We start from the raw sequence: 144,179 nt of genomic DNA, 5'->3' as shown, positions 1-144,179 counted from the left end.
CAATATTGTATTCAATTATGTTCCTTACGAGTTTGTTGCTAAATTTTCTTATATCGTATCTCTTGAAATGTATTTCCACATTGCTCTGCAGACTTCCACATATTCTATTTTAGAGATCAGATTGCAGGGGCGGACTGGCTCACCCTGCTACCCTGTAAATGCAGAATCGGCCCCCCAAACAGGTGGGCCCCCTCCACCAATTTTAGAAAGATGTGCTCAATTAAACCTACCAGCATCAAAAATATGGCACTCCGTGGCTAAACGGTTAGCGTACGCGCCTTTGGTGTGAGAGACCCGGGTTCGATTCCCGGCAGGAGCTCATGTGGTTCGGATTCCACGTTAATCAGTAGGTCCACGTCTCATATAGCCTCGCTGCTGAAAGGGACGCTAAGCCAAAGTATGGCAGGGTAACTCCTGCAAACTTGTGTTTTGCATAAAAAATACGTAAAGTTAAACTTTCATGAACAGATCTTATTCTTCTTCACGTTTATCGACTTGAAAAGGTTCTGTCTATGAGACAATCAAGTCCTAAAACATTGCGGGGTTTGTGATACAGCAGCTGTTAAAAACGAGCACGTTAACTACTACTTTTTTAAATATAAGAAACACAGTAGATTTCAGGCTGTTATTGGATTTGGATACCATTGCCTACTCCGGTCCTTTCACAAGCCGGCGAGTGGCGATGTTTTAAAGAAACAATAGTTTCGTAGATATTGTTATTGTGGAAAGTGGAGGTGGAGCTGGAACGCTTTTGAACTGCATTGTCCTCAGGCCAAGCTTCGAAAAAAGAAATCGGATCAGGCTTCGTTGTTGTTTTTTTTTTTTCAGTGCGGTAAAGCGAAAAGAACTTAGTCGCCACTATCAACGATTGTTTTATACAAACCTCAAACAATTACTATGAAGTTGCTGCCCTCGGCTCGTGTTTTATTTGTATATTACATTGAAGAGCAAATCCGATAGCAGCAATTCAATTATTGGAACACCAGTTACGAGTAGTTTGTCGTGTAAGACAGATGTGGTTGTGTCAGTATGGATGGTAGGAGTGATTGTAAGATTACTGTAAAGAAAAAAAGAAAAAATACAAGGTGCGGCACGTAAAACCGGCCCGTAAAGTGAACACATAAAATGAAATGTAATGTATTGAATATGATTAACTACAACACATAAATGAAATGTAATGTATTGAATATGACTACTCACCTTCACAGCAGCCTTCACAGCAGGTGCTGAAAGTATCCTCCGCTCACTTCAACACACATGTAGGCGTGGGAGACCCGGGTTCGATTCCCGGCGGGAGCTCATGTGGTTCGGATTCCACGTTAATCAGTAGGTCCATGTCTCATATAGCCTCGCTGCTGAACGGGACGTAAAACTCAAAGTCAACTCAACTCAACACACATGTGAGCACGATTGAGGAGATTCATATATACCCTTGTCAGTTCTTGTGTTGTAATGCTATTGGTGACATCCTGGATCCTGGTCTTGAGTTCTTCAATTGTGTGTGGATTTGTGTCGTATACTCTTCCCTTTAACAGTTCCCATAAGTAAAAGTCACACGTGGGCAAGTCTGGTGACCGAGGAGGCCACAAGCCTTTGCTGATTGTCCTCTCTGGTGTAAACATCTCATGCACAAGGGACAATGATGCAGCTGATGTGTGGCATGTTGCACCGTCCTGCTGAAAGTAACATAACTGACGCTCCTCTGCGGTCAAGTGTGTATAAAACTCCTCCAGGATTCCCATATACACGTCACTGTTCACTGTCGTCTCAAAGAATATGGGCCCAATAACGCGTGTGGCGGAAATGGCACACCAAACACCAATCTTCTCATCATGCAAGGGTACCTGGTGGATTGCGTGTGGATTTTCTGTCGACCAATAGCGGTTGTTTTGGGAATTTACGTACCCAGACAGGTGGAACCACGCCTCGTCACTCATGATGAGCATTAGTGGATCCAAGAAACCACTGGCAACATTGCTCAACAGCCATGAACAGAAATGCACCCTCTTCTGCAGGTCAGGCTCCTTCAGTTCTTGCACAACACTTATCCGGTACGGTTTTAACTTCAGTCCCCTTAAAACACGTCTGCAACTTCTCTCACTCGCATGAACCTGTTGACCCAATCTCCTGGTTGACTTTCGAGGACTTCTTGTCATTATCTCCTCCACCTGCATCTTTAATTCAGGTGTGCAGACAGATGGTCGTCTGTTCCTGGGAGCATTTTAAACCGATCCTATACGCCGCCATTTTTCAATCAATTCCTGAATGGTGCTTTTTGCTGGCACAGAACGTCCTGGAAATTTCTCCCGAAACAAATTCTTTGTTTTCACAAAAGATCCAGTGAGAATGAACCCTTCAACAATGGCAACACGCTCGGGTATCGAATACGGCATTATCACACACTGACACTCACTCGGCTTAACACAACGAGGCCTTTTTCTCAACTGGTTTCGACAAGTTTCACTGGCTGCGGCTGCACGTGCATGCTGCAGGTCACGTAAGTCGACCCGACCTCGACACGCCATCTCTTGGTAGGAAGGTAGATTATTTAAGTGTTGCCAAAAACACAATATACCAGAATATTACGACGGGCCGGTTTTACGTGCCGCACCCTGTATAAAAGTGGTGCTAAAAAGCGAGAACACAAACGAAGGTGTGATTTACAAAAAGCTGCATCTGACCCAAAACAACGTAGGCTATTTGAATCTGTGAAGCCCCAAGAAACAAATGAGCATGATGTGACTCATTCGAGTACTGCAGGACAGTTGCCAGGTATTTTTTGTTTTGTTTTGTTTTTTCTGTCTAAGGTGTTTATAAATTATAATGTATACACCACGTCTTTCGATGATATCAGCCAATTGTAGCTTATCTTTTATGGCTATTTTTACTTGCAATTACACAACTTTAACAGGCGAACAGGAAATTAACTGAACTGTTTGCTGCCGCGTAGTGCTTTCAAACGGGTCAAATCAGGCTTTCATGGGTCAAGGGTCGAGTCAAGTCTGCTTGAGACACCGGTCGGGTCAGGTCACCTACGCTAGGGTCAGGGCTGCTCTAGCCACGGGTCGGCTCGGGACAACTTTCTTATGCGCCGTTTCGGCTAAATCCTTGGGTCGAAAGGGTCGGGTCGAGTTGAACGTAGACCCGACTCGACTCATGACCCAAATAAGTTTTAGCCGAAACGACGTATAAGAAAGTTGACCCGAGCCGACCTTGGTTAGAGCAGCCCTGACCCGACCAGTGACCCAAGGAGGTTCGACTCGAGCCCTGACCCGATGAAGCCTGACCTGACCCATTTGAGAGCACTAGCTGCCGGCACTGGGCTCAGTAAGCGTTGGTGTAACTTCTAAAAGTGCTGAACACTTATGCTGTCAGTCAAATCAGTGTGTGTATCGTGTAAATGTTAACTTCCCTTTAGTTATTTAAGGTTAATTTAAAATAAAAGTGTAGTAAAATGTAAAAATTATTTGTGATGTGCAAAGTAGGTATTGATATGAAAAGAGAAGTTGGGGCCAGCCGAGGAATGGACGGACTACACTAGACGATAGACGATATCTAATCTTTCTGCGACATGAAGATATGATATTATGACTTACTTATGTCAAGGAAAATCTTACGTTTCGAAATCTATCGCAAAATTACCTCCAATCGCATTCTTTGTGTTGCATTGAGGCCACAAAGTTACAGCTTTTTCAACTTTCCAACACTCACGCAATGTCTGTTGTCTCACTTGAAATGCTTAGAAGGGGGGGGGGGAGGGGAGAAGTTGTCTGCTAAGAGCGGGGCATACTTCCTCGAGATTATACAGCAATATTTAGACGAGTTTGTGTATGTGGGTTATAACATTTTCTTCTTGCCAAAAAGACAGGTACAGAGAGAGATTGCGGCACATTCGCGAGCAGACCCCCGACTGAAGTGAGTGGTATTTTTTACGTATCAAGGGGGAGGGGAGCTCCAGATCAGCTATGACAAAATACGGATCTTCGTTAAGTACGGTGGTTGCAGGTTTGGTTAGTTAAAAAAGTTTCAGATATGTTATTTTACATGAAAACGCAATAAAAATTGCCTCAATTTATGAGTTCGAAGATGGACTTTTATATGTAATACATATGAAGAATGCCAAGTACACCTTGTCTCAAAAAGGTTGAGCGCATTCTTTATTGGTGTTTTGAGGCAAAAATTTTCTAAGTCCAGCTTCGGGTATCTTCGGGAAAAAGTAAGCCAGGTTCGAACCTCCAAGCCAGCCTTTGCAATCGGGAAAAAGTTTGCAGATGTGTTTTTCTTCTTTTAAATATAATAAGACTTGTTACCAAGTGTTTAAAAAAGCAACATTGATTGAAATACTTAATGATACAATATTTCGAAACCTTTTATTAATGTGAGCACATGCTTGTTTGTCATTTAGCTTTCTATACGTAATGGAACATTTAAATACGTTAAAGAATCTTTCCATATGTAAAAGAATGCTCAAAGTTGAGAAATAGAACATAATTATCGCTTGAGTACTAAAATAAAAGTCAAAGTAGAACAGAAACAGCGTTTGTAATGGATATGAATGTCATAATTATCTTGAGATCCGTTATACATCGCTAGAAGCTTAGTTCCAGAAGTCCTTGTGTTAGCTCATTGGTAAGCTGTCGGCTTTCAAATCATAAGGTTGTGAGTTCGAATCCCATCTGGGTCAATACTTTTTTAAAATTATATTTTCCGCAATGCATGAAAAATTATATAAAATAATTACATTAAAATACATAAGTTGTTTATATATAACATAATAATTGGAGAACATAGTAATTATTATGTTTAAAATATAACATCTGAGATAATTTTCACAGTAGGTCGGTATTATATATGAGGATGTAAATACAAGTTAAGAAACTCGTTCAATAGCAATAAATAAATCATGTAGTGTATTTATTTGCAGCTACTTGTCATATAGAGAGTAATTCTCAACATTCATAATATAGAATGTCATTTATGTTTTTGAAAAGTTATTCGATGCATAAACAGAGGGTATAAACAGAAAATCCAAAGTCGGAACGCTCGCAAAAAAAATTCATGAACCCCAAAGGTCACGTGAGCAGACTGGAATTGTCCTTATGAAGCATGCCACAGCACAAAGTCTTTACATAGATTTTCAATTCAATTCCTGATATATGCTTTTGCAATGTGGAAGTGGTGATGCCTTGAGTCGCCCTCTCTCGCTCGCTCACTCTCTCTCTATTTATACAGAATATAAAAGTGGATTTATGTGTGTGTTTCAACATAATTCTGATATATCTAGAGCAATTTTAACTTGTAAAATTGGATATATCTGGAAAAAGAGTACTGTCGGGATACATATCAAAAATGCTAGAAACGGGTCGATATTATTATTGAATCCATAGTTTCGTGATCGCTTAGGTGAATAGCTCTACTTTCAATTCAAGTCCAATTAAGCTCCCATTAGCACCCAGGGTGGTTACGTAGCGACATAAAGATATCGAAATCAACCGATATTAGAATCGAATCGTAAGTTTTCAGCCCAGAAAGTCCACATTAGTCCCATTGCCTAGAGGGCAACATATTTGCATTGTGCAAATTTTAAAACTTGAATAATATTTTAATTTTTTCCGTATGAAAAAGTTAAAAATCATGAGCAAATATACTATTTTACGAACAATCCTCTTTTACTATTCTAATATGTTTAATAATAGCGTAAGAAATGTAATAGTAATTCAGAACATGTTTCACAGTTGTTATTTTTTCTTACATAGTTGTAGCTGTAGCATGTAGTGAGTGGAATTTAACTGTAATAAATTCACTAATTAACCATATTCGAGTTAAGTTTTATTTTTAAGTTCGGAATGAAGGGGCGGAGAAATATGGAGTTATTGGGGGCACCGAGCTTTTCTACATTTTACTTTCAAGATCTCCATTTTTCTTTTGTCATTTGTTCCTAATAAAAAAAGTTCAGTCACTTTTGGATTGTCATAGGATAGTAGGAGTTGGATTTTGGGATGCAGCCTGTGAGATTCTAGAGGAGCTAACTGCTTGAAAAAATATTTTTGAATCATCTGTAACATATGAAATAAGGATATGTATCATAAAAAATTGAAAGTAACTATGTCTGCGTAATCATCACGGTCAAATTGCAAAGTCAAATGAATTGACGTTTGGTATATAATCAGGCTCCAATCCCAACTGGGAAGTTATCATACGCGTGTCACTTTCATTATAATACATATCCTTAGGGGGAGTAGAAGTCCGAATTTTTGCGAAAAATTTAGTATCTCACAAGCCGTTCAAGTGAAAGCTGAAATTCAGCATATAACTCTTTATTAAAAATAAAGAGAATATGCCCTGGCATTTTTTAAAATTGTCTTTTATGAGCGGGGGGACGGGGGTACATTTTCTATATATTGGAAATTGGTAGTGGGTTGATTTGTAAAAATAATCGAAAACGATTGATATTAGTTGAGAAAAAAAATTGAGTAATGCAAACTAAAGTTCTTTTTGAATTTTATACCCACTGCTTTCTATTTATAATTGCTGAAGCTGGTGTTTAATATATGGAGCGTTCCGAGCATAAGGCAATCAAGCCATAAAGTTAGAGAAAAATGGCCATAAAATTTGTATTCTAAACTTAATTACATGGGCATTTTCAATTAGTACGGCATGCTTAATTATATAGAAAATTAGTTTTTTTTTCTCTCTCTCTCTCTTTTTTTTTTACGTTGGTCTACTTTTCCTTGATTCGAAACTTTTAAATTTCACCCTATTTTCTACTGAAATGTGTCTGTAAGGCAACAAAGAAATAATTACATATGATAAATTTAAATTCATTTTAATTCGGAAGATGAGAAACACTTTGCCATTATATATCGTAAAGGTCAGACCCACCAGTATTGTAACAAAGAGGTGCTTGAGCCAATGACGGTAGAAATTCAAACTCCGATAAGTGATAATTTCACAGTCTTGTTTTATTACAAGTGTAATCTCTTTAGTCAATGGAGAGGAGGACGTGGGTCATCGGACAGAGTTGATGTCGATGGGTTTTGGTGGGTCGGAGTTGGTCGCAATGGTTCAGAGTGGTTCATAGTTGGTGGTGGGTCAGAGTGGGCCAATGGGTCATTTGGGTGGTGGGTCATAGTGGCTCATGGTGGGTCGTGGATCAAATTTTCATTGACCCACACCATCTCTGGTTAAAATTGTACTAAAGATAAGAGGCACCGAAGATGCATGTCGGCTATTATGCTCAAATTTTGCGCATGGATAGTACTCCACCAGAAAGCAATAAATCTGAAACGGTTCACGGTATGACCTCCTAGAACTCGAGATGTAGGGGTTTGTCTGATTGGCTAAATTAAGACGTCAATGATTTATCCTTCAACAACCAAGCTTTTTATGATCGTTTCCGTGGGGAAGTCAGAAGAACACGTGCCTAGTAATCGTAATATTGATAGTTCGCGTCCACCCCGGGGTATTTGTTTTGTGTTTTTTTGTTTCACCTAAATATAAACAAATCACACATATAGGCATTTTAACATATTTTTGGAGAGTAATTTTGTGGTTCGTTGGCGTTTCATCGCGTCTCTGCCGCTGGTAGTAAAGTTTTCAAAATGGAACTTGGGCCATCACGGATCGTCGCTGCGGGGCCACCAATTTCTGGCGAGAGGTTAATAGTTGAACATCTGTAGTCCACCGACGCTTACAGCTTAGGGTAATGAACGATGTTATTGCCTTGTAGACTTCATGACTACCGACGTCGGCAGTCAACTAGCTTTTAGTATTCCTTTACTAACCATCTATCGTTCATGTTTGTACACGGTGTTGTCATAATAATAATAATAATAATAATAATAATAATAATAATAATAATAATAATAATAATAATAATAATAATAATAATAATTATTATTATTATTATTTGTAGTAACAGTAGTATAATTGATGATAGAATAATTATTGTCTATGTATTGTCTAGGTAGGACTACACACAGGATTTGGCTCGTTTTGGTTCGACTTGACTCTAATCCGAGTCGAGTTGGAAGATATTTTTCGCGCCGAGTCCAAGAGTAGACCTCAAAGATGTCTGTTTCGAGTCGAGTCGAGTTTCAAAGAAAAGTCGTTCGTGCCCATCCCTTCTAATGAGAGCTTAATCGGAGTTAAGCAAAAATGAAAGTCTCACTATTTATCTAAGCGACCCCGAAAACTATGAATCTAATATCGATCATTTTCTAGCAATCTTTTATATGTATCCCCCTACCATTAACCATAGGTAACCCGACAGCACTCTTTTTGAAACTATAAGAAATGTGGTTAAAATTACTCTAGGCCAGTGGTTCTCAATCTAATTCCTATCACGATCCCCTTTTATCACACGCTCTTGCCAGCGACCCTTTTATAATTTGTTTTATAATAAGCTTGTGTGGGATTTTTAACATACCTATTTCTATAATAGTAGAATCCATTTTTTTGTTTATAGTGAACAGTGCCATGGAAAATCATTGCCCGGGGCGACAGTATAGTACGATGTCACCGTATATATGAGTGACGTCGACAGACTAGCTACGAAGCGCCACCATGGTTGGCACGAAGCTCAATAACATTTTCAAAATAAACCCTACCTTTCCTTAATTTTGAGTACATTTTATTACGTTTTTCCTTTTATTTTACACATGTGCACATGCACTTTCCTAACTTGAGTAACACACTTCCTCCGAAATGTGTGGCCCCTCTTTTCGGCGCCCGGCACTGACAGTGGATACAGTAACTGTAATATCTATATTCCCAACGACGAAGGTGATGGTTCAAGATGGATGTTAAACTCCTTCATTGAAGAGGCCATTAACGTATCCGATCTAAGCCCACAACTTCTTGACCAAATAATAGAATGATCATGCGACAAGTCTTTGCAACTGGTTTTCTGTAACGAAGACTTGGACAAGTTCTGCCTGATGAGGAGAGAAGAATATCCTGGTCTGGTGATTGCTGCTTTAAAAGTAATAATTCCATTTGCTATATCGTACTTGTGCGAAAGTGTTTTTTTTTTAATGGTAAACATTAAAACAAAGATAAGAAATCGCTTATCAGTTGAAAAGGGCTTGATAATATTCGCCATGAAAGATTGAACCGGGCATTGCTGCACTAGTGAAATTACACCATGCTTAGGTATCTCATTAGGTTTTAATTTTAATTGTATTTCAATGTGCAGGTTTTGTTTCATGTGTATTTTTCTAGTATTTCTACATACAGTTCTTATTAGTTTTATATCATACCTCTTTGATTTAAATTCATTTTTAAACAACTCTACTAACTAACTAACTCTATGGCCTATGGAACCCGGAGGTTCAATGCCGCGTTCACAAAAGCTCTACACTGACTTCTATCCTTAGCCAATTGGATCCAGTTTCTACTTTGTATTCTTATCTCAGCGAGATCCATCTTAACATTGTCCTCCCATCTGCCCCTAGGTCTTCCTAATGGTCGTTTTCCGTTTGGTCTTCCAGTCAAGACTTTCAAAGCGTTTCTACTTTCTTCCATTCTAGCTACCTGACCTGCCCACCTAAGCCTCCTAGACTTGACGACCCTAACAATGTTGGGTAACCGTATAAATTATGTAGTTCCTCGTTATGAAGTTTCCGCCATTCCCCATTCCCGTTCCTCTTGGGTCCGAATATTCGTCTCAGGATCTTGTTCTCAAATACTTTCAGTCTATGTTCTTCCCTCAGAGTAAGCGACCATGTTTCGCAACCATACAGAACAACAGGCATGATTATCGTTTTGTATATTTTAAGCTTCAAATTTCTCGACAGAATTCGCGACGACAAGAGACTTTGAACCGAATAGTAACACGAATTCTACACCCTTTGAAAATGTTCAGTAGACTTATTTTTTATTGTTCTTTACAGTGTGTATAAAAAATAAAAGTATGCCTATCAGAACAAAATTAAAAATAATATTTAAAAATAATTTCTGGTATTAGATTCTAACTATATTTATCTCTTCCGCTTATCTTCGCGATCCCCTAGGGGCCGCGACTCCCAGGTTGAGAAACCCTGCTCTAGGCATACATGAGTTATGACGGAACATACATACATACACTTTTATATGTATAAATGCAGATAAGAGAGAGTTGAGAGAGAGCGATAAAGGAATTACCGCTCTCAATCTCTTCACTTTACTTTTGCGATTCGTGAATTTCTTACGTGACAGTTTGGGGCTACCTAGTTTTTTGTCTTGAACCACGATCCGATTTTCGATATGCTCTACCTAAATGCTGTAATGCGAATATTGAGAAGTTATCTGCGATCAAAGTAGCTGCAAATAAATATATTACATAACTTATTTATTGCTATTACACGATTTTTTAAATTTGTATTCAATATTCACACATAACACACCGACGTTCTGTGAATACCTCAGATGTTATATTTTAAAGATAAGAATTACTTATGTCGTGAAATGATATGAATATATATATTCAACTGATATATACAACTGATGATATGAATATATATATTCAACTCATATATACAACTGATGATATGAAAATATATATACAACTGATGAATTGTAATGTAACTATTTTACATAATTTTCATGCATTGAGGAAAGTAGAATATCATAAAGGAATCTCACCTGAACGGGTATCGAACTCACGATTTAAACGCTCGGTGGTGTACCACTGAGCTAACATGACAGCTTTTCGGAAGCTGCTTCTGAAATATAACTGAGCTCATACGTAAATGCTCTTTTCCGTATGGAAATCACAATGACGAAACGAGAGTGTGAATACACAGTCTCGAAATATTGTATCATTAAGTATTTCAATCAATGTTTCTTTTTTTCTACACTTAATACCATTTCAACATGTCTTATTATATTTAACAGAAGGAAAAACATATCTGTACATCTTTTCCCGATTACTAAGGTTGGCTTTGGAGGTTCGAACCAGCAGCTTTAGTTTACTGTTTTCCGAAGACACCCGAAGTTGGACTTCGAAAGTGTTCGTCTCAAAACAGCTATAATCATATCGCTCAATCTGTTTGGTATATGGGATATGTTTTTATACGTGTAAAGTCAGTATAACAATTCATTCTTTAAACAGCTTTTCGTATGTATTAATATTCCTTTATAAAAACTGTTTTTATTATTATTATTACGGCTTACCATTTTCAGATTTCTTTCGCGAGTCGTTAACCAAGTCGTTCGCCACCAGCGTTGCCAGACTCACAGCTCGGAATTATTCCAAAACCTGATCGAACTTATGCAAGATTCGGTCAAATTATGCTAGATCCTCATAATTACTAATTCAGGAGTTTAAAAAAAACAAAGTTGAGATACGATAACGTAACTTAAAATACACGGAGAGCAAGAATGCATGGATAGAACTCAATACTTCACGCACCAAAATTTTAACTCAACTAAATTACTGCAGTCGTTGCCAAACTCAATGGCGTATATATCGTATAAATGAATGCAAAGTTTTTGTTTACATATTTTGAAAGAAAATTACTTCGCAGCATAAGCGGAGTTGGGAATCGTCTGCTGGGGGAGGGGGCAGATTTTTGGTCGGTCTCGGAGCTGTCATTTCAGGAATAAATATGATCATGAAGTCAGAAGTAAAGATGGTGAAGTTGTCAAAAAGTTGGGGGGAGAATGACCCCCATAGCTCCGCCCATGCCTCGGAGTTAAAGGATTAGAAAACCCTGGGTGGAGCCACAAAAAAAAAGCCCAAAGCCGTTCCGAACTTACTTAGGAAAATAAGACTGCCTGTATGGTTTACCGAGTGTATGAATCAATGGAAGAGGATACATTTCTGCCGTTCTTTTTCTTCCCACGACCAACTTCTCCAGGTTTTACGGCTTTTTGATAACTTGCTGAAATTGTGCTAGATTTGGGCAGGATGCTAAAAGCAAGATGCTAGGTGATAGAGACATGCAAATTATGCTAGATATAGCATCATCATGCTAGATCTGGCAACTCTGTTCCCCACAATAGGCGTGTCGTGCAAGTAACCAATCACACGTCAGGTACTAGCTTTTACCTATTGCTTTCTTCTCACAGCTCAGAACATTGGTAACTATGGATAGACGTACAGCAGTATTTACTTTATGGGAGTTGGAAGGTTATTCTGCAACTGCAACTAGCAGGCGAGTAGGTGTCCCGGCCTCTACAGGAAGGCAATGGATTCGGAAATATGGTGCTACAGGTCAGACTGGTAATTTACGATCTCCTGGTCGTCCGCATGTGTCAACCAAAGCCCAAGATGCGAGATTAGTAAACGAAGCCCGGTTAGACCCACTAAGGACGTCTAGACAGATAAGGGAAGCTTCTCTCTTTCCTGGTAGTAAGCATACAGCTCTGCGAAGGCTTCGTCATGCTGGGTTACGTGGCCGTGTTGCTGCCGTGAAGGAAAAACTCTCAGACGACCACAAAATTTACCGTCTCGCGTTTGCACAGGCGAATGTGGGTCTCAATTGGGAAAACGTAGTTTTCTCAGATGAATCCATATTCACAACATTAAAGGAGGGACGCCGTTTTGTGTATCGTCTGAGAGGCATCCGATATGACCATGGATATGTGGCTGCTTGCAATCGCAGTGGCCATGTATCTATTTTATATTGGGGTTGGATTTCCAGTCGCGGAGCAGGACAGCTTCATAGAATTGAAGGACATCTGGACAATGCTCAGTACTTAGACATTATCAGTAATATCATGGTGCCATCTGTACGAGTATTTCAGCCTGATGGTGTAATTCAGTTCCAGCAATACCAGTCGCCAATACATAATTCCCGTGTGGTTCAGGAATGGTTCGCAGGGCACCCTAAGATTGATTTAATCGACTGGCCGCCTCGTGGAGCAGACCTCAATCTCATGGAAAATATGTGAGCAGAAGTGAAGCGTACTCTAAGGGAAAGTTGGCCTGAGGCAGATCCACCAAGAACTCAGGATGACCTGTGGCATCTTGTTTCCGAAGCATGGATGGAGGTAGGGGAAGGAGATAGATTTGTCACCCATGTAATAGATTCCATGCCCAGAAGAATGGAGAGTGTAATAAATTCAGAAGGGTCTTGGACACAATATTAATGTCCCCGCCTTAACTCCCGAAAACAGCCCTTTTCAGGGCTACCTAAACGCTTCTGAAAATATTTCTAGAAGTAAACCACTCCTTGTATCCGATTGCTGTGGAATCCTACTAACAAAAGAATGATAATTAGCTGTAGGCTTTGAACTCAAGACCTCTTCAGTGGCAAGTCCAATGAGCTAACATGAACTACCAATGAGCTAACATGAACACGCAAACCTAACCTGAAGAAACACGACTTTCAATTTCTGGTATTCGATGACAACGATGCTCATATACTTTGCAAATGTTGTATTCAACTTGGGATATTCCGCAACACACACATACACACACACATAAACAAAGCGAAAGAGAGAGAGAGAGAGAGAGAGAGAGAAAGAGAGAGAGAGAGAAAGAGAGAGAGAGAGAGAGAGAGAGAGAGAGAGAGATGAATACACAAAAGCATATTCAACGTATTCGAATGAGCCTCTAAGTAACGACATTCCGTTCTAAAGAGAATTTGTGTTTCTTCCCGTGACGTTAAGCGGATCGGGAAAAGCTATGTGTCTTGAAGCAGGATACGACTTTGGATACTCTGTTTATACACTTTTTATATCCGTAGGAATATACTGTATTTCACGAATATAAATAACATACTGTAATGAGAATATTGAGAAGTTAAATCTGTATGACAAATAGCTGCAAATAAATACACTACATAACTTATTTATTGCTATTAAACGATTTTCCTAACTTGTATTTAACATTCTCATATATAATAACGACCTACTGTGAAAATTATCTCAGATGTTATATTTTACACATAATAATTACTATGTTCTGCAATTATTATGTTATATATAAACAACTTATGTATTTTAATGTAATTATTTTATATAATTTTTCATGCATTGCGGAAAATATAATTTTAAAAAAAGTATTGACCCAGATGGGATTCGAACTCACAACCTTATGATTTGAAATCCGACAGCTTACGAATGAGCTAACACAAGGACTTCTAGACCTAAGCTTCTAGCGATGTATAACGGATCTCAAGATAATTATGACATTCATATCCATTACAAACGCTGTTTCTGTTCTACTTTGAATTTTATTTTAGTACTCAGGCGATAATTATGTTCTATTTCTTAACTTTGAGCATTCTTTTACATATGGAAAGATTCTTTAACGTATTTAAATGCTCCATTACGTATAGAAAGCTAAATGACAAACAAGCATGTGCTCACATTAATAAAAGGTTTCGAAATATTGTATCATTAAGTATTTCAATCAATGTTGCTTTTTTAAACACTTGGTAACAAGTCTTATTATATTTAAAAGAAGAAAAACACATCTGCAAACTTTTTCCCGATTGCAAAGGCTGGCTTGGAGGTTCGAATCTGGCTTACTTTTTCCCGAAGATACCCGAAGCTGGACTTAGAAAATTTTTGCCTCAAAACACCAATAAAGAATGCGCTCAACCTTTTTGAGACAAGGTGTACATTTTTTACATTTTTATACAGTGGGCCCTCATTTCAGTTTAGCAGGGTGGGCCCTATGGTTGCCAGTCCACCCCTGTCAGATTGTCATTATTATCCTTATTTTCTTCATTACATGTCTTGTTTCTTTGAAAATTATCTTCTTGTTATCCTTTTTAGTAATACTTTCTATCTTCGTAGCTGTATCCATCAGAATGTTTGGGGTCTTTGCGTTAGTTTCTGAAATATTTATGCCCTCTTCGAGTGCAGCAAAAGTTATTTTTTTTTAAGTTCCAGTTGAAATACGTCACGCTGCTCTTACAAAATCTTCCTTTCTGTGTACAATCATGTCCAAAATTATTGTCGCATGTCTATAAATATGTTGTTGTAGGAATTTAATTTGAGAACGAATTCGCCCGGTATTTCTTAAAGATCTAATGTTAGTATGTGTATAATTTGCAAAGATATGTGTGTGGCAAATTTCATCTCAAAAGAGCAGTAAATAAGAACAATAAAACGAAAATAAAACTTTCTTGTCTATTTAGTAACATTTTGTTTTTCTCATTCTAATTTTCGTATTTATAATTCTTTTCCTATGAAATTTACCGCAAATATACATTTCCTGATTATACACATAGTATTAAAAGTACCCTGCAAAATCATTATCAAATTATATTCTTACAAGAAGACAGTTATAGACAGTGGCGTATTTACGATTTTGTTTCGGGAGGGGCTTTGCTAACTTTCGGAGGGGCTTTGCCTGAAAATGTGAAAATTCTGCAAGATATTTCATATACTTTACTATAGTAAGTAAGATTTCGGGAGGGGGGCTTAAGCCCGGAAGCCCCCCCCTAAATACGCCACTGGTTATAGATATGCGACAATCATTTTAGACATGAGTGTGCCTCCATCCCCAAGATTGATAAATTGTACGTTTGTGAAGATTCAAGAAAAATGTTTAAATGTGTTGACGATTATTTCTTGTTAGGTATCATTCACAGTAGAGCCAAAATTAAATAAAACGAAACGTATTCTAGTTTTTATATATTTGAAAAACGTAAAATATCTTACAGGAGTTGTACAAATTTAACTGGGGTATATAATTATTTCCAACGTAATAGATTTATTTGGAAATAAGCAAAGAGATACAGAAAGTGTAATGTATTCCAGTCAATTTTCTGCAACCGCTAAAATGTTTTCCGCTTTTCAAATGTACATAAACTTCAATGTACTTATTTATTTCATAAGGAAAACACAACAGGCTTAATGTCCAGTTATAGTGTCGTGTACATATAAAGGTCGATACATAAGTTTGTGCGGTTTTCTGTTAAAAATTGGGAGTATGATGCACAGAAACTTGATGGTTTTATTTAATCTAAATATTAATAATACAAACAAGAACGTTTTCAATTATTTTACCATTTTAACACACATCTCTTGCACGAGGCAGTCTGTCTCTCTTCTTCTTCTTCTAGCGAATACACACAAAAAACTCCACTGTTGCCAGACACAAAAACTAAACATTATATTTGCAATATCTAACACCCCTCCTCAAATGTAATGTTTAAACACAGAAACTAATTTTCATTTTATTTTTATAATTTTTTATATAATAAAAATCTACTAGATAAATGAACCACCTACATGTTATACACAGTACATTTACTCATCTGAAGCAGCTGAAAGCTTTAACCCAGACTTAAATTTTTCAAATTTTGTTTTATTCAAAGGCTTAGTTAAACCATCAGCAATCTGATTCTCAGAACTAACGTACTCAATTTTAACTTTACCCTTTTCTATTTCGTCTCTTACATAATGGTACTTTATGTCTACGTGCTTTAATCTTTTACTTGTTTCTAAAGTTTTAGCTGCTCTTATTGCTCCCTGATTATCTTCGAGTAAAAGAACTTCTTTATAAAAAATATCAGGCAGTTTTAGATCCTGTAACAAATTATAAATCCAAGTTGCCTCTGCTGTTGCTTCGGCTAATGCTATATACTCGGCTTCGGTTGATGACAGAGTAACACAATTTTGTTTTCTACTACACCAAACTACTGTACTTCCAAATATTTGAAACATGTAACCACTGGTTGATTTTCGATCATTTAGATCACCTCCCCAATCAGCATCAACAAATCCTTGTACAACATGTGATTCTTTCTCAGCGCAAAATACAAGATTCAAGTTCAAAGTACCTTTCACATATCGCAAAACTCTTTTCAAAGCATTTAGCAACTCTTTATTCGCACAATTTTGATATCTACTCAAAATGCTTAAAGGTATACTTAAATCTGGCCTAGTAGCTACCATTGCATACATCAGACTACCTATAATTTGTCTGCATTTATTTTCTAACTCTTGACTTTCAGATTTTTCGCTTGCTTTTATGACAAAATTAGGTTCCATTGGTGTACTTACTGGCTTGCAATTTTCCATATTGAATCGTTTCAGTACATTTTTCAAATAGGTTGTTTGGTTTAAGGTTGTAACACCTCGTTCTAAATCTTGATGGATGTTTATCCCTAAGTAATTGGACGCCCTTCCCAGATCTTTCATTTGAAAATTTTTTGTCAACTTCTCTTTTAACTCCCTAACAAGATTTTCTTCAGTCCCTAATATAAGTACATCATCAACAAAAACTAACAAATGTACTCGTTCCTTATTCACGGTTTTGACATACAAACAATAATCATTTTTGGACCTAACAAAACCCTGTTTCACCAAGAAACTACTGAATGTATCATTCCATATTCGAGGAGATTTTTTCAAACCATATATGGACTTGTTCAACTTCAATACATGATTTTGTTTACATTCAAACCCTTTTGGTGGTATCATAAAAACTTCTTCCTTCATTTCACCATTTAAGAAAGCTCCTTAAAGTCCATTTGATAAATTGGTAACCTTAACTTGTTAGCTACAGCTAATAAAATTCTTACAGTGCTTAATTCAACAACCGGTGCATAAATGTCTGCTGAATCACTTTCACTCTTCTGTTGAAACCCTCTTGCTACCAATCTTGCTTTGTATGTCACATGTCCATTTTCATCTCTCTTTTTCTTAAATACCCACCTGGAATCCACAATGTCACCTTCTTCGGGTTTTTCAACTACTGTCCATGTACTATTGTCTTCAAGTGTTTTCAGTTCCTCCTGCATTGCCTTTTTCCATGCATTTGCTTCTTTGCTCCGCATGGCTTCTTCAACCGTTGTAGGTTCATCTGTTTCACAAACAAAAACTGTTTCGTAGTCCTTAAGCCAAGTTGGAGCCTTAATTTTGTCCCTTTTTCTGAGCTGAGGAAGCTGGGCTTCATTCTCACTTTCTGGTTGCAGTACCTATGATTCTTCCCATTCTTGACCCTGTTGACTTTCTTCTAGAGCTTCCGAATCTTCTGTTTCGGTTAGGATGTGAGAATTGTTTTTACTGGATTCTGATTTGTGTTGACTTACTTCCTGGTTCGGCTGAAAAACAACATCCCGAGCCACATCGATTTTCTTACTTCCAGGATAAAAAATTCTGTATCCTTTACTGTTCAAATCGTAGCCCACAAAAATACCACATTCGCTTTTAGAATCCCACTTTAATCTTTTTTGTTTGGGAATGTGCACCCACACTTTTGAACCGAAAACATGAAAATTTTCAATTTCTTCCTTCGAGACATTCTTACCTGACCATACTTCAACTGGAACTTTTCCTTGTACCTCGCTTGTACCTGAATGGTTTAAAATGTAGGTTACGTGATGCACCGCTTCAGCCCACATCTCTTTATTCAGATCTTCAGCTTGTAAAACAGTTCTTGCTGCCTCTACGATTGTGCTCATTTCACGTTCAGCTTTTCCATTTTGTTCTGGCGTGTAACTTACTGTTCTTTGATGAGTGATTCCTCTACGTTCTAAAAGTTTCTTTATTTCGCTATTTACGAACTCTAACCCATTATCAGTTCTTAAAGTTTTTACCTTATACCCTGTTTCATTTTCCACCCTATTCAAAAAAATTTCTAAATACCCTTGTACCTGACTTTTGTTCTTCAAAAAATAAACAGTTCTGTAATGAGACACATCATCTTTCAGCAGCATAAAATATTTTGACCCCCCAAGAGATTCAACTTCCATTGGCCCTGCTAAATCTTCATGTATTAACTCACAAGGTCTTTTAGATTTATTTTGACTACTTTGAAAAGGTAACCTATGTTGCTTACCCTTCATGCACGACTCACAGAAAAAAAAAATTCGTCTACAAAATCAATGCCATGCTTCACAAGAATGTTACGGACCTGTGCCGCATTTTGATGAGCCAGTCTTTCGTGCCATTCCTTTAACGTTAGTTTTACTTTTGTTGCTGCTACACTAACATGCGCAGAATTTTCAAACTGGCAATCCACCCTGAACATCATTTTATATAACTTTCCTACCCTTATGCCTATACATTTTACTTCATTATCCTTCTCCAACTTACATTCTTTATTGTTTGATACTAGATCGTAACCTTTATCTGTCACTGCACACACTGAAAATAAATTCAATTTAAGAGCTGGTACATACAAAACATTTTCAATTACTGAATCTACCCATTGTATACCGTCAAAAGCTTTTACTTTCACTGTACCAACACCCAACGCATATATTTCTGATCCATCACCAATTTTGACTGACCTTTGTACATCTAAACTTTTGTAAGTTGCAAACATTTCTTTCTTACAACACATGTGCTCTGTTGCACCACTATCTACAAACCAATCTGCACTGTTTACTTCTCCACTGACATAAGCGGACACAAATGCATTTGATGACGTGTTGTTTTTGCGACCTGCCTTCTCTTTTCCCAGCCTTACAAAGCAATTTTTAAATATGTGACCAGGTTTTTTGCAAAAATTACACACGGGTTTATCCATTTCACTTTGCTGCAGTGGACAATGACGCTTAAAATGGGCACCACCACACAAAAAACACTTTATATTTGACCTTGCACTTCTTGAAGTACTACCGGTTGCCGAATCACTATCTCTGACTTTCTCTCTGGTACCGGTGATTTTTTTTCCGTATCCAGCTTTGGCTGCAAAAGCACGAGTTCCATTTTCCTCACTGCAATCTATAGATCTTGAATTCTTCAACCTTTCTTCTTCCACCATTAATCTTGAAATGAGTTCATTCACAGACTGTTTCTCTGCTGGTACCGACTCCCACGCAGTGGCTAGAAATTTATACTCCTCCGGCAGAGACATTAGTATCTTCGTAATCTGCATATTATCTGAAACGTTTTCACCCATAGATTTCAGCCTAGAACAAATGTCCTGGATCTTTGAAATAAAGTCAGCTACACTTTCACCGTCAAATTTAAGATTGAAAAATTGCTGCTGCAGCAGATGAAGAGACACTTCAGATTTTTTTTTCGTACACTGACAGAAGCTTTTCCCACATATCCCTTGCACTATTACACGTTAGTAAATGTGACAACACTTGCTTACAGACGTCACTAACAACTTCTGTGCTTTGCTGTCCCTTGTCTTGAATTCTTTAAGTTCTTTTTTAAATACTGCCGCGCTTTTACCATCTTCTTGCTTAGGTTCTGTTCCTGTAACTGCATCATACAACCCTCTAGATTTCAGCACTACTGTAGTCTGAAACTTCCACACACTCCAGTTAGACTGCCCTTTTAACATTAATTTTTGACTTTCCATTGTCCCAGCGACACAATACTTTTTTACAACAACAGTACTTTATTATCGGCGACAACCAACTTCAACAAATTTCAAGTGAGAACAGTCACCATCACTAGTTGCACGTTTCACTTACTACAATGCTTTCGTGCCTGGGCCACATAACCTGTTAAAAATTGGGAGTATGATGCACAGAAACTTGATGGTTTTATTTAATCTAAATATTAATAATACAAACAAGAACGTTTTCAATTATTTTACCATTTTAACACACATCTCTTGCACGAGGCAGTCTGTCTCTCTTCTTCTTCTTCTAGCGAATACACACAAAAAACTCCACTGTTGCCAGACAAAAACTAAACATTATATTTGCAATATCTAACATTTTCTTTTGAGTTGGTAACAATGCGTTGAGAAGCGATTGTTTATCGTTATTCCGTTGTTTTACCGTAGTTTGGAGTTTGTGTGTTGTGAAACACAGTTTTATTATTATTATTATTGTGAACGTATTATTGTATATATTTCAGACAAACAAATATGGAATGTCAAGTTGAGAAAGGTGAACATTTCCGTCACATTTTACTCTTCGAGTTCAACCAAGGACCCAGTGCAACAGAAGCTGCGAGAACAATTTGTGCAGTGTATGGGAATGAAGCAATTGCTGAAAGAACAGCACAGAAAAGCTTCTCCTGACAATTGGTTAACAGATTTCTTCCAGTCCAAACCAAACAGTTTACAGGCGAGGCATTGAACTTCTACCTGAACGTTGACAGAAGGTCATAGATAGTGGAGGTGAATACCTTCGTCGTATGTCAAGGGACACTTTGAAATCGCCAACTTTGACTTGTCATAGTCGTGAACGATTGCCCGGTGGGTGATTTATTTATGCTTTGAGTTTCTCCACAATGAAATAACATTGAAATACTTTACACACTATTTTAACTTTGTCATATCAATATGAAATATTTCGGGTCCCACAACTGTCGCGGTCGTTGCATTCAATTTTGTTTCCATACCACAATAGAGATAAATCGTTACTGATTATGTTTGCGTGGGCCCACGAATTTATTGCTAAATTCTTTTAAATTTGACATTATGCATTGCAAACTGCAAAATTTTCAGTGCCACAAAGCAATCTGCACTGTCTATTTATTATTATCATGCACAGTGTACAATATTTCGTAGTCATGCCTCCCTGCTACTCTTAATATCTACGATTTTCTAATCACTTAGGATTAATTAAGATGTAAACATGTTTTTGTTGTTTCGTGCGGCTACTCATCTGATTTGTCGAGTTTTTTTGTCGTTGTATGTGATATATTTATGCAAACTTGAGATTATAGTGAACGGGATAGTTAAGGTGATTAAATATATGTATTTTGAAATATAAATATGTGATAGATGCATGTATTATTCTGAAGAGTATAGTATGATGTTGAGATACGTCGTTTTGATGTAAATGAAGGGTTTCATTGCTATCCCCGATAGGTTCAGATATAATCAATACATTCGTTGCTATAGTTTTCATAAATTCGACAAATATAAAATTTAAATGTAGAGTTTACCGCCTTGTACTTAAATGTTATCCTTGTCCTTGTGATGTAATTTGACCTATATGTGTGTCTTACACCTATGCATCACTTTACTAATTGCATGTTGAATGTAGTAAACATTGTGACTCGTGGTTAACATTAAATGTATCCATAAACATTGTGAAACCAGAATTCTTCCATATAATTACATCTCTATTCCCTTTCTGCGACTTATAAATCTCCAAAATCAAATAGTGTCATTTATCTAAATGACCGTGATCGCTTCGTAACAGTGATAAGCAATTTTCGCAATATAGTTTAAAGCTTCTATGACAAGTCCACCTAGGGCGTCTTTCATAATGAGTAATTCTAGAGATGTAAATAAGCGAACTTTTCAGGCGAATTTTCGTTTTCGAAAGTTCGTTCCCGAATTTTTCATAAGCAACTTTTCCCGAACTTTCGCTTTTTTTTTAATTTACTAATTAGCGACACTCAATTTTATAATAACTTAGTCTGAACATTGTGTGATGACTGTGAGCTAGTTATGTGTTATACAGTATAGTTATTTGCAACATAATGATAGAAGATGGACTGATTGACATTATTATTATTATTATTATTATTATTATTATTATTATTATTATTATTATTATTATTATTATTATTGTTAATAATAATAATAATAATAATAATAATAATAATAATAATAATAATGATATAATAAATGTGAATTTATTTAAGACCATGCCTGCTAATCTCCATGGAAAAATGCATATAAGAGATTATTCATGTCAAAAATAATTTTTGACACTGATAAAGATGACGTTTTCCAAAAATTTCATGAGATATGGGACTGTCTTAAAATATTTTACAGAGGAACCATGATGACATTGTAATGGCAACGACAGTAGTATTAAGAATCGGCAAATAATTTATTGATGTAACAAATAACATTATGAAAATCTTTCCTCATAGGCTGTCAACACCAAGTAACCAAGATGCCAAATAAGAAGCATGATGTCTGACGTCATTTTACAAAAATGAAGGACTCCAGGGATGTTGCATCCTGTAAATATTGCAATAAAGTTTACTCCTGCAATGCAACTCGCCTGAAGGACCACTTAACAGAATGTAGAATAGCACCAGTGCACCTGAAAGAACAAGTAGGGAAAACAGCCAGCCCAAACTTAGCTCAGAAACAACTTTTTGGCAATATTGCACAAATCCAAGCATCTCCGACGAAGCCAAGAACGTAAAGTTTCGGAACTATCTGTTAGTGTTGCTTCAAAGTAGCCAATTTTCTTTCAGACAGGTCAACCCAGAATCAGTGTCTTCTAAAGTGGTAATCCGCACATCAACAACCCCTACCAGTTCTTTTGAGGACAGTAACAGCCAAAGTCAAGTACTAGTACCACAACGTCGCAATCTATATAGGCAACCTACTGTTTCATCGTTTTGTGATAATATGTCTGCAGAGGAGCAAGACAAGCTGAACCACCTTTTCGCTCGTGCCGTTTATGCGTCAAATTCACCACTGAGCATAAATGAAGATGTTTATTGGCTTGATTTTTTTAAAGCTCTACGTCCTTCCTTTCAAGTGCCTACAAGATATCTCTTATCAACACCACTTCTTGACTCCGAGTATCAGCGCGTTCAAGAAGTTGTAAGCGAGAAAATCAAACAAGCCAATTGTGTGACACTCATGTCAGATGGGTGGACCGACATTGAAGGAAACCCTGTAATAAACATCATGTATGCTACACCAGAACCTGTATTTTTTAAAGGCAATTGAATCGAAAACTGAAAGCCACACAGCTGAGTATATTGGTGAATTATTTACAAATGACATTGAAGTCATTGGAGGATCGCAAAAAGTGATTGCAGTCATTACTGACAATGCTGCAAATATGCAATCTGCCTGGAAATTTCTGCAATCAAGATATCCAAGCTTTATAACTTTTGGCTGCCTTGGACATGGGCTCAATCTACTAGCAAAGGACATCAAAAAAACTAGACACTCTTTCAAGAACTGTGGTAGAATGTAAGATTATAGTAAAATATTTCAAGAACCATCACATACTTCTTCAGATCCTGAAAGAAATACAAGATACAAAGAAGATCAATCACATAGTCTGCAAATGCCTGTGGAAAGTCACTGGTCGTCTACTGTTACGTGCCTTGAAAGTTTATTGCATCTTAAATCCTGTCTGCAAGCTGCCATTATTGATGACCGAGTGGTTCAGTATGGGAAAGTTCCTTCTGACGTCAGGAAAAACCTCTTGGATGATGAAGTTTTCTGGGATAAAGTGCAGAAGTTTCAATAAACCCAATCGCTACAGTCATTGAAAGTTTAGAAAGTGACACACCAAGACTTTCTGAAGTTCCAACACTCTTCAAAAAATTGAAGATGCATTTCTCTGAAACTGTAAACTCTTCTTCATTCTCAGAAACTGAACAAGATGAACTACACAAAAGCGTTCAAAAGAGAATCGATTTCTGCTCACACAATATTCAGTATGCTGCTCATAGTTTGGACCCTAAGTTCCATGGTAGCGACTTAACTGAAGAACAGCGAATGAGAGCTATGGACCAGATTGTTTCAATCTGCGAGGTATTTGACATTGACAGGAACCAAATGATTGCAGATCTGGGATCATATTTGGCAAAGGATGAACTATGGAGCCGAGAACTTCTGTGGTCTGCTGCAGAAACAATGAACTCAATCACCTGGTGGAAAGGCCTCTGTGGTACACGTCCTTTATTAAAAGTGGCTACAAAAATTCTGAGTATTCCTGCCACAGCAGCTGCTTGTGAGAGGAATTGGAAAATATTTTCACTCACGAAAACCAAAAAAAGAAACCGGTTTACCATGAAAAGGACTGCGAAGTTAGTGTCAGTCGGGGATAATCTTCTAATAGTCAAAAAATGAGGACAATGAGCGTAAAGTATGTAAAGTCTGTTCCGGTAACTGCAGCTCTTCCAACTGCTGTACCTAGCACTGTTCAAGGACATGGCAAAAAGGATAAGGACAACCCTGATGCTGTATCAGATGTTTCAGTGCATTCAAAGGAAGAAGAAGCAGAACTTACCAGTGCATCCACTTCTGACTCGAATGACCCTGAAGATATTGTGTATGCTGAAAGCACAGGTTCAAGTGCTCATGAAGTATCCTCAGAGCATGAATCTGAATAAACTGTTTCATTTCTATATTACAATTACTACAATTTCAGCACGAAGTAACTTTGTACGTATACTTTTTTTTTTTTTCAGTGAGTGACTCCAGTTGTTCAGCTGAGTTGGAATTTTCCTATACACAAGTTATTAACATTTAAATGCTTGCTATTCATGCGTCTATGATTAAAATTTTCATTGTTTGCGTAATTACGTAATATCTTGTGCATGAATTTGTTCTTATACAGATTTTGTGTTTTATGATACAAACTTACAAAGTTAATATTTTATGATGTAAAATTCAAGTTTTCTGCTACAAACTTACTAATTAGTGCTTTATGACATGAAGTTCGTTTTCTGCTGCAAACTTAGTTTTTTAAATGTAAAAATCAAGTTGTTTTGCAGGAAAGTTTATGTTTATCTTTTATGATGGTAACTTTGTTTTGTGGATGTCAACTTAAAGCTTTCCGTTTGTTGATTTTATGTATAATGATGTAAAACTCAAGGTTTCTGCTGTAAACATTTTTTGTGATGCAAACTTATTGCTGTATGATGCGAAAATCTAATATATGCAAACTTATTGCTTTATGATGTAAACTTCAATCTTTTTTGCAGTAAAATTCCTGTTTTCTTTTATGATGTAAACTTTGCTTGTGCGCGTTAACTTAAAATGTTATATATTTTAATATACTGCCAAAGCTTCATTAGCTACAACCAAAATAATAAAAATAAGTAGCGTTATGTTTCAGAAGCTTATTGCTTCCTTAACCAGACAATCTTATACAAAATGTAGAATGTTTAAAAAAAAATTCTCTTCTCTGTCCAAAACCAACAATAAAAATTAAAAGTTAAAGGTTTCAAAACAATATCTTGACAATTAATTTACCCGAAAAATCAGATAAATAATTATAACAATTACTTTTATTATACATTTTTTTTCTTGTTCTTTCTTCTCTTTCTAATATTCTTTCACATTCCACATTTATTGTCAATCCACTGTTCCAATTCATCACTCTATCACCTTTTGTCTTTAATCCTTCTTGCTTCTTTGCACTTTCTTATAAGCTCTTTAAGCTTTTGTTCAAGAATAATAGCTCCTTCCCAATCAATTTCATGTCCTGTTTCTAACACATGTTTAAGAATTGCATTCTTGCCTATTTTTAATCTTACATTATCTTTGTACTTCTTCACTTCAAATATGTGAAACAGGACATGAAATTGATTGGGGAGGAGCTATTATTTGATGTGTCTACCCTTCTCTTCCTTACGTAGGTGAAGGCCGAAGGGAGTAACTAATTGATTTATTGTGTTCTGATTAATTTTGGAAAGAACATTCTTTAAATTTAGAACTTTATCCAGATTGCAAGTTCGGAAACACGACGGTGTGGCCCTCGGAAGAAGATGGATAATCGGATGTAATCTGTAAATCTTAATTTAATGTACACGTAATTAAGTTGTAGAAAGCAATATTTCAAGTAAGTATACTAAACACGTGACAGACTGTTACAGCTATGTAACACGAACGGAACATCCAACGACCATAAAATCAATGTGAGCATTACAAACTATTTGCATATCATCTCAGTTGCAATTCATATAATCTTAATCCTTTAGACTTAACCTCACACACAAATACAATTGCTTCTGTTCATCGTTTCAATAATATAGCAATATGCCACTAAATAATCATACGTAGACTTAATTAACATACTCAATCTTCTTTTAAGAAACATTTATATTAGTGTACGGAGAAATCTAAATTACAACATAAATTAGTAAGTACATTGATACGATTTAATGCATTGGTGATAAAACATCGGATGGTCAAGCTATCGTGTCTTCAGAAATCATGTCGTGAACTAAATATGATGACTTTAACAACTTACTTGTATTGATAATGATAAATTAGAAGTACATCCGATATATTTCCGTATAGCAAATGTTATCTTTAGGATTCCGGAAGAATCAAACAAAATTAATTTCAATGTAATTTGTCGTTATCTTTTCTTTTACGACGACTACACAATGTATCAAGCAAGGATCTTATAAAATAGAGGATCTGCCCTTACAACAAAATCTTGAAGCCATACGTCACAATTTCGCCACCCCTACTCTGCCCACTCCGGCCAATAGGATCGAAATGTTTTGAGCCAACAATCATGGCGGAAACGAAAGTAGCCAATCAGACGATGGCAAAAACGAGAGTAGCCAATCAGAAGTGCCGATTCTCTATTGTTTTTTGGCTTCATCGATTTAATACGATGAAGATACATATGGGCATATCCTCTATTTATAACATCCTTGGTATCAAGGTATATTTTGTATCATTCTTGGTTACAAAACTTTCAAAGGTAATTTATATCTGCTAGAAAGTCCATTGTGCAGTATCCTAGGTGCAGACAAAGAATATCATATCCTATTACCAGAGACATTAATAAAAATGAAATATGAATTTCACTGCACATAAGTTAATTAACAAATAATAAATGAAAATAAACAAGTATAGATTGAGATAATGTCATCAAATAACAAATAATAAAATAAACATAAATCAGTCGACATTTGAAAGTTGAAATAAAAATGCACATTACAAAATTATTCTAAAACATTATTCTGTAAACGGATCACCTGTAACGGTCCGTTACGTATTCTTGAACAAGAAAATAGAGAGGTTATAAGAAAATGGAAAGAAGCAAGATGGATGAAAGAAGAAGGTGATAGAGTGATGAATTGGAACTGTGGATTGATAATAAATGTGGAATGGGAAAGAATATTAGGAAGAGAAGAAAGAACAAGAAGAAAAAAGTACACTGAAAGTAATTGTTATAATTATTTATCTGATTTTTCGGTCAAATTGTCATGCGTTATTGTTTTGAAAACGTTAACTTTAATTTTTTACTGTTGCTTTTGTACAAACAAGAGAAAAGTTTTTTAAACATTTTACATTTTGTATAAGATTGTTTGATGAAGCGATAAGCTTCTGAAACGTAACGCAACTTATTTTATTTTGGTTGTAGCCAATGAAGCCTTGGAAGTAAATTAAAATATATACATTATGGATAAAAAGCTGTTTAATGATTATATTCAAATTTTATGTTGTTAACTTTGTGTTATATCATGCAAACTTAGTGTATTATGATCTGAAATTCAAGTGTGCTGCAAACTGTTTTATGATGCAAATATTGTTTTGTGCATCTGAACTTTATGATGTATAAGTCATGGTTTATGATGCAAACTAGATGTTTTCTGCTGCAAACTTAGCGTTTTGTAAAATTCAACTTTTCTGCTGCAACTTTGTGTTTTATGATATAAAATCTTCTCTGGGTTTTCACTGCTCTAACACTTTCGCGTCATCTAATCTCACTCTTTCTTCATCTCGAGAAGGAGCTATTGCAGCCCGCTGAGAATGCGAGAAAAGAAGAAAATATAAAGATCTGCTCGATAGATACATGTTCGTGCCCGTAGCCATTGAATCGAGCGGCATTTGGGGCCTCGAAGGGCTCAATTTCATCAAAGAAGTAGGCCGACGTATTGCACACTTTACTGGTGACAAGCGGGCTACTACTTTTCTGATACAACGTATCAGCATAGCAGTTCAGCGAGGAAATGTGGCTTCCATTTAGGTACATTACCTCCTGGAAAATTATTAGAAGAAGTTTTTCTTTTATAACTAACTGTTCAGAATTTGCTGTTTATCTTTCTGTAAAAAAAATATACATGATACAAAATTCAATATCTGTGCTGAAAACATTGTTTCGTGATGTAAACTTCAAACTTTTTTTTACAGTAAGGTTTGTGTTTATCTTTTATGATATAAGCTTTTTGTGCTCAAGTTGTCTGCTGTCAACTTTGTGTTTTATGATTTAAATTTAAAAGTTTTGCTATGAAGTTTGTGTTTTATATTTTATTATGCAAACTTTGTTTCGTGCATGTCAACTTTGGGTTTCATGATGTAAAATTCAAGGTTTATCTTGTAAACTATGTATTTTATAATGGAAATTCAAGTTTTGTGTTTTATTATGTAAAATTTAACTTTTCTGATGCAAACTTAGCAGTTTACTTCATAAAACATTACATTTGTTAAGTTTTTCCTGTAACGTTTTTGCTTTATCTTTTATGATATAAACTTGTTTGTGCAAGTCAAATTTAAGTTTTTGGTTGTCAGCGTCATGTAAAATTGAAGGATTCTGCCAAAAACATACTGTTTTATGATATAGGCTTGGAATTTGAAACACATGCTTGTAACGCTCTGTAGCGTCTTTTGAGAAAATGTGAAAATTATGTAGTATTAGAAAGAGAAAAAAACTAAAATAAATTTACTTCGAGTTTCAATACAACCATGTTATATACCAAAATCTTTGTAATTTTACAGGGATTTTTTAAATGGACAATTTAAAAAATGAGCCGCACTTTCGGTGAACTTTTCAACTTTGAACTTTTCATAAAATTTCCCAACACTAAGTAATTCTACTAACTCGTCGTGCTTTAAATTATACTAATGTGACTCTGATTTTAAAATCTTCAAGAAATATCGATTTTGACTATATACCCAACCAAGTTATGAGAATAAAGATTCAGTCTATTCAGAACTGGATTGTAGAAATTTCAGTGGTTCTAAAGACTCATATTATATAATCTAAAAACTATGCATACCGAATATGTGTTAGTTCGAAATAAATATCACAGTGTGTGTATGTTGAAAGCAGGATATAGCGTGCATGGACGCCTAACAAGTGAAATATAGACACGCTAAATAAAACGTCGAGAGACAGTGAAATCTTTTTTCTTTCTTTTCTTTTCTTTTCTTTCTTTTCTTTTTTTTTTTTTACAACGAACGATTTTCGATTCTGTAGTAGCCTCTATTAAATTCCAGAGTTACAGTAAATGTTGATAGACATATTTTAACGTTTTATGTATGCTTATATATATATATATATATATATATATATATATATATATATATATATATATATATATAGACATAGATATAGATATGTATAATTGCATGTAATATTTTTTCTTGTGTTCGTATCATCAGTAGATGTAATAAATGTTATGAAACTGTAGTTAGGTAATAGTTTCCTTTCCAAAGCAATATTTAACCCATTTACCGGTATTAATATATTGTCAAATGTGGTATGAATGGTATTTCTAGTCTTAAGTAGTGAACTCTAAAGTTTAGTGTAAATCAATAGCCTTTGTTATGTGTATGTTTTAATTGGAAATATGTTTATTTATGACTTATGACCTAGGTAACGAAGGTTACTAATCTCTGATTAATTCGAATCGGCTCTATAAGGCAAGCCGAAGCAGTGGAATGGAATTGGGAATAATAACTGTTTTGTCCAAAACTCCAAGGACTCCGATTTACAAAAGATATGCTTATCACTTGGATTCTTTCCCCCTGACTAACTCAAATACGAGTTGTTTAATAGTGCAAGTTCAATAACCGGATAAAGATTACTTTATAATCGGAAATGACGATTAGAACAATCAATTTAACACTTCTCACCATCTGGGCTGGGTCAGGGTAACTCCAACTTGTACATTTACCTGGATCCAGGTCGGAGTTGTATGAGTAAATGTGTCTTACCATTAATAGTTCAAAGTCGATTCTCAAATAATAGAACGGGAATATAAAGAATCTTCTGTACCTATTTAAACTTCTTTACTATATTTCGATAATTATCCCGTATTTTCATCTCTATTTCTTTTTTCCTCCCTCTTTCATCTCCTTCTGTCTTCACCATAGACTATCCAATATCCCCCTTTCCTGTAACATTTTACTCTTGTCTTTTACTATCTCAGATGTAATATAGTTTCATCAGAAAATCTTCCTAACCCTCTTTCTTCCTTCCATTCCCATCTTTCTTCTTCTACTTCCTTTACCTTCCCCTTGACTTTACTATATATCTCTCTCAGACTTTCTCTATTTTCATTAAAACTGAAGGAAGTCGTGACTAGAAGTGGTCGCCATATGCGCAGTCAATAAGTTTAATCAGTTTTATGTTCGGAAGTCCGATATTGAGTAACCCTTAAAGAAATACATATAAAATATTAAATTTAGCAATCAACTGGCTTCGTTTTTTGAATTAATATACCGAAAACTGAGTCCTCTTTCAGTTATTAAATTGGCGACCACTTCTCCGTTGTCTTCTGTCTTAATCTTTCAATTATTTAACTGTGACAAGATAATTAAGAGGGGAAACTGCCCACGCTGTTTCCCAGCTTGGGTGCCAGTATAAACAGCCTGTGTTTTAATTAAAATGCATGTGTGTTTCTGTCTAATTAGACAGAAATATAGGTTAGACATACGTACGTACAACTATGAGCAAAATAAATGACGCGTCTCTTTTTTTGAAGTTTTTGAAAATATCTCCGTTTTCTTTATATGTTCGAAATTTCGGAAGGTTTCCTCAGCAGGAAGCGTTAATAAGAAACCCCTTTTTAATATTTGTGTTAGATATTAGCTTAAAATAAATAAATTAGAAGAAAAAAACATTAAATCAACCGAAATTACGAGAATTGCCAACTCTGCTAAAGTGGGAAATTTTCAAGAATGCGAGGGAATTCTGCAGTTCAACACGAAGCAGCGACATCTAGGTCATTGAGAGAAATGTGGATTAGATCTACAAACGAAAATTTTAAGGAAATATTTCTAATTTGTCTTATTATATGCATTATCTGCGAACTCCAAATATATGAATCTATACTACATGTCAACGTATAGATAGAGCGAAAAGTGGAAATTACCTATGGCAAAGGACGAATTGGCAACACGATCGCAATGAAAAATCGTCTTTAACGTAGAACAGGTATAGTTGAGGTAAGAAAACAAATAGCTCAGTTAGTTGAGTTCACCGGTGGACGTCGAAAGGTGTGGAAGTGCTTTCGACCTGGTCCTGTGGTATTACGATAAGTGCCTAAGTGTGCTTTACAAGTTTTTTTTTTTTTTTTTTTTTTTTGGTGGATTGTGATTATTGAAAAAAGCCATGCTTTCAATTCGTAAAAATACTGCGAAATTTGAATTCGACCGCTCTATGCGATATATAAAACCTAGTCCGAGTGACATACATATTTTTTTCTATTTGGTTATCTGAAAACTTCAGTGACGTTATGAACCAAGCAGTCGCTTTACAGCTGCATAATGAGGACTTTGCTTTGTATGTGAAATTTGAAAATGATAATGTGTTTAATGAAGTGTTGAATCAGTTACCTGAAACTGTTCTCTATGTTCATTCAAATGGGGTACCCAGCACTGTTCGTATTTCGAATGCTGAAATCAATTACATCAAAGTTCGGGTATTTGATTTGCCTCTTGAAGTAGACAATAGTTTTCTTCATGATGTGTTGAGTGAATATGGTGAAATCAAGCAAATTATTAACGAAAAGTGGAGTGCTACTTATAAATATGCCATTTTGAATGGGATTCGCTCTGTATATATGATTCTTAAAAAAAAAAAAAAAAAAAAAAAAAAAACAATTCCTTCAAAACTTAGTGATGTCATACTCTGCATACGTTGCTTAGTCTAATCAACCTAAAACGTATTTCCGATATCTGGGGACTTATTATGTACTCTCTCAGTGTAAAATACCCTCCCGTGCTTCACCTCGACCAGATTCTCGACCGACTGCTTTACAAATGACTGATTTATCCACTAGCGGATTACCGACACAACGAAAAATAGGAACGCATGCTTTAGGTCAGTCTTCTAACCATTTTCCTCCCTCTACATCTAACAATCATGACTCTCATAGTATCCTGCCTGCAATTGCCGATCTTAATGTCTTTCCTGCTCTCAAACCGCCGTCATGTGAAGAAACTTCCCCAGAACCTCTGTTGTCGGCTTCGAACCCAGACCCTTTAGTGCATACTTCAGATATTGAACCGAAGGCTGCCTTACCAATTAATGAAAATACATATGCCATGTCCCTCCAAAATATGAAGAATCAAAAATCTACTTCTGCTTCACTTGATATTAATGCTACCTCCCCTCGTTCCGAAAAACAACTGAAGCCGAGTTCTTTTCAACTCCCTACACGTTCTTTAAGGAAGAAGAGGAAAGTGTTGTCCAAGGACAGCCGTACGGTTACAGACAGTGGAAGTGAAATCGAGTCGTTGACTCAAAATAGCGACGTTGAACCAAGGTTCGAAATCCAGGAGACTTCCTCAGGCGATAAACAACACGTCCAAGCAACGAAGCAGTCTGTTACATAACCAGCTTTGGAGTGTTTCCCTCCCCTTTTGTGCGTGTCTGTTACAGGTGTTTTGCGACCATCTTTTTGTTTACAACTACGGAATGCATTTCTGTGAAGCAGTGTTTTCTTTCTGTTTTGTATTTACTATTATTGTTTTTCTGTTATGTCGATTTGGAGGGAGTTACGTTCCGATTTTGTCAATTATATGTTCAGCCGAGGTTTATATCATATATGAGGTTCCGCAGTTCAATCGTGAGGTTCCGCGTGATGTCAGACCCTCCCCCTTTTCTTCAAACAAATGCAAGAAAATTTTGTTCTTTAAATATAAATGGTATAAAGTCTGACCGTTATAAGCAGAGCCTTAAACTATTTATTCAACAACATAATTTTGAATACGTTTTACTACAAGAAGTCAGTTTTTCTGACTTCCAGTTTTTTCCCCACATACAGTGCGATTGTAAATGTAGGTACCAATGCCCGTGGGACTGCGATCCTAGTAAAAGATGGTATTGACTACTCTCAAGTGAAACGAATTCCATCGGGACATGGTATCAGTGTTTACACTGATGGCATCTATGTGTTAAATCTGTATGGTCCATCAGGCAATAACAAACGTGCTGAACGTGAACCTTTTTATAATGAAGATATATTGTCCCTATTACCGGCTGATTCTAGTTCCGTTCTTGTTGGTGGTGATCTAAACACGTTGGAACAACAGCGGGACACGATTTCTCACTTCCGTCCTAGCATGGCATTTCAGAATTTTGTGAAATCTTTATCGCTTCGAGATGTATGGTGGTTCCATTGGCAGTTCTCTAAATTCACGTACAAAAATTCGGAAATGATGTCCAGGCTCGATAGGTTCTATACCACGGATACACACATGTATAAGGTCATCGAAATTGATATTCTTGTTCCACCGTTCAGTGATCATGCTGCTCTTTATTGTACTATAAAATTTCAGAACTTTATTAGACCAACATACGGATCAAGCTATTGGAAATTAAACACTACCCTTTTACAACATAGTGATGTGCGTACCGACTTTCATATGCGTTGGACATATTGGCAAAAGCAAAGAAAATATTTTTCAAATATCATTCAATGGTGGAATCGTTATGTTAAACCGAAAATAGGTGTTTTTTTCAAGTCCAAAGGTTGTGAACGAAAGCAGGATATACACAATACCCTGGAATATTATTATCGTGTTTTAAATGACTTCTGGAATCATCCTAGTAGCCCTACCAATCGTCAACAGATCAATCATATTAAAGCACGCATTCTCAGTGTCCAATCACAATTACTTCAGAAATATTATGTCACAATGGACACGAGTGATGTACTTCCCAATGATCAACCGTCTCTTTACCATTATGTGCGTCACCAAAAACAGCGACTTTCTCAATATGTGAACTCTCTTCAGACGGAAGATGGTAGGATTTTGACAGACACTCATCGTATTCATCAGACTATTTTTAATCATTTTAGTGACATGTATGGAACAATTACCAAACATCAGCGCACTATTAGTGAATATTTACAAGTGTCACTCCCTCAAGTACCTGCACGTTTATTTAATACTCTTATGGCAGCTATACAGAAAGAAGAGATTTACTGTGTGCTTAACAGTTGCAAAGATCGCAAATGCGCAGGGCCTGATGGCATCCCTTATGAACTTTACAAGCAATATTGGGGGATTTTACAGAATATTTTATGTGAATTATATAATGAAATGCTCCGTCAACGTGACATACCCGATAATCCAGGAATAATAATACTAATTCCAAAGAAAGGGAAAGCAGTTACTGTTTATGATTATCGTCCCATCACGCTACTTAACACAGATATCAAAATATTCCAGAAAGTTCTTGATCGCCTTAAAGTGATCTACCCTTTGCTTATTAGTGACTACCAAGCCGCATTAAATCCGAAGTATAATGTGTTTGCAGCGCTTAGTAAAATTCGTGATATCTCAGAACACTATAAGTTTAAACGGAATCCTGCTTTTCTTTTATCCGTTGATTTTAAACAGGCTTTTGATTGGCTATCTCATGACTACTTATTTGCGGTACTTCGTGCATATGGTCTTCCTCATTCATTTGTCCAGGTTGTATAGTCAATGTATACACATGCTACAGCAAAAGTTCAAATAAATGGGCATCTCACCTCCCCTCTCAATATTAATTGTGGCATCCAACAAGGATCTCCATTATCTATGAGATTATATTGTCTTGCTGTAGACGTTTTACTACGAAAACTGATGCAACTCCACGAACCTCAGTTACATGATTTTCAAGAACTCAATGTGCAAGCTTTTGCCGACGATGTGACTTTAATGGGCACGACACCGAAGCAATTTTGTTATCTCCAAGACTGTTTACGCGACTACCAAAATGTGAGTGGAGCTAAGATTAATTATATGAAATCAACGGTTATGTTTTATTATGTGGATGCCCACCTGGGCTATTTTCCTTTAATGGATACTTATACTATAGCCAATAGTGTTAAAATATTGGGACTACGTTTCTCTTGTGATTTACAGTGCTCTTACAATTTAATATGGGATCCAATCGTACAGCAGATTCGCTTATTAACTAAAGAACATAAGTATCGTCGACTGAATTTACTGCAGAAAACTTGGTTCCTGAATACGTACATTTACTCCAAACTTTGGTATGTCGCACATATATACCCGTTACCAGAACTGTATGCAAAAAACTGGATTCTTTATGTGTTTTTTTTCTATGGTCAAACATGCTTTTTCGAATTCATAGGCATACTCTTTATCTTCCATGTTCTGTGGGTGGATTCAATTTAGTGAATATTAGAAAAAATGTCAGACACTGTATATGCGGACAACCTTCCGCTATTACATGGACCAAACGACTCATACGTATCTGTGGTTCCACTTTTGGGCAGAAAATATATTTCCGAATAATCCGCCTTTAATACATTTTTATAAATTGATCCCAGATTATGCACGTACTCTTATTCAATACTGGGCTTAAAGTGGTATTCAAGATCATCCCCGCCGATTTGTCTTCCTGCGAATACTAGTTCAATAGTGTGTCAAAAATTTCCGCAGTATAATTGGCCACGTGTCTGGAAAAACTGTAATTCAGAGTGTCTCACAGACGATGTTAGAAGTGCATGGTACTGCCTTATTTATGACTTATTGCCTACAAATGAGAAATTATTTGCTATCCATCGTGTAGTGAAAGAGGAGTGTTCTTTATGTGGTCAGCTTGATACTTTACTCCATCGCATCACGTCCTATATTTCCACACGACAAATTTGGGATGTCTTGTGTCGGATGCTGGGAATTATTTGTCGCCAGCCACCATCTACATTCTCTCCCTCCATCTTACGATTTCCAGACTATCGCTGGTAACCGCAGACCAAACTAAATGCGATTAATTGATTGAATGGACATTATATATACTATATGTTGCAATATCCAACTAAGTTGTCATATTTGGATTTTATTTGGTACTTACAAACTCGGAGATTGCATTTGTTTAATGCATTTTCTCAAATAGAGACAAAAAGTTTGCCAATTTCTTACGCATCTTGCTTGTCCAACAATAATGTAGTCTTTTTATTTTTCTCTCTGTAGTGATTTACTTCTTCTGATTTGTTGTGTTGTACAATGTACTATTAACATTCATGTGAAATAAAAATAAAAAAGTTAGTTAAAGCAACAAGTCTATATGCCGGAGTTAGTTGGTTCGAATCCCATAGAAGTGCAATTGTCTTTTTCATTACTATAATTATTTTATTTATTTTTTTATGTGGAAAGAATCAAATTGTAACATATGTGTAAAACTCATGACGATACCAAAAAAGAAAAAAAAGTGTCGTTGTCGCACATGCATTAGTGTCCGTAATTTTTGTTTGCAAATAGTTACGTAATTATTTCCCCTGAGCTCACTGCTCACTACATGCTCACTGGTGCATAACGAATATTTTCCAGTAAATATTAATTCTAATTTGGAGAATTTTATAAAGTTTCACAATGTTTATCATTAAATAGTTTTCTATCTAATTTTTGGACACTTTGATAACAGATTTCCCTATTAAATGTTTAATTTTCCTTATATATATTCAATTACGGAAAAGTTTTACAATGTATTTGTTTTAAATTGAAATTGTTTTGAATTTACCACATGAGGTAAGTAGCCCGAAGGAGGAGAACTCAAGTAACTGACATTCTACGTAAAAGCAACCAATTATAGATTGATGATGCTTCTTACCTTCAGCACATAATCTTTACGTTAGAGAGTCAGACAGAAAAATCCTGTTTTTTCCTCCCCTGTGACCACTCATCTTAAAGCTCTACATGTAATGATTCGTGTCACATAATTTCGGTTCTCCAAAGACATTCACATTTAATAATAATAATAATAATAATAATAATAATAATTATTATTATTCCTGAATATGCCATCCTTACATAATGTAGTAACCTTAGACATCTTAGTTTAAAGTGCTTTCTTTAGTAATTTGAGCTACCACGAAACAAAATTTAAAATGTAGGAGGGGCACGACGTTTTATTTTGCCCTCTATTTTCAGCACCCTCTCAAAACAAAGTATTTAATTTCTGACAAGCAGGGCTGACAAAATGAATAAGAAATATATTTAGAGCATCCTTTCCTCCGAGAGTGGAATATCACGTAGCATTTTTTATTCTACCGAAGATGACTCTAGGCGGTTATGGTTAGGTAACAAAAAGAAATACGTAATATAGCGCCCCTTGGCTGTAATATTACCACCTCTTTATTTGTTCGAGGGCGCCCTACACAACCAAGGGTGACGAAAAGAATATTAAAAGTGTCTAAAGATTACAAAACACTTTATATTTTGTCAGAAGCATGGCAGTGTATACACAGCATTGCTTTCGTTAACAAGTGTTTCACCCTTGAGTCGCTTATAAAATTAGCCAGAATAAACTTTTGCCGATCGTTGCTCTAGAGGGATTTGTCCAGGATGGTTTGGTGTCGAGCTAATAACGATGTGTATGTTTATTTACATCACCGTTAAAGAAATAGCAAACTTTCTGAAAGGAACTTACTTAGGAAACATCAGATCCTCCTTATACTTAGCCAGAACCCATTCTGAAATATTGCATCTGGTGTTCTGGTTGAAAGTTCTGTGTGACTATTAGAAAAATATATATTCCCGTTTCTACGCTGATGGTAGAATTTCTGAAACAATTATTGAATTACGTTCGAAGCATTGGCATAAATAGCGCCCCCACAACCCTGTGGCGTGGGGACCGCACAAGCAAAGCCAAAAAATATATAGAAAGTACGCAGGGGTGGACCAGGCCAAATTTTCACTTGGGCAAAGTGACTCTTTGGCTCCCTCCCCCCTAGTACTAGCCTATATTTTACATTTTATCCTAGTGTTTTTAATAGTTTTATCCCATTTTTCAAAAATACATTCATTACCTAGGAAAACTTCACAAAGAATATGGCCTGCTATAAACAACACGAACACCGCCCCCAGCTTGGTCTAGTGGCTAGCACGCCTGCCTTCTGTGGTCCGGGTCCAATTCCCGGTGGATTACTGTTGAACGATAAACGTGGTTAGGATTACACTATAATCAGTATCCACATCTCCTTTGGCCATTAAGGCATAACCGTGGAACGCTGAACTCAAGCATACAAACAAACAATACTTACTCCCTCTCCACTCTTTATTCTACATGCTATCTCTCCATTTATCGATACAGTCCCCTTAGTGCTATGAAACTCTCTTCTTCCATGGTGAAATGGAAAAAGATTATGTAATTGCCGCTAGTTTACAAGAATATAAACCAAAAAAGTCAGTAGGAATCACATTATAAAATTTACTTTTTGAGGCTTGTTTTGGCGCCCCGGACAGTCGCACGGATTGCCCGGCCCTTGGTCCGTCCCTGAAAGTATGTACGCATAACTAAGGGCTGCGGACGTGAGGTTAACCTTCATGTTTTGCCACTGGTTTGACATGTTTGAAATATTCAGTAACTGATCGGTTAGTGAAATAATTTCGACGGTTACTGATATTTAAAGTTTAGGTAAGACAAAGCTACCTAACCAAATACATTTGATATCGCAATGCCATAATTTGATTTTCCTCACATAAAAAAGAGAAAAACAATAGTAATAAAAACCCTTACTCGTATTAGGCTCGAACTAACAATCTAATTCGTACAGACTAGTTGCTCTGACCAACTGAGTTTCGATTTCTTACGCGAAAGAAATCTGTTATATTACGAGGCATGCTTTTCATTATGATCGTGCTGTTAATTTATTCTTTCGATAGGTAATTTCTACTCTTTGCTTTACCTATATAAATAAATGTATGGATTCATGTATTAAGTGTCTTTGGGTAATGTGTGTAATAATTTCGCGACAAATATACTTGCTTAAATGTATTGTATGCTATGATTTGCCCTGATTGTCTGTACATATGGTGGTTGGAAAGCACACGTCAAAACTGTTCGAAGTATTTATAATACGAACACAGCTTAAGAACAGGGACTGAACTGAATCATCACTCGATTGACCTTGAGTGCAAAAAACACCAAAGGGTAGCTATAAACGAAAGTTCAGCATCCATTTCTGTGGAGCTCTGTTCAGTATCACGGTTCTCTGGCAAACACGTTTGTTCTTAGGAGTATATATTACAAAACTAACCTTTCGATAGAGCGCATTGGCAGAGAACCAAAGTAAAGAAATTCTTGCCCTGGTTATGTTGGGGTACCACCATGTGCACTAAAAAATATCGCGTCTCCTTGAAGTGATACTTTATCGAAAGTAACTCGTTTTCCTTTATATATTCGAAGTTTCTGAGGATTTCAAAATGAGGAAACATTACTGACAAACAAGGGCGCATTTAGGGGCGGGTTCAGGGGGTCCGGACCCCCTCTGAAATCCCAACTTTTCTGTAAATGTAACCTAATTTTGGGGGTTATTTTTAAAAATTTATTATAATTTATCCTAATATTGAAGTCGGACCCCCCCAAATAGCTTTGGACCCCTCCCGAAATAAATTCCTGCATACGTGCCTGCTGACAAATATATTGAACATATATATTCGTTAAATAATAAAGTAAAATTACTAAATTAGGAGCAAAAAGCTTCAACAAGGTCTAACTATTGTCCACTGCCAATATTGTTAGAAGGGATATTAATAGCAAAAACTCCTAATCAATGCTGAACCTTGGAACTTCATCCCGAATACAAGCATATTTTCGAAACACACTAAGGCCTAGCCAGAAAGCATTGTAAGCGAGTTACGTTTGGCAACATCGCACGGAAACAAATGGATGCTGAATTGCATTCTAACCCGTTCCTACTACTATTACTACTAACTTTTGCTATGGATCTGTATAGTACAAGGGCAAACTTATTTTAATGAAAATTTTAAAAAATAATCGTTAAATCACTTTTTGAATATTATTTTTAATCTTTTTTAACGAAAGAAGTGTTATAAACGTTTTAAAAAATAACTCTCCTTAGGCAGGGTTTGAACCCACGCCAAACCCAACCTTCCTTACTAGCATGTTACTCTAGCTCACTCAGCTGCGAGAGCCGACAGCACTTAGTGTTTACTTTGTGCTATATTTACGTCATGACTGGTGATATCACCAACAGAATCACAATATAGACGTCATTATTTTTCCTACATTGCAGAGTTCCCGAGATTTGATCATTTTCTACTCGGACTGGAATTGTCATTTGGAACGAACACTTTAATATGAAGCCAAAAATTATTTTAAAATAGACGAAAACTTCGAAAGTTTTAAGGATTGTAATATTTTTGCTTTTTCCCATAAGGGGGTCATAGCCTCTACACCGAAGAGCCCCCCGAGATTTGCTCATTGACCACTCGGACTGAAATTCTCATTTGGAACCAAAACTTTAATATGAAGCAAAAAAAAAAAAAAAACTTTTACATCAATTTAAACTGACTGGGTTCCGGTTAACCACACTATTATGTTTAGTTTAGTTAAGTGGTAATTTGTGACAGCTTCACATCATCAAAAAATCCTTCACTACACCGCCCCCCCAGGAATTCGTGCTGGATCAGCCACTAGAATCAATAGACACTTTTCCTATTCTTTTTGTCATCCTTGGTTGTGTAGGAGCTCCCTCGAACAAATAAAGAAGCGGTAATATTACAATCAAGGGACGCTATGTATTAGGTATCTCTTTAGTAACCTACCCCTAATCGCACAGGGCCATCTTCGGTAGAATAAAGAAATGCTACGTGATATTCCAATCATGAATGGGGAGAGGATGCTATAAATGTATTTCTTATTCATTTTGTCTGCCCTGCTTCTCAGAAATTACATAACGTTGTCCCTGTTTGTCAGTAACGTTGTCCTTGTCCGTTGGGAGGGTACTGAAATGAGAGGAAAAAAAACGTCGTGCCGCCTTCCACATGGTTGCTCGAATTATTACTAAAGAAAGCATTTTAAACTAAGATGTCTAAGGTTACTACATTAGGTAAGGATGGCATATTCAGGATTATTATTATTATTATTATTATTATTATTATTATTATTATTATTATTATTATTATTATTATTATTATTATTATTATTATTATTATTATTATTAAATATGAATGTCTTTGGAGCACCGAAATTGTGTAAGACGAACCATGGTATGTAGAGGTTTAAGATGGGAGGTCATAGCGGAGGAAAAACCAGGATTTTTCTTCATCTGACTCTCTAACGTAAAGATTATGTGCTGAAGGTAAGAAGCATCATCAATCTATAATTGGTTGTTTTTACGTAGAATATCAGCTACTTCAGTTCTCCTCCTTCTGGCTACTTACCTCATGTGGTAAATTCAAAACAATTTCAATTTAAAACAAATACATTGTAAAACTTTTCCGTAATTAAATATATATAAGGAAAATTAAACATTTAATAGGGAAATCTGTTATCAAAGTGTCCAAACAAGTAGATAGAAAACTATTTAATGATAAACATTGTGAAACATTAAAAAATTCTCCAAATTAGAATTAAAGTTTATTGGAAAACATTCGCTATACACCAGCGAGCATATTGTGAGCAGTGAGCACAGGGAAAATAATTACGAAACTATTTGCAAACAAAAATTAGCGACACTAATGCAAGTGCGACAACGACACTTTTTCTTTTTTTGGTATCGTCATGAGTTTTACACATATGTTACAATTTGATTCTTTCCCACATAAAAAAATAAATAAAATAACCATATTAATAAAAATGACAATTGTACTTCTATGGGGTTCGAAACAGCTACTTAAGGTTTAGAGGTTTGTTGTTTTAACTAACTGAGCTATTCGCTTTCTTACGTCAACTAAACCTGTTCTACGGTAAAGACGATTTTTCATTACGATCGTGCTACCAATTCGTCCTTTTCCATAGGTAATTTCAACTATTTGCTCTATCTATACGTTAAACTTTGCATAGATTCATGTATGTAGAGTTTGCAGATAATGCACGTAATAAGACATATTAGAAACGTTTCGTTAAAAGTTTCGTTTGTAGATCTAATCCACATTTCTCTTAATGACATAGATATCGTTGCTTCGTGTTGAACTGCAGAATTCCCTCGCGTTCTTGAAAATTTCCCACCTTAGCAGAGTTGGTAATTCTTGTAATTTCGGTCGATTTAATGTTTTTTCTTCTAATTTATTTATTTAATGCTAATATCTAACACAAATATTAAAAACGGATTTGTTATTAATGCTTCCTGCTGAGGAAACCTATCGAAATTTCGAACATATATAGAAAACGGAGGTATTTTCAAAAAACTTCAAAATAAAGAGACGCGTCATTTATTTTGCTCATAGTAGTACATAGAGTGGTTAAAAATATAGACTAGCGGTATTTCTTTTGGAATATTTGATACTTGGTCGTAACACATGTACTAACAAGCCACACATTCATAAACGTAAATAATATAAAAGTTACGGGATAAGATAAGTTTTATTTTCTAGGCATGATGTTATCATCAACAGTTACAAGCAATTAATTCTGACAGAGTTGCCAGATGTATGACACTTTTCAAACAGTGGATTTCAAACTGGAAGATATTCCGTACTCTTTTACCTCTTTGATTTTGTTTCCTTTCTTTTTTCTTTTCTTTTTCCTTTGTTTAATGTAGCTCACACTAGCTTCCTGTGACGCCCTCTTTTAGGGAAGTGGTATGAGAAAACAAGGAGTCCGAAGTTGGTCTAACTGTTTTATTCTTTGTTCTATTCATAGTAGGAACTAGACCTAAGTAACTTTGGGTTTCTTAACATTTGGTGCTGAAAAGAAAAAATAGGCAAAGCTGATATATATACATTTGCACTTACGGGAAAATACATATATATAAATTACAGACATATTTACATATTTACACATACGGCTGTTATGAATTAAGTAATGATGATCAGAGATGGTCAAACCATGAAAGGAGGGGCTGAGGAACGAGTATCGAAATAACAGAAATAAAATAGGAACATCAAACATGATAAGAAGAAACATAATATGAGATAATGAAAACATACGTAGCAAAAGAGCTATATAGACAGTGGCGCATTTACGATTTTGTTTCCGGGAGGAGGCTTTGCTAACTTTATTTCTGGAAATGTGAAAATTCTGCAAGATATTTCATTTACTTTAAAATAGTAAATAAAATTTCGGGGTGGGGTCTTAAGCCCGGATTCCCTCTTAAATACGCCACTGTGTATATATAAGTAAATTATTATTATTGCCTAGCATTTACTGATAAAGGTGAAGTGTAGGATGAGGTGCGATACACAAGACAATACACGAAAATATTAATGAACGGTTGCAGTTAATTTCTTGCTTAGTGGGAGTTTAGGCTAATTATGTGTTCTGTTAAGATTAGATTTCTCAAAAAAAAAAAAAAAAAAAAAGGCGACAGTTACAAAACTACTAATGACATTATTGCTTCTAGTATCACTCGAATGGATTTAGATTTCTGGGCTTTCGGCATCTAAGGCCATTAAGCCCTTACCAATTTTAGGGATGACGTTTCTCGGCGAGCACACAATCCGGGGAAAGGGAAGGAAGGAAGCGGCCTGGGACCTATAAGTTAGGTACCACCCCGGCATTTGCCTGGTGTGAATGAGGAAAACCCAGAGAAACCTCAATCAGGGTGGCTGGTCTGAAAAAGCGTGTTACGCTTTTTGGTCCGAGTGACCCCACAGGGAATCGAACCCGGGACCACTCGCACCGAAGGCTAGAGCGTTGGTGACTATGCTACGCGGGGCCAGCGGTTGGAATTTAACTGTCTAAGGTCGGAAAGTATAGTGACTGGCACGCACGCTTTTGGTACATGTAATCCCAGGTTGGATTCCCTGTGGGAAAGAAAGATATGGACTACCGCACTAAATTTTCTCGCGTGAAAGGCATGGTTGCTCAGTGGTACAGTGGACAACATCGTGCTCTTGGGTTTTCTCGGAGTACTCCCGTTTCCTCCCACTTTCTCATTCCACGAATTCTCTCATTGTAATTTACTTGCTTTAATCATCGTTTCCCTTAATCTCACAAGCATAATCGTGGCCCGTTAAACTTAAAGCCTTCATTTGATTTTTTAATCTTTCTCGTTTCATTTTCTTAAACTAACTCATGTTATGCAGCAGTCATTACTGAACTTTAATTATAAAATAAAAAAAATATATGTTTTCGGATAACCTCGTTCGAAGAAAACTCAGCAGTAAAACTGACCTACAGTTTGTGAACTTTTTAATGACAAATGCATGAGCGTTATTAGTGATTTTTTTTAATGAGGAGCCAACAAAATCGCATCAGTCTTTCTTTTTTCTTTTGAAGGGGGGGAATCGTCCGAAGAGAGTCACCCTAAGAATAAACTACCTCGTTCGAATTTTTTCAAGACAAATGGGTTATGTAAAATTGTCAGTTATTAATGAGATAAAACAGAACGAAAAAAAAAGTTACAGTAATACTGATACAATCAAACGTAATCGTGAAGTTACTTTGACAGTTTTTACTCAGTTCTTCACTTGATGAGGCAATCAAATCGATTTCTTTTTCTATGTTTACATTCTGGAGTAATTGTTTTTCAGTCAACATAAAAAGTGAAGGAAACAAATGTTTTGACTTATCGTAGATCTTAGTCTAGTTTGAGCAATTTTCAATTTAGAAAATACCCTCTCACAGTGACTAGGTCACGGGGCCGTACTGATATGAGCAGCGGGGGAAGCTGACTTCTTGCGGGAGGACAGGTTCCTGCAACCTTTTGGGTAGGAAGACTCAAGAAAGTATTTGTGATGGCGAAACTTCGACCAAAGCCTACAGGTCCTATGCCTCATGATCCCGACGGGGCCCTTGGAGATCGCCAAGTAGCCAACGTGGCCAGTCCGACACTGTTATACGTTCAAAGTTATAACCTCTATGCAAACGAACATCTTTATATTGGAACGAACGGATTGGCGAACAGAAAGATAGACATCTAAAAATCCATTTTTTAGCGTGTAGGGGTCATAAAACGCTTGAATCCGCTGGACTTGACTTGACATGAGTTTAACGTCCCGTTCAGCAGCGAGGCTATATGAGACGTGGACCTACTGATTAACATGGAAACCGAACCACATGAGCTTCTGCCGGGAATCGAACGCGAGCCTCCCATGCCAAAGGCGCGTACACTAACCGCTTTGCCATGGAGGAGCTCTTGAATCTGCTGGAAACTTGAATTCGATTTTTTCACTACTAATATGTTTAATTCTTTTCTATCGTTGCTCGAAAGTAAAAATGAACGCATTATACGAGGGTAAGTTAAAATTTATCCGCAAGTAGCTATAACTTTTCCTACATTGTTCGTATTGACCTCTGTCCTCGTTTATTTTACTGTTATGCTGGTGTGGTCATACTATAAAAGTTTTATCCTAATTCCTCCATGCTCGTGTAGTCATGCTATAAAAGTTTGATCGTAATACCTCCATGCTCGTATGGTCATGCTATAAAAGTTTGATCGTAATACCTCCATGCTGGTGTGGTCATGCTATAAAAGTTTTATCCTAATTCCTCCATGCTGGTGTGGTCATGCTATAAAAGTCTGATCGTAATTCCTCCATGCTGGTGTGGTCATGCTATATTTTTCCCCTAATTCCTCCATGCTGGTGTGGTCATGCTATAAAAGTTTGATCCTAATTCCTCCATGCTAGTGTTGTCATGCTATAAAAGTTTCATCCCAATTCATCCATGCTAGTGTAGTCATTCTATAAAAGTTTTATCCTAATTCCTTCATGCTGATGTGGTCATGCTATAAAACTTTTTCCTAATTCCTCCATGCTGGTGTGGTCATGCTATAAAAGTTTGATCGCAATTCCTTCATGCTAGTGTGGTCATGCTATAAAAGTTTTTTCCTAATTCCTCCATGCTGGTGTGGTCATGCTATAAAAGATTGATCTAATTCCTCCATACTAGTGTGGTCATGCTATAAAAGTTTTATCCTAATTCCTCCATGCTAGTATGGTCATGCTATAAAAGTTTTATCCTAATTCCTCCAAGCTGGTGTTGTCATGCTATAAAAGTCTTATCCTAATTCCTCCATGCTGGTGTGGTCATACTATAATTTTTTTCCTAATTCCTTCATGCTTGTGTGGTCATGCTATAAAAGTTTGATCCTAATTCCTCCATGCTGGTGTTGTCATGCTATAAAAGTTTGATCCTAATTCCTTTATGCTGGTGTGGTCATGCTATAAAAGTTTGATCCTAATTCCTCCATGTTAGTGTAGTCATGCTATAAAAGTTTTATCCTAATTCCTTCACGCTGGTGTGGTCATGCTATAAAACTTTTTTCCTAATTTCTCCATGCTGGTGTGGTCATGCTATAAAAGTTTGATCGTAATTCCTCCATGCTAGTATGGTCACGCTATAAAAGTTTGATCCTAATTTCACTATGCTGGTGTGGTCATGCTATAAAAGTTTGATGGTAATTCCTCCATGCTGGTGTGGTCATGCTCCTCCATGTTCCTAATTCATCCATGCTGGTGTGGTCATGCTATAAAGGTTTTATCCTAATTCCTTCATGCTGGTGTGCTCATGCTATAAAACTTTTTTCCTAATTCCTCCATGCTGGTGTGGTCATGCTATAAAAGTTTGATCGTAATTCCTCCATACTAGTGTGGTCATGCTATAAAAGTTTTATCCTAATTCCTCCATGCTAGTATGGTCATGCTATAAAAGTTTTATCCTAATTCCTCCATGCTGGTGTTGTCATGCTATAAAAGTTTGATCCTAATTCCTCCATGCTGGTGTGGTCATACTATATTTTTTTCCTAATTCCTTCATGCTTGTGTGGTCATGCTATAAAAGTTTGATCATAATTCCTCCATGCTGGTGTTGTCATGCTATAAAACTTTTTTCCTAATTCCTCCATGCTGGTGTGGTCATGTTATAAAAGATTGATCCTAATTCCTCCATGTTAGTGTAGTCATGCTATAAAAGTTTTATCCTAATTCCTCCATGCTAGTGTGGTCATGCTATAAAAGTTTGATCGTAATTTCTCCATGCTGGTGTGGTCATGTTATAAAAGTTTTATCCTAATTCCTTTATGCTGGTATAAAAGTTTTATCCTAATTCCTTTATGCTGGTGTTGTCATGCTATAAAAGTTTTATCCTAATTCCTTTATGCTAGTGTGGTAATGCTATAAAAGTTTTATCCTAATTCCTCTATGCTGGTGTGGTCATGCTGTAAAAGTTTTATCCTAATTCCTCCATACTGGTGTGGTCATGCTATAAAACTTTTTTTATCCTAATTCCTTCATGCTGGTGTGGTCATGCTATAAAAGTTTTATCCTAATTCCTTTATGCTGGTGTTGTCATTCTATAAAAGTTTTATCCTAATTCCTTTATGCTAGTGTGGTCATGCTATAAAAGTTTTATCCTAATTCCTCCATGCTGGTGTGGTCATGCTATAAAAGTTTCATCGTAATTCCTCCATGCTAGTATGGTCATGCTATAAAAGTTTGATTCCAATTACATTATGCTGGTGTGGTCATGCTATAAAAGTTTGATGGTAATTTCTCCATGCTGGTGTGGTCATGCTATAAAAGTTTGATCGTAATTTCGCCATGCTGGTGTGGGCACGCTATAAAAGTTTGATCCTAATTCCTTCATGCTAGTGTGGTCATGCCATAAAAGTTTTATCCTAATAACTCCATGCTAGTGCGGTCATGCTATAACAGTTCGATCCTAATTCCGCCATGCTGGTGTGGTCATGCTATAAAAGTTTAATGCTAATTCCTCCATGCTAGTGCGGTCATGCTATAAAAGTTTGATCCTAATTCCTTTATGCTGGTGTGGTCATGCTATAAAAGTCTTATCCTAATTCCTCCATACTGGTGTGGTCATGCTATAAAAGTTTGATCATAATTCCTCCATGCTGGTGTGGTCATGCTATAAAATTTTGATCATAATTCCTCCATGCTGGTGTTGTCATGCTATAAAACTTTTTTTCCTAATTCTTCCATGCTGGTGTGGTCATGCTATAAAAGTTTGATCCTAATTCCTCCTTGCTTGTGTGGTCATGCTATAAAAGTTTAATCCAATTCCTCCATGTTCTTAATTCCTCCATGCTGGTGTGGTCATGCTATAAAAGTTTTATCCTAATTCCTTCATGCTGGCGTGGTCATGCTATAAAACTTTTTTCCTAATTCCTCCATGCTGGTGTGGTCATGCTATAAAAGTTTGATCCTAATTCCTCCATGCTAGTGTAGTCATGCTATAAAAGTTTTATCCTAATTTCTTCATGGTGGTGTGGTCATGCTATAAAACTTTTTCCTAATTCCTCCATGCTGGTGTGGTCATGCTATAAAAGTTTTATCCTAATTCCTCCATGCTAGTGTAGTCATGCTATAAGAGTTTTATCCTAATTTCTTCATGGTGGTGTGGTCATGCTATAAAACTTTTTCCTAATTCCTCCATGCTGGTGTGGTCATGCTATAAAAGTTTGATCGTAATTCCTCCATGCTAGTATGGCCATGCTATAAAAGTTTAATGCTAATTCCTTTATGCTGGTGTGGTCATGCTATAAATGTTTGATCATAATTCCCCCATCCTGGTGTGGTCATGCTGTAAACTTTTTTCCAATTCCTCCATGCTGGTATGGTCACGCTATAAAAGTTTGATCCTAATTCCTCCATGCTAGTGTGGTCATGCTATGAAAGTTTTATCCTAATTCCTCCATGCTAGTGCGGTCATGCTATAAAAGTTTTATCCTAATTCCTCCATGCTGGTGCGGTCATGCTATAAAAGTTAAATCCTAATTCCTCCATGCTGGTGTGGTCATGCTATAAAAGTTTGATCCTAATTCCTCCATGCTAGTGTGGTCATGCTATAAAACTTTTTTCCTAATTCCTCCATGCTGGTGTGGTCATGCTATGAAAGTTTGATCGTAATTCCTCCATGCTAGTATGGTCATGCTATAAAAGTTTGATCCTAATTCCTTTATGCTGGTGTGGTCATGCAATAAAAGTTTGATTGTAATTCCTCCATGCTGGTGTGGTCATGCTATAAAAGTTTGATCGTAATTTCTCCATGCTGGTGTGGTCACGCTATAAAAGTTTGATCCTAATTCCTCTATGCTGGTGTGGTCATGCTAGAAAATTTTGATCGTTATTCCTCCATGCTAGTATGGTCATGCTATAAATTTTTATCCTAATTCCTCCATGCTAGTGCTGTCATGCTATAAAAGTTTGATCCTAATTCCTTTATGCTGGTGTGGTCATGCTATAAAAGTTTAATCCTAATTCATCCATGCTAGTGCGGTCATGCTATAAAAGTCTTATCCTAATTCCTTCATGCTGGTGTGGTCATGCTATAAAAGTCTTATCCTAATTCCTTCATGCTGGTGTGGTCATGCTATAAAACTTTTTCCTAATTCCTCCATGCTGGTGTGGTCATGCTATAAAAGTTTGATCCTAATTTCTTCATGCTGGTGTGGTCATGCTATAAAACTTTTTTCCTAATTCCTCCATTCTGGTGTGGTCATGCTATAAAACTTTTTTCCTAATTCCTCCATTCTGGTGTGGTCATGCTATAAAAGTTTGATCGTAATTCCTCCACGCTAGTATGGTCATGCCATAAAAGTTTGATCCTAATTCCTTTATACTGGTGTGGTTATGCTATAAAAGTTTGATCGTAATTCCTCCATGCTGGTGTGGTAATGCTATAAAACTTTTTTCCCAATTCCTCCATGCTGGTGTGGTCACGCTATAAAAGTTTTATCCTAATTCCTCCATGCTAGTGTGGTCATGCTATAAAAGTTTTATCCTAATTTCTCCATGCTTGTGCGGTCATGCTATAAAAGTTTGATCCTAATTCCTCCAGGCTGGTGTGGTCATGCTATAAAAGTTTGATCCTAATTCCTCCATGCTAGTGCGGTCATACTATAAAAGTTTGATCCTAATTCCTTTATGCTGGTGTGGTCATGCTATAAAAGTTTAATCCTAATTCCTCCATTTGTCTTCCTTTCCTTGCAGATAAATCATGACCGCTCCATTAGAATTTTGTACCCAAAAGAAACAACAAGCAGTCATCTGGTTTTTGTTGTCGGAAGATGTGCCAGGAGCGGCAATCTATCAAAAAACTTTCAGCACAATACGAGAACAGTGTCTTGCCGCAACGGAGTATCTACGATTGGATTGAACAATTTGTGGCCGACCATTTTGAAATTTTTCAATCCATTCGTAGACACCCCGCTGCGGCAACACATTCTTCCCTTATTTACCTCCTAGCTTAGGATCTGAAAAGAGATGCTAAACTTCAACAATCATACGAACTCTACGGTCGGAATATGCATCTAGAACATTGTATCGCAACCTGGGTCATTGCCCTTTGAACTCAGAGCGCTATATAAATAAAGATAGTAGTAAAGGATTTGACCATATAAGATAAAACTAAGGACAATCAGACAAAAGACACATATGATGACCAGACGAACAAAGAACGTAAAGAAGTTTGCAAGAGGAACTCCAAGTTTGAAACAATTAAAACTGGGGGGAGAACTTGTAAACAGCGGCAAAGATAGTCTTCCAGTAGCTTACATTGATATGGTAGCCAACGCCCTCTCAGTACTAAATGTGTTAAAGATATTAAGACAAGCTTTTACCCATATTGGTGAATACCCACTGATGTTAGAGTGGGCAATATTTCCTTTCGTTCCCTCTGTACTTCGTCCTCGAGCAAGTTATTGACGTATTTCGTCGCTGTGCCTTCCAAAACTGCTATGTGCAAAATTAAGAATATTATAGGAGAGAGAGAAGAACGAATGAGTTGATTTTATTGTATGTTAGGTTTCACGCAAGAAAAAAAGTGCTACTTCTGAATAGCTATAGATAGATAGATAGATAGATACAAATGAAAGTAACTACATTTGTGACTTAATAACTTTTGACCCACCCTACCGATCTAAAGTGAATTTTCAACATGGATAAGGTTTGGGCCTGGGATGGATTTTGTCATTTTACTTTGACGATGCAACTTAGCGGAGGGGGGATATTTTAAAATGAGCAAAATGACCTATATTAGTGTCGAATTCATAGTTTACGGAATTCCTGAGATACACAGTGACACTTCCGATGCAGTTTAAATCCAAATTCAGCCTCTGAAGTTGAGGGAGGGGGAAATATGTAAATATAATCGAAAATGATTGATATCAGTGTCGAATCCGTAGTTTTCGGAGTCGCTAAGACGAACAATAACTCTTCCTATGCCGTTTTATTTCAACACAGAGAGGCGAGTAATCAACGCTAGTATATATATATATATATATATATATATATATATATATATATATATATATATATATATATATATCTACACTGCTCCACAAAACTTAAGCAACTCGAAGAAAGTGGCAGAAAATAAAACGACACGATCACTGCACCAAGTATAATGAACAAACAGACGGTCCAGATGCACAATGCAACACAAGTGAAGACGAACAATACAGTTAGGATGTACAGGGTGACCAAAAAGTTCAGCACTACGATACCTCAACAGGTGAAGCTGGGTTGTCCGAGGGCATAGGTAGTCAATATGGCATGTAACCACCACGAACAGCTATACAGACACGACATCTGGCCTCCATGCTGCAAATCAGAGTGTTGATCAAGTCTTGCGGCAGGTGGCGCCACTCCTCGAGGAGACCTGTTTGCAGGTCAGGGAGAGTGTGTGCTGGTGAACTGTGCTGCGCTATTCGCCGCCCAAGAGCATCCCACACATGCTCGATGAGATTCAAGTCCGGCGAATATGCAGGCCATGCAATATGCGTAATGCCTTCGCTCTCCAGATACTCGGACACACGATGTGCACGGTGTGGGTGGGCATTGTCATCCATGAACAGGAAGTCTGGGCCAGATGCTCCGCGGAAATTGCACACATGTGTATTGAGAATTTCATCCAGGTACCGTTGTGCTGTCAAAGTGCCATGTTGCACAATATGGATGTCCGTTTTCCCGTCCAGCATAATTCCACCCCACACAATAATGGAACCACCGCCATAGGAGGGCCATTTAGCAATGAAGTTTGGATGATAGCGTGCTCCTGGCTCTCTCCACACTAAAGTCCGATCAGAATCTGACGACAGGCTGAATCTCGACTCATTGGAGAACATGACACGCGCCCACTGGTTTTCCCCCCATACAACATGTTCCTGACACCATGTGTAACGCGCACGTTTGTGCTCCAGTCTCATGGCACACACAGCGCAGGCCTTTTTGCATACAGTCCTTCTCTATTGAGTCGCCGACGAACAGTTTCACGACTCACGCGTTGTCCTGTAGCCTGAAACAACTCATTGGCCAGGTGAGAGCATGAAGCTTGACGGTTACGTTTGACAGAAATTGTGAGAAATCGGTCCTCGACGGCCGATGTCTTCTTCGGATGGCCTCCTCCATGACGTCTACTGACTTCACCTCCATTTTGAAAGCGATTGCACAGCCTCGACACAACACTTTTGTTCACGTTGAATTCCTGCGCCACTTCCACTTGCGATCGGCCGAATTCCACCGCCCAATTGTTTGCCCGCGGTCAAAGTCACTCAAATGTCGTCTACCAGCAATTGCAAGGTGTGTACCTCACACAAGAACCACTAACTCAATGCTTGGAGCCTCGGACACTACTGGGCTGTGGTGTACGGCTCATGGCATAAGTTGTTCACCGCGCTTGCAACGATGCTGCTTATGCGATAGAGTGGGTGCTCGACTTGCCTGTGTGTCTCTGTGTATGTGCATGCCACTAACCAGTGTTGAATGGGCCCCACACGTCACTTAAACCACGTTCTCTCGGGTTGCTTAAGTTTTGTGGAGCAGTGTATATATACGGGAAACTATACATGAAAAAATCCTGAAAAACATCAGAAAAATATTATTATTCTGGCAACATTGATTTTGTATTACCAGCATCAAAAAGAGAATGAATTGTGTATATAGCAGAGCCTGTAGTAAGTTTGTGATGCGATCGTAGAAAAAGAAAGAACAAAAAGTATGAAAGGTTTATTTTCTCACATAATAAAATGTTTCAGTGAAATAAGCAAACCAAGAACATGCTTGGGAGTTTCGAGATGGTGCTTAGCTGTTATCATAAACACAGGAAGAAGACATTAATAAACTATATTTGGTGCATATCTTTGTAAGCTTGTCGCTTCGGTTTGTTACTACATTTTGTAACCTAAGGATACTGTTTCCTTTTCTTAAAGAGGGAAATCCTATTCTATCACAAGCTTCTAACCGACGTAATCGGTCATAGTACCGAATGATCGAAAATAATAATAACAATAAAAGATTTGAGGTTGATTTCTTAAAACATGAAAGCTTATGTTATTTATAATGTGTTAAGTGCGGGAATATTGATAGTTTTAACGGGAAGAACTTTGAGGCCAGTTTTATGTGACACTCCAGCCAACTGCACGTACGAAGATATCCAAGGAAGGTGGAGGTTTTATGAAGGGGATAGGGATGGTACTAGTAATATTAAGTGCGGGAAACGTGGTAAGTAAAATATTCAATAATAATAATAATAATAATAATAATAATAATAATAATAATAATAATAATAATAATAATAATAATAATAATAATAATACGATCGGCCCTAAGCAATTTATCTCCCCGTGCAATGGATTCATTTGTCGCTCCACTTTCTCTAAAAAGAACAAATCTTAAAAGCCACCATTTTAAGTATACCAGCCCGTCATGAACAATAAAGGGGAGAAAAAGGGGAATCACACTCAGAAAGGCCTATACACTACAAATACAATCTCGTTGTGTCTATTTTTTCCCTTTAAATAGTAATCTATTATGTTAGTGAAAGATAAAGCAAACACATCTGCAGAGGAAAGATGGTAATGCTTTTTATAGAATTCGATATCGAGCTTGTCTCCCTGTTCTGCCTAATGACCCTCCAGCACTTTGTAACACATATTTTATCTAATCTTATCTTAGGCAGAACAGGAGTTCCTGTTCTGCCTAATGCCCTTTCTGTCTCATCTTCGTAAAAAGGGATATTTAGACGTAAGGGAAATTTAATACTAATTATTTTCCCGTCAATTGCAGTTGCTGTTTTGACCTCTTGGTTTTCTTATATCATTTCAGCTTCTCTGAAATTAAATTAGGAATCATAGATAATCATTATTTTACTATGAGTATATCTACGCGATATCTGTGGCCGTCTACAACTTCACAGAGATCTTATCTTTCTGATTGCGAGTGTGCAATTAACTGAACAATAACGTAGTTAAAGACGTAAGCAACCGCTCTTGCTTTGATTCTTTCCCGTGACATGAAAAATCCTTAAAAGTCAATAAAAACATTTGTACTTTTTTCTTTTTAAAAAAGAAGTTACTTTTGACATTAAATTAATTCGGTCAACATTTCCTCGTACAGAAGTTGAAATATTAAGAAATATATACAATTCATAGAAATATATACAATAAATTGAATTGAATAAAGGTAAATAATTTAGTAATACTAAAAGTGATTATTTGACAATATTAATTATATTAATTTTAGGTCCAAAAGATGAAATCATCCAATTATCGCAAACAATATTTATTTTCATGAAAGACCATTTGAAAAGCGATTTAAATATGATAATTAAAAATATGGAACATCACCTCTCTTCGTGGATTGGTCGTTGTATTAAAATATGTGACGATATGAAGACAGGCATCACATCTTTATTTTATAGAATGAGAGACAAATAGCAAGAGCCCAATAGAAAGGATGAACGAGTCTTTATTTATTTATTTTTTTTTTACATGAATAATGATTTTCTAAGAGTTATGTTATCGTTTTGTGTACATCGTAATACTGCTAAGACATCAAGGAAACGAAAAGATCGACCACCTTCCTCGGAATTTTTATCTTTGACCGAATGTTCAAAGCGAAGAAGAACTGACGAAATTCGCAATAATAATGACGTTAAGGCATTTGCTTACGCTAAGCACATGAATATTCGCTCTTCCGGAAAATTGAGTGCTTCAAAAACGTTTTATCTTAAAGTCCATCGAGACCAGAGAAGTATATGAAAGCTGTAATATTAATGTCTTCACACACGGACGTGTTTAGCAATGATGAAGTGTTAGCTGTTTTTCTAAATATGGGAAAACAGGACACTGGCAAAAGGTTTTAAATTGTACGCATATACAGGGTGTGATTGAAAAGTACCGGAACTCTTCCCGCCGCACGGCTCCCTGGCGTTCGAAAAATGTGAGGGGTGGGGGAAAATGTGCGCGGGACCTTCCTCTTTCAAGCGGAACTTGGCCCAGTGCGCTGCGAGCAGCGGTTGAGAAAGCATCACTGTCCGCACGAACGTCGTTTTGGTCGTCGGTTTCGTTTTTTGAGCGCCGAAAATGGAATCAAAGATTGACCAACGCTACGCCATCAAGTTTTGTGTCAAACTAGAAAAAGACGTTCACCGAGACCCAGGACCTGCTCAAGGAAGCCTTTGGGGAAGATTTGATGTCCCGTACTCGGATCTTTGAGTGGCACAAGGGCTTCAGGGAAGGCCGGGAGGACGCCGATGACGAACCACGCTCTGGGAGGCCGTCGACGTCGAAAACCGATGAAAACGTCGACCGAGTTTGCGAATACCTGAACCTGAATCGTCGGACAACCTTCCGAGAAATCAGCGAAGAACTTAATTTGACATACTATGCAGTGCAAAAAATTGTGACTGAAGAATTGAACATGCGGAAGGTGTGCGCCAAACTGGTCCCCAAGGTGTAAACCGAGGAGCAAAAAGAACTGCGAGTGAAAATGAATCGTGAAGTGCTGGATTGTGTGGAAGCCGACGAAGAGTTATTAGACAGTGTGATCAGTGGTGATGAAACATGGTGCTACGAGTACGACCCCTCGGTGAACGTCTTTTGATGTAGCGTTGGTCAATCTTTGACTTCATTTTCGGCGCTCAGAAAACGTGACCGACGACCAAAACGACGTTCGCACAGACAGCGATACTTTCTCAACCGTTGCTCGCAGCGCACTGGGCCAAGTTCCGCTTAAAAGAGGAAGGTCCCGCTCACATTTTCCCCCACCCCTCACATTTTTCGAACGCCAGGGAGCCGCGCGGCGGGAAAAGTTCCGGTACTTTTCAATCACACCCTGTATGTCAGTGTATTTATTTGGTTTTTCCATATTGAATCCACCATATTCAATTTTTCCATTTTTATATCAAATTTGTAATCAATGATGTGAAACCGCTAGTATACAATTTTTGTTACCTTATTATACTTTTTCTCAAAATTTGATCCGCCATATTTGATTCGCCATTTTGAAGTTTTCAATTTGGATATCAAGTTCGTGATCAGTGAGGTCAAAATCCACAGCATGCCCATTTTTGTGCAATTTGAAGGAGATTTTGAATTTTGGCCACGTTTTTAGCATTTTGTACCACTGTGCGTAGTGGTGTCCACGAGACCAGAAATTTCCCGTCTCATCTTGATTATAATCTTGAAAACCACACGAGAAGTTTCTTTCTAAATTTGAAACGAGGAAAGAAACTCAACAATTATTGTCTCGTTTTCGAGACGAGAAATTTCTCGAGTCCTATGGGCAACACAAATTCACCCAAGTCTTGCACCTCAAACACTGTTTCAATGTCACGTGATTCATATGTTTAAAAAAAAAACTACAAAATAGTAAAATGATGGGACGAAAGCAATGAAGAGCATTTATCTACGTTTAAAATATGCAAGTCGTTACACAATTTACCAATAATAAGTATGCTTTAAATGCTGTTATATCACACTATTTGTGGACCAATCGTGACGCGGAATGATTGTGATAACTTCGAGATGAAATTAAAGAAAAATTAGGGTATCTGATTTTTTTTTAACATAAATAAACAATAAAATTTCGAGACAAGACGAGTAGTGGTATGACGAACATCTCGGGACAATAGCTCAGCAGGTGATCTTTTGTGAGCGTTGTTGGACAATGGATATTCTCCTTGACTACACGCATGTGTACATGTAGGAACAATGGTTGGAATTCTAGCACAGATGTTTCTATGTGTAATAAATTAGGATAATGGACTTGTTGGCTCTCTTTGTCCTTTGTTGACAGAATTCTCGGTTAATAGCTCTTGTCCCTGACAAGATTCTCGGAGAATAGGTATTTGTATTAAAAATTCTCGTATAATAGGTGAATGACCTTGAGTACACGCATGTGTACGTGTGGAAACAATGGTTGGAATTTTAGCACAGATGTGTCTATGTGTAATAAATTAGGATATTGACAGGTCAACCTTCTTTGTTCAAGAAACTCGTATGATTGTTTAGGGAGCGCAGGTGTGCATTATTGTCAGGAAAATTGTTAGAATGATCACGTGTGCGGATATGTAAGTGGGTAGAGTGAACTTGTTATTGTTAGGATACCATTTTGTTGTGACGTAAATGCTTAAATACAGAGTTTCAGGAGACCGTTCTATGTATTTTGATATGGCTCCCGCACGCAAGTTAGTTCTCACTGAGCTTCACGGCGAGGAGACGCTATTATCTCCTCGTTCTCCATGAATAAAGAAGGTAAAGTTCGACAACAGGCCGGATTCCCCGGTAGTGGTATACATATCGTCATCCGCGGATAATGAAATTTATTCATCAAATTCGGATGAAGGAGGCGAATTGGAGGAACCAAAGACACCATTTCCAACGGTGTCGCCATCGCCGCCTGCATAGCGGTGTCACCAACGCTATTAAGAGGATCAACTGTAAAATATTGGAGTTTGAATTGTTTTTATAGTAGTGAAAAAGTGGATCCTGAATGGATAATTGACGCCCTTACTAATTGGGACACTGACAAAATATTAATTTGCGACGGGTGTGCAGAAGGTTTGGAAAATCAAATCGGACATGAGTGTCTGTTTATGAGACCAGAGGAATTAGAAGAACGTGCATTGGTTTCGTTGATGGACATTGAAATGGAAGATATACTTTATGTATATGCAATTTCACATATTATAGGCATATTTACACAAGAACTTTTTACGAAACATTTTTGATATAATTCAAGAAAAGCGCTAATTTTATGAACGAATTAGTTAGAATTTTTGAAAATAAGGACAAAAAGAAATTTTATGGAAAGTAAATGAACTGAGAGTGTGCTTGTAAGTATTGCTTTATTAGTAAAAAAATCATATTCAAACTGTGACTGAAGTGGCTGTGTTTGAAAAAAAGATATATTCTCATATTGGTGGTGGTGATTATATTTGTGTGTCTTGTAGTGACAATAATATTACTGAACTGTGCGTTTTAAAAACTATAAATGTACACTTACGATTAAATATTATTTCCTGTGAACAAAGTACTTTGAATCTTCAACACCAGTGTTTGCTTCTTCATATTGGAACTTTTGCTGTACAGCATTTATCGAACGAAATCACTCTTATTGATTTGTTTGAAGTTTTTGAAGAACAACATAGTGAAATCTTTATCACAAGCTTTATTGGAAAAACGCGCGAATGTTTAAATAATATGGAATTTGTTGGCCAAATTATACCGTATTTCTTGCATCGTAAACGTGAAATTTCAGCATGTGTTAATGAATACATTTTTGGCATACAAACCTTTAAGATTTCAAATAACGAATTTATTATTCGCTAATTTTGTTTAACTGCGTGTGATGATAAATAAATTTGCATTGTTTAGTAAAATCAACGTTTGAATACAATCAATTATCTTTAGGATGTCAAAAACAAATTGATTGGTTAACATCGAACTTACACCGAATAACTTGGAATAATAAAAACGGGTATACTGTATCACATATACGCAATCTTTTATATCAATTATATTTGCAAGATGCAACCTTTTATTGTAAAGGTGCAAAGAAATCCATTTGGATTAAAATACTATTTTCGTTAGATAATGTTGATCTTGAATCAAAACAATGTCCACCATAAAATAAATTATGTGCAAATGTTACGAATGAATATTGTTCTTTTCATGAACAAAATATAAAACTTGAGAACAAATCAGGTTGTGCTTATCGATATGCACAACATATTAATTATTGGTGGAAGTTAAAGCGATCAACAGCATTAACTAATTAATCTTCAATGTTATAAGATTACTTTTTATCTTTATTGTCATGTTTGTGAAATGAAACACAAGAAGTAAAATTTTGTTTTATTTTTTAAAAAATATTTTTGATTTATATATTTATGTACATAATATATATATATAAGCAAATAAACATTATTTCAGATAAATGTTTTGTTTTCTTTTTAAAAATACTTAGATGGTTATATACGATCTTATCATCTTTAATTTTATTTTATGAAACAAACTTAGTCTTTTCAAATGAATTATTTCGTACTATATGATACATGAAAAATAAAAAAAATATCTACACAACACGGATTCTCCGTGTTGGTATGCTTGACTGTTTACAAAATAAACTTTAGTATTTTTACATAAGAATGAATGAATTTCTTTTGGCACAGGCATTCGTAAACTATCAAAGTAAAATGCTTCATGATTCTTGTTTATGTACAGTCCAACCCATTGACTTCCTTCGGAATATGACGTATCGAGATTAATGATAAGTCCAACAGGACTTTGCACTGTTTGTTGAATTGTATCAATGGAATAAATACCACTCACATATGATCCAGTTTTTTATCACTGGGAAGAAAATTTTATCAGTATACATTTTTTATTTCTTTGTTGGAGTAGGAATATATGTATCACTGCTATTGTTCACAAACATAACATAGTCATACACATTTACATATTCACTGTACAATAATGCTTCATGTACACTACAATTGTAATGTCCAAAGCGATTAATTACAATGTGCACAGTTTGCCACACGGAATCCTAGAGATGTGTACCGTGGACAATCTAAATCCTCCAGATTGATAATATCACATTGAAGGATTTCCTGGCGAGCTTTGCCGAAAGTTTAAACAGATGAAATATTTGTACAATATATGCTAAGAATTTCTTTAAGGTGAGAATACTCGACACCTCCTTCGTGCCATTGTATTCCGTAAAAATTATCACGCAAGTATTTATTTGCGTCTATTATTGTTTCACACAATTCAGTAGTAGCGCCCGGAGGTTTAAATATCCAGCTTTGTATGAATGGTATATCTGGATTAGCTATTGCTAACTCTTTAACAATAAGTTCATCGTCGTCTTAACCACGGAAAGCGGAGAAGTGAAACACAACCCTCATGCTACACAACTGATTAAATTTTAAAATGAATTATCACTATATACATTTCTATCTTTATCTATTTGTATGAGAGAATCGAATTATGCATATACAAATGATAGGTTGTGCTAATGACTCTTTAAATGATACTTTTAAATTAACGGCAGCGTCACGTACAACATCCCATGTAGTATCATCTAATGTAGCAGTAGGGGATAGAATAAATGCATAAAGAGTGTATCCATGTGGGTATTCATCATAGGTAACAGTATGGCCATTATCTTTATAAAATGTTCCTGTACCGGAGAATTTGCTAAATTAGAACGTATAAATTATTTGAAAAATAAGGATGAGAGGATGGGGAGGAAATGATTTTGAACCAACTTGTAGTTGCAACTTGTTAACGTTAAAGTTTTTGAATTCAAAATGGTTAACTTCTGATTTTTCTTTAAATGCTGCGTTAGAGACAAATCCGATAACGATCGCTTTAGGCACATTTCAAAGGAACAAATTATCAAGATTGTATGAATTTACTTGTTGAGGTATTGTATATGATCGAGTTTCAATTCTTTTGAGAGGTAATTTGGCCGTTTCATGCACCATTCCTGAATTTATTTCCATACCAATATGTGCAGATGTGTCAACGCGTCGTTCATACATCGTAACTTCTTCAAGTACTACTTTGTAAGATGTATTTGGAGCATGCATTAAACAAAACATAACTTTTGTTCGATGTAATTTAATACGAAGGCCAACTTTGTTTGGAAGCACACGACCTAAACTTGCAATACCAAGATGAATACGTCCATACATTTCAAATGGTGCACTATTCTTAAGAAGAGCAGCACGTTTATGAAAACCCGTATTTGTTTCATCACCCTATTAAATTGTTTTGAGGTATCTTTGTACCATATAGAAGATGTCAAATGTGTTTGCGATACATCATTTGAATAATTTAGTAAGGTTTCAATATATGCTCGATAAGGACTAGATTATCTAGACTAATATCAACTTGACTAAATAATGAATGTAGAAAATTATTTACTGGTGCAACTAAATCGTTGTCATCTAAACTATTACAATTTCGTTTTGTAATTTTACAACGTACGTAAAAATAGAGATAAGTTGGATGAATAAATTCCCTTGTTTTAGCAGGAATAACAAGAATGATAGGTCCTTCTGAAGTCAGTGTAGAAATAGGACGATATTCCACATGTGAAGTTGCTTCTATAGCAGTTTGTGTCATTGGAACAGAAAATAAGTTAAATTCCGAAGTACAAAACTCATGGCTATTTGAATTAAGTAGTGCCATTATGAAAATATATGTTTAGTCTACCTTCTTTTTGTTTTACGTTTAACAGTACGAGAACGTTTACGTTTGATTGGTGGTCCAAAACGTATTACGGAAGCTTTACGTTTTTGTGGCCGTCCCTTACCGCTACCAGATAGTAACTGACCAACTTCATTAGCTGCTTTTGTCTTTAATGTTTCACCAGCATCTTTTACACGCGCGCGAACAGATTCTTTTATTGGACGGTTTTCTCATTCATCGCCTGCTTCTTGAATTCCTGTTTGTAATGCTTGACGGCCTAGTGCTTTTGCACCTTGTTTAAGGAATGGTAATGCAATACGTGCTAAACCTTTAAAGAAGCTACCAATACCATGTTACCGTTGATATAAAGTTCCTTAAAAATACGGTATTCCAGGACCGCGTTGATAACATATACGTATAATTTATTTTTATTTTACTTATCAGGAGTAGCAGCAGCGCGTTTAAAAAGAAGTATTACCGGAAAGAAATGTCCCGGAAAGAAATGGCAAATTTCACCCTGTATGATCCTTTAGTAGTACTTCAATATTGTTAAAACAAAATTTTGCAACTGGTAAATAATGAATATCTTGAAATGTGATTATTTGGTCTTTACAATATTTTACGTCACAAATTGTTGCAATACGTAATAATGGTGCTTTGGTATCACCTAAAAATTGATATTGCACAATAACACTATACACGAAAATTTGATGTCGATATCCAATATTAACGTAAGGTTGTTTAAATCCACGTTTATGTAAAACAAGATCTTTATTTTCGGGAAATCCTACTTGTGAAAAAAATGTTGGTAACAACGTAACTGATTCAACACGATGATCACAACCTACGAATACTGTATTTGACACATTAAATCTTATGAATTTGGAAACTTTATTTAATTCTTCGATTAAATGGTACACGGTTGGATAATATCCAGGTGTAATTTTAGTTTTCTGAGGTTGTGTATCTTTTATTGTAAACCATACATTTTCCCCATCGGTAACATTATGACACATAAGCGGAATATGTACACACACCACTAACCAACACACCAATCAGATTCAGATGGTCGATAAGTATTGCGAGGGGGAGTCAATGAAAACCATAATTATTTTTTTAAATATTATTTATTGGTCACACAGGGTACAGAAGTAAATCACTTTTCAACATACTCCCCTCCTCGTTCAATGCAAGTCCGCCAGCGCTTCGGATGAGCCTGAATAGCTGCAGAAAAAAGTCTTTTGGGCGACGGCGCAACCACTCGTGCACCGCGTTGCGTACCTCTTCATCGGAGTGGAACTTCCTGCCGCCCATTGCTTCTTTGAGCGGACCAAACAGATGGAAATCGCTCGGTGCGAGGTCTGGCGAGTAAGGGGGATGTGGGAGGCATTCAAGTTTCAGGTCTGTGATGGTCGCAACCGTTGCACGCGCCGTATGGTGCCGTACATTGTCGTGTTGCAGCAGCACACCGGCTGACAGCAATCCACGTCGTTTCGTTTTGATGGCAGGCCGGAGATGAATTTTAGGAGGTCCGAGTACGTAGCACTCATCACAGAGGTTCCTCGTGGCGTGTAGTGTTCCAAGATGATGCCCTTTTCGTCCCAAAAGAGGGTCAGCATAACCTTCCCTGCCGAGGGCTGTGTCCGAAACTTTTGGGTTTCGGTGATGAGGAGTGGCGCCACTCCTTGCTCGCTCGCTTTGCTTCAGGCTGATGGTAATGCACCCATGTTTCGTCACCAGTGACGATTCGTGACAGGAAGGCATTACCGTCACGTTCATCACGCCACAAAAGGTTTTCGCACGCATCAACACGTCGCTGTTTCAGTTCAGGCGTCAGTTGTCGGGGCACCCATCTTGCAGACACCTTATGTAACTGGAGAACATCATTCACAATATGATGTGCCGATCCATGACCCATGTGTACACATGCTGCAATTTCGTCTATTGTCACACGGCGGTTTTCCAAAACGATGGCTTCAACGACTGCAATGGTTTCTGTAGCCACTACGCGCCGAGCCTGGCCGGGGCGTGGAGCAGCGGCCACAGACGTAACACCATTTGCAAATTTCCGGCACCATTCATAAATTTGTGGCTGTGACAAACACGCATCTCCATACTGAACCTTCATCCGCCTAAAAATGTCAATCGGTTTCACACCTTCACTTCGCAAAAACCGAATCACAGAACGCTGCTCCTCGCCGGTGCATGTGGCTATTGGGGCTGCCATTTTGGAACTGTTGTTGCCCCGGTGTTTGTGCATCTGCCGGCTGCTGCCACCTAGGAGACATCTGGCATACTATCGTAAACAGGCATGCCAACTTACAGCTCACTGGCATGTGGATTTTTATTTTTACTTTTATGGTTTTCAGTTGACTTACCGTCGTATTTAATTGATTGATAAAATGTGATGGTTTATTTTTAGGATATACATCAGTACTAGCGTTTGAAACGAGTGTGATGTAAAAACTATCATCAATTCTATCAGAAATTATTTTTGTTTAAAGTGTAGTGTTAAGTTTGAAGTTCCGAATTGAAATGGTAGTTTTGCCCGTGTGCATCTTTTAAGTTTACTTCTATCGTGTCAAAATACATTCTAACATAGTGTGGTGTGTGAAAGAGAAAACATTTGATGTGTGCATGCTCTTCATCATAAACATTAAGTTTTCGAAGTAAAGGTCCAACATCTTGTTGTTTTATAACATCAACACAAACATTTACTTCAGTTAGAATATTATAATCTAAATTGTATGGGAATTTTCCTAGTGGAAGTATTCTATCTTGTGTGTCTGCCGGTTTTAAGTATTCAACAGGAAAAAAATCTGTTGAATGTTCATTAATAAATCCTAAAATGTGTTGTAATCCTTTTGAAATACCAATCATACATTGATCTGATGCTTTTAAAATATGTGATATAAATACTTGATTTTTATTTTTATGGTATCTTATCATACGCACATTTTCAGGTATCATATCTAAAATACTTTTCACAGAAGAATAATATCCCGGTGTGATATTAATTTCGTGACGTTCATGTTTACCGCCAATGACACTATTTATGATAATTTTTTGTTTTCACCTACATTATAAAAACTGCAAGGAATATTAATTTGCGTTAATGCAACACCCCATTCACCCTCCCTTAAATCAGTAGGTTGAGCAAGTTTCACTCTATAGAATGCAGTTTTATTATCAAACAGTATACTACTTGCATTTGAAGGAAGAGTAACGTAAAAGTCGTGTTTAAATGTTGAATTCATTTTGAAGACTGAACAGATTTCGTTTAAATCCACGAATTCATACTTGACGGATACACTAACCACTTTCCATACATACATCCCTTTTTGCGTTTAAGTACTTTTTCAATCAAATAATTTTTATTTGAAATAATTATTACTTTTTGTAATTCTTCTGCATAAAATATTTCTTTAATTTCCTCACCATTCCAATCTTTTAATTTATAAGTTACAGGATTCGATTTGATAAATTTATCAATAATAAATATTTCTTGTGACCATTTAGGTAAATACCCTTTTTCTAACTTATGTTTGTATTTACTGACCCGGGTGAAATTTACATGTTCATTTCTTTTTCATCATTGTTGTTCCGTATAATGTGTTCCATACTTGATTAATGTTTGAATCATTTTGTGCAGGTCCCATTTTAATACTTCTGTGATACGAATTATTATAGTTATGTACAATTTTATTGACAACATCAACGTAACGGTAAGTATTTCTTGCTGTAAAATACAAATACAATTTTTCTTTTAATTTTCGTATAAAACGTTCTGCTAATGCACACTTAATTTTCTAATGTACACCACAATGATTAATTTCATTTTCTTGATATAAACGTTTTACATGTTGATTATAAAATCCCCACCTAAATCCGTTTGTGCATGAAACACGGGTAACTTTAACTGTTTAAAAAATTTTGTGATTGCTTTAAACATTTTAGGACTCTTTTTTGTTTTTAATGGAACACAATATGCATACCGTGAAAAATATCGATACAACATAAAATATATTTATAATTATTATTATACTTTACAATATTTTGCATGTCTGCTAAATCTATTTCTATTGTTTCATTCGGTTTACTAACATAATATTTTTCCGTTCGGAAACTTTTCGTGCTTGTGCATGCAATGTGTACGCGTCTTGTGATGCTAAGCACTCTATTATTTTATTTTGTGATAATTTAGTTTTACGTTGTAATGTTTTAATACTAGATAAAAAGCAGGATTTCAATAATCATAGTATATTTTTGATAACTGTCATTTTATTTCATTTTATATTCTTTCCAACCTTTTAAAAATCAGGTTTACGAATTTTACTACTAATGACTTGAGGTGTACTCACAGGATTAGAAATAAATTCTTTTGGAACATTAAGTTCTTCTAATAAAATTTTAAACTCTTCAATTTCTACATGTTGTCTTGAATATTTTCGCGTACGAACAACACCATCCACTAAATCTATAATATTTGAACCTGGAATTTGACTGTTCCTGAATAATCCCAATCTATTTTGTGTGAATGTATTAATTGTTTTATTAATAGATCTTTTTAACTTCGATGCTTTTTCGGTACTGATTGTAAAATGTCCGATACAACAGGTAAAATAGAATGATTCTTTTCTTCAGATGCTGATGTAACTTGAACTTCTTTTTCAACAATAGGTAATGTAAGAGGTTTGTGTGTGGATGAATATTGTAAATACTGATGTAATGCTTGCTGATACATTTTCCGTTTTTCTCCAACATTAAGATCATCACGGTGTAAAATACTACTAATTTCTTCATCTAATCGAGATTGATGTGTATCTATAGATTTAGTATTTCATAGATGTATTGCATTTTCAGGAACTAAAATCATTTTACGTAAGCCTGACATGTTTTTTATCTTCCATAAATACTACTTGCTACAGCTCCCAGAATCGATCCTAGTAACAGCGGTAAGAAAGCACCACCTTAATGAAGTAATATTTTCCTTTTCTTGTTTAATACTGTACGTTGTTGAGAAAGAACACGTAAGATCTTTTTATGTCTACGTAATCGTTGGTTCTGACGAGAATTTAAAGGAATGTTGCCTTTTAATGTATTTTAGTACTTATGAAATGGTCCGTATTAAATCGCACGATGAATTTTTCAGAATGTGTTTACATTTTGCTGCTTTATATTTGCACAGAGCACGGAGTGTGCTAAAGTGTTGTTTCACCTTCAACACCTTGATAGTAACTAAACATAAAGTACAATTCCTTTGTCTTTACATTTGTGTACACATACATTGTTTCATCGGGAAATATGTTTGTACGTATACGTAATGCATCATTTGTTTTCTGTGTTAAATCAAATAATAAATAAGTATGAGGAGAACGTGTTACTTCATCAAACACATCAACAATATGTTTACTTTGTCGCAGCATATGTCTAGCAAAATATTGAATTTGTGATTTATCAATTGGATTTTTAAATACTATAATATAATGCGCATTTAAACTAATATCACATGCATACTTTCCTTTTGGAAATAAGTTATGTACTATAAATATTACAGTTAATTTTTTATGATGTGCATATTTTGTAAATAAATTAGCAACGTCACCATTGGTTTCAGACAATAAATCATCTAATATTAATAATGAATTTGCTTCAATGTGAAAAGTATTCATAACAAAAATTCTCTCAACAAAAGGAATATCTGCTCGGGAATCTAAGTTTGGTATTACTGTTCAGTAACACCATACAATTTCATTAAATTTCATACTAAACATTTGATCACGTTCATTAAGTAAACGATTTACAAAACAAGTTTTACCAGCCCTTGAAGGACCAGCAATTAAAATGGTAGAGGGATGATTAAAATATTATCAAATGAATACATGCAATAGAAAGCTCACCTTTTATACATTCACAAACTCACTCACTTACACAATTAAGAAAATTTAAAATGAGTAGAATATTGAAGCTTGAAATGACTAGATTTAACGACTTTCCGCGGGAAAGGAGATAGTTAAAACATAAGAAACGATAGGTTAAAAATAGGAAGCAAATGAACAAAAATTGCATAGCAATTATTTAACAGGGAGCTTGCATAGGAATTTTAACGACGAGTTTGCATAGCAAACGAAGTAGTACGCAATCACATTCATACGTATTTGGCGTTCGTCGGTCAAACGTTGTCTCTTGGTAACCGCATGTTATAGTTCTAGTTTTTAGTACGTCATGTAAAAGAATGTCGTCTTCGTCATCAATTCGTTTACGTTTCTTACCATACGTCATCAATTCGTTTAACCATACGGTGCGTTTTAGTCTCTCGTCTTGAAAAGATTTGGAACCCGCGTTTTCGGATAATACTTGTAGGATTTTCAATCACTACAGGATTAATTTCTTCCCGCACTATCGCATAGGAACTCTCAAAATTAATTTTTCAGAGGTTCTATGGTTCAGTGTTATCCCCGAATTTTCTAAATGTGCCGAAATTCCCTCTGAGGCATTTCTAAGCCTCGTACAATAATTTTTGGGTCCTAAAGCTATCAGAGTGATAAATTCGCACCACTCATCCACTTCATCTGTTAAATCCCCAAGATAATTACCCAACGGTAACACTGGTTCCTCATCGTTCCGCTGTAAAAACATGAAACTGTCAGTATCACAGTAAATTGCACGTTCAGTTCCAACAGCAGTCAGAAAATCATAAAGTCGAAGTCTGGTCCACGAAGTAATAAATGCGGCCAAGACGACATTGGAAAATGCTAACGAATTGCTGTCATTTTCCAAGTCCTTAAAGTTCACTATGAGATGCCTGTCACCCACTGGAATCACAGAATGAACTTCATACCTTGCCGATGAAAGATACCTAAGAAACTCTCTTGAGTTGTTAAGAATTGTACACTGCACTGTGTCTGGAAGTTGACCCCATTTCCCACACAGTGAATGAAGATATAATTTCGCTGTAGCGACCAACCCCGGGTTCTTCCGAATATTATGATAATTTAATTTAATGCCTTCATGAGCATAATATTTTTCGATATATTTACGTTTGTCTTCGCTTTAGCAAGAAGCAGGAAAACCTGAGGCTTGCTGCTTCATTTGAAGAAAGGAGTTCACGTAACTCCCGAACAGACCACCTGAATTCCCTTCTTCAGGATCCATGAAATCGAACTCCTAAATATCATGAATATTGATGATCATATAACCTTTTTTAAGAGCAGGGTGAAGCTCTGGATTACAAAATGTACCTGTTATTGCGCGATCAATTCTTTCATGTGTACATTCCCCCGCAACTTCATTCTCTTCTTCCATACATGTCCGGGACAGTCCAAAAAGTAATCGTCCATGAACCACATATTGGAGAATAGGAAAATACAAGTCATTTGGAGCTATAAGGTACATTTAACTAACCGATGAGTATTTTCCACTTCTGGAAAATCCGACCCCTTTGACTCTTAGGCATTCCAACAGGCATTGGTCTACGTGCGATTACCCACGGATATAGCGATGTAATATCCAAATAGCAAATTGTCTCATTATCTTTGCAATTAACGTACGACCGAAACACTTCAGTATGACCCCCTTGATATGCCATTTTTGGAACAATAGGATCCATTAGATGAGTACAATGTTCTTTAATGAACTTTTGTAAATCTTTATCTGTCTTCACCATATTGTACCAAGTATACTCCCAAATCTCGTGTAACTTAACACCAAGATTTTGAATATATTCTCGGCGAATCATGGTTTGTTCGTACCGTTTGGCATACATATCACAAGGATCCTGAGAACCGTGAATGATTTCATCACGGTTATTAGGAATACATGAAATACACCCGCGGAAATTACATCCATAATATTCATAGACTGTATTTGTACTTGGTTCATAACCATCAATCCTGTATTTACCAAAGCGTACCTGTGCACCAGTACCGTAGTACTGGATATTCTTCCTAAGTTGATGTTCAACATATTTTAACCACAAGAGTGTTTCGCACTTTGTCGTTCATTATGTTGAAATCCTTTGGGGGAATTACTGCAATGGTATTTTTCTTTAAGTACAGGGTACGATACGTTTTCATACTTAACCTTGCAACCGTGGAACAAGCAACAAAACATTGGAGACTGTTCGTTTTCTCTTTTATGATATTATTAAATTTGATGATAGCTTCAGTAAGAATTCTAACATCATTTTCACATAAGCTAATACTTCCTTTTGCAGGTCGTACTGCTCACCACTTGCAGCACGTTCTTGGTGCCAGGCGACTAATGCTGTCTCTTCTCAGTGCTTCACGAATCTGAGTCAAAATATTTAAGATCGGGAACCGGACTTACATAATTTTGATTTTCTAAAGTGTTAAATAAATATGAGAAATCTTCCTTCTTTATATTTTCAGATAGGTCTAAAGTTTTAGATATCTTTGATAATTTAATTCCAAGGAACAAATACGCATCACGGAAGAAGAATCTACTAGCAATGGACATAAAAATATTTTTGACCCTGTATCAGAACATCAGGAATATGTTGCTTCTCAATTAGATTTCTTAAGCAGAAAATGCCATCAAATTTGCTACAATTATGGGCCGTAATTATTATCTTCTGAAACACTGACGCGCTATTAAAACGTGTTTAATGAAGTCACCCATTGTTTAAAAGAAAGCGATCGATTTCCATTTTTATCACCGCAAAAGTTGCAGGGATCATCCAAAGATTTACTCATACAGTATGAACAAATATGTCTGTCACAAATCAAGGCTATTTCGTGTTTCCTCTCACCATTCTTATCTTCAGGCATTAGCATCGTTTCAATATCGTATGCAATGTACATAAAACTTTTGATATGTGTAGGCTTCAATTTTTGCACAAAGCATCGGTGATTCGGTTCTACATGAACCTTGCGAGTGGCACAAAAACGTTCACCACACTTATGTGCAACTTTTCGAAGTCTACTATCAGTCATGCGATTACAGTCGGGACATACCTTTACATAATGACACTCACTAAAATCTGCTTTATTACATGCGAAACGATTATTAAAACATTCACCCTCTGTAAACTTTCTATTACATGCATTGGACTTGATTTTTCGCAGTGTAGGGTTTCTATAATGTTGCTTCTTACATGCTAAGCACCTCAATTCGTACTTATGAGTGTATAATCGTTCATTGTATGCTTCCAAACACTTCATACAATATTTACGATTCTTTAAAATGATGTAATGCACTTAATTGGTGCAAAATGGCCAACCGTAATACCTCTCTCATATAAAATATACATTTGTTTTGGAGCAGGAGTTCCAGGAACAAGTACCTTATATTTACGTTCGATAGCCGATTCATCTCTTTCATAAATGACAATTTGGTACTTTCCTGCAAAATATTTCTGGAATGTATCAACATCATTTAAATCGCAACCAGTTTTTGCTTTAACGCTAACATTTGCATTCCTACAAAGTTTCTCTGCTTTACTATTCCAAAGTTTATCATTATCCGGTTTTAGATCGTACAAACTATCTTTGTTAGCGTCTAGTTTTTCCAAATACCATACAATACTCTAGGGTAAGCAGAGCATATCTAATCTATTCATATGGATAACGTGACGAGTGAGAACTTTTTCCATATCTTCATAGCGGGCGGCATTACAATCATTCCTAATACCTTGCCCGCTTACGTTTTTAACTATGTGAAACCGAAATAAAACATGATCTCCGAGCAAAAATTCTTCGTTGGAATTTAAAATATTTTCCAAGGAAGTTAAAATGACCTCAGCACTTAAATCGCTTTTTCTTCTGCACGGAATATACGCTGTTTTTTGTTTCTACTGTTCGAGTTATCGATACAGAGATCAACGTAATTCTCTGCTCGGACGTTAGCGAAGAAAAACTCCTCTAACGCAAAATTAACAATTTTTTTAATATATTCTTCTGGATTTTGAATTGGTGTATCACCAGAGGGGCGAACAACGATTTCTCTTCCACGAAGATTAAAATTCGTGAAATCTTTTGTGCTGCCTTCCAGTACTAACCGACAGGAAAATTACCAAAAGTGAATATTTTTAATTTTTAGGAGTCTAAAGGGGGATGAAGAATCCCCATGCTATTTAAATGATTTAATGACTCTAGAAAATATACCTCTCCATCTCTATCTATTGAAAATCGGAACTGGTAGAAATTTAACACTATTTCCGGTTTCAATATTAATTTTCATAGCACAAAAACGATACGATATATATCGAAAAGCATTCTCGATCTTTTTTTAAAAAAATACTTTAAATTTTGTTATCTTACACTTGAAGTGCCGTAGTGTAGTTATCGTACCATAGCGTAAACTGGTTAAAATATTACTGAGGCAATTAAAGAATGATATTGGAGTGCGTTCATGATAGAATGAAATGTGTTGATGTATACTGTAATGTATAGGGTATACTAAAAATATACTATAATTGTAAAATTAAATCTTTAACTTTTACTTTCCACGATTATCTCGGCTATGATGAGAAATGAATGAAATGACAGAATGAAGAAAGTTGGAGGAAAGAACTCTTAGAAAACATACGCACACATTGTTTGTCAACCACGAAACTCACTTGGCGCGAGCTGGGCTCGAACCAAGGCCCCTATGCACCAGAGGTGAAAGCTCTACCACTGAGATCCTGGCCCCATACTGTAGTTGTGTTTTACTCATATTTAGTATTTTAGTTTTATTAGTCATGTTATTTAACTAACTTCCACAACTTTGAGTTATGGAGGTTGAATGAATAAACTTTCGAGTTAGAGATGTCACTTTTCATGAGGAATACGCAACCCCAATATCTCGAATTTGTGTTGTGGTCATCTTGATAATTCGAACCTTGATTACTAGATAACACGAATTTTTATTTATTTTCTTTAGCTTCGAGTTATCGATGTCCCATTGTAATAGATATCAGCTACTTCCGGTTTTCAATAGAGTAATAAAAGTCGGAGATAGAAGCTACTGCCGGGACGCAAAGTCCGTATTGATAATAATGTTTTCTGTTATCATTTAGTGTTTTTGTTTTTATATCTGTCAATAAACGAATACACAGAGTGGTTCTACCAGTGTCGTATTTACAATTTTCTATCGGGGGGCTTTGCTAGCTTTATTCCTCGAGATGTAAAAATTCTGTATTTCATTTACTTTAATATAGTAAATAAAATTTTGGGGGGGGCTTAAACGCGGAAGTCCCCCTTAAATGCACCACTGGATTCCATTATAAACCTTAACTTACTAATGACATCCGTAGTTTCACCTAAAATAATAATAGTGATATTACTTTGTAACAAATTGTTTATTTTACCTGTCTTTGGTACGTATGGTCCCAAGTCCAGCCGTCTGTGGGAGCACAATTTTTTGGAGTATTACTTGCTGCTTCTGTTTTATAATCATATTCAATCAGAAGGTGAACACAACTTTGTTTATTACAAGATCTACAAGATTCAATTCTTTGCAAAGGTGAAGGGGGAGCATGCATAATAAAGATTCATTGAGAGTTCAAATGTGGGATACTGTGAAGAAGTAAAGAAAAAGAAAAGAAAAAAGAAAAGAAAAGAAAAGAAACCAACATGTGTGTGACAATGCGACAATTGACTTACCGTCTCGGCTGTTCATGTCTGGCCACGACTTTTGTTAAATTTGGGCACAGCTTCTTTGAGTGCTGACGAATAAAGTACGCCCGTAGTATACACAGTCGTCTGATGTAACAATCATCGAATACTTGTCGGAATATCGTTATTCGGTACGTTGTTCATCTGGGATCTTCAACACAGTATCGATGTTTGGCGGATTCGTTTATAACCAACGTCAGTAGCAGGTAATTCGTCAGGAATACATCCAACGCTCGCTTGATTCGAACATCATGACGTATAGAGACCCCGATTTACACATGAAGACTTCACGTTACTGATTCATTAATGCTAAAGGTAGTGTAGGCCTACAGTTTAGGGTTGCCGTATTTCAAAAATGAAAATCCGGGACGCTACTAAATTACGAGAATCTTTGAAATGCTTAAAGTGAAAAAATGTGTTACATACTAATTTACTTTCTTCCATTAAATAGAGTTGTTCAAGTATTACGTAATCACGTTTTTAGTCATTTTGTAGACCTTCTCCCTAGTTAAGTAAACGTAAGTAGATTATTTACCACCTGCCACGATATATATATATATATATATATATATATATATATATATATATATATATATATATATATATATATATATATATATATATATATATATATGATGTTTCTCATTGTTGTCTGTTCACTTATATTAATTCAAACAATGTATTTTTCTTCTTGAATGCTCAATGGAAAATTATGAAAATCATCGGTCATGGATTATTGATTAAAATATTTCAGAGGCAAGATGCAGATTGAAACAGAGTACTAAAGATAACGATAAGATTGAATAGTAAATTTCTTTGCCCCTGGCCCAATGAAACTAATGCTTCGTTCAATGTCGAAGTAGTTAAATCGTGAACTTAATTAAATCAATGTTTTATGTATTCAAGTCTTTTTCAACTTTTGAATTGCCATACTCACGTCAGAAGTTGAACAGAATAATTATATACCCAATTCTGTGCAAAAATCAAACTATAATATTCCCTTCCTTTCTTCCCAGAAATCCGGGACATTTAAGCGTCCCGAGAATATTCTCAGGACACCGGGACGTAGATCTCGATTCCATGAGGGTCCCGGATTTTCCGGGACGAATGGTAATCCTAGTATAGTTCTGAAATTGTAGTAATTTCTGTATACTCATGTACGGTACCGAATCTGTGATATGAAGTCCATTCAATTCACACATGTCTTTTTTTGATCTTGCAATTTTCGCAAACAGCACTCTATATAAAGTATTCGGAAACAATACCAAAAAAGATTTGGGAAATCAATCCCCACACAAAAAACATGAAAAATATATGATCCAGTCTGGATGCAAAAATGCCTTCTTTCGGAATTGTAGACCTCCGAAAATTGGTCGGAACAACACAGCACTGGTAATAACTCGGAAAGAAAATATCAAATAAAGATCGGATACAAGAACATAGTAATTATTTTGTGTCCAGATTCCATAATGTATGAGTGGGTATGAAATATATGCCAATTTTTCAGTTTCTTATCAGTCACTTTTCGTTTTGAGAAAACCTCATAAACAATTTTCTGATGCTTCGAGGCTGTGACCGTATCGCCGCCCCTGTTCCACATTCACTGGAAAATTAAGTATAGTTCAGCATATACTCACCTGAAATGATCGAACTAATGAAGGAAATAAGGGTGACTATACACTAAATTTTGAAAACGGTGTAGCATATATCTATTAAAAATTCTAGAGTCTTTCTATTTCAACTATGCCCTCTTCTAGTGCTGCTGTCGATATGTGATTTCCCGTACCTTCCTCGAAAGAGGAGGGACAGTTTGCTGTGACCGAGATCTTTCAGTTGTTGGATGCAGAAGCATCGCCACAATGAATTATTTCACGGACTTCGCTCTGCACTGTTCTGTTAACCATTCTAAGTAGCCTACGATCTTCACTCGACAAGACAGCTGAGGTCATTCACTTCTTTTCCCTAAGCAAAGGGAGGGTTCCATCCGCCAAACGGTAGCGAGGGTGGAGCCGAAATATATTTGACTTATTTTTCGAGGGTATAGGTGGAATACACAGGCTCTGGCAACGCGTTATTGCATGTTGGCCTATATAGAATGTTTTCGGGCAGGGATTCATTCCCTAAAGTTTATTGGTGTGTCGTTTCTGAACACCATGTATACATATTCATGAAGACGCAATGACTTTTCATAACTAAATATACTTTGAAATATGTATTTACAGTCAATTTTACGAGCAAGTTTACGATAGACCTTATGTTTCCAAATATTGCTAGAGATAGATGGAGAAATAAAGGAACTTGGACGATGGTTTATAACCAAGGATTTGAAGTCACTATCAATGGAAGGATATTTTTCGCTTTTTCCTTTTATAAACAAGTGAGTAACATATATAATGATTGTTATTATTAATAATAATGTAAATTTTACCATTTTAAAGTATTTCTTAGTCAGTTTTTATATTCTTAAATACTCCAAAGCAAAATGTTATATTACCAGATTACAATGCAAATTTGGTAAAATTGATCTGAAAAGTTACATATACAGGGTGGCCCAAAAGTAGGTATACAGCGGCACCTAAATTTTAATTTTAATAACTTTCCATCATGTGAGTGTTTGATATGTCCTCCAATATTGCAACATTCTTCAAATGTACTGAGAAGACTACGATACATTACGACACAAACTTGTTGTAATTACGTTCTTGATGTAGAAAACTCCAGGGATGCTAGCCGTGTTGATTTTTTTGCTCTGTTGATAAATGTCAGTGCAATTGTCTTTTTTATTTTCGTTTGTCACTGCAGTATTAGGGGGTCCAGTTTTTGGTGCATTAACCACTAAGCCTGTGTCTTCAAATTTGTCCCTGATACGATAAATTGTTAAACATGTTATTAAATTTGTTTCTCCATAATGTGCGAATATGCTGAGCATTGTCACTTTTCCAATGGGTTTTGAGAATCACTTTCTTTCGTCTTCATTCATGTTACCAGCCATCATTCAAGAAATTAAGATATCTGAAAAAGAGAAAGATAAAAAACGTTACGAACAACAAATTACGGCAGTACAACTGTATAGGTACTTACTTTTGGGCCACTCTGTACAACTATGTTGAACTTCTATCTTTTGTAGTATATTTTTATTGGTTGTACAAAAACTATGCTCTTAGAAATTTTTCTTAGCTTAATATTACTTTTTAAATTAGCCTCTAAACAGTCTTGATTCTTTGTTTTGGTGAAGTTTAATGTTCTATTTAAGCACCAAGGCTACATGAAACATGGATCTACAATTAAGGATGAGATCTGAACCATCACAATGCCCTTCTACGAGAAATCGAATCCAGAATCACATGCATCAAAGGTGCAGGCTCCATCCACTAGATGGAACATCACATCAAATGTATTGAACACCCTTCACCTCAATCTTTATATTGAACACAAGATTGCAGTATTGCTTTTGTGAGATAAAGTAACGGTAACAAGTTACAACTTTAAAAGAAACTTACCTAAGGCGTATCTCTTGCGTTATTAGGCGTATTTCTTGCAATATCCTTGTGATGCTTTGTACAGTAACAAAAAAATGAACACAGGCTCATTCTTACTTATTAAGGTAACTGATTCTTTGCTTTGTAGCTTAACTCACAAATAAAATTACGTTCTATCGAAATTTATCTTCACGATAACAACTTTGTGGTAAGTCTGCTTTTAGGAAGATCCATTCAAATACGTTAAGGCAATGATAATTTTACTATGATAACATTCATAATGAAATTAAATTTCTAGTTTTCCGTCCCACTTTTATGTCTTTTTGGCTAAAAAAAATAAAAAAATGGATGATTAATGAAAGTGAATAGTAATAGCATAATTGGTGGCATGAGAATGTGGAGGAAACGGGAGAACCCTGAGACAAACTTGCCTGGCCAGGGATCAAATTAAGGACATACAGCACTAAAGGGAAGCACTCTAGTACTGAACCACTATGTCCCTGATAACATTGTTAGTACAGGGTGTATCAAAAAGGACTTCACAACTTTGAAAACTTGTATTCATTTATTCATTTATCTTACAAACATGATTTTGGTGTCACTTTATAGCAAAATACATTAAGTTTTGGTTCATGTAGTACGCTAGTTCAGAAACAAGCCACTGCAAGCGCTAGCGGCAGTTGTAGCAGAGATGACTGCCTCTACTGCTCCCGAGAGTATTTTCACCGATCCCAAGAGGTTCATCCAAGGAGAGTCATCTATTGGACGATTCAATAGTGACGTTACAGTACCGTACCACAAGTTTCTGTTTCCGGTATTGATCTTGAAACTTTGTACTCCTTTCAGTTTATGATTGAATTAAACTTTTGGTATTAGTGAATATGAATAACACTTCTCAGTTTAAATGCCCATCAATCTTATGAATGCTAAAAACGTTAGTGATTTTCAAAGAATATTAAAAGCTGGGATAAACAATTTTAAATTCAAGTAATAGTTATATGTTATTGTGCAGCACATAAGAAGAGGTAGTTTTAAATTAGAAATAGCACATAATGTAAGGGTGACTATCATATAAGCCATTGCATGAGAATACTGCACACTATGTCTCTGTCATGCGTAGATTAAGAATCCGGCTGCTGTTTGGTAAAATGACTGAAAATCCACATTTCTTCTTAATCTGCAAATGCACTTAGAAGTTCTATTTAATTGAGTTCCTCCCACAAAGTACCTATAGATATACAATATGTATGCAAAAGTGCAACGAGAATATCTGAAAGAGAAGATCCATTACTTTCTGTTCAATTTTACGACAGTGGTGTCATTTAGGGGGTCAGGAGGGGGCAATTGCCCCCTCAAGAGTTTGAGGAATACATATATTTTAATAAATTGTGTACTAATATTCTAGTACAAAGCGTGAAATTCTTATGTAAGTGGTGCTCTTGCCCCCTCAAGCAAAGTGTGAAATGACGCCCCTGTTTTACGAGGGTATTTATTTTTTGTTCCACTGGAAAGTGTGAAAGCCGGAGTGAGAAGAGGCAGAAGAGAAACTGTGGTGAACGGAGTCGAACACACAGGGGCGATCATTATTCGCTAACATTGTGTAGATAAAAATAACATAATTACACTACACAACAGAAGTACAAACGTGCTGCACAAGTAGTACGGAAATCTGAACACGTTTGTCATGCTCCTGCATTTTCCGATTTCCCCTTCGTGCTCACTTCACTTGTGTACTTTTCTATGATCAATGTTTCCCCTTTCAATAAAAACAAACTACTTTATTCACACTATCGATTTTTGTTACTACCAAGGGCGACCATCAGGGGGGAGCAAAGTGGGGTGCTCGCCCCCCTAAGGAAATTGCACTTGGGAATATCGAAAACCCCAATGGAATTTTTACATTAGTTACAGCAAAACTTGAAACTATATTTGAAACGTTGCTTATACGTGCCCCCCTTGGAAACCACAACATGGGCGTCCTTGGTTACTAGTGTTGAAAGAATGAATTTAACATCCTTTTCATAACCGATGCTATATAAGACGTGGATCTACAGGTTAACGTTTGATCAAACCATGTGAGCTTCCACCGTAAATCGAACTCGACTCTCCCCCCAAAACACAAAGTGATAGTGTAAAAGTGTAATAATTGAGAGCTCGATGTTACTAGTCTCACGGCCATTGTCACATATCGTTGTTGCATGCTTCGCCTCAGTGGCGTATTTACGATATTGTTTCGGGGACGACTTTCCTAACTTTCGGGGGGAGGCTTTGCCTGAAAATGTAAAAATTCTTGAAGATATTTCATATACTTTACTATAGTAACTAAAATTTCGGGGGGGGCTTAAGCCCGGAAGATCCCTAAATACCCCTCTGCTTCGCCTATATATCTACAGTTGCGTGGTAATGAGGCAAACTTTTTATTGGTAATAAAATAATACTGTACTTCACTTACATGTTCAGTGTATACATAAACAAAGTTCTAAATTACTACACAAAGCTCTCCCATGGCTATGATGGCTATGTAGATAGCTTTCCCCCCTTTATGCGAGAGGCTCTGGTTTGATTCCCGGCAGGACCTTATGTGATTCGGGTCCCACGTCATGTCTCATATAGCTGCACTGCTGAAGGAGAGGCTAAACTCAAATCTAAATTACGACATCTTTTCTGTAAATTTCTAAGTATTGGCGCCAGGATATAATCTGCACCAAATGCAACACACACAGGTTTGTAGCCAGCCCCAAAATGTAGGGGGACAGTAAAAGTTAGGGAGGCTCAATCCTACCAGATTATAGGCCTAGTTCATTTGCAAGCCTACCGTGAAAATTTTAGGATGGCACTAAAAATTTAGGAGGGATTCGGCCCTTATGGATACGAGCCTGAACAACACTTTAAGGTCAGAGCTCTTAACCTTCCGCTTAACTCTCCTACTCTGTTACTCATGTGTCTAAGCTTCCTTAGTTCCCCTACAGTTCCCAGTGGGTTATGAAACAAATCTTTTCTTTCAATCTCTCGTACCGAAGCGAAAATCTGCTGATACTATAGGCCTATTTAAAGTATAACAACACGAGTTTAAAAAAAGACGCTCTACAGTTGGCCTGTGCCTTCGAAATATAGAAGTATTTTGTAACAGATGCCATTGCCGTTCCTTTGCTGATTAGGCATGTTTGGTGTAATTGAGTCGTGAAGTGCGTAAACTATGTACAGTCCGCAGCAAAAAAACCTGCAACATGAGCATGTAAGTTTATTGAGAAACTACGCCTAACAGTGCAAGGAATCAACATGACGTTTAAATGGCACGAATCACGCCAGGAGAAAACTTGTCGTCCTCCGCTGCACATTTATTTTAGAACAAAAGACCGCCGTTTCACAATAAACTTAGATGCTTATGTTGCAGGTTTTTGCTGCGGACTGTACCAAACCGTTACTACAAGCTGGTATTGCGTCTATTTCGCACCAGGGCGGAGCGAAGCAGAAGGAGCACGCGGGCGGTTATATAAAGTTCAAGTGGTAGCTTCGTTTGCTTAGATAAAGTTTAAAACAGTGGTTCCCAACCTTGTTTATCTAGCACCCTATTTTTAAAGCCTAATAGTTCACGCCCACCTCCCTTCCGCTCGAAACGCCATATGTGCTTTTTGTCTGACCTACCTGCGATTTCAGATTCAGCATTGAAATCTCAGTTATTATTATTATTAAGGAAAGCAACCATATTTTCATCTTTAGTTCCTTTGAGACAATAGACCTATGGTTAGCATACGCATCTTTGGTTAGAGTCTTGGATTCACATTAAGTAGCAAGACCAGATCTCCATATAATGTTAGTGATGAACGGGAGCTAAACTTAAATGCAATGCAATGCAATTTGCATTACCTTCTCCAGTTGGTATTCTGCGGAGCTATAAATTACAATATAGCACAAGTTGGTAGGCGTTTCTCGCGCAATTGTTCCGAATATGGTTTATCTATAAGCATGGAACAATATTATTTGTCGCAAAATACTTCTTAACCAGATCTAGGGTCTACTGTCGCGTGCACATAGAGACGAACTGTAAAGTTAATCCGGAAAACGTTTGAAAGACATATTTTGTATCTCCATGATAAACGCAGCAAGGCCAAGACTTCTCAATTAGCATCGTCAAATGACCGGAACACAAATTTTGTATATAAATTTGAAAACAAAACAAGGTGTCACAGTACAAAGCTCACGATCTTTGTAAAATCATAGTGTATTAATTGAAATGAAATGAAATGAAATATTTGAGTTTTACGTCCCACGGTTATGCCGGTTAGGCTAAAGGAGACGGTGATGATGAGAGATGAATGAAATGGTGGAATGAAGAATGTGGGAGGAAACGGGAGAACCCCGAGAAAACCCACGCACACAGTGTATTAATTGTGTGCACCCTATTAGTAACATTAGTAAATCAGAAGTAACATATGATTTAACAAAATATTAAAATTTGTAGACAGTAAAAAGGAATGTGGACTGCTTTTATTTAAAAATTCCTACTTGTTCAAAGATTATTTGAGTGTAATATATTTGTATCGCGTAGAAAGTGAACGTAAATGAATAACTACATATAATACAGGTACAACGTATCTAACAATTAAAGACATGTATAATTCCATCTCTCTGTCTCTTTCACTCACACCAACACATACGAAAACACAGAGGGAAAGGAATCCAAGCTTATTAGCAAGTTGAACTTGGATCTTCGTGACGTCATCGAATTTGGCCAATAAGATTTCTACTTGAGCCATGTATTGGACGAAACTCTTGGGATCGGCGAAAATGCGTCCCGAACGTGTTAGCTGAGTTTTGGTTTGAAGAATCAAAGTCTGCGACAACTGTGCAACGTAATTTACGTGCAAAGCATGGTAAAGATCCTGCCAGTAGGCCTACTATTTACCAGTGGCACAAGTGTTTTATTAAAATTGGATATTCGGTAAGACACAACAAATCTTCAGGTCGACCCCGTACGTCTGAAGACGTTGTAGAGCAAGTGAGGCAAAGCTTTGGGAACAATTGTACAAAATCAACGAGGCGTGCTTCTCTATAGCTGGGTATCTCACATTTGACAGTTTGGCGTGTGTTGAGAAAACGATTACATCTCAAACCATACAAACTACAAAAAAACACTGATAGAATTGCTCATAAGTAATTTTGCGTGGAAATGCTACTTTGGTTGGATGAAGATTTCATTGAAAAGATTATTTTTAGTGATGAGATGACTTTTCACTTGAATGGTAGAGTTAATAAACATAATTATAGGATTTGGGGCAGTGAAAATCCACGAAAATCCTTGGAAATGCACATGACAGCCCAAACCAAAACACGCTCAGGACCAGTTAAGGCAGCCATCTTTGCTCAACTGCCGCTAGCGCTTGCAGTGGCTTGTTTCTGAACTAGCGTACTACGTGAGCCAAAACTTGATGTATTTTGCTATAAAGTGACACCAAAATCATGTTTGTAAGATAAATGAATAAGTCAATATAAGTTTTCAATGTTGTGGAAGTCCTTTTTGATGCACCCTGTATTGTGTGTTGGTAAATCGTTATTAATCTTGATGATATATCAGTTTGTCACTATTACTCGAAAATAGGGAAGAACGACCGCTTTGGGAAAATTGTGTCTTATCCAGAAACTTCCTCATGTAATTATCAAATATACACTGAATTAAAAAGTGACTTTTATTTTCACTAAGTATGCTGAAATTCAAGATAAAGAATATTTTGTTCTAAAAAATGTAGTAGATGCTGAGAACATAAATAATTGAACTTTATTAACTTTTAGCAAGGCGATGAAGTTATTACCCAATGTTACAAAACTCTGCATGGATGGTCTCATGACGTAACTGTACGGAACTGGGCTTGTTTCAAAGGCAAAAAAATAATAAAAGAAAACGATAAGATTCACCGCTGTCCGTTTGCTAAATTTATGGTAAGTAAAGCTCAAACAGAATATACTATGTTTCTATCTTAACTTTGGTTTAAAAAAAATCTAGAAAATACACTTAAAGATTAGCATGTTTATACTTTTTTTTTCGTTGAAATCCTGAAATAACCAGTTCATTATTTTAAGCTAAGTACACTAGAAAGAACCTTCAATTAAACTGAATTGTCAGTATGTTATAAACAATTTGGAAGTTAAAAAAATACAATTTAATTTAACTAACATTAAATTTCTACGCAATGCAAATGTATCTTGATAAAACACGAAGGGGTATCAAAAAATTCGTACATGCACCTAGAAGAAATCCACTCCGGAGAACTATGACACCACGATGGTATTATTCCTTCTCTATGTAGTCACCGTGCCTAGCGACACATTTGTGACAGTTATTCTTCACTTTGCGTAAGTCCATTTTGTAACAGTCTGCAGTTTGGCTTTGAAACCACAGTTCACTCTCAAAAATGACATCATCCTTACTATTAAAATGGAGTCTTCTAAATGGACGCTTCATTCCTGGAAAGAAAAAGAAGTCACTTGGTGCTAGGTTCCGTGGGTATGGGGTGTGGCAATATTTGATATCCTGATCCACTGCCTTCATCATGGATACATGGGAGGTGTGAGTTGGTGCATTGTTTGATAACAGCAGCACTTCTTTCGTGATCAATTCACAACTTTCTTCTTCAGCTCCTCTCGTAACTTAGTCAGGAGATAGGAGCAATAGATATTAGTAATAATTTACCCCTGTGCTAGGTAATCTGTCATGGCGACCCATTGACAGTCTCAGAAAACGAAAAGCATCACCTTATCAGACTTCTGCACTCGTGCGTTTTTAGAGCCGGGGGATTAGGGGTGTTGACATTGTTTGCTCATTTACTTTGTTTCTGGGTCATAAAGATAAACCCAACTTTCAGCCGTTGCCACTAGTCTGCCGAAAAAGTATTTTTTTTTTTTTATCCACCTCTCAGCAACGCAATATTTCTCTTGCAGCGTCCTCGTGATTTCTTTTCTGGAAAGATGTGAGCAGTCGTGTTATCCACCGTGCTGACACTTTCTGAAGATGCAACTGGTTGTGAATGATATTCCAGGCAGACCCATACCTCATAGCTATTGCACACATAACACTCTTAATGGTTATCCTCCTGACTTTCATTATGATCTTCTCAACTTTCTCCATCGAAGCTACATCCTCAGTAAAAGATGGTCTTCTAGATCTAGATGCGTCCGTGGTGGTCATGTCTTCAGTTTGGAATTGCCGTTTGCATTTGGATACAATCTCATAGGATGAGCTTTCATCCTCATAGACTTCTTTCATCACTTCGTGGATCTACTTTGCTGATTTCCCTTGAAAATTGAGAAACTTCAGCTCCGTGCCTCAAACTTGTCAATCATCGCACCTTCAGTGATTTACGTGCAAAAAGAAGAAAGAAGGAGTTGTTCTAATGAGTTCAGAATTTGCATAGTTAACATACTACAAGATAAAATGCATGTCCTGAGGGATTCATAGTTCGTCACCTTTCAGGTAATTGCACGAATATTTTGATACTTTCTCGTAGACAGACATTTTTCTATATTTGAAGAAGAAATAAGTAAAATCAGATCATTAAATTTTAATTCATTCCAAAGACAAGAGGAAAATTATTCCACATGTGAATCAATAAATCAGTGGGATAAAAATAAAGATGGCGAATGTACTCAACACCGTTAACCTCTTTTTCTTCATAAAGCAACTATGCTGTTTAATATAGTCTGTCAATCGTAGTCTTTTCACCTCTCCTTCTTTTCTTTCCACTGTAAATTCTGTCATTTCTCCCAGAATTCAATTTATGCTGAAGCACTGTCCTAAATAATTGATTCTTTCCCTCTTTTTTCAATAATTTTCTTCTTTTTTCTATTATTTCTAACACGCCCTTATAGATTTTAAGTTTCATCTACCATACCTTATGTCACGTCTCTTAAAATACAATTTCTTCCCAAACGTAGCCGTTATTTGATTCTTTCCCTCTTTTTTATTATCTCCAATAATTTTCCTCTTTTCTCTACTATTTCTAGCACTTCCTTATACATTTCAAATGTCATCTATCATACCTTCTATCACGTCTCTCGAAATACAATTTCTTCCCAAGCGTACAATTTTTTCCCTCTTTTTTTAATTATCTTCAAATAATTTTCCTCTTTTCTCTACTATTTCTAATGCTGTCCTATTCATTTCAAATTTAATCTACCATTCCTTCTATCACGTCTCTCTAATATAATTTCTTCCCAAACGTAGCCCTTACTTGATCCTTTCCCTCCTTTTTCTTGTCTACAATAATTTTCCTCTTTTCTCTACTATTTCTAACACTTCCTTATTCATTTCAAGTTCCATCTACTATACCTTCTATCAAATCTCTCGAAATAAGTTTTGTTCCAATCGTAGCCCTTATTTTATTTTCTCCCTCTTTTCTACAATAATTTTTCTCTTTTCCCTACTATTTCTAACATTATTTTTAAAAATTTATTTCAAGTTTCATCTAGCATTTCTTCTATCACATCTCTTGGAATTCAATTTCTTTACAAGAGATGTACTAACTAGATTGTATTATTTCTACTAGTATTATCTTTTCTCATTTATTTCTAAAACTTTTCCTAATTATGTCCCGTTTCATTTGCCGTACCGTCCAACACGTCTCTCCAATAATATTCCTCTTTATTTGTACTGTTTCTAACACGTTCTAATTCATGTCGAGTTCCATATACCGTACTTTCTATCACGTTTCTCGAAATACAATTTTTATTTCTTTTTCAACTGTTGCCCTAGATTCTTTTCCTCTGTTTTATTATCTCTAATAATATTTATCTTTATTTATACTATTCCTAACAGTTTCTTATTCGTTTCATTTTTCAATCAGCTAATTTCTAAGCTATTCTAGCAAATTAAAACTTCAACTATAAAAAAGAAGATAAAAAAGTATTATTGCATATTTTGAGACAATAATTAATTTATATTTTTTTGAGCAAAAGATTCAATATATTTCAATCAAAATTTTTGTATGCCTTATATCTGGAGAACTACATACAGTGTAGCCAAACTCAAACTATTACTTAACTCAGTATGATGGGTACTTATTCCATAGAAAATATGAAAACTCGATTTAGGGGATGCTCAAAAATTTTGTAGACACTGATTCAAAAACAAATTATTGGCCAAGATCGCAATCTTGTGATCCATTTTTTAAAAACATTTCTAAAATTCTTGTTTTCTTTTCTTTTTGCTAATTTATACTACATATTCAATAGTGAAATTGAAAATAATTTACTAATGGAATGCTCCTATGTATATAAATGTCTTAGATGGGTTTTCCAGAAATAATTAAACAAGTTATCGCTTTTCATTGCTCCCCCTTTTTATCAGAATTAACTTGCTCCCTTTTATTTATATTCCATACATACAAATTGTAATATGCACGTGTCATCACTCTCAACTGCAAAATTGCCTAAAATAGGTGCACAACATTATTGATATGTCGATGACTACGTTCCCATAAATAGAAAAATCTATATAAATAAAAAAAAGTGACCATGTTTGTGACTTAATAACTCTTAAGTCACCAAACCGATCTCGAACAAATTTTCAACATAAATGACCTGGGATGATTTTTGATGGTTTTTATCATTTCACTTTCACGGTGCAACTTATGGGAAGGGAGGAGTAGATATAAGAAAATGATCGAAAATGGCTAATATTAATGTCGAATCCATAGTTTTCGGGGTCACAGAGATAAACAGTGACGTTTTTCATGCCATTTAAATCCAAATTCACCCTCGCAACTTCACCAGAAAATCCACACGGCGTGAGCTGGGATCGAACCAGGGACCCCAAGCACCGGAGGTAAACACTCTACCACTGAGCCACCGCACCCCCATCAACTTGTGGGAGGAGAGGAGGGAGATACATAAAAATGATCGGAAATGACCGATATTAGTGTCGAATCCATAGTTTTCGGGGTCGCTGAGATGAACAGTGACACTTTCGATGCCATTTAAATCCAAATTCAGGCCCGCAACTTGGGGGAGGAGGAAATACTTAAAAATTATCGAAAATGACCAATATTAGAGAGCGTATCAGTAATAATAAAAACTGACTGATTAAAGGAACATTTATTACTATTTTTTAAAAAAATTAATCCAGCGAAGCGGGTGATTGACGCAATTTTTTTTAATAAATACACTTCAATAAGTTTACTAAAAATTGGAATATTACTATTGAAATTATTCAAACGGGAAAGGAAGAAAGAAAAGTAAGAGAACGAGAGAGAGAAAGAGAGAGATGATAAATAAAGGTATGTGCAATTAAGCATTACTTCTATTTAGTAGAGTTTACTTTACATTTTTACAGTTATTATGATTTCTGGTATCATAATTTATTATCGGTATGCTATAGTAGCTCATCCAGTGCCATTTGACAACTGTAAATGCTTGTACAGTAAAACTTGTCTTCAACGAACCCTTTCTTACTCGGAAACTTGTGTTAAATGGAAATATTTCACGGTCCCATGAATTTACTGGCGAAAATAATGTTAAATTTCCCTATTAAACGGAAACACTATTATGCAGACAACGGAAATCAAAATAATCCTCTTAATGGGAAATTTTAAGTTTCAGACTGCAGCAATTAGAAAGCTTTTAGACATTCTATGAGAGGTTACATATATTTTTTTAGCAAAAGACAGTAATGTGCGAACTCACAGACAATGATCATACATATCTGATATACATCCTTTAATTGAGAATTTATATTTAAAGTCCGAAAGGACAAAAGAAGGTGGAGAACGAAGAGAAATAAGGCATTGAGTAGAAGAGGAATTCCGCTAAAGACTTATCAAAATTTTGTCAAAAGTTTAAAGGAAATACAACATTTGCCTTATGTCGAAATAACACTGATATGTTTGTGTGGTTTCTCAGACTAAAATCTCTGCAGAAAGTTGAAGAGGCAAGCAGCGATGTGTACAGAAAATCCTTGGTTATTGGAAAAATTAAGTTAATGTCTGTACAGTATTTGTTGCTGTTCATTGTAAGTTTTGCGTGTATTAATTCGTAGTAGAGATAAAGACTAAATCGACTAAGATACGTACAACATTTTATTTAATTTCAATATGTCCATTACATGCATGCTTTTTCTTTTACATAGGTATTACCTTCGTTAACCGAAAACCTATCTTGAACGGAAATTTTTGTGAATCCCTTTCACTTTCGCTAAAGACAGTTTTTACTGTATATTAATTTATTTGTATTATGTTAATACATTCTGTTTCCTATTTTAGAATGGAAAGCGAAAATCAGATAAATCTTTGGTGAAAGAAATTAATTCGATTCAATCGTCTTGGAAGGCAGAATTTTACCCTTTCCTCAAAGGAAAAACTCATCAGGAACTATTGAACATGATGGGCGGTGAGAAGTAAGTCAATAACACTCAATAGTACAAACCTTTGGGAAAACTCTGATGCTTTTCCTGAATAAAATTAACATGTTATTTAAAGAATTTTTATTCTAAGAACATTGTTCAGAGTAGTTTAAAAGAAGTAATAAGGAAACAATGGAAACATACTAAGATTCCTGCTTCTGTATGGTATTCGTCACTTTTTTGAATGTTTTATTAGTGTTCTTAGAATTAGAATAAACAGTTGTCTAGTATTTTACCAATGGTTTTAGAATTAGAATAAACATTCAACATGATTTGTCAAATAATTATAATTAAAGAATAATTCGGCTATACGTTGATTTTAATCACAACTCATTGAAATTTTCTAAATTAGTTCAACGTTATTTGATCTTTAGTGTAAAATGTTCAACTAGCGGCTGTGATTATACAAACTATTATATTTCTAAAATCCTGCTTCTAACTTGCTACTTGCCAGCGTTCTTTAACTTTTGATGATCAGGTACTGTTATCTTTGTCAGAGTTTCTAAATCAGAAGTGAGTAAGGCTCTTCGTAAGTCTATATACTTAGACATTAAATACGAACTCTATAAAAGTATATAACAACTTTAGGTGGTATGGTAACATGTTCAAGAGCATTAACAACTATTTCACTTACTTTAAATTTTGATTGTTGAAAATTCTTAGCATTTTCAAGCTTTCGGCTCTTTTCTACAGCCTTGTTCATGGAGGATAAAAATAAGAACATGAAGCACTCAAGAAAATATGAAGAAATGGTCAGTGAGAAACACCTTGTCTATTACTACCGATTACACGTAAATAAAAAGTTCTGGTCACATGTCACATGACGTATAACCAACAAAAATCGACAAGGTACTTTTGCACAACTCTACCCATTCAGTCCATTCCTTTTATTTCCTTGGTTTCTTCTTTTGTTAAAAATGTAATATTATTTTTATCCTCTGTGGACAAGGCTTCAAGAAAATCCGAAACTTAGAAAGTGAAAGGAATTTTCAGAGAACAAAGTTTAAAATAAGTTATACAACGATGTTTAAAAGCACGATTAAATGCGTACTATTGCCAGGTTTTACTATCAAGTAACTTTAAATTAAAAATTCATTAAATGAATAATATTACGATAAATATAATTTGAGTGACTCAGACTAGGAGGCTGACAACCACTTTGACTATGTTCATGAAGAATGTTTTGAATCCAGTTTGGATAAATATAAATTCTTGGAAGTTATGGCTGATACCGGTAAATTTGGGAGTGGTAGCAACATTATCTACAGATTTTACTTTGTTGCTCAAACTCGTTAAAGACCCGAAAGATATTGTTGTCAAGCTGTCCAATGTTTATTTTGGAACAAATATGATGGATACAGATAATTTATGTATTCTTAGATGTGCTTATAAGGAAGAAATAATGTCCGTATTCTTAAACCTAATATATTTCTAAGATCAAAGATGTATGCATATACAACGGAGGTGCCTATAACTCGCTAGAACAAAAATCATTCCATCACTTCAAATTTTGAAATGTCAAATATTCTGTTATTACATAAAGTATGCTTAAATATCAAAATTCCTGTATCCAGTTTTGAAAATTAAATTTGAGTGTATAAAGAACTTTGTAATGTATATTATAAAATTGAAAGTGACTATATTTGTCACTCCTAATCTCTTGAACCAGTCGACCGATCTCGATCAAATTTTCAACATGGATGAGGTTTGGCTCTAGGAATATTTTTATCATTTCACTTTGACGGTAGAGCTTAGGGGAGGGGGAAGAGGGAGTTAGAAAAAATAAATTATACTAAGTAACTCTTGGACCTAACGACCAATCTTGATCAAATTTTTAACATAGATAAGGTTTGTGCCTCTGATGTTTTTTTTTTTTTTTTAATATTATTTCAGTTTGACGAAGTAACATAGGGGAGGAGGAGAAGGGGGAGATATACAAAAAATCAATATAAATAAAAATAAAAGTGACTAGGTTTGTGACTTAATAACTCTTGAACTACACGACCGATCTTAATCAAAATTTTCAACATAGATGAGATTCGAGACTGAGAAGTTTTTTTTATAGTTTCACCTTAACGGTAGAACGTAGGGGAGGGGAAGATATAAATAAAAATAAGTAAAAGACCGATCTCGATCAAATTTTCAACATAGATGAGGTTCGGACCTGACACAATTTTTGCCATTTTACTTGACGATACAACATAGAGGGGAAGGGATATATATATAAATTAAAGTGATTGTCTTTGTGTGGTGACTTCAATATAAATAAAAATAAAAGTGACTAAGTTTTGACTTAATAACTCTTGAACCACCCGACCGATCTCAATCAAATTTTCAACATAGGTGAGGTTCGGACCTGAGATGGTTTTTGTGATATCACTTTGACGATAGAACTTAGGAAAGGGGGAGGGAGTGGAAGATTCCGACCGATCGCGATCAAATTTTTAACATAGATGAGGTTTGAGCCTGGGATGACTTTTGTTATTTTACTTTGACGGTGCTACTTAGGGAGGAGGAGAAGAAACATTTGTGAATGATCGAAAATTACTAATATTAGTGTCAAGTCTGTAGTTTTCGGGGTCGCTGAGATAAACAGTAATACTTCCGATGCTGTTTAAATACAAATTCAGCCTCATAGTTTGGCGGAGGAGGAAGGAAAGATATATATATAAAAATGATCTAGAATGACCAATATTAGTGGCGAATCCATAGTTTTTGGGGTCGCTGAGTTGAACAGGGACACTTCCGATGCTGTTGACGTCCAAATCCAGTCCCCTCGACTAGGGGAAGGGGAGGGGACATATAAAAATGATCGAAATCACCAATATCCGTGTCGAATCCACAGTTTTCAGTGTCGCTGAAATGAACAATGACACTTTCGATGCCTTGTCTCGCAACACGAAGTGAGGAAGGAGGAGAAATATAAAAATCATCCAAATGACTGATATTAGTGCCAAATCCATAGTTTACGGGATTACTATGATAAACAATGACACTTCCGATGCCATTTCAGTCTAAATTAAGCCACACAACATATGAGGGGAGGGGACTGAAATATAAAAATCATCGAAAATAACCGAAGAGCGCTTTAGTATTAGTAAAAAGTGACTGACTATCGAAACATATTATATTTTCTCTTAATTTAACCCAACGAAGTGGGTAATTGATGCTAGTTTATAATAAATCGTATGTAATTATGTATATGTTGTTTGCTCAAATTTATACTTACACCTGTCTATAATGCCATCACATTTCCAGTTAAGGTTCTGTTTACGTGCATTTAGGAAGAGGGCACTTCATACTATATAGTAAGATTAGCAATATTTCCTTGTATTTGTTAGTTAGCCTTGCGTAAATTTCATAAAAGTGATTGTGTCCTGATCTTTACCTAAATGTTACATTACATATTATCTAACACATTTATATATATATTTTTATTATATAACGTTGTATGTTTTTTAATATACAGTGTGCAGTCAAAAGTGTGGTTCGAGCTAAATATTTGAGAACCGTTGCAGATTTTGCAAAAAAAAAAAAAAAAAAAAAATAATTTTACCATTGGATTCCTCTTCGAGTGAGGATGTTGTTTAATATATCGCCATTTAAAATAAACAAGTTGATTTCAGTATGACGGCCACCAAAGTGGCGGACGACAACCTTAACCACATAATAATGTTTCCCCATCCCACCAACATTATAACGCTATCGTTATATACACCTATCTTTTAATCAATCTTCGTATACGGAACAGGCGTTCTTAGAATCAGTGCGCACCGAAACAGAATTCTTGGAATTGGAGCTGCGAAGCTTCTCGCTCACAAATTTCTATGTGTGTGTGTGGCTACTCACCCATTTCTCTCTTCATATGGCCTAATATGAATGAAAAATTCGATTCAGCTTAATTTCCTTCTCCCAACCTTCGGAAGCTGAATTGCAAGGCTAAAAGGCAGGGGTGGACTATGCGTCATAATGTGCATATTTTATATTAATTACGAATTATTAATATTATCACGTGTTTAAATGTGGTTAATGTGCTTTCAATAATCTAATAAGTACACAATCATCTTTTATTAGTGAAGCAGTTACCTAAAAACTAAATGTTGTGTGGGAACTATCTTTCATTCCAATAATGTATTCATGCGCATCCAATGTGCAAGAGAAAAATAGCAATGACTAGGCGCGGAGAGTGGAACATTAACCACACAAAATAATAATAATAATAATAATAATAATAATAATAATAATAATAATAATAATAATAATAATAATAATAATAATAATAATAATAATAATAATAATAATATAATAATAATAAAATAAAATAATAAAAATAAAAAAAATAAATAAATAATATATAAAGTACATTACTCTACATTCCAGTTTTATTCATTTAATAAATTTTCTAAAATGAAAATTCTCAATGCAACTCTTCATTACTAATCCTGCAGCTAAGATATAGCTTAAGGAAAAGTTTTTAATGTTAAAGTGCTTCAAAGTTTTAATTATCTATAAAATCTAAAAAAATAACAATAAAGTAGCTTGTGTCAGCTAGGATGAAACCAGCATGTAAAAAAAAGCAAACATTCCAGCTAATAGTGCATAAAATCTTCATGTCCAATAAACAAAATAAACCGCAAAACCAGCATGAAAACAAAAAAACTTTAACAAACAGTGCTCAAATTTCCTCATTTCTAGTAAATAATGTTTATGCCTACGTCTTCAATAATTCAACTTTCGTTACCGTAAATACGTGCGCGGAAATATCGGTATTCGGTTGTCAGCGCTATACGGGGCCATATTATTACAATCTGAAAAGTATTTTGGTGTTTGTAAAATATGAAGTATCACAATAATTAAAAAGTTTAAAATATACGTATTTAATATATATTTTGTGGGTGTCAATTAATACACAAGTAAATGCTATAAATACATAAAAGTATGCATGCTATATAATAATATTTTGTGTTAAAGAATAAATATTGTGTATGCATTTGTTTCATTATGTTTACAATTTCAGCAGTGCAACAGGTTAGTATTATTTTTCATGGGATGTATAAAGTAAGGATATGTATATTGCACCCAACGTTCCCCAAACTTCTAACCGTGAACTGGGTTCAGCTAAGGTAAAAACAGGAAATAAACACAAACACGGTATATACCAAAAGTCCATGGTTCGAATCTCGAGTTTCACCAGTTTTGTTCTTAGTTGGTTAATGTTTACTTGTGGGTTGGTATCATTTAGTCCAAAAGTATTTTCTTTCATAAATCAATACAAAAACGTTCAGGGATCAAACCCAATACCAGTAAATCTCTTTATACAAACGGTAGCCTACAAAAACCAAACCCTAATCCCCTCATATATGGCTGAGCCGAAACAGGGACCTACGGTAATTGAACCCTAATACCCTCATAATATTGATCTCAATTGACTTCGGATTTACTGCATTTACAGTTTCTCAAGTATTTAGTCCGGTCCATACTTTTGGCCTCATCTTGTATATTTAAAAATATATATATTTATTATTAGAGACCAGATGTTTAGGCACTAAAAAAATAGAAAATAGGCAGGCAAATAGGCACTAAAAATTTAAAAAATAGGCAGTAAAATAGGCACTAAAATGTAGCTCGAAATAATGAAGATAAATACTCAATACCATTAAAAAATAGATTCAAGTCATAAATAATGCTCAAAGAATATAGAAACATACTTCTATATAAAAACGAAGCTTGCTATGCATTCCCTATATACTGGGTGAACCTGGAAGATGTGCACATACTTCGGGAGGTGATTCGTGACATTAAAAGAATACAAAAAGTCCTCTTGCATGTTGTGGAATTCCGCGTCGTATACGAGTGACTGGGGGGGGGGGGGGAAGCAACTTGGAATCGAAAATCGAATCCTGACAATTGGAGCGAGACATAAAAGTGTGTACATACTTTGGGAGGTGATTCGTGACATTCAAGAGGACTTTTTGTCTTCTTTTCATGTCACGAATCACCTCCCAACGTATGTGCACATCTATCTGTTCCAGTCCAATTGTCAATATTCGATTTTTGATTCCAAGTTGGCATCATTATCACTCGCACACGACACGGAATTCGATAAACTACAAGAGAATTTTTTGTCTTCTTTTCATATCATTAATCACCTCGGAAGTATGTGCACATCTTTGAAGTTCACCCTGTGTATATATTGTAACGTACCACGTGCTTGTGTTTACAAACACCTAATATACGTATATATGTATGTCTTATTTATGTTATATAAATTATATATTTTCCCAATGAAGGCTTATTTTGAAGAAAGTGTATAGAATAGGCAACATTAGGCACTAAAGCAATTATTTAGCAGTAAAGGTAGAAATAGGCAAAATAGGCAAAATAAAATTGGCTTAAATCGAAACTATAACCCCTATATAAACTTTGAAACGTTATTTTTGATCATATCTTTAATATTAAAGAATAGGCATTTTGCCTAACATCCGGTCTCTATTTATTATTAATTTAAATTTAATTTTTATAAAATTATTTTTATATCTTGTTAATGTCTTTTAATGTTAAGTGAAAATTTTGAATTGAAGGTTTAAAAAATTTATTTTAACTTCCGAAAATTGCAGTAGATTGATCTTGTTCCTTTGTGAAGAGTTACTTATCAAAATTCCGCTCATTATTACCCTATAAAGGCAATATTTATATTCTGTATATAAGTAATTCTGTATTTTGTTTGTCTGTGCTCAGGAAGTTATTCAACATGAAATAAAACTATGAACTGCCGATTTGGTAAAGGCTAAGGCGTGTATTAAATTATTCGGATCCATATTCAAATTTATTTTACTTATTTATTTATTTATTAAAATTGAAACTTGAACATATACAAGAAATTGGACTATTCCGCGTTGTAACTAACAAATCAACACACTTTTCGGAACTAGCCTAGTAGCGTTTGAAACTCATGCAAAATACACTTTCGTCTAATTTAGATAAGTTTTTCACCATTTCTTATAGGAACAAAATTAGATAAGAGACTCAAGAAAGAAACAGACCAGCAAACGGGGCTCGGGGCTGCCCTCCTAAACTTTTCGAGGCCCCACCAGATTTCAATATAAAATATTATTATTAATACAAAACACAATATGTAGAAGAATTTTTAATGACTTGCCCCCCCCCCCAAACCTCTGAGGCTGGTTGCGGGCCTGGAAAGAAATAGAATATTGCACAAGGGTATCAGGTTTATTTTTTTGGTTATTTTCTATACATATATATTTCACATTTTAGATCTCTATCTGAAGGTGCTTTTAGATCTTAAAAGATTCATGTAATAATAATAATAATAATAATAATAATAATAATAATAATAATAATAATAATAATAATAATAATAATAATAATAATAATAATAATAAACCCTCTCTTAGAATGCGTTAAAAAACTGTGTAAACTTTTCGACGCATTTTGCGTTCCTTGCTAATTTTATGTCTTATTTTCTCACAACTTTGGTCATGTGACTTGATACCCTTGTGCTCTGAACTCCCCAAATAGTTAAACATAAAGCTAATTGTTATGACATAAATACTTCCTAATAACGGGGTAAAACAAAACAGGAACAACAGAACAAACAGACTCTTTAATCTTGAGGAAGGAAAAGAATGGGTTTTGTGCAATTTCCAAAACATCTTGAAATATATTTTTCAAAAGAAAGGTTCAAGGCTTATTTTAAAACTTTTCACATAACGTTGGAAACAGTCTAATAAGTAGGAAAAAATAATATTATACTGGTAAAAAAAACAAAAAAAAAAAAAAAAAAACGTCATCTGGAGTTATCAGATCACTAGTAGAAAGATATATAATTGAATGCGAAAATGGAGCATCGAAACCAAGACTGGAAAAGCATACTTCAAATTATATTGTCTCATCATTCCAAAAATTCAAGGAAAAATCTGAACAATTCTTGGACATGGAAATTTTATACAAGAGTCGAACTTTCCACATGTGTGTACAGTGATTCTTTGCGACCTCAGATATTGGCACCTTTAACGAGCATAGGATGATATTAAATACAGATGAAATTTCGTGCTACAATAAAACAACTAATACATTAGTATAAACAATTTATTATAACTAGATCTCGGAATTTCAGATGCAAAATTTTGGTTTAAAAAGGTGAACATTTCAAATGTAAGTATTAATACAAACAGTACCAAAACTAATTACACCATAAATAAGGACTCAAAATTCGCTACTGTATTAGAAGATCTGCCTAAAACAAGTCCCACAATGCAATGTTATTAAGATTACAAGTACAGAAAACCTTTTCCTGAGTTTAACGTCCCACTATTAGGCTCCGAGTTTAAGGAAGACAATGGTAAAAAATAAATGATATTAAAGGAATGGCAAAAGTGGGAGGAAACAGGAGAATCCCAATACAATTCATTCACACTGTATTTATCTACCACAAAGCTTACCACTTGGCGGAAGCTGAGATCGATCGAGGGACACCACCTGCCACAGGCTACAAAAAAAAAAAAAAAAAAAAAAAAAAACTGTTAAAACAGGTAATATTTAATATGTGAATGAAATTCAGAAGTCCAGAAAAGTAATAGATAACATTTAACAATTCACTTTTTTTTTTCACTGCGGTTGCATCTCCGGTTACTTAGTAAGGTTCGTGGCTATTTGGTTATCACACACGTCTTCGATGTGGGAGACCTGCGTCTGATTCCCAGTGGGAGCTCATGTGTTTTCAATCCTACATAAACTGTAAGTTCAAATCACATGGTGCTGAACAGAACGCTAATTAGCTAATTAATTAACTCATCCGGTCACTAAATAATTTGTATGTACAAAACACTCAACAATAGTGGTTGGCAATAACCACGATTGGTCAGTTTGATGTCTACTCCTTTTACATTATATTCAATAGCTTTCGCCTAACGGGACTGTGCTGAAGCGGAAGTAATTTGATGCTGTTCACGTCCAGTGTTCCTTGTTTAATTACTATAGGAATAAATTGCGGAAAAGGAAGAAGAAGAAGAAAAAGTTTTAAAAAGTGCAAATAGCGATGATAGTGAGAAAAGGTATTGGAAAAGAAGTTGAAAAAGTAAACAAAACATATATAGGAGTGTTTATTTGTTTTCTTTACAAGACAAGCTAATTTGGCCATTTTAATAGCAAAAGGAAAGAATGAAAATAAACGTGCAACACCTAAAATTCTTAGTTCTAATTATAACAGATTATACAATGCTTTTAGGGCCAGTCCTACAATATCCTGATATTCTTTCTGATTACTATCAGTCAGAATTAGATATCAGGAAGTTGTCAGTTACTTTAACCCGTGGTTCGTTCTACAATATACTGTGCCTGATATATATATACTGTCAGATAGTTAACCCGAAGCAAGGTTTTAACGGACCATTTGATTGGTTGGTTTTCTGTTGCTCATACAGAAAACAATTGAAACGTCAAGTGCGTTTTCAGTATGCTTGTTTAAATTATCCTATTGAAAACATGGGAAACAGAAATGAGTACCGGTATTTTTTGTTATGCACGTTATTGTCTAGGGGTACACTATCGTAAAGGCAAACACAAACTTGAGTAATAAACTACATTTTATAATACTACACGTAATAACACAATCTGAGCTTTTAATTATTTCATTTATTTGATATTCCACCTTTAAAAATATGTAAATTAGATTAATAATTTAGATATGTTTTTATATATCATTCAATTTTAATAATTAAACTCTATATTTTATATAGAATATATTTCTTCATCTTCTAACTACACAAATTACATGGCGCTTATGTGCGGGCACTTGTAGCCAACGGGTACTACTTATCGTTATAAATTGGCATATATTCGAGCTAAAATGGTCTTCTAGGCCTCGCTATATATTGAACAATCTCCTTATCGTCCTCGGACACCATCAACAATTCTTCGATTTCGTCCATGATTCACTACATGACAACTAACAAGTAGCTGATAGCTGTTAACAGGCAATTGAACTTCCTGTCAAAGTATCAACCAGCTGATAGGGTTTATCAGTCACCTGATTGTTATCAGGACATGGTAGAACACTTATCGGAAAAATGTCAGGAGGATATTTATATCAGACAGATATCAGAAGATGATAGGATTGGCCCTTAAAGTTAGAAATTACCAAGACCTGACAACAGTGCATTCAGACTCCATAAATATTAGGGAACAAGAGTAAATGAAAATTTTATGTTAATTAAAATATTTACATATTTTACTACTTATTTTGAAACGCTCTTGAAACTTTTAAATTAATAGACAATAAACAGTGTAATTTTGTAATATATAAACATCGGCAGGAGAAAAGAGTTTGACGTACTTTACAATAGCATCAGATTAACTGTTACCAACCTAATATGAAGTTGCATTTCTCAAATAGCACTATGTCAGATTATTAGATATTTCAAATGTACATATTAAATGGAAACTTATAACACCATATTTACTATTCAGTGTTATGAACTAAAGATGTTAAATGGTTGATAAAATTCGTGAATGGGATGTCGATAGATGTGTAATACTCTCAGGAATAGTACACAATATGTGGCAGCAGACGCTCAACAGTATACCATTACAATACAAGCATCAAATTTTAGAGAAACAATCAGCGTGGTGTATATATAGTAAAACAGCTAGGCAAGAGGATTTCAATAATACATACCTTGTGTTTTTAATTATATATAATAAAGTAAACAAAAGAGAAAATCAGTTTGTTTCTTAAATATATCATAAAATCTTTTTAAGTGAAATATTATAGAAATTCTATAGAAAATATTATAGAAAAGAAAAATATTTAAGAAAATCTTCTGTAAATTACGAGCCAGATTATGTAACTACAGTATTTATTGGGTTGATTTATTTGTTGGTACTCTACGGAACCAATGGAGGATACATTTTTTATTTGAAGGTAAAGAAATCAGACATAGGATTATAGATGTATTTCCCCGCATTGTTCACAATCTGTTCCCAATGTTTAGGCAGTTATTGAATGCCTTTACAAAAAAAGAAATAAAAAGAACTTGGTACTTTGAGTTGATTTTGAGTTTAATGTCCCTTTCAGCAGCGAGGCCATATGAGACGTGGACCTACTGATTAACATGGAATCCGAACCTCGTGTACGCTAACCACTTAGCCACAAAAGAACTCCCTGATAATTTGATTGCATAGAAGTTACCAATAAAATTTTACATGTGTACATCGTTTTCAAAGAATGTGCCATGGAGTGCATTCGACAGGGAACGGAAAAGATGGTAATCTGTACGACATCTGATGAATCCATATCTCTTACTGAAACTGCTAAATGTCAGCGGTTGTCATGTATGATATATACTCTAGTGTTGTCCATGTGGATAATAATACAATGCCGTTTATTTGGCTTGTTTCTTGTAGTGCTGCATGTACACATTGGAGTTGATGACAGCATACAACAGCAATCATTACTGGGTAGAAGTTCACCGTGAATAATCTCTTCCATGTCCCACCAGACAAATACTATTGTCTTCTTGGGATGCTAATCCTGCTCGGCATGTGGTACAGTATTATATTTCTGTTTGTGCTGACCCATTCCTTCTTCTGCTTAAAATTCACGTAAAGGTATGATTCTTCATATCTGGTAACAATACGTGAGAGAAAGGGTTGATGTTAGCGACAGGATTCACGATAACAGATAAGCAAAGAACCACATATTGCAACACGCTGGGTCTCGTTGTTCACACTGTGTGAACGAGGCAACCACGAAATCAGTTTTTGAACCTTTTTCATACATTGAAGTGACGCACAACAGTTGCCTATCCTCTCCCAATGTTCGTAGTTAATTCCCGGGTGCTTTGACGTGAATCACAGTGGATCAAGTCATTCCAATTAGCCCCAGCAATGTATAACGGGCAGCCAAAACTTGGGGCATTGCTAAGATGAAAATTTCAACTTCGGAATTTGTCAGATCACTTCCGGGTGATCCTTTTAGCAATAGCGTCCTCTCTATACACTGCAATGGTTTGTCTGAATGCCTCTGCGGTACTACAACCTTTGTTGAACTTATGCAGGAGAATATGTGAGAGATGACCCTTGCTTTCAACAACTTGATACTCCATGCTTCAAACCCTGAATAAATAAATAAATAAATAAATAAATAAATAAATAAATAAAAAGAAAAAGAAAAAGAAAAATTGATTAGGTCCAAGAAAACCTACAAATAGTGCTACAAATTACTGATAACATAGCTACTCTAGTATATTCCACAGCACTGCCATCATCATTGATGCCTGGGAAAAAAGAATCTTAAAAATGAAAGGAACTAATGAATCAACCCAATACTTGATAATATATGATTTAAACATGGATTCCTTACATTTTTCCTTCGTAATTAATTGATTGGTTTTGTTTTTCTCCATGTAATATTTTAAAACCTATTGTTGACTGCCAAATATCAATTATGGATCATGAACGCATGTGGTTATATTTCACCAGATCTGTATGGTAAATTACTTTTTGACTGCATATAGTAGTAGCAACTTTTTTTCTTTTCTTTTTAATATTTGTCATTAGATTGTTTTTACTATTATCAAACATGTGTAATTAGACCGAAGTCATAGATTTGATCTGTATATTTTAAACAAGGGAAAGTTATTTTGAACATATTCTATAAATTTCCCTAATTATTGGACTCATAAAATATTCTGTATATGTCATCTTAACGAAGATTGTTTTCTTCCACAACAGGAGTGAAATATTTTGTACTCACAATATTAGAATTATTACTATTAAAAAAATTATATTTAGGGTAGTAACGCCAATTGTAATTGCGTCACTATGTAGACTGAAGCACTATCCTTCTTATGCATCATATCTATTTTTACCTATTCTTTTACCTGTGTTCTATCACTGCCGTTATCATACAAAATATTAAGTATTCATTTATTACTGGAAGCATTTCAGGTTAAGAAATTCACTTTTATTTAGATCTACTAATGGCTTCTTTGTGCAGTCATTACCTACCCATAATCTTATCTTTCCTAAGGTCTTGGATGGGAAGCTACCCACAACCAAGGAAACCAACTCTTGAGCAAAGAACCAAAGCTGCTCAACTTCCTACGTCGTTTGATTGGAGAAATGTAAAAGGTGTCAACTATATGTCACCTGCGAGGTTTGTGATATTTTTTTATTTAAATTCTTTAAATGAGGAATACTTTTAAATTCTACTTTATATATATTTAACCGTGTTATTTGAACTTGTAACTTCCTCAGTAAATGGAAAATTACAAAAAGTTTGTGTCATTCCTATACCTAGTAATGATAAAGATATTCGAAATTATAGGCCTAAATCAATATTGAGTGTAAACGTGTTTGAGTCTATTCTGTTTAAACGGATTGAAAATCATATAAAAATATCAATTTCAGAATAGCAGCATGGTTTCGTCTAGGGTATTTCGACAGTGACAAATTTCAGTATTGTTAACAATTTCGTAGCAAGTACACTAGATCAATATGATCAAATCAATGCTATTTATACAGATTTCGCGAAAACATTTGATAGAATGAATCGAATCACAAAGTTAGAGAAACTTCGTCAATTTAATTTGTCCGCACAGTTACTTGATCTTTTTGCATTATAGTTGAGGCACCGAAGGCAGCTCGTTCTAGCTTATACAAGGATATAAGTCCGCCCAATACTTGCAACTATCTGGTGTTCCACAAGGGTCAAATATGAAATCTCCACTTTTTGTAATATTTATAAACGATCTTCCTGACTGCATAACATATTCGCAAAAATTGTTATAAGCCTATGATCTTAAACTTTTTAGATACATCAAATCAATAAGCGACTGCAATAAACTTCAACAAGATATAAATGCAGTATTCAAATGTTGCCAAAGTAAGTTACTAAATGTAAATATTAATAAATGTAAAATCATACGTTTTACAAAACGTAAGAAACTGGTGCAATTTCAATATACAATAAATTAAACTGAACTATCCAATATAAGTACTAAATGATTTAGGTGTAATATACAATACGAAATATACTTTTGACATACATTGGTAGAAATGATACACACATTGTTCGCTTGGTATCTTATTTACAAGCAAACAAACATTTTTCCAAGAAGTAAAAACTATTATTCAGTAAATAGGATTTTTTTCAAAACTATAACCCTTAAGCAAACATCATATGGAATAGTATTCTTGTAGAAAATACTTAGTAATAAGCTACGCTGCAACGATATGCTTACGAGTTTCCAAAATAAACGGAACAAATAGAGCAACATACATAGAAAACTACAATTTCTTTTATTGTACAAATGCAAGAACAAATATTCTAAGTAAGTCACCAACATAGAGAATGAGCACAACCTACAGTAGACTTACAAAATTAATATGTAATATAGATATTTATGCTGATTGCTTTAGAAGGTTTAGAAGTGAAATTGTGAATATATCATAAAGTTTGAGCTTGAGTATAATACTTGTTGTGTTCTGCTTCAATAAATAAATAAATAAACAAATAAATATACCATATCTATGTTAAGTTCTTATTTAATTACTTCAGACATTTTTAAAAATATTATTATATCTAAACGTTAAGTAATCTACAAATTAATTTTCGTAAGGGAAATAAATAATTTCGATTTTGCTTTCTTTTAGAAAAAATAAAATCATTATTCTCATCGGAAATTTTGCTACAGTGTGATTATGATACAGCCAAGACTTAAAATAGTATATTGAATAACCTTAACTTTCAACTATTTAGTTGCAATGTTTCAATAATTTATTTTGTATACATTCAATAGTTATATCTATTTTTATCACGTAACTCAAAGCTCCTTTTTGCAATTTTTACTATGTAGGTTAGATCTTTTAGTACTTCTATTTTATTTTCAGTTAAAATTCAATATAGCTTTAATTTAGAAGACAACAATTTACGGTGCATAAGAGCAAACAAGAGCTAACAAAACAGTAATTAAGAAAGAATCTGCATACAACTCAAAAATAACAAGTTTACAGGGATTTGAAACGCAACACATTAATCAATAAAAGAAAGTCATTCAATCACAGAAAAATCCGGATGATTGAACTTACAAACATTGAAAACTGCATGCACCTTAACTGCCAATAATATACGGGCTAAGTAAAGTGAGTAAAAATAATGCTGTATTAAGTCCAATCATATTGGGTAAGAACCACCGTTTTATCTCCATTAATAGTCATTCGATGCGCAAATGCTTCGTTGAGCTGCTACACCGACGCCATCTTGAAATCCAACAGGCAATGTCCAAGAATACCCTTTTGGTACAAAAATGTAAAAGCTTTGGTAGATCTGACTTCAATACTGTAAACAGAGGTAGATCATCTATATGTGAGAGTACTTCTAGTACATGGTCGCCATCTTAAAAGGCGCCATATTGAATCGCAGTCAAATATGATAAACGACAAAGGGGTCATGTGGGGTATCAAATAGCACTGGAACTTACTTCTGGATCCATTTCCGTAACCAAAGTTTACATATCTGTTTTCACTTCAGAGTTAAGAGCTCTCTCACCCACAGGAACATATAAAAAACTGTGTAAGTTAAATTTGTATTATGAAACACGGTCGTGCGAGCACTTGCAGAGTTTTAACTAATGCAGTAATAGCCACTATACCTATCAGATCTTGAGCCTAGTGAGAGAAATCCTTAATTAAATTGAAATGCCTGTAGTGAAAAAATGGAATAGCAGCACTGTAACAAATTATACCTATTTCAAAGTGGGATGGAATAGACTGTTAGTCGATGAAACTCATGTTTTATAGTACTGACGAGCAGAGAATACCAAAGGGATTGTTCGCATATATATGAGAAAATCCACTATAATCAGTAGGTCCACGTCTCCTTTAGCGTAGCAGGCATAAGTGAGACGTTGAACTGAAACCAAAAATCTATTTTAGGCAATTTTACATGGTCCATTATAATGTGTTAAGTTTTCTTCTCCAATCTTGAAACCTTACGCAAAGACCTTCATTGTTGCAGAATATTGCGTTCTTTTCCAATACTCATAATTGACAACCTATAATTTACCGTGTATATTACGAAGTTAAAATACTTTAATGTATTTATTGTCAGTTTGTCTAAATACAATCGATTCATTGCTGACGCAATGAACATATGAAGGGGATTTAAATTATCAGTTCACAGCCTATTCTTAGAATATACACGTCGAAACTTAGAATTCACTTTTTCTTGTGTCTGTTTCTGCTATTAGTGATAACGGAATGCATACACACCTGCTAAGAATAGATGGCAATAAAGATTATTACAAGATTCAATATCAAGTTGCAATCCATAAAATAAGCCTCTTACTTGCTTTTTCCTTCAATATTAAATAATTAAATATCTGCATCTTTCCACCTCTAACGATAAAACACTCGCTTATAATAAGAGCAAGATTAGTTTTCATATCAAAACTGTGATTAATAACTAATTGTAGCATGTGTTTCGAGGATTTATTTATTATTTAAATCACGTACTTGCCAACTCAAGAAATTCATTTTGGGACTTGTTTATTCATGTGCTTTAACACTCACGGTGATATATATGGCTCTTTTTTGTGTTTGAGCTATTCTATGGGAATGAGGTGAATTTCCCCAATATTGTACTCCGTATTATTGAAAAACTAACAAAGTAGAATTATTAGTTTTCTTGACTTTAGACTATTGTTTGGGGTATTAAGACATAGCACGCAGAATTTAGAGTGTTTTCCTACAGGGAATTGCAGCATGGGTGTGCAGTGAGGTGTATGGTGTCTCTGCTCGAATGACAAACGGTAGTAGTACAGTAATTTTGGTGCGGGCCGGCGTGTGACGTTTGGTACGAACGCATTTGTTGGACCAGTGAAACATTCGTTCCGTGGATAAAATGCAAAAAATTAATCTAATAAACGTAGTCAACATTTTAAATCAAGCACTGGTGGAAAATATAGTGTCGTGAGTGAGAATGGGGTAGAAGATAAGACATTTGCAGGTATATTGCTTGCAATGATAGCAAGCAAATATGATGGTAACGTTTCTCTAACAATTAGTGACACATTAGATGTAGACACTGACACAGAGAGTGAGCATGAAGATAAGACATCATGAAGATAATAAGATAGTCCATCAATTAGTGACAGTGAGCCTTCTACGAGCGGATATGAGATGTCATTTCCAAGTCGGACTAAATCTGTACGTGTAACAGAAGCTGTCGTTAACAAATACAAACAAATTCAAGAGCACGTTGCATTATTGAGAAAGAATGGGAAACGTAACACTGTTGCAGCTGTAGCGAAGAAATTCAAATGCAATACTACGATTGTGTATAAGGCTTTAAAATTCCATAATATATCTCCTCGATCTCATGTCATGTCACTACTAAAATCCGAAGTACTAAAGACGTTCTACATTTATCGCACTAAAGGACTTATGGTACATGATTATCATTTAAAAGCGTGGATGTTACTGACAGTAAGGAAATTGAACTATCCATTCCGTGCTTCTCGTGGTTCCATTAACAAATTTAAAAAATAGCATAGGATTCGCACACGAAGGATTACTCAATTTGTAACGAAGAAAGATGTTGAAAACGAAGGTGAATTACTTGATAATGATCAAAATTTTGTTATTAAAATTAATAAAATAATACATGAGAAACTGTACAACAGTGAATGCATCTTTAATACTGATCAGTCTAGGTTTGAGTACGAAATGACCTCTGGTAAACCTCTGTCAGAATTAGGTGAGAAACATAGTGCAGCAGTCGTTCAGTCTTTGGCCTCAGTGTCCCACACATATACCATAAATATTCACATTTCCCCAGTACGGCTAGGCACACACACACACACACACACACACACGCACACACACACACACACACACACATATATATATATATATATATATATATATATATATATATATATATATATATGTTTCCAGGAGCCTAAAGGCGTGAAACAACAGTTATCTAAACAGACACCTTTCAACATTGCTATTGATGCGAGCAAATCAGGTAAACTTACTCGCGAACACGTCAAACTGTGGCTAAAAGACGTGTTTATTCCTGATGTGAAAGAGGATTCCCTGCAGTTGCTTGACTCGTGGAGTGGACAGACGGGTGAAGACGTGTGAGAATTGCTACATGGGAAAAACATTCGTGATGAAGTTATACCCCCAAAGACCATCAAATTTATTTATCCTCTTGATGTATATATTTTTGGAAAATATAAGCTGGTAATTCGCGGACTTGAGGATTATTTTCGACATAAATTCATTGTTTGTGGTACACCGAACAAGTTATATGGCAGAATTTTCATAATGAAAAGGCATTCTGTTGTGTATCATCACTCTTGTGCGCCAGTCATAAAGGACATGTTTCCATATGCATGGCAGAAATGTGGGTACGTCACAAGAGCAATAGTTAGATCATTATGTTTTGGAAACCATGTTCCAAGTAGAAAATAGCGTCTGTGGTCATGAAGATTGTGACAAAAATGCATTTGATAAGTGTTTGTACTGCTCCATAATCCTGTGTGCTAATCACTTTGTTATGGATATTTATCATCACAACTGAAGAGCAAAAGGTTAGTAGGTTATTATTTGCTTATGTGCACCAGTTTACATTATTTTTCTGATAATTTTTCTGTTATTTTGCTATTAATTTTCTAATAACTTCAAGACATATCCTTGTAAAGTCATGTGTGCCGTTGCACCTAACTTACATTACAGCACTTAAATGCTATGCATAATCGCAACACAGACTCATTCAAAATAGGTAAAATTTGTTACAGTGCTGCTATTCCATTTTTCACTACAGGTATTTCAATTTAATTAATGATTTCTCTCACTAGGCTCAAGATCTGATAGGTATAGTGGCTATTGTAGATCAAGTGACTACTACCGCATTAGTTAAAACCCTGCAAGTGCTCGCACGACCGTGTTTCATAACACAAATTTAACTTACACAGTTTTTATATGTGCCCGTGGGTGAGAGAGCTCTTAACTCTTAAGTGAAAAGAGATATGTAAACTTTGGTTACGGAAATGGATTCAGAAGTAAATTCCAGTGCTATTTGATACTCCACATGACCCCTTTGTCATTTATCATATTTGACCGCAATTCAATATGGTCCCTTTCAAGATGGCGATCATGCAGTGCAAGCACTCCCGCGTATAAATGCCCTATCTTGGTTTACAATGTTGAAGTCAGATCTACCAAAAGCTTTTACATTTTGTACCAAAAGTGTATTCTTGGGCATTGCCTGTTGGATTTCAAGATGGCGTTGGTGTAGCAGCTCAACGAAGCATCAGGTGACTATTACTACTTTCCTTAGCATTTCGAACTGGATCTTTTCCTCATTTTCATCAAAATTCAACTCTCAGGGTTTATGGACCTTCCTCGTTAGTCCAGTATTTTAAAGCAAGAGGAGTTGTGAAGTTTATAACGCACTGCAGACCAAGGCAAAGTAAACATCATACTTAGGAGCCAATTTTGATTATCCTTTTCCTCCTTGAGCCGACGGTTTGCTGAATTTGTGTAAGTCATACATACATTCTTATAAATCTTTGTTCTATTCTAAGTATTTTGCTTCTTGTTTCACGAGTTTAGAACAAATAGAGTCCGAACTATGAACATTTGACAGTAAGTATGAATGGGGGCTTGTAATGAAATTTGCATTTTCTAAAAATCAACGTGGTAGAACTTCCTTACCTAGTAACCAACAGGTTTAAGGAAATATTTTCAGTTAGAAATCAAGTCATAATTCAGGTATATTATAATGGCCAGCTGCACTCTTCCTTTTTTTCGCATGGATTTATTTATTTATTTATTTTTAAGAAAGGACCAATTATATACATCTGTATTCACGTTCTGCCATTTGATCATCGCTAGTTTAAACCATTCACACATGCAGTGGCTACATTAGACAATAAAAGTAGAGTAACTCTTCTCGGGCTATCCAAAGTTTCGAATGCATACATCACATTTATCTTTAGGGATTGTAATGGAGAGACCGGAGACGTGAGCATGTTATAATGAATTTTTAGAGGCAGAGCTATGAATGGGGGCTTGTGATTGGCTGATGGATGCTGGTTTCTGATTGGCTGTTGTTCTGGCTACGAGAAATGGAATGTTGAATATCTGCTTCTGTTCCTGAAAAGAACCGACCAGATAGGGTTGAGTTGAAACAGACATTCAACAAAGCCATTCTTGTAGCCAGAACAACAGCGAATCAGGAACCAGTATCCTTCATCCAATCAGAAGTCAGCATTTCCTTCAGCCAATTACAAGCTCCTATTGATAGCTCTGCCTCTAAATAGTCACTATATATACTTTAGGGTGGTTCGAATTTCAACTTTTTTCGAAAATCGGTTCGGCGAAGCGGTTAAAGGGTGTCTTTTAGTGAGCAAAGTGTGCCAGAATTTTTCAGAATTTTTATTCAACGCCTTCATGTGCAGTATCGAGGTTTTATAGAAAATGTATGAAACACGCACTACACGGTACCGTATCTCATGTTTATTGCCATGTAAAATACATATATTCTTGTTTCTTTTAGATTCAGTCTTGGGGCAGCTTCAAATATACGTATTGCACCTTCCCAAAGCCCACTTATGTGCAGTTTTTCGCTTAAATTGGCCAAATTTCAACGCTAAAAGCAAGAATGTCGCGTTTTTTTATATGTATGTATAAGAAATGGATTTATTTTTGTTTAGCCTAAGAGTAGAGTTTACTTATTTTTTTATTTTTATTTTTTTTATTGTAATTCAATTCATTATCAACATTTTCGATCATTTATTCTTTGGACAAAATAACACAGAACTTACCAAGAGGAGGTGACTGCACTTCCAGTTCCACACACACACTTTTATTTCCGTCTCCCGCCTTGTTTAATTTTCTGTCATGGCCTTACTTGCTTGCGTCCTCACTTACTTGCTTTACTTTTCTAGATGGAATAGTCTCTTTTCGACCCAGATATTGTCATTTCCTTGCTAGAAATCAAGTCACAGCGTATGAATCCGTTGCGACTTGCCATCCTAGACACAGATTGAGAAGCTTGCGTCACCAAAGGCACCATTCGCTCTACTGCTTGGGTATGGCATGGAAACGCAGTTATTTCTTCTCCGGCCAGTTGCACTAATCACTAGTGCAGCACTTTAAGATGCAGGAGTCGTTTCAAAGGCGCGCCAACACCTTGTTATTGATTAAAAAAAAATAAGATCAGGAGGGAAAAGAGAAAATTCAGCGCAGCAAGAAAATGACAACATAGCTGGAAAATCTGTTAGAGGAGTCTTTTTCGATGAAAAAAAAAAAAAAGACCAGACCCTAACGCAAGCGAAAAAAGGAAAACATTGGTATCAACGGCAAATCAAAGAAGAACACTTAAGAATAGTGAAAAAACAGTTTCAACATATTTGGGCAACATCGTGTCGAAGTCTGGTAGTGGAGAGGACATCGTGGCATCCGTGTACGAATTTCTGGATGAAAACGGAACTGATCTGAAAACGTTGGTAGCAGCTGGTTTTGACGGTACACCAATCAACACGGGAAGATTTAACAGAACTCTACATTGTTTGAGAAAAGAAAATAACTTAAATGGATCGCTTGCCTTCTTCACGCAAATGAACTACCGCTTCGTTACTTAAGAAGACATCTCGTCAGGGGAACATGGGGTCCAAAAACTCTTTCGGGACCCTTTGGAAAAAAGCTCGACAAAATACCAGGCAATAAATCTTGACTGGTTGAATAAATTCGCAAAAGTGGAAGACCTCAGTGCGGACCAACAATATTTACTAGCAATGTGAAAAGCAATTCACTCACGATACTGTTCTTCAAACTTGGCGAACAAGAAACCCGGTCCAATGGTCCAGTCACGTTGGCTCACCACGGCATGTCGCACTCTTCGTTTGTACATCAGCACAACGAGACTGCGAGGCATTGGTGTCTTGTACAAAACATCGTCACGGTTGTCCCCAGGGTCTGGTTTGCCATCCAGCAAAAGCGATCGTGCTGTGAAAGACTACGGCATTTATGGAATTTGGGACAACTAGCCCAATATCATCCCACGGAACTAAGCAGACAGTATCACAGTTCCTAAAACAAATTTTGACGCGAACGATTACTACGACATGGTGGAGTGAATGACCTTGTCCCCAACAGAAACTCTACTCATGAAGATGCTCTCCGACGACGAGATTGAAGAAAATATTAAGTCAGCTGCAATACTCGAAGAAGAAATAACAGCGTTTCCGTGGCATACACAAGCAGTAGAGTGAATGGTGCTTTGGTGACGCAAGCTTCTAAATCCGTGTCTGGGCCGGCAAGTGCCTTGATTTCTAGCAAGGAAATGCCAACATTAGGCTCGAAAAAAAGACTATTCCATCTAGAAAAATAAAGCAAGTAAGTGAGGACGCAAGCAAGTAAGGCTGAAAATTTAAAAGAGCCGGAGGGCGGAACTAAAAGTGGACGGAACTCGAAGTGCAGTCACCTCTTCTTGGTGAGTTCTGTGTTATTTTGTCTAAAGAATAAATGATCGAGAATGTTGATAATGAATTGCATTACAGTAAAATAAAAATACAATAAAAATAAATAAGTAAACTCTACTCTCAGGTTAAACAAAAATAAATCCAATTTTATACATACATATAAAAAAAAAGGCAACATTCTTGCTTTAAGCGTTGAAATTTGGCCTATTTAAGCCAAGAACTGCACATAAGTGAGCTTTGGGAAGATGAATTACGTGTAGTTCAAACTGCCCCCAAGACTGAATCTAAAAGAAACAAGGATATATGTATTTTACATGGCAAAAAACGTGAAATACGGTACCGTGTAGTGCGTGTTGCATGCATTTTCCATAAAACCTCGATGCAGCACATGATGGCGTTGAATAAAAATTTTGAAAAAAATCTGGCACACTTTCCCCACAAAAAGACACCTTTTAACCGCTTCGCCAAACCGATTTTCGAAAGAAGTTGAAATTCGGCCCACCAAATACATGCTCACGTGTCCGGTCTCTCCATTACTATCCCTGAAAATGATTGCGATGTCTGTATTCGAAACGTCGGATGTCAATATATTCGCCTAGCTGATAGCCCGAGAAGAGTTGCTAAAATCACGTCGCCAGGAAAAATTCAATTCTTTCTTCAATAAAAGTAGAGGTTACATTTTTGTCAAATATAGATTACAAGAAGTTAGTGTCCTTAGAAGTAGAAGGTATACCATGATTCCCTTACCTTAGGCCATAAAATGTTCCGAGTTGTATTTTTAATTCAATACAACAAAAGTAACAACAACAAAAGCATGATTTTCATTACTGAAATAAAATAATCAAATAAATAAATAAATAAATATGTCTACCGCCCGGGAATGAACATGCTCCCTCGGGTAAGCCTGGGATTGCCAATTTGGGTTAGACTCAGCCAGACTGTGATCATACCGAGGGATTCGGTAGTCTATATGAGCGTATACAAGGAATCTGGGCAACGGCGAGCATGGGCGGGAGGTGATCTTGCCTTTCAATGGTCAGGTACCACGCTTGCAGAGTATGGTAGACCTTACCACGCAAACAAGGCCACCTCTACCAGTAGGTAACTAGTAGTCACTCAGGACTTTGCTCTGGCTGGTAGTAGGTGTATCCCACTATCTTAGAGAATACAGGTACATCACTAATAGGAATCAAGATTGAGGGCAAATCTTGAAAGTACACAGGGACATTTCGTTCACATGCAGAGGAACGACAGCCTGGATGAATCTAGCAGAGCAGGTCTTTCTTTTCTTTTTTTTTTTTAAAAAAAAAACTTCTCTGCATTGATTATTATCCCGTGTCTCTGACCTTCTATTGATATATACTGTACCGGGGTTTCTAGCGGACCGAGGTCATGTTTTACCCACACTTTCCGACTGATCACGTATCGCAGAGGACTGTTCAGCACATCGTCGGAAGTTGAAATTTGCACCAGCTTTACTAACGATTAAATCCTCTTCTTTGCTCCTTTTTACTATTGTTGAGGGGCTATAGGTGGCGGTGGAAAATCCACAACCGAACCCCTCCCAGAAAGTCTTCTACTTCATCTTCATTGTCCCATGGATTGTGCAAAACTAATAACACCATTAGGTACAGGCCCCAGGGTAGCCATCAATATATCGAGACATAATCGCAATTAAATGTTTCATTCGGGAGTGCCAGCGAAACTCGATAATTTTATCGTGAGAAACCTTCTGTAACTAAAAAAAAAAAAAAAAAAAAAAAAAAAAAAAAAAATTGAAAGTGACAAGAGTATAAATTTCCTTGATTTGATGCATGTACAGGAAATTAAACAAATTTCGCAAGGTATACCACAAAGAAACGATAAGTATCTAAATACATACACACAAATTCGGGACATTAAAATTTGAGGAAACTTAACATTTTTTAACACGTGTTTGTTTCGCAACCCATCAATTATATTGTATTTGAGGCTCCTAGTATCAAAATTTGCCATGTCTATTTAGCTTCGTTTCGAGTAATTTGCAAAAACGTGTAGTGAATCTTCATATATACACGTACAAAGTCCTATATTTCAACTAGTTTTTTAGTATGATATATCAAACTTTCAAACAAAATAATGCTTCCATGGAATTCCTTTAGATCAAACATATAACAAACGATATATAACCAAACTTCTATTTAAAGAATGGATTTGGCGGCTTTTAATACGAAGTGCTTCATTTATTTTCATCCTTTTCATGTACACTCATATCCAAAATGATTGTCGCATATCTATAACTGTCTTCTTGTAAGAATATAATTTGATAATGATTTTGCAGGGCACTTTTAATACTGATAATATGTGTATAATCGGGAAATTTATATTTGTGATAAATTTTATAGGAAAAGAATTATAAATACAAAAACTAGAAGGAATAAAACAAAATGTTGCTAAATGGACAGAAAAGTTTTATTTTCATTTCATTGTTCTTATTTACTGCTCTTTTGACATGAAATTTGCCTCATACATGTCTTTGCCGATTATACACATACTAACATTATAAGAAATACTGGACGAATTCGTTATCAAATTATATTCCTACAACAACATATTTATAGACACGCGACAATAATTTTGGATATGAGTGTACATTGTTCATAGAAATTATGTATAAATTGGACGCGTCAGAAGAAATGTAAATGTACAAGTTTATATATTCAAATCTTCCATACCATATTTAATATTTACATAGAAACTCATTTTTTTATATATATAATTCCAATTTTGAAATAAAAATATATAGCACACATCTTGTGAAGAGTAACTTACATGCTATTACATTATAGTTTTTAGTCTAATGACCTACAGACATTTTTATGATTTAATATTACTATTGCTCACGAACTTCAGAGATATTCTCCTAGAGTAGAAGAGTGCTTAAGTACAGAGCACTTAACTGACCCATAGAAACAAAATGTTTTATGTTCCAGTAGCAAAAGCAGAATAAGTGATAATTACATTTTATTGAACATTAGGAACAAAAGAGAAGTACAGTAGTGATAATTTGAAAAATGGTTACATCAAATTCTCAGAGAACTCAAAAGTGGCAAGAGTAAAAGGAAAGATAATACCAAGAAATAAATAAGGCATGCCTTTATTTCAATCAGCTTCAAACAAATTACAAAATATTTTGAGAAAGCATAATTTTAACACAGTATTAAGGAGCTCAAAGAATATAGAGAAAAACTTAACAAGATATAAGTATTCCTTCACTAATTCGTTGGATTTCGCAGGTGACTGTCAAGTTTCGTGCATAGACATAACATTATAAGACACAGACATAACGAAGAGCAATGCATATGTCAGACTGAAATAATAGATTCGTGATGTCAAACACAAAAGTACTCCAACAAGTCTTCCAAAACATTAAGTGATACAAAACACAATAGTAATAAAGTTTAAAAAAAGAAATCTTGGTAGTCCATAGAAAGACAGAGAGATCTTTCTCACTCGAATAACAAATCATAATTCATTTTCGACATAGGCACTCTGGGCAAAAGTGGAATAATGTCATTGTTATATCACCGTTATACGAATGACGAAAGAAAAAGCACAGTTTTACCGTGAAAGCCCGCACTAAAAGCCTTAAGATGTTTGTATTCACAAGTGTTAGTATGCAGTTGTGTTATCTGTGCAAGTGATTTCCATCTACCCTGTTTAGTTTACACTCACTTCTTTTTTTTAAAATTTTTTTCTTCCTTCCCTTACCTACGTCTTGGTATTATCAGCGAAATTTTTATTTTTTTTAAAAAAAATTAGCAAATCCATTACAGGATACGAAAGTGGAATGCAAGCACTTTTTTGAGCTTTCTCATGACTATATTGCTGGCGTGTGCGTGTTCAGCGTGGGAGCTCATATGGTTCGGTTTTTATGTTATCTGTAAATCCACGTATCATTAGCTCGGTGCTGATAGGAATGCTAAATTCTAATTCAAGCAAGCAACCAACCATTTTTTGAGCTTATTTATAGAACAGCTCTTCAAGTGGCTTAGCTTAGTAATGACAGTAACATAAGAATGACAGCTCAAGCTGTGATAAATTAGAGGTGGCTAAGGACTTATCCGGTTGCAATGATGGGAACAGACTTTGGGGAAGGTGGTTGAAATTCAGCTTAAATGTAGAAGAAACTATGTAGATTCTATATTCCAATATTCCAAATGTAAATTGTCCTAAAATGGATGAAATATAGTCTGAAAGCACGAAACATCAACATTAATGTCAATGGAAAAATCAATGAAAAACATAAAGTCGTCCAGATATCTCAAAACCTATAATAAGGAGATGGCTGATTGAAAGCTTGTTGCAAAGACATAATGAAGAGCTTAACAACGATGTATAGCACGCAAGGCAAATATGGATAGAACATTGTCAAAAGTCAAGTTGTTTGAGTAAAATCAATAATAATGATAAAATATATGCGAATTACCCAGGTCGCCTCAAGTGGAGGTTACCTGCTTGAAATATCTCACATCTGAATTTGGAATCTCCAGACTCGATTTAGCACGCAACGTGACTTTTGACCTGATCACGTGACACAGTCTGGTCCTTATGGCAAATCGGATAGGCTCTTTAAAACTTTGTTTTGTTTATTTCTCTTATATAATGCATACTGTATTATTTACAACTTTATAAAATACTAGAAGGCAGATTGATAAAATGGTAGCACAGAAACTCTTAACAACCTTCCAGTTTAGCAAATGGTTTCGAAAGAAGATAAAATGAATAATATTGTCATATTAAACTGGTTGAAGCACAGACACCTGACTCCATCTTGTTCTAGTTTAGTCTGGTCATATTGCAAAGTATTTCACTGAAACTGTTCATTGCAAACTTAGATTTACTTACATCAATAATAACAAAATGATACAAAATACCGAGCAAATATAATCCTCATGTTTTATTAATCGATATCGATGCATTGCAAATATCGAAGGTAACAACAATCCGACCTCAACTAATATAATATAATATATTTTAATAATATTTGGAACAGAAAGTGGAAGATGTTACTATTGTTAAGAATAGAACGTTTCTCTAGGATTAGAACACTATGAATTCTGTCTATGCTTTTTTTTTTTTTTTTTTTTTTTTTTGATAAATTTCCTTTGATAATTAATTTTTACTGCAGTATGTTTACTACTTAATTTTTCAAAAAATAATCTATTAAAGGAGAAGAAAACCAAAGCTTATCGAATATTTTTACAGACTTGTCACAGAAACTTTGAAGTTTTGTGAAACTGTTCAACACTTTCAATTACGAATCGGAATAAGACTACAAAGGATATTATGGAAGTAGTGCTAATACTAATAACAAGATAATTTAATTGTAAATCTAAAGGTTAGCAATAAATGACCTGAAATATATTCTTCATGTTAATTTTCTTCGAACTTCTTTTGGGAGTAACAAATAAAACACAGTTCTGACCAGAGCAGAATGAAATATATTAAAAACTATACTTACAATGTGTTACAGTTTCAAGGACCTAACGTCCTCTTCATCAGACACAGAGTGTTTGTGTCTGATGAAGAGGACGTTAGGTCCTTGAAACTGTAACACATTGTAAGTATAGTTTTTAATATATTTCATTCTGCTCTGGTCAGAACTGTGTTTTATTTGTTACTCTACTTATCCAGAGCTTATCCAGAGCCATGGAGTTTGTTCTTTTGGGAATATGAAGATATTGCATTTAATGAAACAATCGAATATATGCAGGGTGTCCCACATAAAACCGGTACTACTCATTGTCTACCTACCTTCCACGCAAAAGACATTTTAAATTACTTCATATGTAAATATTGCAGAGTTACAGACTTAAAAAGCATGTGTCGCTATATTGTTACATCTTACTTAAACTGCTTAATTAAAGCTTTTGGTTTATAGCAAATGTATTCGGCTTATATCGGACGCTTATTCTTCATCACATTCCTAACGAATCCTGTAGTCCTCCATTTCTTGTATAGATCTTGAATTCTGCTGGTTGAGGGAGGCTTGATACCAAAGTATTTCACCACAAACATTTCTTTAGTCTCTTCAATGAAGCCTGTTTTTGTGTAAAATTCCACGACATCAGTTCAGCGTTTAATTGCTAGTTACACTGTTTCTCCACGACGATTACTTTTACACTGTTGAACTCAACTCAACAATTACATCTCCCTAGAAGTAATGAGATATTTCAGTGTAGCTAACTATATCAGCCTAATAAGCAATGAGCCCAACACCTATGTATTTGTAAATACCAGAATGGCAGTAAGGCGTACTGGTTTTAAGTGTAAACATTAGTAATAATATGAGCCTAATACTCACCTGAAGAATCTTACTTTTGTTTTTCCCTTATTTTTTAAAATACGTATTTTGCGAATAAGAGGTGGGGAACGATTCAGTATTTTCGTGCAGAAATAGTAACCTTAATAAGGAGGAAAAAAATTAAAACAATATTTTTCAGTATGGGAAAAATTATGAGTTACTCAACAGGTGATTTTCTTTGACGCATTAATTATTTTTTCTACGTAATCATCAACCATAACATTTGAGTTGTTACTATATTACAAGCTGTTACATGCATACCATTTACGACTAAAATGGGATCGGTTTAATAATTTTAGTGCACAATATATCCATGTCTAGATGCTACTACAGAGTTCCTACTGGTCACGGAAGTAAGGAAAGCTGCGGAAAAAATGGTGCAGGTCAGGGAAGCTCAGGGAAAAAGACTGGAAATAAGAGAAAGTCAGGGAAATTTTATAAGAAATATTAATTGTACACCAATTTCAGCTTAGAAAATAATTATATTTACCTAGTTGGTAAGATAAGTAGAATGTACGTATGAGGAATTGATTATCATTTGTCTCTATAGAATAAACGTTCTCATATATTAATATTCACTGTTATTTATTCCTTATTTATATGTCAACGTTGTCCAAAACCTGTTATGAAAGTCAGGGAATGTCCTGCCAAAGGTTAGGGAGAAGGCAGGGAAATAGATTTCTCCAGATCAGTAGGAACCCTGTACTAATAGAAAGATAACTCCAGTTAGAAAGCAAGGACATCTAAGAAAAGAATGTTTATCAACTAACAAACATTTGTACTAGGAAGAAGATTCTACAAAACTATAATTTTTTCGAACAACGTAAATTTTTTAGAAAAGAACACACTGACGATTCTGCAGATATCGCTGGCATTGTTTGCGGTTAGTTTTCACTTAGATCCTTTCGGTGAGTGTTAGAATCTAGATATTAATATGAAGATATTTCAGTTCTGGAAAATCTTAATTGATCTAGCTATCAAAAGTTGAAATTAAGTGCATTTTGAAACTTTATGAAAATCACTAATTTAAACTTTTTTTTTTTTTTTAAATAAAATGTTGCTGCTATTTCTGTAGGGATCAAGGACATTGCGGCAGTTGTTACGCATTTACTACCCTTGGAATGTTAGAGGCTCGTCTTCGGATTCTTACTAAGAATACGGCAAAGAATATATTTTCTCCTCAAGATATTGTCAGCTGTAGTCAATATTCTCAAGGATGCGATGGTGGATTTAATTATTTAATCGGAAAGTACGCAATGGTAAGAATCTTATTTGTAATTCTTAATGTAATGTAAATTTATTGCGGAAGAGCAAAAGATCCATAATTTTATTTTAAAATGTAAAATGCTCTAACATGTTTGAGAATCATGAACATTGAATATGAACATAATTTTAAAAAGTTTAGTCAGGTGTGTAATGTTTACATTGTATACTTCTTGGAAATAAAACATTAAAATATTTATAAATTTGTGCTCAAACGCAACACAATGCTACTTCCTTAGGCACAGAAACAATGACATTTCTTTCCTAGAATCAGCAGTTATATTGGAAATTTTTAGTTCTTTAGTTCCGTATGATTCACTGCTAGTGTATACATCTTTCTTTCAAATCACAAATGACCTTAAAGAAAATGAGTGCAATGGTTACCATAAGTAAATGGATCACTTGTTTCTTCAAAATTGTATTGTTTGCGTTAGTTATAACCATTTTCTACATGTCCATAAAAGTTGATCCTCTTTTGGTTTTCTTCTACATGTTTCTTTATTAACATTTTTGTCTAGAGGAGTTCATAACTTCTTCCATACACCTCTAACTGATTTCTTTTACATCCGTAAATATGCGTTAAAAAAGGGTGTCCCACAAAGAGCGCAACTTTTAAAATGCCCGCCATTTCTGTTTTAGTAAGTTGGCAACACTGAACATTACACGATTTTCAACTGTTTTTCCTTCAGAATTCGTTACGTGCTGGTTCTAGAAATATTCAGGTATTATTGTGAACGTTGGCTAATAGATTTCGACGGACTTACAGTAACATTATTACTCACGATGGCTATGTTTCTCATAGAACCACTAACACGAGGTTAATATCCACAACCAAAACGATTTTCTCAAATTTAGCAATCAGTCTTATCACAGTCGACATATTTGGTGTATTAAGTTGACCAAACATTCCACAGAGTTTGCGAATACTATTTTCTCAACATTCACGACATTTGTAATAATTTTTCATTGTGACAACACGCTGTTCCGCCGTGGAGTGCTCCAGTCCTATCTGTACAGAAAACAGATGACGATCATGCGTTATTCGGCGCTGTGTGACTACTAACTACAAAGATAACAGGTGAAGATCGTTTAATGTTCAGTCCTGCCAACTTACTAGAAAAGAAGTGGCCGGCATTTCAAAAATTGTGTTTTTTTATGGGGCATCTTTTAGTTAACAGTCACATCATTTTCTATGGGTATATCACTTGGTCTTCTATTTTATCCAGGGCCGGATTAAGAGCCTTAGAGGCCCTAAACAACTAAAATATTTTGGTGCCCCATACAATTGTGATTCAAAATATAAACAATAACAAAGCATAAAAAAATGTTATTATCAAAATTAAACAAAACATACAGTTAAGATGGAAAATAATGTTTATTTTTATAGGCTTTTACTTTAATTATGTTTGAAAAGTTATGTTATTTTATTTAATTGCAAACTTTATCGTATTCTCATTCATTATTATTATCACTCTTTACCTCTATTGTTACTATTATTACTTCTGCGTCCGCCAAGGAAGTAATGTTTTTGACGGAGTATATGTGTTTATAGTTTCTTTTTCTTCCACTGACATTGTACAGAAAATATACGAATTTCACAGACTGCATACAAAGGTTCTCCTGCTTTTATTTAGATTATATTGTTTTCTTTTCTTCTATTTCATAACACGTGGCACAGATTTGCACTCTCTGAATATTTATTATTATTATTATTATTATTATTATTATTATTATTATTATTATTATTATTATTATTATTATTATTATTATTATATTTGTTAATGTGGGGCTCTTTTAGGGATCCTTGTTCAGCTCCACCATTCACAATATTATACCATACGGCTTACGGCTATCAGAAGTTTCTTGTGCTCCCTTTGCTTGATGCCCTATGCACGTGCTTATTTTGCTTAACAGTTAATCCATCCCTGGTTTTGTCTCCTTAGAAGAAACTCTTATCAAATTCGTTTGTCAATAGCTTCAGAACAAATCGTAAGGTGTTGTTTGACATGTACAGAGAAGACAACACTCCGTGTAGGTTATCAGAAACTGTACTCAAACTTGTCAACTTAATCTAAAATTGTTGATGAAGTAACATGGCGACTCACTTGAGTGATACGATGGTTTGGAAATTCAATCAACTGCCATATTGACCTGTAGTGTACATGTTTGTGTTCGTTAGTCTCCTTGAGGTTTTTCTGTTTCTTCCCCTTTGTCATTCCAGCAAATTGTCCATCATGATTCACTTGCATCTAATGGGATAATAGGATGCATACTATAACTTACAAAAAGTGAAAAAGTAACTGACTGGACCTTTACTCGAACCCAGGACGTCTGGCATACCGTGCCGATGCGTTAACCACTACGACATCCAGTCCAGTTCCAGAACAGCCGTTCACTTTCTCAGTCTCAAGGTCGGCGCTCTTATCCTGGAAACGTGGGTCCAAGACCCTGTTGTGTTTGGACAACCTCTGTGTCCATATATGTTGAGCACCTATGACGGTTGTAATTTCATATTATAAATATATATATATATATATATATATATATATATATATATATATATATATATAGAGAGAGAGAGAGAGAGAGAGAGAGGCGGCCCAATAGGCCCGGCCCTCCCATCATTTTTGTATTAACATAGAAAAATGCAGTATCTTAAGTTATTCTGCTAGTATTGTTGCTATAATTTCCCTCTTAACCAAAACCAGTAGTTCTGACTCCTTCAAATCAGTTTTTCCATGTACTAGTTACGCTTATGGGCACGCTATTCACGCGGTCAGTACAAAATAAAGGCAGAAAGGGCCTGAACTGTTTCAGTGTGGACTTAGTATCATCTCTCATTAACTCGTGTGACGAACAACGTGAAAAGCCAACTTGAATGTCTGTGGCATGGGCCAAGAATCGTAGGCCCTCACCACACAATTGCACCCGATCCGTTCCGAACGAAAAGGTTTGAAGCTTGCTTGCTGCCAAAATTGATTTTGTCTGTAGAGGTTGTTGATTCCGCACTTTTAGTTGTTTTGTTTCTTGACCTTGCTCCCTTGTGTTCTTCCACTGAAGGGATCCAAAATCAACCGCGTGTATGCCTCTCAGTTTAGACGTGCTTCTTCTTAGTGTCTTTTGTGCTATTCCCCTCCTTTCCCCCCACCCTATGTTTTTGTGTGGTTGTGCGAAAATGAATAAAGTACGCGTGTTAAAAAGTATTACGCGCGTTTCCAATAGGTAAACCCTCAGAACTTTTCCACTTTTAAACATTCCCTCCCGGAAAATGACTTAATAGTTGTAGCCTGTTCCTATCCGATGCTGAACAAAGAAAAGCTCAAATCCGAACTACCGGCCGCATACAGCAATGATATTCTTTGCGCAGTTAGTAACAAAAGTGATTTTTTACTATTTCTGCGTGACAATGACTTAACAGATACATTTTCTGAGGTGTCAAAACTGGTGAACATAGTGTTGTTGCCCTATGATTATACTTGATGTGTTAGTATGATACGTTTTTCCTACTGCAATTTTGAGTTGTTATTTTTTTTAAGCAATTCGCTTCATAATAACAATAATAATACATTAGTAGTAGTGGTAACCATAAAGTATTTGTCTTGAGGCTTGGCCCACCCTACCTTTTATTCCACGAGCCGCCACTATATATATATCGATGAAAGAGGAAACAACCAATTTTTAACATACACCAGATCCACTGTATATGTGAATTCTATAACTAAGAAAGAGAGAAAAAGTGACTGACTGCACCGAGAATCGAACTTGGGTCCTCCGGCATACCGTGCGGATGCATTAACCACTATACCACCCAGTCCGCTTCTTACGCATACTACTTAATCAGAAAAAAATGCTCACCAACAGGGGTGTAGCCAGCAGGTTTGTGTAGGGGGGGCGTCGTTTTTGAGGGGGGGGCCAGCTACAATGTACAAAGCCAAAAAAAAAAAGTGTTGCTGCTAGTGTTTTTGAGGACTGAAAGAAAGGAAAAGTTTGGTTTTCTTCTGGAAAACTAAAAACACCATTTTAGCTTCTTCTTCTTCTTCTTCTTCTTCTTCTTATTATTATTATTATTATTATTATTATTATTATTATTATTATTATTATTATTATTATTATTATTATTATTATTATTATTATTATTATTATTATTATTATTATCCATAAATTATATTCAAGATAGTTTTTATTATGCTTAATCAAGAACTGCTGCCCGGGACCAAACGCTATACTTTTGTGCATAACTATAAAGGTAACCAAGAAAGTTCTGTCCCTTTTCGTGGAGGTCTGTGTTCAAGTGGACCTCACACCGTGAGTTCAATGCGAGTGGAGATAAGGCGAACGTCAGTTGTTGGTGTGGGTATATCCAACATACTACCTGGTTGTGGCAATTCAGACACACCGTGAACTGCGTAAAGACAGAGGGAACATGGGACATCCACAGAGCGTCATAAGAGCATGTATGCTAAACGAGTTCAAATGGAGGTCAAACGCCACTGTAGCGGGACAGAAGATATGCCAGGCCTTTGGTGAGGGTGTCGTGACGACGCGGACGACATTGCAGCGATGGTTTAACAAGTTTAAGGACGATGACGAAACACCCGAAAACACCACGTGCCAGAAGACCAACACATGTACAAAGAGGAACTGGGACTACAATTCAGTGTGTGGAGAAACCATTCGGCAGCACATCCATCAACTTGTGAAGCACTACAAGTTGGGTCAATGGGTCTCACATATTTTGACTCCGGGCCAGAAGGCAACGCGGCAGTCGCCTGTGTTTATTTACTGTTTCGGAGCCATTTCTGTGATTTCGGAGTCGTTGACAGGTGATAAAAAGTATGTCCTATACGAAGCTCCACGGCGCCGTCATCATTGGTTAGCATCCCATGAACCGATTTCAAAACAGCCGAAACCAGCACTGTACCAGAATAAGGTCCTTTTGTGTGTTTGGTGCATCGTGCATCGGGAACTGCTACCAGCTGATCAGAGTATCAATGCAACTGTGTAGTGTCAGCAGTTGAGCTGTGCTCAACAAAAAACTCAAAACTCTGGAGCCATCGCTTCTGAATTGCAAATGGGTCCTCGTTTACGGGACAACGCTATGTCCCATGTGGCTAAGATGACTCAGGACACCATTTTCCGCCTTGGATGGGAAACAATATTGCAACCACTATATTCCCCGGGTATTGCACCGTCCGATTATCACCTGTTCCATTCTTTGAACAATCACCTTAGAGGACGCCAGTTCAAATCCATAGTAAAAGTCCAAAATGCACCTGATACTTTCTTCGTTTCACGGCCCACCAAGTTCTACCGCGATGGATTCCATGGCCTCCCAGAACGTTTTCAGAAGGTCGTCGATGCTGATGGGGACTATTTTTGATCTTCCAGGTTAGGTGACATATCAATGTTCGAAGGTGGTGGGTGAAAAAGCAACAAAACTTTTCTTGGTTACCTTTATATTTAAATTTAAGACCTTGTATACAGAACCTATCTACACAAGATTGATTTTCTTTGAAATTTCACTTAATTTCTTTACAGTTTCCTGACAAAAATATTTATTGTGACTAAAAAAACATAATTATTTTATTACACTGAGTAGAAATGAGAGAGAGAGCGAATGAAATCCAAATTGAATAAAAACATTGTTTCTCACCAAATTTTCCATCCTCTATGTCTTTTAAAACACTTTTTAAAGCATATAAAAATAAACTGTACTTACAAATCAGTTTAATACCTTTGTTTTATGGATGTATTTGTAGTACCTTGTTAAAACGTTTGTCTTCACACTGTCAAATATAAATCGCAGTAAATTGTGTAATCTGCTGTCACAAAAAAGTAACTTATTTTTCGATCGGTATAAGGAAGAGATACTATACTATTTTTCGATCGGTATGGAAAAAAAACAATATTTCTCCTTACTATTTTACCATAAATTATTAATTGTCAATAATCTTTGTTACTCTTAAATGAATGAAGCGAGATAATTTTACTATGATGTTTTAAAAGCTGGTCATTTGGGGGGGCCAGGAAACCATTTGGGGGGGCCCGGCCCCGATGGGCCCCCCCTTGGCTACACCCCTGCTCACCAAAGCATTCATATAACAATTTGATGCATACGTTTCAACGAACTACTGTTGTCATCCTTAGTGCGCATTTCTAAACAAATCACGCTGTTTACACAACTACATATTCTGATTAGTTTCCTTCATTGTATAATTGGTGCAATGATTCTATGGGATATCTATGCTGGTTCTTCATATCAAGTGAAGTGATATTTGCAAGTTAGCACAGCAAAAAATGTATAATTTACAGGTATCTTTAACCTGACAAGGAAATTTAGGCGGTAATTCAAAATCCTTTAACTCTATTTCTACAATGGAGGTAGAATATGTAATCCTATAAGCTGAATGATTCCTTAAGGAACACACACGAGGATGGATCAATAGGTCATTGAAATTATACGTCGGATTGTGTAAGGGTACTCTTATAAGTACTCTTTAATTCACAAGGGATATACGTCTAATTTTAAATTACATTCAACTACATTGTTTACAAGCACGTATTTAGAGAGAGGTTCAGGGAGTCTCATGAAATTACACACATTCATAAGTTGACGGCCATTTATTTTGTGTAGATATCACAATTTCATTATGTTAATTTGAGGGGAAAGATGGGAGAGGGAGATCTCATCTAATGCTTGAATTTAAATGTGTATGGTAAAGTAAATTTTCAAGAATCAGCCTCAGTTATTTTCCCATGTTAATTGATTAAAAAGTACAAGTTGTATAATCTGAAAATATGTTTAATTTATAATGAAACGACGCATAATTCAAACCTGTGTTGCAATTATGGAAGGAGCGAAAGGTTGCAGCGGTTTTATGGGTGTTAATTGCGCATACTTGCTTATCAATATCGTGTATTGGTCCAAAATTTGTAAAAATAAGAGAGTAATAGCAAGTGTGTGGCTAAAGACAGTCTATGGAGTTTCACAATTAAAGGTGAAATAACAACAGTCACAGTTGCTTTGTTTTAATTAAGATATGTAATTTCAGATTTGATTGGGTTTTAGAAAGCTTTGAGGAATTACATTATCAAGAAGTAGAAAACCATTCTATTAGAAGAATTACTGAAATTTTTTTACAGGATTTTGGTGTGGTGGATGAGAGTTGTAATGTATATTTAGATAGCGATCATGTTTGCACTACTAACGAAACCTGTCGGCGGCATTATGTGTATAAATACGAGTACATAGGAGGTAAGAATTTTGTAAGTTATTATATTAATAACTTTAGTGTATCAATTATAGACATTATTGGAATTTTATTTGCAATAATGACTGATCTTCTAAATATTTTTTTATAGAAATCGAATTAAAATAAGATTTATAAAATCCAAGACCTAGTTACAATAAATCATTTGTAATACGTTCGAGAATCCTAAGCTTACGATATTCTAAAAAATCGTTAAACTTTCCCAAAATGAGTTTCCTACGTTCGTTCTAGAAGGACTTTTCTCAAACTCTAGACAGCTAAATCACTTTTTTTTTAATCACTTGTAAAGTTAACATGAAACGCTTTGTTATTTGTCTCTGCCCCACATCACAAAAAAGGGTCTTCCAAAAATCTCTTAATCGCCTCTAAATGAGATTTCTCAAGCTCAATATTTAGCCAAATTACTTTCTCGGCTCGAAAATGGAGAATTACGGCATTTTATGACACCATGAAAGATCCTCACCTAAAACGATTTTCTAAGTCACCCGTAAATGATTTTCTTTTCTTTTTTCTTTTCCTTTCCTTTTTTTTTTTTTTTTTTTAAATCGAGATTTTGCTAAACTGCATTGTTATGCTTGAATGCCATAGATTTATCCTGTTTAGAAGTACCAAACTGAAGTCTTACCACCAGTAAAGGCTCCCGGAAAGTGGGAAAATTCAGTAAGCATGTAATGATTTTGGCCATATGTGTATTAAGTAACTGATACTTGAAGGTTTCAGGCATATTGTTGCAAAGTTTGATCGGTTTCCATTCGTAAATAAGGAAAGTACATGGTAAAAAGTATATGTGAATTCCATGGTGCCTATAGGAATGCATGGTGATTTATTTGCTAAATAAATATGGTGATATAGGACAGTGTTAGTGATAACCAAGGCTTCTCATATTACACTATAGTGCTTGAACTACACCTAGTTCAAACGGTTCGTAAATATGATTAAGAAATAAAAAAGTTACAAGTAAAAACATGTCTCTAATAAAACATGTTGCTAATTTCGTAATTAATACATTGAGTGAAATTAATGTAACCGTTTCAAAATTTCTGTAAAAGTGTCAGAGGATATTACAATACTGTTGTGCAATGTAGAGCTTAAGCTCTTATTTTTACTTAAATTTTGCGAAATTAAAATCGGTGTAGTAATAAGAAAAATACAGTCATTTTAATTTGAATGTGGAATTTACTGCAAAATATTATTTGTCTACATTTTGAACGGCAAATCTGTGCAAATTAACCACCTACGGTGCATCGTAGTGTGCTGCCTCTTCAAAGTAAACGGAACAGCGGATTTAAGTAAATAGCAAATGTGTCTTTAGGATCATTGCAAAATCACCGAAGCGCATCAGCTGAAAGAAACTATTTGAATTATTGATTATGATGACAGTTCCTTCTTTGTACACACTTGAACTAGTCAATATAATTTGGGATCATTTGGGTAATATCAAAAGAGATGGTGATACTCAGAACTACCTTACGCGTGAAAAAGATAACTTATCTACTGGGTACTACAGAACATCTGCATATGGAAAATCACATATGTATATAGGTAAAACTGTTTAATAAGCTCACAGAAAGAGTTAATTTTTTAACTCAGTGCACAATCTGGTATTAAATAACACATTTTATACAGTAGATGAATATCCTAAGCAGCTGATTGCGCAACTTGAAAAAATAATAAAATTCCTATTGTATATATTGGATGGTAAATACACATACAAACATACACATATGTACAGTAATTGAAATAGTAGTTAAGTCCATATATATATCATTATTATAGAGATTGTGGAAATGGTTTACCTATTTATTTTTCACAAGTTACTAAAACAAGAGCATTGCATTTATTCTAGGTATTGTTCCTGTTTCAAATTCTAACGAATTCTATACCATTTTGTACAAGTGCACACTCACGAACATTAATAAATGGAGGTTGGAGCCATAAGAAATAATGGCTTCAGCTTCCATTTATTAATGTTCGTGACTGTACATACTGCAGATTGATTAATAAATTAAATCAAATCTATTTCATAAAAATAATTTAACACGTTTAAAAATGAATTTTGTACAGTTGTCTTCAAATGAATTCTCCAAAAATTGCTCCTAGATTAGTTATATCAAAACTGTCTCTAAATACCCAGGAAATGTTTTCTAAATTAACTTACGTAAATAGTTTTCTCACACCCGAATGCCGATAATTTATCCCATACCATGAGAATCCCCCCAAAAAGGAACACGAATGACTTTCCTGAAGTCAACCTTAATAACGTCATTTTTTTTTTCAAAACCTCCGTCTAATGACGCTATCGATCGGGATCTAGGTTTCTCGTATCTGGATTGTTTGATTTTGTATAAATTGTTACTCCTCAACATGAGCTTCCCTGCAGATCCTTCAAAATCAGTTTTGTCGAAGCTAACACATGGGTAAATCCATTTCTTGATCGAAAATTATCGATTGATTCATCCTGTAAAAAGCATGAGTTTCCAATACATTAAGTTTACTCCATTTTTTTTATCCATCTATAAAATAAGGCACCTGCAGTGAGTTTCATCAAAGTCTAAAGTTGGTTTGATAACTTTTTCTATTCAAGAAAAACTTCAAGGTAAAATCATCAAGGTAAAATTTAGACTCGATATTCAAACATTCAAACCAGCAATGGTCTATTTGGAATACAAGATATTAGAATTATATAACATTAGCTTCTATTATTCTGGATATTTAGCAATAAAATCAAAGAATCACTCCTGTTAGTGCTGTAGTTGGAAACATCTTAAATTTTGTATAGACAAAAAATCGTAATAGTGACAAATGATCAGACTCTTCTTAATTCTGTCTACTCTCACGACAAACCCTTTATGACTTGAAAGCTAAGTTTGTAAAAAATTCAGAATGAACATGTATCAAAAATGCTTTATTTGATATATATAGAAGTTACTAAAAATAAAATATGAGAGACAGAACGAGTAAAGACATAATAAAACAACATAACCAACAAACTATGACATCTAGCAAAGCTGGATTTCTCATACATTAGGCAGTTTCTATTTATGAAACTGTTTTTAAATCTATTTTCATTCGGTCGGAACTTTTCGCTTTTTTTGTGGCCAACTAAAAGATAGAATACTTCAGTACGCCAGTTTTATATCCAAGGGTACATACATCTTCACACTATTGTACAATTACATAGTCATAACCATAAAATTTGAATAGGTCTAGTACTTCTTGCAGGTGTACTTCCGGGGAAGGCGGGGGGGGACGTTTTGATCCCCAGGAATATTACTCTTATACAGATCATTTCATTTAGCAAATACACCCTGACCTTAGTGCCCCAACAGCCTTTTCATGTTTTAATCTCCCAACACCCACGGACAAAACTTTCTGAAAGCAAGCTTGTATAGGTCTTTTGTTATACTGTTCTTAAACTACTACATTTTCGACTCAAGAAACATTATCTACAGTCATCAAAAATATTTTAAGAATAGTGCGAAATTGCATAGAAACTGTTGTTGGAAAGAGTCATTAGGGGGATTAAGTTTATCCCAATACAAATCCTTGATTGTTTGCTATACGTGATTTCTGATGTTATCGCTTGGCGACACCATATGCACTCATTGACGTTGAGCATGTGGCGAGCATTGTTTCAACACGTCAGCACTTACATTCGAGAAGTCACGTACAGCGTACACATAGCTGTCTTGTTGATCTTATTGCTAGTACACTTGTAGGCTAGTACCATATTGATGATATCATGCGTGGAAGAATCATCGGACAACTGGAGAAGGATTTGACCCAGTTGTAAGTGTCGCATGAGCTCGATGTGCCACAAAGTGTCATCTCAAAGGTCAGTGACGATTCCAACAGGACGAAAACGTCCTTCGGAGGTTTGGCTGAGGCCGTACAAGGAGTCCAATGCTTTATACAGTATAATCACTTATTAAGCCTAACACCAGGCGCAACAGACACAACATTGCTCAGATTTCAGTAAGGATCTTGCAATTGGTACAGCTGCTACAGGAATCACCGTTTCAAAGTTTACAGTGTACAAACTGTTAGCAGCAAGATGTGTTCGATTTACCCTACTGCAAAGAGGAATCCATTTGAATTGACATAGAAACTATTACGCATGGACCCAGTTAGAATGGAGTCATGTCCTGTTCACAGACGAATTCCGTTTTAGTCTCACTAGTGATTTTCGACGTAAACTCATCTGGATACAGCCTGAAACATAGTTCCTTCCAGCTAACAGTACTGAACTTGACCATAACATGGAAGGAGGAATCATAGGGTAGAGTGGAGTAATCCCGAAGTTTCGTGTGTCTTTGTTTGAGGTATCATCACAGATATACAGAGTGTCTATCGTTCACGAAAGTCACGAAAGTCATGAAAAAGTCATGAAATCAGAAAACGGCCATGAAAGTCAAGAAAAAGTCACGAAATCTAGCTTTGGGTCACGATTTTTTAAAAATCTGTACAAATATATGTATAGACTGGAAAATTTTGTTCTATAAAACGTCAAAATTCACCACCAAAAATGTCTATGGTCAGCTTTAGACGCTACCAAATCGTAAGCAAAGCACGCTTCTATCGCATGCATGAAAATTCAACCCAATTCCCACCAAAATTCACTCTTAAGAATTTGATTAAATTTTATGGTTTGGGAAAGAAAAGGTCACGGAAAAGTCACGAAACTTCATTTTGCAATTTGAAATTTTAGTACACCCTGATATAGGATTTGGAGTTCATCTGTTTCAGAGTGTAGTGGGTCTTTATTTCATTGCAATGGGTGATAATACAGTCCCCATTGAACTAACATAGTGAATGAGTAAGCTGAGACTTAGGATATTGGACGATTCGATTGGGCCAGCCGATCAACTAACATCTTGCAACAGAATCCATTAGAACATATGTGGTGTATCCTTAATAGGCGAATTGCACGTCGTTATATGGCCCCAAGATCCATTGCCGAGCTCACATTGGCAATGATCCAACAATAGCAAGCCACACCCCAGCCAATTACTGATAATTTCATCCTCTGCATACCACCACGTTGTGCTGCATGTCTTACAGTATGAGAATATCACATCCACTGCTGATATCTCTATACGTAACCCTTTTTCATTTAATACTACATAGACATTTAATACTACATCCTGATTTTCACCCCCCTGTGCGTTATCGTTCCTCTTGCCCATTATGTATCTTTTTTAGAACACTGTTTTCAGTCTGTTACCATAAGGAATTTTATCTCCCATAAATATATGACTGGTTCTCCGTTTTTTTTCGTATGATTTATCCTACAACCACATTATCATTAACTTTAGAACATAAAAGTCCAAAAGATTAGTTACGCATAAAAATGTCTTTATTTTTAATAAAATAATATAGCAATTTAGGGGAACAAAGTACAATTGTAGTGCGAAAAAAAGACGTAAATTCAAACCACATTAAATATTCCGTTGTATAAATAGGTTATTCATGAACTATGCAATTATGTATTGACTTCAAGAAGGTTGGGGGAGGAAGTTGAAGTCTAATAGCGAATATTCCACAATTGCACCTCTGTCGAGTATATATATATATATATATATATATATATGTGTGTGTGTGTGTGTGTGTGTGTGTATGTGTGTGTGTGTGTGTGTGTTTAGTTTCCTGCAATTCCTCTCTGCTTTTTTTTATAACTCTGATGCTTAAATAAAACTAAATAATTAATGTTTTTGTAATTTTCTTACGCAGGTTACTTTGGCGCTTGTAACGAAGAAGCTATGAGAATTGCTCTTGTTAAAAACGGACCAATTGCTGTGTCTTTGGCACTTACCGCCGACTTCTTTTATTATAAAAATGGAACTTATACTAGAACTGGACTTAGATTTAACCCGTATGTCGTAAGTACTTACAGGACTCTTCATAATGTTCTATAGCAATATTACATCTTATTTTCTTGTTTTCAAATTAAGAGATAGGATTTTCGGTATTATTGTGAGCCATTTGAGGTGCTATGTGAATTAAGAAGTAGAGCTAGGGTATAGAAAAAAAAGTAATGGATACTAATATGCTTACCACACATAATCGAAAACTGTCTGGTAGATCATAGTTTTTCGTGGACGCTTATTTTAACGTTTCTTTTTAAATATACCTTTTATATATTTCAAACTCGTCAAAATTAAAAATTTAGACTTTAGATTGTAAACTTTGGAGAAGGTTATAAAATATATGGTTTATAACCTATTATTGTGACACAAATCATGATGTACAATGTTCTTTTTCACAAACAATCATTCATGATCTATGTGCTTCTTGTATCCTTCAAATCTGTTATAAGGTATAGAGTACTTTGATAACTATCAAAACAAGTGAGTTCACTCCTTTCGGAAATTATGGATAATATATTTACTTATGGGATGAAAGGATAAAGATCGTATTATACGAATTTTGAGTGACGTCAAGTTGATTGAAATCCATCGTTGTTAATGATAAATAATTCATTTTCTATATGGGAACATTTTACGAATAATCTGGTCGGTCAGTAAATTCAATAACAACGTAAAAATATGCAGATTACCTCACAGTAGATTTTTAACATTATCTAATCTATTACGACTGGTATATGGATCAAATAATGATGTGGATTTAGAAGAAAGAAGTACTTTACTAAGAGGAATTTCTAACTTACTACAATCTTGTAATATAGAAAATTTAAAGTGAGTGTAAAGATGTCATGAATTGTCAATAGACAACAGCATCCTTTCTTATCTTTCCAATTTATCTCTTATGGAGTGACAATATTAACAATAGTTCAATCTGTTTCATGAGATTAATGTTGAAACTTTGCTCAAAGAAGACTGAGTCAATTAACATATGGTAATTGGTGCTTTTTTTTATATATATTTTGTTTCATTTAGTACTGAGAAATTTTGAGCAGTAAAAGCTTTGATTTTATTTCAGATTAGCGTCCCTTTCAGCAGCGAGGCTATATGAAACGTGAACCTAAAGCTTAACGTAAGATCCGAACCATATGAGCTCCTTCTGGGAACCAAACCCGGATTCAAAGGCGCACTAAAGGAAACCAAAGGCACATACCCTAACCATATATCCACAAGGACGTTCAAGCACTAAAATAATGTTGCTGATAAGTTAAAGTATAATCAACGATAGATGTAACAAAATAAAAAGTTTACAGGTTATCCTCTTATTATTGGTTCAACTTATCTTTCGACAAAGTTTTTAATATCTCATATATTAACTTTAACTGAATTATTGTGGATAATGAGATTCCGTAATAAGTAATTGAAAAGATTGAAGAAATTTTATTTTCATGTGTTGTGTCGCTTCAGTACAACATATGGTAGCAAATTTGATATATTAGCTATAGAAAATCTCCTACCTGACTATCCTTTTTTTTTTTACTAAAGAATCATTTCAAATCAAAAGTTTTACAAAAAATAAGGACAAAATATGTTATCCATGATTTCCAAAAGGAGTGAACTCACTTGTTTGATAGCTACTGAAGTTCTGTTTACACTATAACAGATTTCAGGAATGTAGATGAGTGATTGTATATATATATATATATAAAAAAAAAAAAAAAAAAAAAAAAAAAAAGCACATTGTCATTTGTGTCACGATGATAGGTTATAAACTTTACACTTTATAACATTCTAAATAGTTAATTATAAGAAAAAACTAATGAGTGATAATGCCAACTCTTTTTGAGTTAAAAAAAACTAAGTTGTCGATTTCCACTTGCAAACACACAACAAATCTATGATAGCTTCTTCACAAAATTAAATTTTAATTAAATTATGGAAACTATAAATAATTTTAAAAAATAGAACAATGAAGTTAAGAAATTGTGTACATATATATATATATATATATATATATATATATATATATATATAGATAGATAGATAGATAGATAGATAGATAGATAGAAAATGAAAGTTCTGTTCAACTATTCATCCTTGATTGTTTTTTGACTTACACCTTTCAGTTTCATCCAACTTCACCTGTAGCATATAATCTACTCTTGTGCATCTTTTGGATATGTATCAAAATCAGAATTTCAAATTAAGTTCATACATGATTCTAACTGTATCTGTAGAAGAGTTAAAAAAATAATGTTAGACGTCTGCAACTTGGAAAGTATGCAAAATTACTTTTTCTAAGACAGAATGGGAAAGATTCAGTTTGTTCCAGAATCCATTGTTATATTCCATAAGATCAGAAACTAATTGGCCTCTTTGCTGTAGTTCAGTGTTTACTTCAGTATAGATGTCGTGCTAATATCTCTCAAAAATGTCAAATGTCAACCCCCGCTATCAAATGACTATCCTCTTTATTAGCTTACGTACTAAGGAATCATTTCGAATCAAAAATTTTACAAAAGTAAGGACCAAAATACATTTAATATAACCATTTTGGAGTATGATTATTTAATAATTCATAGGAGTGGTAAAAACTACAGTTTCTTCTTACAGACTAAAATAATGTTTATTCAAAATTAAATTCACATTTGAAATAGAAAGTAACAATTCTTTGAGCTATGTAAATTTGTCTTTCGGTAGAAGGCACAACAATTGACTATATCCATTTACAGCAAACATATCTCCAGCTATGTATAAAATCCATGAAAACTCCATAAAGAATCTGCTCATTTAAGTATTACAAAATCTAACGTTTGGATGAACTTATCCACAATAGCATACAAATCATTATCTGTCAAAGAGGACTTATCAAATAGAATTAATACGACTTTCGAATTGGTGCAAATAGATGCGCACTTTGAAGAAAATGGAAACAACAGCTCAAATGTCGTCTAAAGCAGATTGAAAAATTTGAGAACTCAAAAGTATCAAAAATGAATTTCAATTTTCCTATCTTTAAAATAATATGTTGTCAACAAGAGAGTCACACAAAAATATAACTTATAAACTATCTTTACAGTACAGTACAGTACAGTACGTGTACCAAATATATATATATATATATATATATTATTGTTCTTTCACTAATGCTTAGGTCGTGCACTTACAGTACTCGTGGTGAAATAATAGGTATATGTACCTACAAGAATATACTTCTATCATCACGTTTGTCAATGCATGAACTTACATGATAGCTTGTATAAGATAGTTGACTTCGGCGCGTGGAAACAAATTCAAAGGCTGAATTACAAAGCAGTTTTTCACTGATAAAGAATTCTTAAGTTAATCATAGAATGAGTTTTGAAATACTGAAAGGTTTCTTCGCTGTCCTTCGCAAATCATATTGAAGAGTAATGAACTAAAAGCACAATCACGGACAAAAGTTTAAAAAATGAGTTATACGTAGTATGTGATAATAATATGCCATTGGTAAAAAGTATCTTTTGTTATCATTGGAACTCTTATCTATAAATTTCTATAAAAATACAAATTCTAGTCCTTTCATAAACTTCCCGATCGCTTAAGCCTGAATTAACCCACCAGAGCGTACAAAATTTCATGTATCAAAACATAGAATTCTCGTTTATTAAGAAACAAAAGTTGCATTTCCTAAGAAAAACAGCTTCACGACTACGTATACTCACACCAAAAATCCAGTTATACTGTTAGGATAAACAATTTCTTGATTTTGTAACGTTAAATTTACTTCCGTTACATTCCCTGATTCAAATATACTTGGAATATTTATAAAGTACACGAGATTACAATGAATTACACCACAGTTACGCACTTTTGGATATATATATATATATATATTTCAATATATATCGTATTTGTCACATTAAAATATTATGCATTCAATCCTTACAAAATGGGTTCTTCGTTCTATCTATTTCTTAGTTACCTTAACAACGAGACAAACAAGTTGTCATAGCAACGGAAACAAGAAATATATCGATATAAATACAAATATTTAAATTATTTCTTTATGTATTATATATTTTTCTTCTTCTTCTTAATAGCTCGTACCTTTTAAATAGCGCTTTTGTTCATAAATAGAAACAATACTTAGAAGTACATAGAAAATATACATTATCGTTGTATATATGGCTCCAGAACTACAGGACATCTTAAATTGATTACAATTGAAGAAAGAATCCTGGACCGTTAAACATTTTATATACATAGTTACCTTACTTTTTGAATAGACTTCATATATATATAAAGTTACAATTCATGAAATAATATATTATTTTCATCTTATCTCAATATTATTCTTATATTTATTCAATAATCAATTTTGTTTTAATTTTATAAAATTATCGATGAGAAAAACATATTCAAAATGTGGTAAGGTTGTTGATTATTTTTAGGTCCTGAATAGATCCTTTAATTCAATATCATTTATACTTGCTAACAATGAAGTTGGTATAAGTTAAAAATATAACATAACATTTTAATTTATTCGGGCATAATTAGCATGACTTTGATAGATAATATTTGTATGGATACATAGATGTAATTGCATAGAATATGAACGAAGTAAAAATTACAATGAAATCATAACAATATTCAAAGTGAAACAAAACAAAAACTAATTGATAACACACAACAAAGAAATTATTACATTAAGAATTAATCTGGAACTTGGATATTATCCATATTGATCTTAGATAAAATTTCTGTAGGAACTAATTTTTCAACTAATTGCATCCATTTATTTTTGGTATGCTTTGACGGACGCCATAACTTTAGCTCAAGTAACATTACCAAAAGATTCCATTAAGTTGCATTGGATAGCACAATCTTGAATACAATCCTGTATAATATTTACTGCACCAGTTCTTTGATTTCTATTTTGAAAATTTCTGCCACCTATGTAATTACTACGAAATCTGAGATTACATGGAAAAGTAGATTGATTGTTTACATTATTCCTAGCAGTACGATTATTATTTCTGTTTCTTCTAAAATTACATTCGGTCGTATTGCCGTTACGAGAAAATCCAACATTACTTCTAGTATTATAATTGCAATCTTCTCTAACATTGATGTTTCGCATGGTAATATCATTAGCTTGATTTCTGTTAGTATTACCTGACAATCTAGTCTGACTCTCATAATTTTGACCTATCATTATTAAGTGATTAAAATTAATACACTGTGAAGAGATCAATACTTGCTGTAGCCTAAACGGTAATAATATTTTTGTTGATGCAATAGTGCGTGATTCCTGCTGATATGGATTGATCTGTTTCAAGTCATTATATGCTGAAATTACAAAAATCTGTAAGACTTTAGTCCACTTTAGGATCAAAACGTCGATTTCTAATCTGGGCATCCAGGTCGGCTAACATAAAATCGTTTTCAAAATTTGCTAACAGCGCATTTTTAAAATCTGGATAATTATGCAGACTAGGGGTCTATCTCTGATCGCTTCATACCATACCGAACAAGGAGGTAACAAAATATGTGGCAATATTTTGAGAAAATTAGCCTTATTAGTTCACATTCTTCTTCAAATTTTTCTAAAAAAGTACTCGCTGGGATGTCCTCAGTTCTACCGCTGAATTTAGTTAAGGATTTTATTTCATTAAATTTCACGCGCTTATTAGTACTTACATACCTTAGATGTCTAGGTTTTACGTGTGTATGGTTCTCTCGACGTGGTCTCCTTTCTTCGTCCTCGATATTAGAGATGATGTCCTCCCTTTCAGAATAGACTTCTGATGAGTTGCTGTCTTCTTCACAGGGTCACGATTCAGTTCTCCTATGTTCCTCATACACTACGTCGAGGGCAAGATCAGGATTACACTTGGCTGTACTGATTTTCTCTTTGATGGTCTGTACCTCTTCTTGCAGTCTCCGAATTTGGTATGTATGTTCATTGACTTGCGTTTCTACTATATCAACGGTACTTCTCACCACTGCAAAGCTATGGATAATCTGCTCTATCTTATTATCGGTTATTTCCAGTTTGGCATTTATCTTCTGCGTTACTTGCTCCAATTTAGTATTCATCTGCTGTCCTATTTGTAGTTTTACTTATTCCAGTCTGGAATCCATGTGTTGTCCTATTAGTTGTGTTACTTGTTCCAGTCTGGAATCCAAATTTTGTGTTACTTGTTCCAATCTGGAATCCAAATTTTGTTACTTGTTCCAATCTGGTATCCAATTTAGAATCTATCTGCTGTCCTATTTGTAGTGTCACTTGCTTCAATCTGGTATCCAAATTTTGTGCTACTTGTTCCAATCTGGTATCCAATTTGGAATCCAGCTGCTGTGTCATGGAATTCATCTGCTGTCCTAGCTGTCGTAAAAGATCAATCACATCCGTTGAAGTCTCAGTTGCTGGGATATTGACATCTTCAACTCCTGTACTGGTATTCGTTTTAGTTCTTCGATATATATTTTTCTTTTATTACGTAGTAAAATGTAATCCGTGATGTTGAGATAGTTTACTAAAACTTCTGACTAATCTCAAGGTTCCACGGTTTCGGCACCATATACATATGTAACGTTAAATTTACTTCCGTTACATTCCCTGATTCAAATATACTTTGAATATTTATAAAGTACACTAGATTACAATGATTTACACCACAGTTATGCACTTTTGAAGATATGTATATATATTTTTTTCAATATATATCGTAATTGTCACATTAAAATATTATGCATTCAATTCTTAGAAGATGGTTGCTCGTTCTATCTATTTCTTAGTTACCTTAACAATAAGATAAACAAGTTGTCATAGCAACGAAACCAACAAATATATCGATATAAATACAAATATTTACGTTATTTCTTTATATATATATATATATATATATATATATATATATATATATATATATATATATATATATATTCTTCTTCTTCTTGATAGCTCGTGCCTTTTAAATAGCACTTTTTCCCATAAATAGAAACAATACTTAGAAGTACATACAAAATATACATTATCGTTGTAATTTCTTATTAAGGAGTGAATGTAGGATTGTAAGAATTCTGTATCGATGAAAAATTAAGTGTAGGGAAGAACAGTGCTATATGGCACATTTATTCTCATGTTTCCCTAATGCAGTATGATATCATTGGCATCACTATTACAAATATTCCGCCAGAGAAGAGCATCAGTACAACAAATAGAAATACATTGCTGATCAAAACGTTATATTCATTCTGTGGAATAAAATTTATTTGCAAGTTTCTGTAAGCGTTGCATAATGTACTATATATGTTCTTGGAGAGGTTGTTTTAATTAGTTATAGACTGAAACCAGAATATGCCTAATTTGTAAGCAGGAGAGATTTTACAGTGCATGGTTTGAGGATCATACTACAACTAAGATGAATCAAAATTTAGTTTAAATGTACCTATACATTTCTTAAGGTGCACAATACTCAAAAATGTTCCTTGACAAGACATTAGAACTAATCATATGTGGAAACGGTAATTTCATTTCATAAGTTACCAAACACTTGAAGCTTCGGAGCTACTGACATATGCGAAGTAGAATTTAACAGGGGAAGACTGCAGGTTTCAAGATGAAACCAACTCTAACTATTTTAATTTTGATAGGATAACGAATTTACTTCTACTCATTTGAAACTTGAGATAGACAAACTTCCTTGCAGTTTTCTTGACTGTAATTTCTAAAGGAAAATTTTGTTTCTGCGAGCATACTTCTGTATTTGGGGCAGAAATCAGGTTGTGATAATATAACAGAGGAAGATAAATATTTTCTAAAAGAATATGTATATGTATATCTTCATTCTACTAGGTTTAGCGACAATTAGGCACTTAGTGACATTTAGAGCTACTTCTACGATTTTCTTGTAAGTACTAATAAGTTTAGCAAGCAACAAGCTGGCGGTTGTGTTTACTATCTTCTGAAAGTATTAGAGAGTAATATCGGTTATTGTGTTTGAATATTTTTACCTGCTGGTTATGAAAATAAAAGTTCATCATAAAATTGTAAATCAACGTTTATCATGCGAGATATCACTTCACGTTTTCAATCCATTTTCTTCATACCAAGAAGTTTCATTTTGACACAGACTTTCTCTAATTAGCCATTAATACTATTTTTTGTTCTTTTTTGTGGGTTATTATTGTTTATAAAACTTTCCTTTTTTTGACTTATTTTTTAAATAAACTTTACTTTATCCCACTGGAATTGCAATTATATATATTTCTTCATTTTATTTAGTTTTTATTTCTAGCTTTTTATGCAGCTGATATAGCTATAGAAACTTAAATTTTATTTACCTCATAGTTGCTTAATGGCAACACTTGTTTTTAAAAAATCGACAAGAAATCCTGTCATTGCTTGGAATAAATGATTTGTAGCAAATTGTTTTTAAAGTTCTTTTGTTAAATAACATTGGAAAACTGTATAATCTATATTAATTGTCTCCTTTTCACTTCAACAGGAAGCAAAAGCAACAACAATTCTTGTTATGAATTTTATATAGTTGAGTCGGTGATAGATGCATGTAATCTTAATCTAGGTAATTATGTAATATGGTTTCATTTCCATTATTTTAGCTTCCCTATGGTTTGGGGTTTGTTACATTTCTAATTTCTCAGTAAAAATTACTTTACTTCCTGTGAAAACAGTATTCTTCCTTCAAATGTACTGTGGCGAGTACTCAACTTTATTTTAATCATTCTAAATGATAATCATGTTTTACCATATACTTCCCTATGGTCCCCTATGGTTCAGAGCCGTTTTATACATGGGCTTAATCGTGATTTGCCTAGGGTCATCACAAGTAGAGTTACATGTACTATATGTAAAAATTTAATCGTAGGGGCACCAGCACACTAGTTTGCCTAGAGCCATAATGGCATTACGACGCACTACTATGGCCTTTCTAAATTCACAGTGCGTGGGATTTCTGGTTCGATTTCCGGCCAAATAAATTCCTGTTGGACAATATCGTGTCCGTGGGTTTTCCCAGAGTACTCTAGTCTCCTCCCAATTTCTCATTCCACCAATTCTTACATTATCATTCACTTGGCCTAATCATCGTCTCCCTTAGCCTAAAAGGCATAATCATTCACTTGACCTAATCATCGTCCCCTTAGCCTAAAAGGCATAATCATTCACTTGCCCTAATCATCATCTCCCTTAGCCAAAAAGGCATAATCATTCACTTGGCCTAATCATCGTCTCCCTTAGCCTAAAAGGCATAATCATTCACTTGCCCTAATCATCGTCTCCCTTAGCCTAAAAGGCATAATCATTCACTTGCCCTAATCATCGTCTCCCTTAGCCTAAAAGGCATAATCATTCACTTGCCCTAATCATCATCTCCCTTAGCCTAAAAGGCATAATCATTCACTTGGCCTAATCATCGTCTCCCTTAGCCTAAAAGGCATAATCATTCACTTGGCCTAATCATCGTCTCCCTTAGCCTAAAAGGCATAATCATTCACTTGGCCTAATCATCGTCTCCCTTAGCCTAAAAGGCATAATCGTAAGACGTTAAACTGAAAGATTTCATTTTCTAAATTCACAAATGACCATTTCTTTCCTTTTCCAAATTACTTGAAATAAGTTGCAGTGTTTAACTCAAAATAAAAACTCTTTTTTCAGTATTGTATTTTACGTCCTACACATCATAATACTTATGAGTTATTCTCATTCTTACGTTCTACGTAACATAAATAAAAATCACTTTGACATTATTAATTTGACATTATTTACTAGGCTAACAGTATTTAATATTGTTTTCAGCCTGTAACCCATGCTGTTGTCCTAGTTGGTTACGGGGAAGATGAAAATACCAAGAAGAAATACTGGATTGCCAAAAACAGTTGGGGTGCAAATTGGGGGCAAAATGGCTATGTGAACCTTGAAAGAGGAATCAACTTGGGATACATCGAATCTATGGCAGTTGAAGCAATGATAATACCTTGATCATACGATCTGGTTATGCAGTCATAGTGTCATTTAACATCATTTTCTTTTCTAGCATAATTCATTTTTAGATTCATTAACTGATTAGCATATGTATGATAATGAGGAAAGAAAGCAAATAAACTGATAATCTATCAAAATGTTCAATTGCATTTATTTTTCTAATTGTGTACGCAACTTAGTGCTACAGATAATGAAATGTGAGATATACGGTACTAATATAGAAATAGTAAATGTAATCTGACTCGTTGTTTGTGTAAGATTATTCTTATGAAAGAATAGATTTTTTTAAAAATACTATTAAAAATAAAGAAAATATATTGCTTTGCTTTCCATATTGAACTGATTTACATAGATTTATATACAAAGTCCGCCAGAAAAATGTATACACTCTTTGTCGTCCTGTATCAGGATAATTGTTCCGAAATTTAAGTATGTTGTAGTATGGTTCTTCGCCCAACAGATGTCGGCATAGTCAATTGTTTTCAGTTAAAATTATGTTGTAATACGGTTTTTCGCTCAACAGATGTCGGTACTATCAGCACAGTTAATGAGATAAAATGGCAGGAGCACGCTTGACGTTCGAGCAGCGTAAGTACGTTTTGAAGAGTTTTTATCAGGTTTGGGAATGCCGTTGAAGTGCAGCGTCAGTGGAGAGGGGAGTTTGGTATTGAACGATCAATCCTCCTAACAATCAAACGCATTGTTTACAAGTTTGAGGCGCATGGAACGATTTGCGATATTTACAAAGAAAAATCGGAAAGAACGCCTATAGCAACAAGTCCTGTCTGACAGTACCGACATCTGTTGAGTGAAAAACTATACTACAACATAATCGTAACTGAAAACAATGACAATGGCGACAACTGTTCGGTGAAAACCATACTACAACATACTTAAATTTCAGAACAATTGTCAATGATATAGGATGACAAAGAGTGTATTGTAAGGATCCCCACGCTGCCGTACCAGGCAATAACCACGTGTGAACTACATGTGTCAGAAATAAATAAAAACAAACAGACGACGGTCCCGAAGAGGAGTTGATCACCATCGCCAACAGTCGGAAGGACGAGAATCAACGAAGGAAGCCGACAAGACAGGATAAAAAGGACCTGCACGCCTCGACCAACATCAATCTTCCCGGATGATCGAAACACCTAAAAACCCCTCTCACGACGCTTGGTCACCGAGAGGTACCCATCCTTATACCCACGACGCTTGGTCACCGGGTTCCTTTCCTCTTTCTCACGACGCACGGTCACCGAGAGAGAGATACCTAATCTACACCCGTCTCACGACGCTTGGTCACCGAGAGTACCTCACCTCAAAGCCCACGACGCTTGGTCACCGGGCTCTTATCTAATCTTACCTAAATATTAGAGGAATACTTATTATAATTTGTGTACATAAAGACTTTTTGTAATGAAAAGGTGAAGGGAAAGTCCAAATCCCGAGTACATTTTATTGCTCTACCCAAGAAATTTTAACAGTATACATTTTTCTGGCGCACTCTGTATAATAAATGTCGTCATGAATTGTTAAAGAAAATCTGTATTATTAAATCTATTTTTTTGTATTCTTACCGTGTTTTATTTATTTTATTTTAGCGTACATTTCAAATGCATGATCACCGTCAGAGTTTTACTAATATCAGGAATTGTTGTACAATTATTGTAGTATAATTTTACCTGTCAGAATTTTACATTTGATATTTAACAATCAAATATTGTTATAATTTACGGTTTCATTCAATTTATATAATAACTGTTATCTTTGTATTATTATTATTATTATTATTATTATTATTATTATTATTATTATTATTTTCTATTTCATTATTATTACTACTGTATCAAAACATTCCAAATATCACTTAGTTTCAAACCTTCTCCTCTATTGAATATATACTATGACGTAATTTTATTTCAATTGTTCTCTTGTAAATTATAAATTTGAATAATGTATAATTTTATTTAAGACTAATTGTCTGTACAAATTTATAAAATTTTAATTGGAATATATTGTATTATATACATTACACACTATATTTTTTCAAAACATACTTTTCTTAAAACAACAAATCTTACAAAAATCAGGGGATAAAAGTGTGGGTGAACGCGGGGAACGCCGTCCCCCACCTCCTAAAGATATGTACGGCTTCCCCCAGTTTCTAAAAAATTACAATGGGCAAAGGTAGGCAGGGGGACGGCGTGACTCTATGCCGCTACCTACCGTCCCTCTACCTTTCCAGATCCACTTTTACCCCTGCCTAAAAGTAAACAATAACCCTGTACGAAGAACAATTCCTTCAGCGATATTTTCATATCCTATATGAACAGCACTAATCAACGCAAAATATTAC

The 144,179-nt window shown here is 35.2% G+C and overlaps 1 protein-coding gene across 2 annotated transcripts; it reads left to right on the top strand.

The window, feature by feature from the left end:
• The first annotated feature begins 77,919 nt into the window (after positions 1 to 77,919).
• On the top strand, positions 77,920 to 142,367 carry LOC145662454 (dipeptidyl peptidase 1-like). 2 transcript variants are annotated; one of them, XM_081728045.1, is made up of 8 exons: positions 77,920 to 78,110; positions 82,967 to 83,113; positions 88,426 to 88,559; positions 101,617 to 101,742; positions 118,507 to 118,690; positions 125,838 to 125,949; positions 131,696 to 131,844; positions 141,632 to 142,367. In XM_081728045.1, the coding sequence occupies exons 1-8, from the start codon at positions 78,081 to 78,083 to the stop codon at positions 141,812 to 141,814; spliced, it is 1,065 nt and encodes a 354-aa protein (XP_081584171.1). In that variant the 5' UTR covers positions 77,920 to 78,080; the 3' UTR covers positions 141,815 to 142,367. The 2 variants fall into 2 exon arrangements, with proteins under 2 accessions (XP_081584171.1, XP_081584172.1); XM_081728046.1 differs by having other exon boundaries at positions 77,922 to 78,201.
• The last annotated feature ends 1,812 nt before the right edge of the window (positions 142,368 to 144,179 follow it).

This window comes from Thermobia domestica, chromosome 10, assembly GCF_964235325.1.
Source record: "Thermobia domestica chromosome 10, izTheDome1.hap1.1, whole genome shotgun sequence".
Taxonomy (NCBI): Eukaryota; Metazoa; Arthropoda; class Insecta; order Zygentoma; family Lepismatidae; genus Thermobia; species Thermobia domestica.
Note: the sequence above shows the minus strand (reverse complement) of the source record. Positions and strands in the feature narration are given on the sequence as shown.

What these genes read in the sequence shown, in the direction of transcription:
- LOC145662454 (XM_081728045.1), top strand. Translation starts at nt 78,081, where the DNA reads ATGCCCATCAATCTTATGAATGCTAAAAAC. An exon ending in TAAATACGAGTACATAGGAG is followed by an intron (nt 125,950 to 131,695) that starts GTAAGAATTTTG and finishes TTTCTTACGCAG; the next exon opens with GTTACTTTGGCGCTTGTAAC. An exon ending in TTAGATTTAACCCGTATGTC is followed by an intron (nt 131,845 to 141,631) that starts GTAAGTACTTAC and finishes TATTGTTTTCAG; the next exon opens with CCTGTAACCCATGCTGTTGT.